Source organism: Microcebus murinus, chromosome 1 (assembly GCF_040939455.1).
Source record: "Microcebus murinus isolate Inina chromosome 1, M.murinus_Inina_mat1.0, whole genome shotgun sequence".
Classification (NCBI taxonomy): domain Eukaryota; kingdom Metazoa; phylum Chordata; class Mammalia; order Primates; family Cheirogaleidae; genus Microcebus; species Microcebus murinus.
Window position 1 is genome coordinate 81,724,503 of NC_134104.1, and position 144,179 is coordinate 81,868,681.

The 144,179-nt window shown below is 37.1% G+C and overlaps 2 protein-coding genes across 6 annotated transcripts; one reads left to right on the forward strand and one right to left on the reverse strand.

Moving 5' to 3' along the window:
* Window positions 1-26,534: 26,534 nt before the first annotated feature.
* Window positions 26,535-31,241, forward strand: DNAJC19 (DnaJ heat shock protein family (Hsp40) member C19). Its single transcript, XM_012736977.3, has 6 exons — window positions 26,535-26,734; window positions 27,637-27,688; window positions 27,770-27,843; window positions 28,869-28,948; window positions 29,570-29,640; window positions 31,076-31,241. The coding sequence occupies exons 1-6, from the start codon at window positions 26,732-26,734 to the stop codon at window positions 31,144-31,146; spliced, it is 351 nt and encodes a 116-aa protein (XP_012592431.1). The 5' UTR covers window positions 26,535-26,731; the 3' UTR covers window positions 31,147-31,241.
* Window positions 31,242-31,383: 142 nt separating this feature from the next.
* On the reverse strand, window positions 31,384-104,278 carry FXR1 (FMR1 autosomal homolog 1). Of its 5 annotated transcripts, XM_012736981.2 has the most exons (18): window positions 104,132-104,278; window positions 82,283-82,335; window positions 79,720-79,813; window positions 69,623-69,694; window positions 69,093-69,241; window positions 68,466-68,559; window positions 67,876-67,992; window positions 66,318-66,488; window positions 64,738-64,816; window positions 60,573-60,682; window positions 56,181-56,267; window positions 52,938-52,995; window positions 52,788-52,850; window positions 48,169-48,372; window positions 46,042-46,242; window positions 45,286-45,366; window positions 41,374-41,465; window positions 31,384-40,673 (listed from the first exon to the last, which is right to left on the reverse strand). In XM_012736981.2, the coding sequence occupies exons 1-18, from the start codon at window positions 104,180-104,182 to the stop codon at window positions 40,503-40,505; spliced, it is 1,947 nt and encodes a 648-aa protein (XP_012592435.1). In that variant the 5' UTR covers window positions 104,183-104,278; the 3' UTR covers window positions 31,384-40,502. The 5 variants fall into 5 exon arrangements, with proteins under 5 accessions (XP_012592435.1, XP_012592436.1, XP_012592433.1 ...); XM_012736982.3 differs by lacking the exon at window positions 45,286-45,366; XM_012736979.2 differs by having other exon boundaries at window positions 52,788-52,995.
* Between the last annotated feature and the right edge of the window lie 39,901 nt (window positions 104,279-144,179).

Genomic DNA, 144,179 nt, shown 5'->3' on the forward strand with positions numbered 1-144,179 from the left:
AGTGTTTCCCATCAATTCCATGGTGTAGAGTTAAACTTTTAAAAGACAATCTGACACAGAAGGTAGCTTATACGAGAGTAGCTCTTAGAAACCATAGGGCAATATCTAACCTTTAATTCATACCTGGCTTCTGCCTGGGCTCTATAACGCAAAGGGCACTCCACTTGTACCAGTGGAATCTCTATGTAACCAATGCTTCTGAGTTTTTGCTCAGTACTCCTTTGGTCTTTAGAAAAAGGATAAAATTCTCCCTTCTCCAGTTCAAGTACATAAGTCTATTTCATTCAGAAAAATTCTACCTTCCTCCACCATACCATTTGCAAAGACACTTACTTTTTTAATTAATAATTCAGCTAAGAGATGATGAGGATCTAAACTAAAGTAGTAGCAGCAAGAATGAAGAAACGGGAAGAGAATGAAAAGCTATAATCAGCAAAAGGTCGTGACCAATGAGATATAAGCACTGAGAGAAAAAATAACAAGGTTGGGCACAGTGGCTCCTGCCTGTAATCCTAGCACTCTGCAAGGCTAAGGCGGGCAGATCGCTCAAGGTCAGGAGTTCGAAACCAGCCTAAGCAAGAGCAAGACCTCGTCTCTACTGAAAAAAAAGGAAGAAATTAATTGGCCAACTAAAAATATAGAGAAAAAATTAGTCGGGCATGGTGGCGCATGCCTGTGTCCCAGCTACTCGGGAGGCTGAGGCAGTAGGATTGCTTGAGCCCAGGAGTTGGAGGTTGCTGTGAGCTAGGCTGATGCCACAGCACTCTAGCCCAGGCAACAGAGCCAGACTCTGTCTCAAATAAATAAATAAATAAATAAATAAATAAATAAATAAATAAATAAATAAATAAGAAAGAAAAGATAACAAGATAGAGGAGGCCAAGAGGTAAGCATAAAAGCATAACAGAGTCTGTTTAGACCAGACAGCTTGAATATTCAGAGATCTGGGCCATAAAATCAAAATAGGAATGAAGTGAAGGTTCTTTGTGTTCAAATGAGCATGGCAGATGGCAGCATAGTCTCCTTGAACTACCCATTCATAGACATGTTCTTCTGGCAGGGCTATAGATTAAAAGCTCTTAGAAAAAAAGAGACAATCAACTTAAAAAGGTTTATTAATACATTAAATAAGAAGAGTCATTTCAAAATACTCTATTTTGGAGTAGTGATAAGTATAAATGATATTTTAAGATCTATAGTACAAAATGTTGGTACCTTCATAATATCCTGAAATAAAAATAAATTAAAAAATCTATAGTAACTTTAATGTATTATTTAATATAAAAATACCTGAGATTTCTATTGATGACAAAGTTACAGGTACTGCTAACTGGTGCCTCAAGAAGTAAACTCCACCTGACTGAGAGGTGACCTGAGAAGAGTAAAAAAGAAGAGTTTTCAGAAATCTTTCAACTTCATATTTATCCCTGCTTGTCTCTGCTGAATGCTTTCTGGTATTTGAGACTGAGCCCAAATGTCTTTCTAGCTATTGTAATTACTTTATTATAAACCACATTCCAGTTTATTAAGAATGAATGATTCAGTTCTTAATTCCATTTTGCTTTCATTTCTTTAACTTTTAACAAGCCCACCACCTGTGAGCCCATCACCTACTCTGCTACCTAACAGTTCCTTTCAGTGGGGTTCAGATTACTGTTTCGTTGTTCTTTATATTCCAAATACAGAACCCCTCGATTTTGAAATGATCCAGATTATCTCAACTCAGGGATATGCCCAAGAATAAATGCTTGAATTATGTTTTTAAAACAAGAGGAGTTCTAATAGTTTTTATTGTTTATATAGAATCGCGCTTTTTAAACAATTAATGTCTTTGCTTCTGAGAGTGTCAGTCTCACCCCTAGGATGATTACTGCTAAATTTGTGTTTTCCATACTAAATTCTAACCCACCCTCTGTCCCATAATTCCAGTTGGGCTCTCATTGGATATCTAATTGTCACAGTACCAAGTTACTGCAATGGCACTTGATTCCCACAGAGTTCCCAGTGCCAGACCCTCTTGTACCCTTTCTGTGTCTCATTTGTCACTGGAAATCAGAGCAGCATTGCCAGTATCCTCATTTCAACAAACCCATTATTAAAGTGACTGCTTCAGCTACTGCCTGAAGTTCCTCTCTCCACAGGGCTCAGATGAAAATGCAAAGTACCAAGCTCTCCTCTCCGTCTCCCATCACATCCAGCCACAACCCTCCTGCAATTAACCCCTATGACAGTTCATCCCACAGGCCTACATGCAAATCTGTTTAGGCTTACAGTACTACCACAAGCAAACTAGTTTCTCTATTTCTCTCTCTCTCTTTACTTTTTTACACTGGAAACACCACATAGGCTTGTCCATTCCATTTATAGTACATGATATAAAAGCTCCCAAGGAAAATTATATCCATGAGGCCAGAGATCTCTAACTACTGTGCAAATAGTGTTCCCCCTCGTTGGAAGTAGATGGGATGACTATTACTTATCCAGCATGGTATGTAAGGTTTTCCATGCCCATTTCAAGAAGGTAAGTAATATTTTTGCAGCAAAGGACAAAAACATGTAATTTCTGCACATTCTTTGTTAAAAGCCTTTAATTATTTGTAACCATATCTTGCTTATTTTTTATATTGCTATAAAGAATGGGGAGATTTTGGAGTTCAGTCACATTGACCAAGTATTGTCATTCAGACCATCCTACCAGTAAAGAAAATTGAAAATAGTGAATAACATATATAAAACATTGACCTGCATGGATCAAAGAACTAACAAGACTGTGAAAATAATTTGTCTAAGATATTAAAGAAGTCAAAAATCGAAAGAGATTAGCCAATTATTGGCCTCTTTTATGCTGATGATACTTGCCAATTTTAGGGTAAAGTGGCTGAGATACTAAATTACATTTTTTCTCATGCAGCTAGGGTGACAAAAGTCCAGGCCTCCCAAGTACAAGTGCTCCAGTAAACCCTCCATCTTTGCATTGACACTCCAAAGAGCTGTATCTGGGAGAATCAGGAATGGAATCCCAGCTTTAGGTTATCTGAGTGGTCCAGAAAATATCAGTCTCTGAAATTGGATTAATGATATCCCAAAAGTTAATGCTTGCAGATACTTAAAGAAAAAAAATCACATCTGGAAGAAGGTAACATCTTTCAAGTTCACAAATAATTTTTCAAAATAATTTTTCCAATAAAATACTCAAAAAAAATCAAGTATAAGCAGACACACAAAAAAAGCAAGAGAACATGAACAAGAATGAATATGAACAACAAACAAGAGAAACAGAGCCATATAGTTTCCAGAGATTGAATTAATCAGATACGCATTTAAAATAGTTATGCTTTTTTAATTGAAAATGTTGTCAGTGAACTAGAATTTGTGCATAGTAATTAGAAAATTATAAAAGAAACAAATAGCAATTCTAGAATTGAAAAAGATAAGAACCAAAATTAAAAACTCAATTGATACGTTTAATAGCATATTAAACTCAACTGAAGAGAAAATCTGTAAACAGAGGTCAGAAAAAAAGATAATTAAGCAAGAATAAAGCAAAGAGACAAAAAAGAATGGACAAAACAGAATTCATAATATGGTGGTTTTAAAATATATCCCCAAATTATTTGATACTCATCCTTTCAAAAGGTAGAGCCTAATTCCTCTTCTCCTGAGTGTGGGCTGGACTTAGTAACTCACTTCTATAATAACAAATACTGTTTTTCCCCAAAAATAAGACAGGTCTTATATTTATTTTTCCTTAAGAAGACACCTTTGGGCTTATTTTCAGGGGATGTGTTATTTTTTTTAAGTACGGTACAATAATCTACATTTATTCAAATATAGTTAAGTTGTTTTCTTCTGGAATATCATCATAACTCTCCAAACCCCGAATTCCATCCTAAATTTCTTGTGATTCTATTTCCTTTGGAACCATTGGCCCCAGTCTCTCATGTCGAGCAATAGAGCTCTCCTGGGGCAGATGCTCGTTTTCTTTACCGCGACGAAATGCATGGGTTGTGCAGATATGCTGCGTAGCCACGCCCATCACTAGGTCCTATTTTCAGAGTAGAGCTTATATTACCCAAATGCTTAGAAATCCTGCTAGGGCTTATTTTATGGGTAGGTCTTATTTTCAGGGAAACACAGTAGAATGTGGCAGAAATAGCAGCAAGTGACTTCCATGAGTAGGTCACAAAAGGCACTGCAGTTTTTTCCTTGAATTCTCTCTTGTATCACTTAATCTGGGAAAAGCCAGATGCCATAACATGAAGACACTGAAGCAGCCTCATGCAGAGGCCCACATGGTGAGGAAGTGAGGCCGCCTTCCATTAGACATGTGAGTGAGCCATCTTGGAAGAGAAGTCTTCAGCCCTAGTCAAACCTCTAGATGACTACAGCTCTGGCCAACATCTCTACTACAGTCTCGTGACAGAGCTTGAGCCCAGAATTCTGATTGCTACTTAATTTCTGACTCAGAGAAACTATGAGACAACTAATGTTTGTTGCTTTAAGCCATTAAGTTTTGAGGTAATTTGTTACTCAGTCGTAGATAACGAATTCACATAGTAAAATAAAGTGAATAGAGTAGGAAATTTTTGCATGCATCTAATTGAGCTTTCAAAACGAGAGAAAAGAGAAAATGTGGTAAAAGCAATACTTGAAGAAATATGACTAGGAATTTTGTAAAATGAAAACAAAAATCCATAGGTTTTTGAAGAAAAATCACCTAAAAGAAGGGCAAAATTTTAAAAACCACATGTAAGTACATCATATTGAAACTTTTTTCATAGAGACGTGGTCACACTCTTGCTCAGGCTGGTCTTGAACTCCTGAGCTCAAACGATCCACCCACCTCTGCCTCCCAGAGTGCTAGGATTACAGGTGTGAGCCACCGCTGAAAAACAAAGATAAAGGAGAAAACTTGAAAAATGTGCACATTCAAAGATGAATGTGCAAAATCAGACTGAGACCTTACTTCTCACCAGAAAACAGTGGGAGCCAAAGACAATGAAATGATCTATGTAAAGTACTGGAATTAATAGCCATTGATTTACAATTCTATACATAGTAAATTTATCTTTTAAAAAATAAAATAAAATAAATATACTTTCAAATAAACAAAAACTATAGGTCATTAAAAGCCCTGCACTAAAAAAAAAATACTAAAAGTATTTCTTCAAGTAGAGGGAATAGAATCACAAAAAGGGATATAGAAATGAAAAACAAGAAACAAAAGAAAACACAAAAAGCAATAGAAATGGTAAATGTACAGATAAATCTTAAGGAATATTGATTGTATAAAGTAAAAATAGAGTTTTTGGTGTTTAAAATATATGTAGAATTGAAATAGATGACAATGATGACACAAAAGGCAGAAAGGAAAAAAGTCTTTTAGGAAATGCCAAAATATTTCTTTATATAAGATTTTAATAAATCAAAGAGTCTAGCTGTACTATCAAGGTAACCAGTAGAAGAATTGTAAGAGTGTGCAACCAACAAATATTAGAGTAGCAATTAAAGTGGAATTTAAAAAATAAAATACAAACCTGACTAATACAAAAGAAAGTAAGAAAGAATGGCAAAAAGAACATGACCCAGGAAGGTCAAGTAGGAAACAAATAAGATATCCAAAATTTAATTAAATGTCAATTGACTAAATCAGGGGTCCTCAAACTTTTTAAACAGGGGGGCTAGTTCACTGTCCCTCAGATGGTTGGAGAGTGTGCACTGTGGGCCCCGGACAAGCCGGCTGCTAAGCAAGACAGGCATCGGCGGGAAAAACAGCCGGTGGGCTGGAATAATGTCCTAGGCGGGTGGCATGTGGCACGTGGCAGTAGTTTGGGGATGCCTGAACTAAATAGTCAAATTAAAAGACTAAGATTGTCAAATTGGATTTTTTAAAACTCTAAGTATATGCTGCTTATAAGTGCATATTAAACATAAAAAATAGGGTTGAGGCTGGGCATGGTGGCTCATACCTGTAATCCTAGTACTCTGGGAGGCCCAGGCGGGTGGATCATTTGAGCTCAGGAGTTCCAGATCAGCCTGAGCAAGAGCGAGACCACGTCTCTACCAAAAATAGCAAAGAAGTTCATTGGACAGCTAAAAATATATAGAAAAAATTAGCTGGGCATAGTGGTATGTGCCTATAGTCCCAGCTACTCGGTAGGCTGAGGCAGAAGGATTGCTTGAGCCCAGGAGTTTGAGGTTGCTGTGAGCTAGGCTGACAGCATGGCACTCTAGCCTGAGTAACAGAGTGAGACTTTGTCTCAAAAAAAAAAACAAAAAATAGGGTTGAAAGTGAAATGATGTGAAAAGATACAGCATGCAAAGATTAATCAAAAGAAAACCGGTATAGACATATTAATGTTAGGAAAGAAAACTTTAAGGCAAGGAGTATTAGTAGAGATAAAAAAATTTTCATAAAGATAAACAAATTAATCCAACAGGAAGATATTATAATTCTGTTTCTTTGTAAGCTAATATAGCTTCAAAACACAAAAAGGAAAAATCAAAAGAACTAAAAGCTGAAATAGAAAATTCCATAATTACAGTGGAATATTTTAAAATACCTCTCCAGAATCTGATAGAACAGATGATCAGTAAGATACAGAAGATTTGAACATTATTAGCAAGCAACCTAATAATATACATCAAACAATAGCAGAATATATATCCTTTATAAAGAATATATATCCTTTTAAACATATGAAATATTTATCAAAAAATGACCACATGATTAACCATAAATTGGGTCTCAAGAAATCTCAAAAAATCAAATAATATAAAATATGTTTTTAGACCATGTTGCAATTAAGTTAGAAGTCAACTGAAAAAATTTACTTAAAGTCCCTAGAAGTTTGAAAATGAATAAATTTACTTTCCTACAACATAGGTACAAATCCTAAATAAAATATTATCAAAACTAATCCATCAATACAAAAAAAGGATAGATATATCATGACCAACTTGAAGAATGCAAAATTGTCTTAAGATTAAGGATTAATGTAATTTTCTACATGAACATTTTTGGAAAAGAAGAGGAAAAATATAGAAACACATCCCTTTATGTCTTCAACAAGAGAGAGGGGTTGTTTAGATGTCACTTTAGTCTACAACATTTTTCCCTGAGAAAATTTAGGAAAAGAAGCTGTAATACCTTCACCACTTCCACTGACACCTCCCTTGAATAGCGGACCACTGGATCTGTGATACTTGGAGGTATCCCCTTTTCCAACTACCTATAATTTCCAAGAAAGCCATGGCAACTTTCCTTGGAGTCCAGAACTGATTTTATAATTGAAGAATCCCATCTTTAGGTAGGAGACAGGAGCAGAGCAAGTGTCTTAGTCCATTTTTTGTTACTTATAACAGAATATCTGAAACTAGGTAATTTATAAAGAAAGGGAATTTATTTTTAACGGTCATGGAGGCTGAGAAGTCCAAGGTTGAGGGACTGCATCTGGTGAGGGCCTTCTTGCTTGTGGGCCATTTCTGCAGAATTCTGAGGTGGTGCAGGGCATCACGTGGAGAGGGGGCTGAGCACACTAGATCAGATGTCTCTTCTTCTTCTTCTTCTTATAAAGCCAGCAGTCTCACTCCCATGATAACTCATTAATTCATTAACCCATTAATCCATTCATCCATGAGTGGATTAATCCATTCACGAAGCTAAAGCTCTTATGACCCAATCACCTCTTAAAGGTCCACCTCTCACTACTGACACATTGGTGGTTAAATTTCAGCATGAGTTTTGGATGGAACAAATGTCCCTGGCCTCCCAAAACTCATATCTTTCTCACATACAAATACATTTACTCCAGCCCCATAGCTTCAAAGTCTAACTCATTTCAGCATCAGTTCAAAAGTCCAAAGTACAGAGGCTCATCTGTGAGCCTGAGAAAGCAAAACAAGTTATTTATCTAAGACAAAAATCACCAGGTACAGGCATGAGACAGAAATTCCCATTCCAAAAGGGAGAAATAGTCAAAAAGAAAGGAGTAACAGCCTCCAAGCAAATACAAAACTCAGCAGGGTAGACAGTAAATCTTAAAGCTGGAGAAAAATCTTTTTTGACTCCATGTGCCACATTCCTGGCCCACTGGGGTGGGAGTTGTGCCCAAAGCCCTGCCCTATGGCTTTTCTGGGCTCAGCCCACTATGGCTGCTCCTGCTCATAGGGGTTGGACTTTGATGCCTGAAGCTTTCCCAGGCCAATGTTACATGCTGCTGGTGACTCCACAACTCTGAGGTCCCTATGGCAGTCCCAATCCCACAGCTGCACTAGGCATTTCCCAGGTAGGGACTCTCTGTGGCAGCTCTAACCCTGGATTTTCACTCAGTATTGCTCTAATAAGGGCTCCTGCAATGGCTCTACCTCTGTGACAAGTCTCTTTGCCTGGCCCCCAATCTTTCAATGACATCTTTTGAAATCTGAGGGGAGGCTGCCAAGCCTTCACAGCTCTTGCTTTCTGCAAGCCTGCACAATTAGTACCACGTGGACACCCCCAAGGTTTAAGACTGTACTCTTTACCTGAAGCCTCCACTGCTAGGAGCTTCCATGCAGGTCTGTGCCAGGGTTCAGGGAACAGGGTCCCCAAGGTGGACCTGGACAGCAATCCTGTAGAGAGCACACCAGACCTATCCCCTGAAACAATTCTGCCTTCCAGGCCTCTGAGCCTGTGATGGGAAGGGCAGCCTCAAAGATCTCTGAAATGCCTTTTGTGTGTTTTTTCCATGGTCTAGAGCTACAGTCCCCCACCCCTGGGCAGAGGCCCTATACTGGTCTATGGCCTGTTAGGAACTGGGCCATGTGGTACCACCTGAGCTCTGTCTCACCCACCCTCCCCATGCCCTCCACCCCACTGTATGTGGAAAAATTGTCTTCCATGAAACTTAGAAACCTAGCTGCATAGTAGGAGGTGAACAGTGGGCAAGTGAGGAAGCTTCACCTGTTTTTATAGCCACTTCCCATCACTTGCATCACTGCATGAGCTCTGCCTTCCCCAATTCCCACCATCTTCTAAATTTGTCCCCAGTCCATGGAAAAGTTGTCTTCCATGAACATGGTCCCTGGTGGCAAAAAACGTTGGGGACCACTGGTCTAGAGGAATAGCACCTGGCTCCCTTCTATCCATGCAAATGGTCAGTTGCTGGGCTATCTTCTTGCTTGATTTCCACTCCTGATCAAGCTTGTTCACTTTTTATGTGTCAGGCTGAGAGTTTTCCAAATACTTCCACTCTACTTCCCTTTTAATTATAGATTCTGTCTTTAAATTATTCCTTTGCTCCTGAATCTCAGCATAAATGGCCAAATGTAACCATGCAGCTCTTTCTATATTTTGCTTACAAGTTTTATCTGCCAGATACCGTAGTTTATCACCCTCAAAATTCAGCCTTCCACAAAGCCTTCAGGCATGGATACAGTTCAGCCAAGTTCTTTGCCAATTTATAACAAGGATGGCTTTTACTCTAGTTTCTAATACCTTGTTCCTGGATTCCATCTGAAACCTCAGAATGGCCTTTACTGTTCAAATTACAATGACATTCTAGCCATGACCACTTACCCAGTCTCTAAGGAGTTCTGAATTTTCCTTTGTCTTGTCTTCTAAGCCCTCACCAGAAAGACACCTTCAGGCCTTCTCCTCCGAACTTGTCCAGCCTCTGCTCATTACCTAGTTCCAAAGCTGCTTCTTCATTTTCAAGTATTTGTTACCAGCAACATTCCCAATTCTTGGTACCAATATTCTTTCTTAGTGTTTTCTGTTGCTTAAAACAGAATTTCTGCCTGAAGCTAGATAATTTATAAAGAAAAGGAATTTATTTCTTATAGATATGGAGGTCTAGAAGTCCAAAGTCAAGGGGCTATATCTGGTGAGGGCCTTCTTGCTGGTGGGGACCTCTGCAGAGTCCTGAGGCAGCACAGGGTATCACACAATGAGGGGGCTAAGCTTGCTAATGTGTTAACTTGCTAATTCAAGTCTCTCTTCCTTATAAAGCTATGAGTTCCACTCCCATGATAACCCATTAACCCATTAATCCATAAGTGAATTAATCCATTCATGAGGGCTTTGCCCTCATGACCCAGTCACCTCTTAAAGACCCCACCTCTCAATACTGCCACACTGGGGATTAAATTTCAACACGAGTTTTGGAGGGGACAAATATCCAAACCAGGGCAGCAGTTTATATCCAGCTACTATATGACACGGAATTTTATCAGGAAGGTGGGGGGCATGTGAGAACTTTCTCACTAGTCTCTGACCTTTGGTGACTTAAAATTGAAATCAAATAAAGTCTTTCTATAATCCAGTCCAGAGATAGGTGACAGATCCTGTTTTGGCAGTCCCTAAAATAGTACAGTGCGGTAGTTCTCAATCCAAAGCACATCCCAGCCATCTGGGGGCTTTGACAAACTGCACAAGCCTTCACTCCACCCTTGGAGGGTCATACCTATAGAGAGCCACTACTGTGATAGAAAGATGCCACATTTCTCAAGTATATTATTTATGTATCATAGTGGGGTATATCAACAAGAAAAAAAGATCAGAATCATTTTTCCTAGATGTTTCTGGACTTTATTACACAAACCAAGTTAATATGCATGTATTAATTTTCTATTGCTGTTTAATAAATTACCACAAATATATTGGCATGCAACAACATTTATCTCATAGTTTCTGTAGGTCAGGAGTCTGGGCACAGTATAGTTGGATTCTTTGCTTAGGATCTCACAAAGCTGAAATCAAGGTGTCAGCCAGAGCTGTGGTCTCTTCAGAGGCTTGGGCCTCTTCCAAGTTCATTCAAGTTGTTGGCAGAATTCAGTTCCTTGCAATTGCAGAAGTGAATTCCCCACTGTCTTAACTGGCTGTCAGCTCGCAGAGGCTACCTTCAGGTCTTAGCCACATGGCCTTCTCACAACATGACAGCTTCCTTCTTCAAAGCAAGCAGGGGAATCTCACCACAGTCTGCTATGATGGCATATTACATAAAGTAATGTACAGGTTGAGGCAGATGGATCACTTTAGCCCAGGAGTCCTAGGCTGCAGTGAGCTGTGATCACACCACTGTACTCCAGCCAACGGAGCAAGAGCCTATTTCTAGAAAAAATAAAAATTAAATTAAATAATGTAACCACCGAAGTGAATATCTCATCACCTTTACCAGACCATGTAGTCTAATCAAGGAGATGACTGTCCTGCCATCTTCACAGTTCCAGCCCACATCAAGGGGGATGGAATCATACAGGGGAGTGTACCCCAGCATACGTGGAATTCTTGGGAGCTATTTTAGAACAGAGAGCGTGTTGCAGGGAGGGAGGGAGAATAAAGGAATGAGAGAAACCTTGAATGGGCAGAGAGTGACTGGAACAGGGAGTGAAAAAGAGCTGAGTAAATAGCATTTGATAGATAATCAGGAGTTTTTAAGACTTTTCTCTGGCAATGAATTTTTTGTGAGGCAGACATTATAAATATGTAATAAGCAAAGAAGACTGGAAGGAAATTTTGACTTTTAGAATTTCCTCCCTCTTGATATATTCTTTAGAGACTGTCATAAAATATCTTCATTTCTTTCAGCTAATTGTGTGTGTAGTTTGTTTATCTTTCTTATTTTTATATTTTGGTTCACTGTTGTTAATTTCAATGCAAATCTGTGATCAGAACAGAACTCAGCATAATCTAACATTATTTTGGCTACATTGGAAAGATCATAGACTTAGGATCCAAGTAGACTTTAAATCAAATCTTTACTCCTTCACCTACTAGTTATTTTTATAAACCACCACCAATTATTAAGCCCTATGTGTCTATTCTAAATAATGTTGCTTAATTTAGCTTGTGATCAAGATACTGCCTCTAGAAGACTATTTTGCATCCTGTAATCTCATTATGTGACAGTTATGATCCACAGTTTTTCCAGATTGATAAGATAACTAAATGAAGTTAGAGTAGTCCCCCTTATCCATGAGGGATTTATGCCAAGACCCCCAATGGATACACGAAATTAGCTCACAGTGCCAGACCCTGTATATACAGTCATGCACCACATAACAATGTTGCAGTCAACAACAGACCACATACACAACTGTGGCCCCATAAAATTATAACAGAGCTGAAAGATTCCTGTTAGTGACATCATAGCCATCGTAGTGTCGTGGCACAACACATTACTTATGTGTTTGTGGTGATGCTAATGTAAACAAACCTACTGCGCTGCCAGTCCTATAAAAGTACATAAGTTATGTATAATACACAATATTTGGTCATGATAATAAAAGACTATGTTACAGGTTGATGTATTTATTATACTATACTTTACAACATTATTTTAGAGTACGCTCCTTCTGTTTATTTAAAAAAAAAAAAAAAAGCCTGGGCATGGTGACTCATGCCTGTAATCCCAGCACTTTGGGAGGCCAACACAGGAGGATCACTTGAGATCAGGAGTTCAAGATCAGCTTGAACAACATAGCAAGACTGTCTTTACAAAAAAATTTTAAAATTACCTTGTTTTGGTGGCGCGTGCCTATAGTCCCCACTACTCAGATGCCTGAGGCAGGAGGATCATTGGAGCCCAGGAATTATAGGTTGTAGTGAGCTATGACTGCACCACTGTACTCTAGCCTGGGTGACAGAGCCAGACCCTGTCTCTAAACAAATAAGTAAACATTAAAAAAAAAATTAACTGTAAAACAACCTTAGGCAGCTTATTTAGGAGATATTCCAGAAGACCATGTTATCATAAGAGATAATAGCTCCTTGCACATTCTTACTCCTGAAGACCTTCCACTGGGACAATAATACTGATGATCCTGGTCCTGTGTAGGCCTAGGCTAATGTGTCTTAGTTTTTCACACAAAAAAAGTTTAAGAAGTAAAAAATAAAAATAAAAATTTTGAAAATAGAAAAAAGCTTATAAAATAAGGATATGAAGAAAGGAAATATTTTTGTACGATTGTGAAATATGTTTGTGTTTTGCTTTTATTTTTTTTTAGACAGAGTCTCACTCCATTGCCCAAGCTAGAGTGCCACGGTGTCAGCCTAGCTCACGGCAACCTTAAACTCGTGGGCTCAAGTGATCCTCCTGCCTCAGCCTCCAGGGTAGCTGGGACTACAGGCATGTGCCACCATGCCCAGTTAATTTTTTTCTATTTTTAGTTGTTTGGCTAATTTCTTTCTATTTATAGTAGAGATGGGGTCTTGCTCTTGCTCAGGCTGGTCTCGAACTCCTGAGCTCAAGCGATCCTCCCACCTCGGCTCCCAGAGTGCTAGGATTACAGGCGTGAGCCACTGCACCTGGCCAGTTTTAAGCTAACTATTATTATAAGAGAGTCAAAACGTTTGTAAAAAACGTTTATAAAGTAAAAAAGCTATAGTAAGCTAATTTATTGTGGAAGAAAGAAAATATTTCTATAAATTTAGTGTAGCCTAAGTGTACAGTGTTTATAAAGTCCACAGTAGTGTACAGTAATGTCCCAGGCCTTTACATTCACTCACTGACTCACCATGAGTAACTTCCAGTCCCACAAGCTCCATTCATGGTAAGTGTTATTTACAGGTGTATCATAGTTTTTTCTAAAATCTTTTATACCATATTTGACTATACCTTTTCTATGTTTAGATATACAAATACTTGCCATTGTGTTACAACTGCCTACAATGTTTAGTACAGTAACATGCTGTACCAGTTTGTAGCTCAGGAGCAATAGGCTATACCAATAGCGTAAGTGTGTAACAGGCTCTACCATCTAGGTTGGTGTAACTACACTCTGTAATGTTCACATAACAAAATCGCCTAACAACACATTTTCCAGAATGTATCTCTGATATTAAACAACATACAACTGTACTATATTTTTTCCTACACATACATACTTATAATAGAGTTTGATTTATAAATTAGGCACAGTAAGAGATTGATAATAACAAGTAATAATGAAATAGAACAATTATAACAATATCCTAATATCACTACTCCTGCACTTTGGGGCCATTAGTAAGTAAAATAAGGGTTACTTGAAGTCAAACACTGCAATATTGCCAGAGTCAATCTGATAACCCAGAGGGCCACTAAGTGGCTAACAGGCAGGTAGCATATATAGCATGGATATGCTGGACAAAAACGTGATTCACATCCTGGGAGGAACAGAGCAGAACAGCTCAATATTTCCCCACACTACCCAAATGGCTTACAATTTAAAACTTATGACTTCTTTATTTTGGGAATGTTCCATGTAATATTTTTGGACAGCATTAACTATAGCTGCAGAAAACAAAACTCTGGATAAAGAAGCTACAATTGCTTCATAAATTCCTTATATAGTTTATGCTTCATAAATTCCTTATATGTTAAAAAAGAGGATAATACTTATAACTGTCTTGGGTATACCATAAATGTTATCTTTTACCATTATAATCTTTACCACTTCTTGTATCCTGGTAAGCCAAATGGCAAATACTATTAATATTATTAAGTCAACGACCTAAAAAATACAGAAGCGAAGTTGAGGAGTATCAGGAGAGCTCATATTGAGATCCCGCTTCCTAGCCTGCACTGCAAAGCTCCACAGCAGCTGATGTTTTTATCTGTCTTGTCCAGTGATGTTTTCTCAGAGCCTAGAATGGTGCCTTACATGTAAGTGCTCAATGAATGCAATATTTAACAAATCAAAATATTCCATCTCAGATTACCAGTTAAATTTATGGTGCACATGGCTTTACTAAGTAAGGGGTCCATGGTAAGGGTGGAGGTGGAAGACCTACCTCATAAAACTAAGGGCTTAGAGGAGTTGGAAATAAATTACATTCTTGGTAGAAGATATTATAAGTAATTTATTTATTCATTTTACAAATATCCTCTGAGTACTTTCTGTTTACACAATATAATACATGTTGTAAGGAGTAAAACAATGTATATGACATATGATTTCTTCTCCCAAAAATCTTTAGTCTAACAGAGAAAATACTTGTGTACCAATAATTTCTGTACATTACATAGAAATTGGCAACATGGCACAAACAAAATTGTACAGAAGTACAGAGAAAGGAGAAATCACTCTAGACCATGGATTGGCAAACTACAGCCCATGAGCTAATTCATCCTGTAGTCTGTTTTTGAATGATCCACAAACTAAGGACAGTTTTTTGGTTTTGTTTGTTTGTTTAGAGACAGGGTCTTGCTCTGTCTGTCAATCATGCTGGAGTGCAGTGGCTCGAACATAGTTTGCTACAGCCTCAAATGCCCAGGTTCAAGTGATCCTCCTACCTCAGCCTTTCAAATAGCTAGGACTACAGGCATGCAACACTGCACCACCACGCCTAATTTTTTTATTTTTTATTTTTTGTAGAGACGGGGTCTTGCTATGTTGCCCAGGCTGGTCTTGAATTCCTGGGCTAAGTGATCCTCCTGCCTTGGTCTTCCAAAGTGCTTGGATTATTAGGCATGGGCCACCACCATGCTGGCTTCTTTATAAAAACAAAGAAGACAGAGACTTTATGTAACCTGCAAAATCTACACTGTTTACTATCTGTTCCTTTACATAAAAAGTTTGTGGACACCTATTCCAGACTTTAATGAACAAAGAAGTCTTCATAGAAGGCACATTTGATTTGGACATTTAACTGAGAGACAGAGATGGGATGGGGGAAGGGCAGTTGGAAAAGAGAGAATGACATGGCTAAATGCCCAGGCGGCAGTACACTTCACAGCACATTTGCAGAATAGTGGTGACAAATCCCATTTGACAGGGCTATGAGGTTTTCGAAAAGGAGAATTGGAGAAGTCTGAAGGGTTGAATATGATGCTGGACTAAAGAAGTTGACTGTGTAGTAACTGAGAACATAATAGTTGCCAGAAAGAATTTCATGGAGTTTTTGCAGTGGCCTCTCTTCAAGGACTGTGATGATTGGAGTGAAGATGATTTTTCACAGTAGAGTATTATAGGAACACAATTTGTATGACAAGTAGCCAAGGATGAATCCCATGCTACATTCTGGCCACCAAATAACTTATAACAGCAATGTATACTCTCTTAACTTTAGCCTAAGTCACACTGAAACCCTAAACTGGTGCTTAAAGACACTTTGCTTTATTATTGCTCATCTTTTCAACCATCTAGCTCCCTGGAAATGTGATTTAAAATGGGACTTCAGACAGACCCTCCAGTGTAGCTTTGTTTCACATGACACTATGTTATTAATGCATGACACTATATTATTAATAATATTCACCAACAAGTCCCAGACCCACTATTTCATCCTCATTTAGTGGCAATCTCCAGCAATCAAATAATTGTACTTGTCTGTCTAGTCCAGGCATGAGATGCACTTATACAGATTGTTCAGTTGGTCAGCTCCATTTGCTGACAGCTCAGCAGGGAGGGCTCGATTGATTTAATGCACAGAGCTGCTATAAACAATTGGGACCCTGGCTAAGGAAGAGGAGAAATGACTGAGGAAGGCAATGGGCAGAGACATGCTAAGGTGGAATGAAATGCAGGGGCAGTTGGGGAAACTCCATTTTGGAAAAGGCACGTAGGCTACCCCAATTTTCAAGTTTTCCCTGATTCTGAGTTCCTTGGTTTTCTTTTCTCACAGCTCAAGAAGAAAGAAGAGCCTTTATCCAGAAGTACATGTTCCCTGGATATTGTCACTCTGGTCAAACACATAATTCTCTGACTATCCCACCACCCACATGCTCTGGACTTAAAAAAAAAAAAAATAACAGTTCTTGTAATTAGAAAGGAAAGTAGGAAATTATCCTAAAACAGATGCAGTGAGAAAAAAATGAAAAAAGTTGAAGAAAGGAGAAAGAAAAATCACAGGAAAAATAGTTATAAATATTTCATAACAGCCACAGGGCAGGGCAGGGTTTACCTTCCTTGGATGCAGATGGGGCCAACTGAAGGAAAGAGTGGCTGGACCCTGGGTCTTTCCTTCCAGCTTCCCAGCACCCTCCCTCTGCCCCAGTGCCCTGGGTCCACCTATCATTCCCATCTGAGCCTGTTCTCGACCCCTTTTGCTCTAAATCTCTTTTTTTTTCTTCCTTCCTTTGTGCACCCTAGTTAAAGTCTTCCACTTACCAGTTACAACAAATGTATCTCTTAAAACACTTCTTAGAGGGGTCTATGGGTCCTAGCTCAGTCTGATCATTTATCAAGAATATTCATATTCAAACAGGGGACAATAGGATAAATTTCCAATGATAGATTGTCAGGAGATGGCAGGACTGTTGGAAGAAAGGAAGGAAGAGACAAAAAGGGGTGGGATAAAGCAGAAGGGAAGAGAGAGGAAAGGAGGGAAGGGAAGGGAATATTTATTGCACGCCACTTAATTTCAGGCAAATGGCTTTTACATATATAGTGTTATGTGAACAGCTGCCTACAAAAGATTTTCTGGGCTAAATGGCTACTAGTTAGGAATTTAGACATTATTAATCCAGATGTGAGGTCATACCTAAAAAGAGTGGTAAGGAAATATTGATAAAGGCAATTCTAAGACCTTCTCATTTTATGACCCTGACATTATACATATCTGGATATTGAACAGTAAAGGCAAGTGATTACTGGACTCTGTTAGGGCTTTAGAAAAGTTAGTTAACCACTCTGTGGCCCAGTTTCTTCATTTATAAGATAAAACTGCTGGGGGGAAAATGGCCTCTACATTTTTTTCTCATTTTCAATTATACAATTCAATAAAGTTTGCCAAATTTTCTCCTCTATAATTCCTATAGCAAATAAACATGCTGTTATTTCTTCCATCTTAAAAAATATATAAAAATAAAAGCATTCCTTATACTGCTTCCTCCTCAATGTACTGCCCATTTCTCTGATTCTCTTTTCAGCAAAATGCTTTCACAGGGATTTCTTATAATCCATATCTTCATTCTCTTTCCTCTCATACTGTCTTAAACCCACTCTAATGAGAATTTTGTTCCCATCACACCACAGAAATTCTTGTCATAAATATCACCAATGATGTCTAGTAGTCAATTCTTAGTCATTCTTTTATTTGACTGTCAGCAGCGTTGGACACAGTTAACCACTCCTTCCACCATTAAACACTTTCTTCTCTTGGCTTCTAAGACACCACATTCACATAGTTTCTGCCCACCCTCTCAGTCTAATTTTTTAGGTTTTCCTTACGTCCCCCAATTTTAAACATGGAAGTATCCCAAAACACAGCTTTTATTCCTCCTCTTTCTCTCTCCACTCATGCCATGGGTGCTTTCATGTGTTCCATGGACTTGAAGACGATCTGGGGCTGATGGCTTCCAAACCTCTCTCCTGATACCTGTATGTACAACCCCCTACTAACCAACACTACTTGGATATCTAGTTGGCATTTCAAACCTAGCATGACAAAAGCTTCTACTCCCAGCTTGCACTTCCCGAAGTCTTTCTAGTCCCATTAAATGGCAACTCCATTTTTCCAGCTGCTCAAATCTAGAGCTGTGGAGTTACTATTGACTCCTTTCTTTCTTCCACACACTGTATCTCATCCATCAGCAAATTCTAACAGCCATTCCTTAGAAATATAACCATGAAACCGGCCACTTCACTCCACCTTTACTGCTATCACCATTTCCTATTTGAATTACTGCAGTATCCTTTTTTAACAGTCATCATCTATGCTGGAAACAGATGGTACATTGCCTTAATCTATTTGGGCTGCTATAACAAAATACCACAGACTTGAGTGGCTTATAAACAATAGAAATTTCTCAGAGTTCTGGAGGCTGAGAAGTTTAAAATTAAGGTGCTACCAGATCTGGTGTCTGGCGAGGACCCATTTTCTCATAGATAGTCATTTTCTCACTCTAAGCCCAAGATCAAGACAGATTCCGTGTCTGGTAAGGGCCTCCTTTCTGTCTCATAGACAGTACCTTCTCACTGTGGCCCCAACAGGGGAGAAATAGTGAAGATCTCTCTGGGGCCTCTTTTATGAAGACACTAATTCCATTCATGAGGGCTTCACGGTCATGATTTAATCACCTCCCAAAGGTCCCAGGTCCTAATACCATCACACTGGTGATTAGGTTTCAACATATGAATTGGCGGGGAGGGCACAACATTCAGATCATAGCCAAATGGAGAATTTAATAAGGGGACTGTTTACAAAAGTATGGACAGGATTACAGTACATTAGCAAACAATGGGCAAGGGCCCTATGTCTAGCAAGGCAGTGCGGGCCAGTAGTAATGTCATTACTACTCTTAGTCCTGAAGGAGCAAAAGGTAGGAGTAACTACCAGAACACATACACACACAACAAGAGCTGTAATCTTCAGAGGACACATTCAGTCAGCCTTTGGTAACCACCAGGAAGGGAGATGGAGAAATGAAGAGCATAAATTTACTTTCCTCATAGACCTGACTGAGCCCCACACCAGAAGATGAGAGCTCATTGATGCAGTTCATTAAGGTCAGCTTCCTAACCTTTTCTGCTCCTTTGGGTCACAGAGAAGGTTGGAAAAGGATAGAGAGAGGATCTTGAGGGGAAAACAAAATATATCCAGAAAAATATCCCCATCTTCAAAACAGAAGTAAATGTTACTGTTATGAAGTGAAATGAAATAATCTATATAATGCATTTAGCACAATGTCTGCCACATAGTCCCCCCCCTTGGGGGATGGGATACTTATCTGCCTGGTATCATAGCTCCAAGTGTGAATTTTTGTGGAGTGATGATTTCCAAACTTTAAGAAATGACCAATTATTAGTGGGAATTGATTGGGTATAAAGGAATTGAGAAGAAGGCATCCTTCCAATCTAGGATAAAAAAAATAAGTTGACTCCAGGGGAATTTGAGTGATAACTGTATATGGATTTGGGACCACTCGATATGAAGGAATCACTGCCTCATTTATGATTCTGAAGTGTTGAACAAATCTCCAGTTCCCATTCAGTTTTTTTACTGCTTAGAATGGAAGTGTTGGAAGGGGATGAATATTCTACCAACATCCCAGCCTTCAACAATTGTTGTGTTATAGGAACAATTCCTTGCCACGCCTCTGGAGACAATGGATACTGTCCCTTGTCAGAGGAAGGAAATTCCTGGTTTGAAGTTCACCTTTACTGGTGGAATCCTTATAGCTTGCCCTGGATTTCCATTTGCCCAGACTGTAGGTAGCTTCTGTTCTCCCACAAAATCCTCTTGAGGGTTACCCATCCACATGATTGTGTGGGGTTGTAACTGTAATTGGAAACCCAACATAAACAAAAGTCTCTTCTACCAAAGAAATTGGTATTTTGGGGATAAGCAGAAATTGGTGAGTAACTGAGGAAGGAAATAGCAGAGGACGTAAACAGGGGGAAGACCATACCATGCTCATGGGTCAGCAGAATCAACATTATTAAAATGTCTATACTACCCAAAGTGGTCTACAGAGTCAATGCAATCCCTATTAAAATACCATCATTGGCCGGGCATGGTGGCTCATGACTGTAATCCTAGCACTCTGCAAGGCCAAGGCAGGAGGATCGCTTGAGGTCAGGAGTTTGAGACCAGTCTGAACAAGAGTGAGACCTCGTCTCTACTAAAAATAGAAGAAATTAGCTGGACAACTAAAATACCATCATCATTTTTCACAGATATAGAAAAAATAATTTTACCCTTCGTATGGAACCAGAGAAGACCCTATATAGCAAAATCAATCCTAGGCAATAAAAACAAAATGGGAAGTATCAATTTACCAGACTTCAAACTATACTATAAGCCTATAGTAATTAAAATAGCTTGGTACTGGCATAATAACAGAGACATTGACCAGTGGAACAGAACAGAGAACCCAGATATAAAACCATCCTCATATAACCATCTAATCTTTGACAACACAGACAAAAACATACACTGGGGAAAAGAATCCTTATTCAATAAATGGTTCTGGGAAAACTGGATAGCCACATGTAGAAGACTGAAACAGGATCCACACCTTTCACCTCTTACAAAAATCAACTAATGCTAGGTAACAGACTTAAACCTAAGGTGTGAAACTATTAGAATTCTAGAGGAAAACATTGGAAATACTCTTCTGGATGTTGGCCTAGGCAAAGAATTTATGAAGAAGACCCCCAAAACAATCACAGCATCAACAAAGGAAATAAATGGGACCTGATCAAATTAAAAAGCTTCTGCACAGCCAAAGAAACTGTCAAGAGAGCAAACAGACAACCTACAAAATGGGAGAAAATTTTCTCAAGCTACACATCCAATAAAGGGCTGATAACTAGAATCTATTTAGACCTCAGGAAAATCAGCAAGAAAAAAATCAAACAACCCTATCAAAAAGTGGGCAAAAGACATGAACAGAAACTTTCCAAAAGAAGACAGAATAATGGCCAACAAACATATAAAAAAAATTCTCAGCATCTTTTATCATCAGGGAAATGCAAATCAAAACCACAGTGAGATATCACTTATCTCCAATGAGAGTGGCCTTTATTAAAAAGTCCAAAAACAATAAATGTTGGTGTGGATGTCGAGAGATAGGAGCACTCCTACACTGCTGGTGGGACTGCAAACTAGTTCAACCTCTGTGGAAAGCAATATGGAGATACCTTAAAGCGATACAAGTAGAGCTATCATTTGATGCAGCAATCCCATTATTGGGCATCTACCCAAAAGAACAAAAGACACTCTATAAAAAAGACACCTGCACATGAATGTTTATAGCAGCACAATTCACAATTGTAAAGATGTGGAAACAACCCAAGTGCCCATCAATACATAAGTAGAGGAATAAAATGTGGTATATGTATACCATGGAGTAGTGTTCAGCTATAAGAAACAACAGTCATATAGCACCTCTTGTATTTTCCTGGATAGAGCTGGAACCCATTCTACTAAGTGAAGTATCCCAAGAATGGAAAAATAAGCACCACATGTACTCACCAGCAAACTGGTATTAACTGATCAACACCTAACTGGACATATAGGAATAACATTTATTGGGCATCAGGCAGATGGGAAGGGGGAAGGAAGGGGTGGGTATATACATACACAATGAGTGCAATGGGCACCATCTGGGGGATGGACACGCTTGAAGCTCTGACTCCAGGGGGAAGAGGGGGAAAGGCAACACACACAACCTAAACATTTGTACCCCATAATATGCTGAAATTAAAAAAAAAAACAATACAACAACAACAACAAAAAGAAATTGGTAACTAATATTCTTTCCCAGCTACATAATAAAACAGGAGTATAATACCTTCTGGTGGGGCATCCATCCATGCCTACAACCATACAAGAGGAAGATGGCAGGGATCTACCAAAGGTTTTTATGACTGAATAAATGGCTACCATATCAGTGAGAAAATAATTTGCTTGCCAGCTACATCCAAGGTTACCTGGGGTTCTTCAAGTGTGAGCTCAATGGTATGGGTGTGGAGCCTGTGTCAAACCCAGGTCCCTTCAGGCCTGGTTATCCATAACCACTATGGCCCGGGCTCCCCCTTGGCCCTGGGGGTCAAGAGACAGTCCCATGCCCAATGGCCCTGTTGTCCACATCTGGGACATGGTTTTCTTGGCCCCACAGCCTTCCTGGTTTGGTTCCAGGCTCTTTCAGTCTTGACTCAGCACTCCTTTCAAAAGTGCCCAGGCTTCCTGCACCAAAACAGGTCTTATCACCAACCCCTGGGTTCCTCGGAGTAGCTGGGTAAGCCATAGCAGCAATAGCCACCCCCAGTAATTTGGCCTTTTGGTGATCCTGCTGTGTTACCTTTATATCCCAGTTGCTGTAGACAGTGGAGGCCACTAACAGTAGCTGGACTGTATTTGTCTGGGGTCCCAAGGCCAGCTTCTGGAGTTTTCTTTGAATATCAGATTAAGAGTTGTTAATGAAGTATTTATTACTATTATTGCTTCTGGTGAGTTAGGGCCCATGTTGGTATATTTCTTGACGGCTTTAGTGATTCTTTCCCTAAATATTGCTAGGCTTTTCCCCCTTGCTTGAACTACCTATACCAATTTAGAAAAGCCAACTGGTTTTACCTGAATAGCTTTCATGCCTCCTATAAGGCATACTATCATATGGTTGTGGAGGTAGGGTCTTCCTTGATCCTTGTTGGTAATTCCACCCTGGCTGCCCCCTGCTTGATTTCCAGGGGGAAGATTTTGATTTAGTGTATGAAACTAATCTCCATAAACCTGACTGGCTGCCCAATCCTATTTCTTTTGTATAGTGAGCAGCAGCGTGAGAGCAAGACCTACATAACCTTTCAGGTTAAGCCAAAAATAATCATCAGGTATTCAAATTCTTCTATGAACCTCTCTGGTCAGCTAAGAAGCTTCCTAGTTTCTCCTTATATGTTTTGAGATGCCTCATTGAGAATGGAACATGCACCCTTACAGGCTGTCCTGTGGATCCCAATACTTCCTATAAAGGACATACAGAAGGTAGATTTGGACTTGGAAAAGAGGGGTAAAGAAGATGGAGTGGGCCATATTCTGGTGGTGTTTGAGGCTCCTCTGGGGCTGGGGCTACAGCCATAGTCTGTTTGTTGTCACTTGCTTTCTTTTCTGAAATTTGAGGTTTCTCCAGAGTCGAAGAGGTACTCTGACCTTTTTCTGTCCTCTTAATTTGACACTTCCTCACACAAGACTCACAGTATTGGGTGTTATCTGTCAGGTATATAAAAGCCTGAGCATAGAGAATTTCTGACCACTTTCCCTCCCTTCTACAAGCTATATCTAATTGTAGGATAGTATTCAGGTTAAGACTCCCATTCTCAGGCCAGGATTCTCTGCCCATCAGTTGGTATTGGGGCCAGGTGGTGTTGCAGAAAAACACTAGTTCCATTTTGCAGAGGCTGAGTCCAAAGTTATTCCAGTTCTTTAACAGACATCCTATGGGAGAACTGGTGGGAACTGAGGTTTCCTGTCCCACTGTCTCTATGAAAATAGAATAGACCAAGAGTAGATCACCCTCTGGACCAGGCATTCTTCTCCTGGGTGGTACTTCACTTCGGGGACACAATGTCCCATTCCCATGGTTGGAGCCCTCCCCTGCTCCAGAGAGAAGTTCCTAGTGAGAACTTCCCCGCACTGTGACCATGTGGCAGATGGTGGGGGTCAATCTACCCTCAGTTCTCTAAGTCTGAAACAGCGTGGTATGTCATGGAACATAGACCTAGAAAACTAAGTTTTGGTTAGAAAAAGATAGAATTATAGGGGTGAGGAAGAACACTTATGTTGCTATAGGGGCCTCACTAGTCAGGTTTTCCAGTCAAGATATCCCTTCAACCACTTCACTATTTACTCAGCCTGAAGACAGACCACTCTCCACAGAGAGCAGGCAGCCCATTGACTGAGGGAGTCCCATAAGACCTGGGCTGGCATTTGCCAGGATTGGATTTCCATTTCCTGAGTCCTAGTGTTGAAACAAAAAGGACGGGAACTCCAGGGTTTGCACCACATTCCCACTACTCACCATGTTTCACCACAGTTGGGAAGGTAAGAAGACATATAGACAAAGTGACAAGGCAACCTCCATAAAACACACATACTCCATCCCCTTATCTTCAAAAAGAGAGAGGATCCGAGGTTTTCGCACCAAATGTCACGTGTGATCTATTGGTGGACTGTTGTCCTGGTTCTTTGGCTCCTTGCTTGGAATATCCATAAGCAGGGCCGATGCAATGGAGTGACCACAGACAGGAAGCAATTCCACACAAACAGCTTTTATTGCAGAAAAGAAGAAAGCTATACAAAGCAAGAATACATTCCAGAGAGAAACGGGTTAGTTTCCACCAGTGGAGAAAGATGTTAGGACACCCAGGTGGTTTCCTTTTATTGGCATGGTCCAGGGGAGGGCTTACAGGAGGTGTGGGATGTTACCAGATGATCAATGTACATGATTGACAGGTGTTCTTATAACAAAGTTGCAGTTCCGCAGATGTGTATGCCTCAAATCAAGTTCCTTTTTGAACTGCTCTTTGCAGTTGTTAGCTGCATTTTCCTGCAGTCCCTTCCCCAGCTTATCCACCCTTAGGAACCACCCTCCTGGCCTGTAGCTGCCACCTGCAGATTTGATCCCTGCCTAATACCCAATCCCAGTTTCCTGAGGGTAGGCTTCTGTAAGGTAATCTGTTCCTCAAACAAACTGCATGCCATAGTTTGTACATATCAAAAATATGCATAATAAATTTTTCCAGGTAGCATTCTGGCTTGTTTCTGCCAATTTGGTCCCATAGTCTTATGCCTGACTTGATTATTTATTTTGTCCTTATTAGGTAAAAACTAGATAAAAAGGAAGATATACACTTAATGCTAGTATGTTAATGCAGGATGTCACCTTAAATCATGTGTTGACAACAAATTACATCACAAAATCTTAGGGCTAGAAGTGGTCTTAGAGATGAAAATGCAAACTGCTTTTATAGATGATGAGAACAAAGTAAAAAAATTTGTATATTTATCTAATAGCCAACAAACTCATGAAAGCAGAATTGCACTGCAATGTAACAGCTTTTTTTAAAACTGTAAATTCTAAGTGGGAAGTAACTCCAAACTTATTTTGATCATGCAAATATCATATTATTAATATAAAACTTCCATTAATTTCTGTGTGAATATCTTAATGAAAAAAAAAAAACTTCCATTATTGTCTCCATTATTTTTCTCATCTCAAGCATCTATGTAGGGGTATATGAAACCAATGCCCTGTAAAGATGAAATCAAGTCCTGCCTTTTATTTTGGGGTAGCAGGAGAAATTTTAAATAGCACTTTTCAGTTGTAGGATTTTAAGAGCTCATGATCAGAGTATTCATTGATTTTTAAGTGGTAATCCCATTCTACAAAATGAAAATCTAAACATTCTCACTGAAAGTCCTGTTAAGTCACACCTTTAAACAGACATGGTAGCTCACACCTGTAATCCCAGCACATTGGGAGGCCAGAAGTCAAGACTGTCTCTGCAAAAAATAAAAATAATTTTTAAAAAATCAGCCAGGCGTAGTGACCTGCGACTATAGTCCCAGCTACTGGTGAGTCTGAGGCAACAGGATTACTTCAGTGGGGAGTTCGAGGTTGCAGTGAGCTATGGTGACACCACAGTACTCCAGCCCAGACCACAGAGCGAGATCCTGTCAAAAATTAAATAAATAAATAAATAAATAAAAGTTTTCTTAATGAAAAAAAAATGCTACCGAACAATCCGTGAAACAGTGCGGTTTGTTCATTTGGTTTCTTGGGATATATTGCTTCCTACGCCGAGTTACTACATATTTGTTTGGCTTCAAGGTGGAACCCTGTCACAGTGTGTTTAAGTATATTCACTACCTGTGACAAGTATAAACAAAATAAATGGCAAAGCGACAGGCTTACAGGTAGGAAAATAAAACCGTTCTGAATACGGCTGCACAGCATTTGCCCATGCCTTTCCCTGAAAAAATTTGCAAATACCCATGCCCTGCGATCAAAGGGCAGAAAGCAGAGAGAAGCCCCACCTTAAACAGGGATAAGAGGCGATGAGCTCACCCTCAACCAACCCGAAGTAACGTTCTCCACCCGCCCACTGCTTGAGCGACTTTCCTCCTTCTCGGCTTTTTCCCTTTTACGACATTTTCCGGCCTCTTTTGCGGCTTCTACTGTTGCATTTCGGCGGCGCCTGTGCTTGGGAGGCTTGTGCCCGCGGCCTGCGAATGCGTCGCTCTCTGATAAAGGCGCGTAGGTAGCGGCCGCGACCTCTGGGCTGGGATGATACACGCTCCCAGTGGAAGCAGGGGAGCCGAGCCCGAGCCATGGTGAGTGCGGCCTTCCGGTCTCCTGGGCGACGTCCGCCCCAGGCCTCAACCTCAGCTCCTGGCCTGGGCAGATTGCAGCCGAGGTTGTGCTCCTTAGGGGCGAATCTGGGCGGGAGGTTTAGGTCTTTGGGGCGTCCCACTCACCGGGACACAAAGCTGTTGACTCGCTCCTCTTGGGTCTTTGTGTTCGTACATCGTCTTCATCCTCTGGTCCGCTGTCGCCAGGCGCCAAGGCTTTGCTTCCCATGAACTTTTCTCTAAGGTCAGAGTCTGCAATGGACTAGGACATTCGTGGGAACGCATCTGACTGTAACTGCCCTTGCTCTAACCCATCCTCTCCACGCTTGCGCCACTTTTCTTACCCCTTTGGCTCTTGCAGATATAGATCTTTCAACTTTTTTTGAACATATTTGGACCTCTCTCCTTATTTGGAGATAACAGGACCGTGAGGTGGGATAGTGTTGAAGGCGCTTTAATAAGCTAATCTAGTTTAGCCCACGCTTAACATTGAAAATGCTTTATCAGAATTTTACAGGAGCTGTCTGTAAAGTTTGTCTTCTGTAGCAGAAACTTTATTTCTACTGCTCTTGGTTTAACTTTAATGTGATTTCACTTGCCCAAAGCTGAAAGAAGTTTTCAAAGGGACATTATCATCTTTTTCACTGTTGTAGAGGTAAATAAGCAAGTCAGCTTGTCCTCTTCTGTAGTGAGAAATCCTATACCTTTACAGTGCATTCAGTGTAACAGTTGCAGTAGTTTTATAGGATCATTGGGCAGAATATTTTGGCCTTAAAACTCGTTTCTCCTATTGAAATGCAACTTGTGATGAGCAGGGGATTGGGGAAATGGACATAAGGGTGGGAATTAGAGAAATAAATATCTACTATTTTCTCCCTTACCAGGCCAGTACAGTGGTAGCAGTTGGACTGACCATTGCTGCTGCAGGATTTGCAGGTTTGTTTATGGTTTAGAGGTGGAAATGAAGTAGAGGAGATTGGGGATTTATTTATTTATTCTATTTATTATTGGTTTTAGGCCGTTATGTTTTGCAAGCGATGAAGCATATGGAGCCTCAAGTAAAACAAGTTTTTCAAAGTCTACCAAAATCTGTAAGACTTCGTGAATATTTCTTCTAATTCTTTGCTGCCTGTATTTGAAACCTAGGGCCACACTTTGAGGAGGGGCAAATTTCCAAACATCTACGAAGTTTTAAGTGATTGCTTTGCGCCCCCTCTTTCCACAAGGAGGGTGTAGAAGTTCTGAACTTCGTAATGGTGCTACCCCAAAAAGTTGAATGTTATACGTGACAGAATTGGGATAGGGGCAGTGTTAACAATTCTAGTACAGTATTATGAAAGTTATTATCACTTTATTGTTCTCATACTGTCAACTTCATCTGTCCACATTCTTGCTTTCCTTCAACTGCTCTGCATCACAAGCACACTGGAATCTAGGATTCTAAAGTGATCTGTTCTTACTGTGTGGCCCTGGCACTACCTAACATGATATTAGGCTATAGAGTATAGGACTAGACATTATGATCATACTCTTATTATAATTAAAAATGAATTTGGCTATGACAGCCTGTTGAGTATTTTTATGATGTGATTAAATGAGACAGAATAAAGTGATAGTAGGCTTTTCCAGTTAAGATTTCTGACATAACAAGGGAAGAGGACCTGACAGCAGGTCCTCCGTACATATACATATCTTAAAGTCTACATATAAGTCTTGTTTAAAATATTTTTGAACTATTTGTCTCAAAAGACCTCCAAATCCTCTTCTTGAGGAACTTGTTCTAAACCATAGTTATACTGTGAGATCAAATTTTCATCTAGAATCTGGCTAATTTGAAACAATGCTTCTTCACTACTAGAAAAACTGGCTTTGAGACACTTATTTCCAAGATAGTTTATATTGGCTAGAAAAAAAGGACCTATTTCATGATCATTAAAATATTTGTTGCTTTTTAGATATTAAGATTTAGGTGTAGATAAAATACTGTGGAAATTGCACTTAAAAGTTCTCTGAAACGACTCAGTTTTGCTACTGATTAATTCTATGAACCATTATAAACGTATCACTTTCAGTTTATTCTACTAATCTTTCCTTACAAATGCATTTCTTCTTTCAGGCCTTCAGTGGTGGCTATTACAGAGGTGGGTTTGAACCCAAAATGACAAAACGGGAAGCAGCATTAATACTAGGTGTAAGGTAAAATAATTACTAATATTTTTAATATTTTTCTACAACTCTAGAGCTATGAGGAAAATGTTAAGACAGCCTTTTCTCCCCTATTATTAGGAAGGAGTTATAGGAGGATTTTGTCCCAGGAAAATTGGTATTATCAGTTCTAGTCAGTGGAGCCTTAGTTGTCCTTCCTTGCATGTACATTTTTAAGGTCTAAACACTCCTACAAAAGTCAAATAAAAAGATACACTGGCACATAAGTACTTTTTCATTCATTTGAAGATAGACTTATCAACAGATTATTACACTGTACTCAATCTTGTTCTCTGTAACTGACGTTTTCTGTGGTGCAATTTCTGCCTTCATTTGCAAATACACACATTTTCTTTTTCAATAAAAGCACTATTGTAATGAATTTTACCAAATTCAACATTTTTGAGAATGCTTTACTTTTTTTTTCCCCCTAAGGAGCAGTTTGGTTCAATTCAGGATGTGCATTTTCCTTCTGTTAGGTGGTTCCTAAACAGCTTTTCATACTGTTGTGTTAACTTAGTACAGTTTCACATCTTTAATTGGCCTTTATGTACAATTTTTTGATGGGATCCAGAAGTAGACAGAAGTAATACCTTTTCCTTTTCTAATTAGCCCTACTGCCAATAAAGGAAAAATAAGAGATGCTCATCGACGAATTATGCTCTTAAATCACCCAGACAAAGGTAAGTAGTCTTTAAACTCATTACCTGTTGTTGGCATAAATGTTATTAATGGAATAATTTTATATCCTTTGGCTATTATAAGGGAAATGCCTAAACCTCTTTGTGAGTCAAATGAGATCTGATAAAATGTGACTTCTAGTAGTAAGTCACAAATACTGCTAATTACTAGGTTTTACTCACATTCATAAAGAAAATGTTAAATTTCAGTTAATAAAACTAACTCTTCCCCATCGTTTAGATACTTTGAAATGGAGATTACCTAGTTAGAAATTTATGAGATTTATTCATTTCTGATATCCTTATTATCAGCCTTAGCTATGTTGAAAGAACATAAGGTATTTCCTTTGATAGACCACAAAATCCATGTTTCAGTGCTCAAATCCTTTTGCTTATAGAGGAGAGGCCTTTCATGAAGTTTTCATGGGTTTTGACATTTAAACAGGGATCTAATTGTTTGGTATCTGGCCACACAGCATATTTTACAAAATTTAGCTTGTATTATGTGGAGAGCTTCTGATTCAGTAGGTCTGCCGTGGAGCCTGTAAATTTGCATTTATACCAAGTTTCCTGTTGATGCTTCTTGCTGGGCTTAGGACCACACTTTCAAGAATCACTGCTCCAGCAGATTGGTATGTGTACATTGTGAAGGGACAGTTGATAATAGGAAACGAGGAAAACTGTGAAAGACAGAAAAAGGATCTAAAGAAACTGGGGTTTGTCCAACAAAGCTCAGAAACCTCTTGAGAATATTATGGTTTTAAAGTAACATGATACAATAGATTGATGTTGATTCATGATTTGTAATCACGAGTAAGCTAACTTACACTATTTCAAAGGCACATATATGTCTATGATACATGTTTTTTAAGCATCCATGTGTCATTTTTGGCTGGGTGTGGTGGCTCATGCCTGTAATAGCACTCTGGGAGGCCAAGGCGGGAGGATCGCTCAAGGTCAGGAGTTCGAAACCAGCCTGTGCAAGAGCAAGACCCTGTCTCTACTACAAATAGAAATTAACTGGCCAACTAAAAATATATAGAAAAAATTAGCCAGGCATGGTGGTGCATGCTTGTAGTCCCAGCTACTCAGGAGGCTGAGGCAGAAGGATTGCTTGAGCCCAGGAGTTTGAGGTTGCTGTGAGCAAGGCTGACGTCATGGCACTCTAGCCCGATCAACAGTGAGACTCTGTCTCGAAAAAAAAAGTGTCATTTTTGTGGAAATCTCTTTCATGTAAATTACCTCATTTCCCATTGATCGAATATATTTTATCATTTACCTAGTGATCTGATTGCAGTGTCATAGTTTTCTTTAAAAAATAATTTCCAGTAATTCCACCTCAGGTAAGAATTGGGATCCTTGAAATGAGAGTAGCTTTTTACCAAGCAGAAATTGAGAATCCATATTATAACTATTCCTTTTTCTTTCTTCCCTATAGGAGGATCTCCTTATATAGCAGCCAAAATCAATGAAGCTAAAGATTTACTAGAAGGTCAAGCTAAAAAATGAAGTAAATGTATGATGAATTTTAAGTTCATATTAGTTTATGTATATGAATACCAACTTTTTATAATAAAATACCTCAGAGCTACAGTTTTTAAAAATGATTTAGCATAAGCTAAATCAAAGCCTTGGTATCATTTTCTCATTTGAGTATTTTAAATCAGACTGTAGATAAGAATATTCAATGGACAAATGCACTATTTCAATAGAAATATTATTCATTATTCATTTAGCAAGTAAGTTGGTATACTCTTCAAGGCAAAGTGAAGTTGATAGTCCTTGCTTTCAAGGAGCCTCCAGTCTAATGGGAGACTGATAAACTGGTAAACTATGTGATAAATATTATGATGGAATTGGCATGAGCTGTTTAAGTAGGGACTCTTATTAGGGTAAAAAACTGTTCAGGGTACAGATAGCTGGCCTGGAATTTTGAATTTAGCCATGACTTTGACCTAATTAAGTCACCTAGGTATGTGTATGTCACTGACAGAATTTAGTTTCATATCTTAAAAACTCTAACAGTATGACAAAGATTTGAGAGCACAGGTCCTATTATTAATCAAGTATTTTAACATTGTATTCATTTAGCCCACGTGTCCTCAAACTACAGCCCCAAATGCGGGCCACCTAGCACATTTATCCAGCCCTCCGGGTGTTTTTGCTGCTGCTGCCTATCCTGCTTAGCAGCTGACTCATCCCAGGCCTACAAGGGACCCAGGCTTACAGCACACTCTTCCAGCGGTCTGAGGGACAGTGAACTGGCCTCCTGTTTAAAAAGTTTGAGGACCCCTAACTTAGCCCCTCAAAGATACTGACCATTTATAAATTATTCCTTAAGTTGGTTATTTTTTGACATAATCAAAAGTTTTGTAATTATAATTAAGCTTAAACAGCAAAACTGAAAATTTTAGTGTCCTCAATATCAAAATATTCTTCAGCTTGTACTACTACTAAGAATTTATATACTAATAAATTTAAATGACATTTGAAAGCAAATGATTTACTATCCATCTAACAAAATATATGAGGATCCAGGATCTTAATCAGAGGCCCTGTACAAAATATCTGAGGTAAGCTAGCTAGTCTATATTCCCCATCCAGGGATATTATGTGTAACTCTGAGATGATAAATTTAACTACCTACCATCCAAGTTTTCTTAAATTATCATAAAGTGCTTAATTATTAATGGAGAACACAGAGACTTCCAAGGCAAAAATAGTGGAGATAATCATATTTATTGGCATTTTAAAGTAAAGGTATAGTTGTTCTTTTGTTTATGCCCCCCTGTACCTTTATTAAAATCTGATGGAAGTCTGTTACAATTTAGTGTATAATGAAGCACTAGCTTCTAAGGCTTCTGTGTAGGATAATTTTTTTAGTTATTTCCAGGGGCGAGGGGGCATGAAGGTTCTTGTTTGCCATAGTTTTGTCGTATAAAGTTGCTGTGAACACTAAATCAGCAAATACTGAACCATTGTTCCTAGGGGAAATACAGGTTCTTGTGAGCCTGTGGTCATGCTTGTCAGTTCATCGATACATAACCTTGTTTTACATATGTAATATATATTGTTGCTATCATTAACACTGAACTCACAGCCAACTGCACTATAACTTAAGCTTGACATATCACAGCCTTCTTTGCTTTAAGAACATTAGGTAGCACTTCACTACTACCTCTTGGGGGCCATCTGAAATCACCAACAAAATGCACAAACATGAAATTCTACACTAAACCAACCACAAAAAGGATACTTGTTTATGAGAGCTGAAACAAGGCGGCAGAGCACTGTTTTGTTTTGCACATGGGATGTTTCAAAATTTTTGTCATCCTGCAAATATTCACAAATGACCAGAAAAGCACGTCAAGTGTTGATTTTGGAGTTACAAATAAATTTTAGCAAGAAGGCAAATTCACAAATAAGGAATCCACTAATAATGAAGATCAACTGTATTTTGGTTTACTAACCATTTATTTTAGACCTTTGGACTAATCAAATAAATGTTTCTATGAACAAGAGCCTTAAGACTAAAATGCAAAGTTTTAAAAGACAAATAATGTGATAATATGCCCATAGGCAGTCAAGCATTAATTCTAAGAAGGAACACTTAAATGTTGTAGGTACAAATACTTTTGAGTGCAAATAGCATACCTCTTTTTAAGACAGGTGCTAAGACAATGGAAACCATTTTAAAATAATTCTGAGGAGCACAGCAGAGCATATTTTTCTTCCATATCAGTTTTATTTTCTGTAGGCTTACCTTTTTCAAGTAGAAGAATCCAAATTTTAAATGTCATCCAGGTCAGGGCTCTAGAACCGGTATGAATAACTGAAATGAAATCTGTAAAAGAACCTGTGTCTTTTAGTGGTATTCTTACAAAATACTGAATCCATGTGAACATTTATTGAATACTTATGTGCTAGCATTGTGCATAGCATTCTCCTTGTATCTCAGTAGACTATTATGTACATTTTACATGTGAGGAATTTAGTAAGGCTAAAATGTACCCAAGGTGACTGCTAAAAAAGGCTGATCTTTTATCAGATCCCATGTTCAGTACTCTTATCATCCATACTATGGCATCTTTCACACTTCTGATAATCCAAGCATGTTTTCTTTCCTTGGTAGTATTAATACCAAGTTGTGAGTCTGGTATTTGTCATTATACATCTAGTTTAGGGCCTTTACCAGTTGGTGCTTACAGATATATACTTTCTTAAAAAGGAGAGGAAGTTATAAACACACAGCATAGAAGGTAGGTTTCAGGTCAGACTTCTGTGATAGCCAGGTAACTCTGAGCAAGCCATCTCTGCTAGGGCTCCTTCCTGCTCCCTAGTCTGTAAAAAGCAAGGATAAATGGCCAACCTGAAAATGTAAGGATTCCTCCACATTTTATGGCTAAGGAAACAAAAAGCCAGAGCAAATGGTTTCCAAGGTTATACAAGTGAAGCCATCGGTGTCTTCTCTAATTTACTATGTTCATATTAGTTCTCAAGAAGATGTCTAGAGGGGAATTCCTATCTATAGCCTTGATACTAGATCTGGAATACCAGAGGTTTGTGTGTCCCTTAACCTCTTTTGCCTTTACAGGCCATCTGGGTTGACATTAGATATGAGTCCTAAGCTACAAACTTTGCTTTGTTGGTAATTAAAGTGGGCGATAATGAGTGGTCCTGGTAGTTAACTGTCTTCTCCTACCTTTAGTTTTAAGCAGACTCCCTGCCATCAAGTATTTCCAAATGGTGAGAGAATTATGAAAGCATTTAAATGAAAATAGTCTAGTTATTCAGATCATGATTCCAGAATACTCAAACCATTCAATAAATATTTGAGATCCCTTGTGTGCAAATGGGTGGCATATAAGCCCATACCTATATATTCTGCTGCTAGAAGTTTCGTTACATGGTTTTCTGTCCTTAATTTGCTCTAAATTACAAGAAACGAGCAAGGAGGGTAGAAAGCAGCTAGAAGCAAAACTACTAAGAAGTTACCAGGGAAAATTAGGTAACTAGCTTCTTAATACAAAGTAAAATCCTAAACATGTTGACTATGCCACACTGAAAGCTACTCTGTCTTGTACACTGAAAAATGTAATGTCCTCCCTTAAAGAAAACCCTCTACCAGAAATATTTAAAAATGAAATCCACTCAGGGATAAAGCTTATTAAAGGGTTAGTAGGGTTTTAGGCTATAATGCTGAGTTCTGCTTCAATTATGAGAATGTGTAAGGCATCATTTGACAGTGACCACCTACAAAGGTTGTTCTGCAATTCAGAAACCTGTAGTGTTTACATTTTGAGTGCACATGATCTCCCAAACATGTTAATTCTGATGAAAGTTAAGAACTTGGCACAACTTTTCAAAGAACAGCATAAGCTAGAAATCTGTAAACTTGAGTTAAAAAAAGTAAAAAAAACACTGTTTATAATGAATGGTGTACTAGGTTTTTTGTTATGTAAAGAATCCTGGACTGAGACTAACCTTGAGTACCAGGAAACTTAAATGACCTAAGGTCTGCTTTTTGTTGTTGGGCTGTTGTACAGTGCTGTGTCTGCTTAGAAGCAGCTGTTGCCTTAGCAACAGGACATACTAAGAACTATCCTGTTACCTATTCTTCCTGACCCAATAATAAAGTAACAGTCCAATAAAGCAACAGTTCTGTGTTGATATAATCTAGAACATGTTAACACTTGCTGCCACCTTAGTCCTGTTTCAATTAGTGAAATTCCAAATGTAATTTGGAATTTTCTTTACAACCTGAAAACAGCTAGTTGAAAAAGCTCAAAGAGGTTGAAGTATATATATGCTCCAGGCAACTACCAAGTTTAAGTTGGTTTATCTAGAAAAACTACTGGAAAATATTTTTAATGAAAATGACCTTTAAACTAGAAAATGTGTAGTAGGTACATTTTACAATTAATCCATTAAGAGGGTACAAACATGGGGAGAGGGGAAGGAGAAAAAAGAGGTACAAACACACAAAGTATTTTACCCAAAAAAAGAACATACCACTGAAATACAAAGAAATCCAAGAAGCTATTAAGTGGTATACTTGTTTAACAGCACTGCAAAACTGAAGAAATTAATAAAAAGGAATTATTTTGCCTTTGTTTGGGTTATCTTTAGATTGCATTCAGCATAGTTGGAAATGGCTTAGATATATATAAAACAAATGCCAGTTTAATTCAGCATATACTCTATGTGCATTCTTGGCCTTGGCCATATGGTTAAGTGTCACCCTGGGTCTGACACATAACTAGACTGAAGCTATATTAATATTGGAAAGACCTTCAAAAGGTCAACCAGTCCAGCCTTCTCTCATTGGATAAAATTGAAACTATAGAGAAAAAAATGTTAGAACTAAAATAGTGGCTCCCAATTCCGTACATTTACCTAAAGCATCTTTTCAAAGGGAGAAATTAACAAATGGACTATGGGAGGTCATCTCAGAAAGCTACATTATATTAATAGTTTTTCCAGGAGAATGTTTAGGTACCTGACTTCATTACTAGAAATAGTAGCATAGAACATACACAGATGATTATCTGAATCTAAAGTAATCTACTGATACAGCTTTTTAAAAAAAAAAAAAATTGTATTTCCTTATAGATTACATAATGCCTTCATCTTCCAGTAATTAGGGGTTTTCTGTATGTTTTGACTTTTCCTTGAATTTCTAGTATAATTATACTTAAAATTTGTAATTAGTTTGAACCATAGATACGTTGCCCATTTTTTACCCATAAAAATTTCCTATTGTTCAATCTAATGGACTTATCTCAATCGGCAGTAGAGTGCAACTGGCAGTATAGAGCACAGTTTCAAGTTAACACCACTTGCCAAGTCTGACTATAGCAGATTACAATTATTGCTTTATTGTAAAGTTCTTGAAATAAAGCCCAAATACTATCATAAGTTAATCATGGGTTATGAGTCCACTCAAGCCTACACACTAATAAAGAACTAAAATTTTTAAATAAGGGTTCAGCAGATTCACTATACCAGATATCCTTATAAATAGCTGTAAGGGATCCAAATCTTATATAATAGAAAAAATAGGAAGATTGAGACTTTATAACAAACATCCTACTCTCCCTTTGGGAATTTTGCCAAACCTATAGATCCAGTTCAAACCAAGTTCCTTGAAGCCTTCTGTAAGAAAATCTAGGTGTAAAACTTTCCTTTACTGCCATTCTCATCTAATTGACACAGGACTTATGCATTATAGCCAGTTTTATCTGTTCTTAGTATAAGCTTATTGTAGACACAGCCTGTGTGAACATGTTGGTTTAAACCTTAAAACTGTAAATCTGTTTGCAGAGGACACAAATAGTACCATTTCCCAATCCAAGTACATTTAGTTATTAGCATGCCAATACAAAGACCCTCCCCTCAGGTTACAAAACACTAGACAAATAGCAAACAGCTACAAAAATATCTGACTTAGCACAATGGAACCCAGCCACAAAAGAACAGACATGAATGGGGATCCAGGATACAAGAGTTAAAACACCAGCTGCTTTTGACTCCCATCACAGCTTTTTGTTTCCCACATCTGTTCTTTTGCTGCATCTTTAAAAATATGTGTTTAAGCAACCTCCCTCAGCCTTGTTCTAAGCAGTATCTCAGGTAAATTTCCATGAACTCACTAGGTTTGATGTACTGCTTAATTCCACATTAAAATACATAAATATTTAAAATTAAGATTTCTGTGTACCCCTATAGTACTTTTTCACCAATGTTATCTGACTTGTTAACCAGAGACACAATTTTGCAGTTGTTTTAGGCCTTTTAAGGCTTAAAAAGGTGATGCATGGCCAGGAGCAGTGGCTCACACCTATAATCCTAGCACGCTAGGAAGATGAGGCAGGTTTGCTTCTGCTCAGGAGTTGGAAACCAGTTGGAGCAAGAGCAAGAGCCCATCTCTACAAAAAGTAGAAGAGTTAGCTGGACATGGTGGCGTATGCCTATATTCCCAGCTACTCTGGAGGCTGGGGCAGGAAGATCACTTGAGCCCAGGGGTTTGAGGTTGCAGTCAACTATGTAACACTGCACTCTAGCCAGGGCCACAGAGCAAGACTCTGTCTCCTAATAAAAAGGTGATGCCTAAACCAAGAATCCCAGTCCTCCCAAGGATTCAGAAAAAGCAGATCATTTTCACCTCAGCCATTTCATGATGCAGTTCAGGTTCCATATACGATTTCACAGACCTATGCCGAACAGTTATTGGGAGCTGCACAAGACCTTCCAGAATACATTTTTTGCTTGAGCATCTTTTAGTGTATACTATTAAGTTCTCACATAGCAACATTCTATCTAACTAGGACAACAGCCAAAAAGATGAAACACTCTCAAAATACGTTTTAAGAGGCTCCCTGAATTAGCAAAAGTTACATCTGGGAAGTGGGCTTTTCATTTATAGTCCTGAATCTTAGTTAAGTCCTGTTTTTTTAAAAAAACAAAGGCCTGCTTACCACAATTCTGCAGCACATATATTGCTTTAAAGCAGTGGTCCCCAACCATTTTGGCACCAGGAACTGTTTTCATGGAAGACAAGATTTCCATGGACGGCGGGGGGTTGGGTGGGGTGGTTTCAGGATGATTCAAGCACATTACATTTATTATGCACTTTATTTCTATTAATACATTGTAATATATAACGAAATAATTATACAACTCACCATAGGTTGGGGACCCCTGTTTTAAAGGACAAAACATTGGGTTTAGTCATTTGTAATGAAATCTTTAGTTATTTCTTAGAATATGGTTATTAATTACTGCTATTATGAAGAACTGCTTTAGCTACACTCACTTTTTAGGATAGTTTTGTTCTTTTCCCATTGAAACAATATGTAAAAAGATTTTAGTGAATATTCTACATGGGAGAAAACAAAAACTATTTTTTTTCTTTACACCACATTTGCCAAACTAGGAATTAACTAAAATTCTTCTCATACCTTATATAGTTAATTTGTAACCCAATTATGCAAGGGAACTAAGAATAAAAAGGCCAATTATTTATCTTGTTCCTAGAACTTTGGTGGATTAAAAACAATTGTGGGTAAATTTTTTAAAAACCAGGATATGAAATTGATATCTCTATTTACATAAAGTACAGAAATCACGCTATTTGTACTTTACCATTTAGAAGGTTTCAGGAAAAACCATTTAATACCAGCACATTTTAACCTTAATTAGAATAAATTTGAAGGGTAGCGTTATATATACACTGACCTGGCAAGTTTTACATTTTTAACTAGACTCCAAATTAACCTTCGGGTCATATAAATTAAAATAGTAACATTTTTATGCACACAAAAAATTAACATTTTTATGCACATAAAAAACTTTTCAGATGCCAAATGATAGAAATAAATGGCTATCATTCTTGCTCAGTATACACTGTGAAGCAAGCCCTCCCTAAGTCCACAATTATTTGATTTGATCTCACAATTAGCTGTATAAATTACTGTATCATTGTAACTTTAAAACAAACGTCTATTTTTGCAAACTGAAGTTTTACAATGATTTTTAATCATTGGTATGAGAACCTTCAAAATTACTTGAGAATCAAGAAACAAATTATTGGCCTATTACTTAAAAACTGTTCATCATACTTCTTTTATAAAACAATTTTCAATAAAGAATTAAAGGCAAAGGTAAAAATTCTGCCTTCTACTCCCCATTGTCTTCTAAAAGTTACCTTTCATTAAAATTTTGTTACCAAGGTTTTTTTCCTGATACTCAAATGTATTATCAATTCCCAAAGCCATCTATTCTAACAGTCTAAATTTTAAGTGTTAAGGTTTCAGAGGATTCATTACAAAATGATTAAATGGCCAACTGACATTTTAATGCTATTTATGAGCAAGTATAGATGCTTTTTAAAAAGCAATGAAAGCATACTATTCTAAACCTATAAATAGCTCCAACTACTTTGCAACAATTGGTATAAAAAGTAGAAAGTTAAAAATCAGCAAATGGAAGATCAAAGTTTATTTACTACCTGCATACAAAAACATATTGCACATCAAACAACTGAAATCAAAAAAAAAAAAAAAAAAAAAAAAAAAAAGAGAGAGAGAGAGAAAGGAAAAGATACTCTACTGAAGACTAACATGTAGTTTATACAGAACAAACCTTCTGGAAATTGATCTTTTCAGTAGTTCAGGTATGTCTGAATGGACATGACTAATTTAGCTTAGTGTCTTAACTAAAGCTATGTTTGATTTTTAAATACTGTACACTTTAATAAATAAACCAAACAAAGCCTCAAGGTAGAACAGTCACTGCCAAATATCACCCAGTGTCCCTGCAGATGAGTTTAATAAATGTATTCCAGTGGTCTGCAGATTTTCCTCTACATACAGCATTTAAAAAACACATTAAAACAGACCAGTTTCCAGACTAAACTAATGAAGAAATTACAATTCAGTGCAAAATATTTTAGACTGCATTTCATTCTAGTTTTCCTCAGGTGAAGAAGTGGTTGCATATTAAAAATGTAACAAAAGCAGCTAATGCTTTCATAAAGAATATTAGGTTAGGGATCCCACCCCTCCCACCTCCCCCGTCTCTGCCATATTTTGAAAACAAAATAACATTTCCTATAGCCAGCAACTTTTTTTAATGTTACATATACTATTCTCAAGGCACATCTGATGATATATTTTATAACACAGTAGGTGTCAAAGTATGTTTAACATATGATTTCTTCAGGATCCCTCCCCTTTCTGAATTCCAAATGGAGGAACTGAAAGTGCGATGTAAGACTGGCGATCCATATTCTATCTTTGGCAAGCTTGTACAAGCGCTATTGTAAATGTAATGTAAAAGAACTGTAAACTAGGAACTTCTTCAGTTTATGAAACACCATTCAGGACAGCTGCTTCTTGAGTGTTTTCTTCTTTTAAGGTATTAATCTTTTCTTCTCCTGGAGTACGCTGTAGCTTAGAAATTTCATCGCCAGAAGCACTAGTTGGGCCATTTATTGCCTTTTCTGAAGGACCATGCTCTTCAATCACATCTTTTGCCTGCCAAAGGGAGACAACTTTTTCAACTTCTTTATAAATGAAATCTATAGCTGAGGAGAAAAACAGCTACATAAACATTAGCTAATAAAAAATTTCAGTTTCATATGCCACAATGGATCAAAGAATTAAAACATTCTTAAAATTCAAAACAAATACCAATGTATTCTGTTCTCTGAGTCTTTTGACTTTTTAACTCTAGTTCCTAGCAGTGCCCAAACCACATGAAGCATCTGTTCTGTTTAATGAAACCTGTATCTAATTTTATTTTAAACCACTGAAAAGTTCACCATGTAAATGACATAAACAGTTAATACCCAAAGTAAAATAATCACCTACTTTACTCACCTTTTTGAAACTCATTTACATATCAAATCCCTTAAAGCATTTAAAAGAATTGAAACTTAAAAAGGTATATAGCCTATTGCTCCCCAAATTAAGCAAAAATCTCTATGCCCATTATCTTTGGGCAGACTAAATTTTACAAATGCTATTTAAAGCTCTAACTAAAAAGTATTTCAGGCTCAAGCATGCATATCTTCAGTTACTTGGGGCGAAGTACAAAATCAAGAGTCTTCTCTTTAAAATATTATTTGTCTATTTGTGGAAACAAGTGATCATACAGTAAGTTAAGAAGTAAAAAAATAATGCTACACCATACCAAAAAAAAAAAAAAAAGACCTACAGGTTAAATTCTCCTTACCATTTCTTTCTTGTTTTTAGCCAAAGTTTCCCTTGGGAGGTTTCTTTGTCTGCTCTGAGACTCAGCTCTAGAAATATAATCTGCAACTGTGACTGTTAAAGATGAGAAAAAAATTACAGGTGTTGAAAAGTATTTCTAAAGTTTATTTATGGATAAAGAGTAATTTCACTATTAAACTAGTGGTGGGTCACCCAATTTCAAAATTTTCTTAAGCTGGGTACCACCTCCAACCAAAAATAAAGCTTGAAAAATTTGCCTGTGACTTTAGTGCTGACAATACAAAATTTCAAGCTTGAGACTGAGGAAGTTGAGATTAAAGTCCTCTTTCCCAAGAATCCAGTTATTTCCTTTCTGTTGAGTCTAAGGTTGTGAGGCAAATTTGGTGTAGAAACCTACAACCAAACAGAAAATGTAGATGAAGTGTTCTAAGCCCAAATAGTGCTTTCAATTATCAGTGGGTGGGAAATGGGGGACATTACATGCAAACCATGGTGTGATATACTTAAATTTGAAAATTTGATCAAAAGTATAAAAGATTTACTCAAATGTTGGTTTTGCTTTAAAAAAAAAAAGGATATCCTGGTGTGATATATTTTATGGCTCCCTTTTAACCATTCTGAATGACTGAAATAAGAAACTACAACTAAAGATAGACCACCACCCTAAAAATGTGGACATTGATCATTGTGTGGGAGTAGGGCTAGAGTAAATTCAGTGACAACCCTACCCCCTCCCTTTTGCCAGTCTCCACAGAACTTGATTGAAATGTGTGTTTGCAAAGAAGTGGCAGTAGTAGATTAGGACAAAGACTAACCCAAGCTAACATCCTACTGCCAACTCAAGTGCAACAAATGACCTATGTTCTACAGGTATCGTGAACTGGCCTCACTTTATCACTCAAATCTTTTCTCTTTAAGAACTTGAAACTTGGAATTCACTGATTCAAATAAGTATCAAAATAACCACCCTCTTTCTTCCAAATTATTATTTCCTACCATCAACTGGTTAACAAAATTCCTGATATGAAAAATGCGGTATATATTTTAAATTATGGGAACAGTTTAATTATGCAAAGAATGAAAATTCAAGTAAATTTTAAATTTAAAGTCACTAGGTATTGAAGAATTGGCCCATTGGGTTCAAATTATATTAAAATAACCAAATCACTTTTATATATAATAAAAATACTGGGTAGTATTTATAATTAATTTTTCTTAATTATAAATTAACATGCTAACACTTTCATAAGATCCAAGAACTTTCTACAAACTTTAATTTAAATGAATCCTTCAAAATCACAAGGAAACAACTCATTTCAGAACTTACACACATAATTAGAAAACTAAACCTAAAACTTCCTCTTTCCTTCCAAATTATAAGCTCAGTACACTCATTTTTAAGCTTTTAAAATTAAATTCATTGCTAATGCATTTTAAAATATATTTAACGGTTTAGTGATAACTATAATAATAGTTTACAATATTGGAATATTAGGAAGGGGGTATTAATCTATCATAATATACTTCAATATTATATCTACATATGTGGTGGCAAAACCATTTTGAGGATGATTCTAGCCATAGATTAGGGAGCAGCACAATGAATGCCTTCTGGTTCCATAGTTCAGTCCTCAGGGGTCCCTGGGAGAATTCATCTACTTGGAGGCCCTGCTGTTAAATTGAAATCCATGTGGAAACAATTCTTAGAACCCTTCATCCACTATGCACAGAGATAGATTATACGTTGATAAAATTATCGATTAAATTAAGAGGCACTTAGCTGGAATGTCCCCTCCCCAAATAAAAGGTAGCCAAAAGAAACCTCAGTTAATTCAAAGAAAAACCTGTTTATAGCTAGTCCTTTTTTAAGTCCCTTAAAAGTTCAACACAGATTAATCAACATTAATATCTAGGAAAATTGCAGGCAATTTGTATAGCAAACTTCGTAGTCTAGAATTTCCTCTAAGGGGTCCAAGTTATTCAACTGGACACCAGTGTATTGTCACATCCAAAGTGCAGCAAAGAATATTCACTGCTTAATTTACACAAAGAGCAACAAGAAATTTTGGGCAAATGAGAGCAGTATTAACTTTAGATGGAGTCCAGCCTCCCTAGAATTGCTACTAAGAGCAAGGAAAAAATAATTTTGTGCTTACTTTACCCACCCTATCTTCCTATCTTTTGGGGAGGAGGAGCAAGCTAGGAAATGCAAGGAGTTTTAAGAGTAGTAGTAATCCCAAAAAACAGAGTTAAAATAGGACTAGATGCAGTATGGAACACAAAAATCACTGTCAGGCCGGGCGCGGTGGCTCACGCCTGTAATCCTAGCACTCTGGGAGGCCGAGGCGGGCGGATTGCTCAAGGTCAGGAGTTCAAAACCAGCCTGAGCGAGACCCCGTCTCTACCATAAAAATAGAAAGAAATTAATTGGCCAACTAATATATATAATATAAAAATCAGCCGGGCATGGTGGCTTGTGCCTGTAGTCCCAGCTACTCGGGAGGCTGAGGCAGGAGGATCACTTGAGCCCAGGAGTTTGAGGTTGCTGTGAGCTAAGCTGATGCCACGGCACTCACTCTAGCCTAGGCAAGAAAGCGAGACTCTGTCTCAAAAAAAAAAAAAAAAAAAAAAAAATCACTGTCAAATTATTGCTAACTCCTAATTACTCATTTTTCAATTAATACTACACAGAAACTTCTACTGCTTCTACAACCAACCCCCACTATCTGTTACTCCTTCTATGTCTGCTAATACATCTATAGTTAATAAGTTATGTCGTAATTTATTCTGTTAAGGCCATACTGATAGGTTGAGTTTCTTATTCATAAAGTAAGGCCAGAAAATGTAGTCATTGCTGTGCCACCTTTAAAAAATGAAATAAATATGATCCTTTCACCTAAAATACATCGCTAACTTTACTAAAGGAGGGGAGGAAAGAAAAGAAAAGATTTTCTGGACACACTATTTTTTGACAATATTTAATTCCTTTCAAAATTTTCAACTATCTTTAAAACATGAGCTTTCAAGAAAGAGAACTAATTCCCTCAACCAGTTTTCCTAAATGTCTCTTCAACCACTAACCTTAAAATATTAAAGATGCTAGAATTTACATTCTTTATTTGGGGAAAACACATGAAAGGATTGGTTTTGGAAAGAATGCAAAAATTGATTAGTTTGAAAGGGGTTTATTTCTGGTGCACACAATTTCTTCATTGTGAATATACATGTCTCTGTACACAGGAAATGAAATTATGTTCAAAATAATATAGACACAGCAAACAAGTTTCTTTGAAGTTATTAAAAATCATGACTACATAAAATAACATTCTAAAACTAAGTAAGTACTATTAATTTGAATAGTTAGTAGGTGTAAGGGAAAAAGCATCACACTACAATAAACAAACAAAAACATAACACATGCATTCCTCTTATTAGGAAAGACACTTCCAAATATTTTTCTTTTATACTTTTTTTTTAAAACTGTGGGTATTACAGTTCCCACAAAAATGAGGTGCTGAACTCAGAGATAGTAAGCAGGCACCATGCAAAAGCTGCCCAGTTTTGCCAATCAACTTCAGTGACAATCTACAACATAGTCCCTGGGATGGCAGTCCCCATCTCAAGTGTGAACAATCTGCCAGGTGAACAAAATAATGAACTCAAAAGTATTTCCATGTAAAAAATTGAGACACAACATTAGTTCAATTAGACAGGTTACTAAACATTTAAGTTGTGAAGGAAGAATGCATTTTCTTAAAAGTAGTAGTCTTATTAGTTGAATAAACAATTTATGCAATGCAAATTTTGAATGTATATGCAACCGTGTACATGTAAGTATAATATATTCAGAAAGCAGACACATGACATTTTTTTCATGCTTGTGACCTGATGTCAACAGGTCCACTCAAGTTACCTGGCTGTCTATCTTCTGCCTGACCCCTGAAACGACGCCTGCGGCTACGATTGCGTCGCTGGGGTTTTTTTTCACTATCATCTGTAATTGCAAAGTTTACCATGAACTATTCTGACAAAAACAAAAAACAAAACAAAAGTTTCTTTCCTTCAAAGATTTAAAGAAGGGGAAAGATAAACTTTTAAGTAAGCACCAAAGATAAAACATACATTACTGACAGGAAACAGACTTTTGTAGCTTTAAGCATTTCAAATAGATTGACAATGGAAATATAATCTAGAAATTAACAGGGTTTTAACTTGTAATAAAAGAAACTTTAAATTGCCATTCAGGGATAAGCTGTGCTCTCCAATAGTTTGGTTTTTACCAAAGTTAATGACATTTTTAGCCCTTTGAAAATTAATGCCTACTCTTGTTATACATACTTTCACTAGTATCAGTGATAATAATTTTAAAGAGGCAAGCTCATAGCCCAATTTTGGTGTGGGGACAATAAAAGCAGTAAGTACCTTGCAGTTTGAGTATTTGTATTGATTTAATGCATCAAAGGGCACTTTAATAAACACTCTCAGTTTCAAGTAATTCTGACTATGACAAATCTGAGAACTAGACATTTAAGACAGACAAAAAGCTATCTACCTTGAAGTAAACAATAACAGAGTCAATTTGTGAATTGCATACTTTTTTTTGGAAAAAGCTTCATACATTAACAATATTATACAATTATATGTATGTTTTCCCTAAATGCTTACATACCTAGCCCATTTTCATTAACTGAAGCTGTATCAGATTCAGTCATTCCATCCATCAGAACAGCATCTTCATCAGTCCTTCGTCTACGAGACCGCCTACGACGGTTAGTACTGTGATGAGATTCGCTGGCATCAGTGTCTGCAGTCTGATCTGATTCTGTATTATCAAGTAAGCTGTATGGATTGCTGTCTGGATCTTTGAGCACTATATTCATGTCAGAGGCAAGAAATATTTGTTTAAGAGGGCTGCAATTATGAATAATTTGATCTACACTGAACTATATCAATTAATGATAAACTTCAATCTCCCCCAATAAAAATATAATGTCTTCAAATAAAATGTTTTCTGTATCACTATTTTACCTGGAAAATAACAAAGATGATTAATATGAAAAAACTTTAAATGGTGATGAAAAATTAAAGCAGAACATGAGCAAGAAGTTCTCAGCTTCCTAACACTTCCTTTGCCTTGTTTTGAAAATATTTATTAGGAAATGCTAACTTTGTCATTTACATTTCAAGGTAATCCTGCCCTGTCCTAAAGCTCGAAAAATAAAGGTAAGGAGAAATAAATATTCAGCTAATATAAATTAATTCTAAGAGCAAGCTTTGGTCCCCTTTACTGAGTTCAAGGTGACTGCTCCATTTGTGCTGATGTTAACAGACTAATTCCAAATAATACTCAATACCTACACTCCATGACATACTAGAAATCTGTAACTATGAATTGAAGTAATCAAAACAAGTTGATACAAAACAGTAAACTACAGTTGAAATTCTAACTGGTTATGAAAAGGAAAATTTTGAAAAAAATGTTGACTAGTACTCCATATCTAGAAACAAAGCATGAAGGTAGAGCAAAGGTGGAAAAAGAAAAATTGTAAGATATAATTCATAAGAAAAATACCCATCTTACCTATGTGCATTTATTGCCTCCAACAATCAAATTATAGAAGAAATTCACCTAATCACGATTTTTCCTAAGTTTCCTTTGGTAACAGCTAGCAAGCTAGCATCTTTGCAAAAGACACTAAGTTTATCCATTAATCATAAACACTAATAAAGTACATTTATTTTGCAATTCAGCATACTATAAGCTTATAAACTTTGATTAATAGTGCACAGTATATTAAAATATAAGAATTCTTTCCCTGTAAGCCTGTAAACTAAACTTAGGGCTCAAACAATATTACTGTGGAACCAGAATCTTTAAAGTAGTTCCTAAATTTTGCCCTGATTTATTCTAGTTTTTGTAATTTTTAAGCACATTTGGCATATATTTAACATATATATACATATCTTCGATAACATATCAAATACCACGGGTATGTTATAACATTAACAAAGTTTTCATAGGTATGTTATAATATTAAGAAAAGTGTGGTTTTCTTAAAGTGGTGTACAATAATACGATCAAGTTATATCCCTGATATAATAATCTACTCCATGTATCCTTAGTAATTCTCCCCCAGCGTATTATGAAACCAATAACATTCTGGTGACTCCACTTAACTTAAAGCATTAAAAATTTTTATAAAGGCACAAGTAAACAATTTCAAAGTTGCTTATATACCTCAAATCTTTAGTCATCTAAACACTCCTCTTTACAGCTGAATTCCTCAAACAATAAAATTTTCTTAAAAAGTTAATTCCACAATTTTTCCCTGTTCCCAAAGTAGCATATAGTGTAGCAAAGAATGCTTTCCAGTTTTCAGAATGCTTTCCAGTTAGTTTTCAATATTAAGTACACAAAAGTACTGCGATCTCTCTGTGCATTAGAATTCTCTAGGTCTGTCTGGCAAACATATATAACTCAAATTCTAGGGAAATAAAAAAACAATTTCCAATTACATAAGCCCTCAAAAACTGAAGAGATGAACATCTGACCCTCAAAATACAAAGAGAATCAGCCAACTAAAGTTCTGACCTGATTATTCTAAATAAACCTTCACTAAGAAACACTCCACCACAGGGCCTTTTCCTTGCATTGTTATATAGTCTACTATTTTTGCTACGACAGTGAATTGGAAAGAGAAGCTTCCCAGACTGGGTGGCCCTGGAGGATGGATTAATTTTTTAAGATTATACTGTTTACAAAGAATGGATGCTGACATAGTATATAAAAGACTACCAGAACTGATGGAGGATTTGCCACCACGTGGTCCACCACGACCTCGACCCCCTGAAACACTTCTGCCTCTTCCTCCTGGGCGTCTCCTGCTGTCACGCTGATGTCGGCTGTCTCGATCATCTTCTCCTGCCAATGACCAATCACTCAGCTCATCTTTACGCTCAGATTCTGTTTCAGAGGGGTTAGACAGCTCAGAATTTGTACCTTGGGAAAAAAAAAAAACAAGCCAATTATATTCCTATAAAAAAAGCAGCTTAAAATTTTATTTCCTAAAAATTATTGTTTGAATAAGCAAACTGTTTGGCTGCTTCAAAGAGAGCTACTTTAAAATTAAAATGAATTTGAAACTTACTAAGGAATAATCAATTGTTAATATACTAGTAATATAGAATCTACCAGTCAAGACTAAAAAATGAATTGATGTGCAGAAACACAACCCATAGAACAATTATAGAAACCATACAAACATTACATATCAATATTAAAATGCACTTAATATGGAGAGATAACCAAAAGTCTCTGCCCATTTAAGTTTTAGTAACCTAAATTACTAGGAAAACAAAATTAACTGTCAATATTTGAAAGAAAATTTAATCATACTTAGAAAATTGAATAGTTCAATTGTATATTCATTCTACTATTTATTGTTTCACTCATTCTGCAATATACTTTTTTCTTCACATTTTAACATCTCTGAAATCAGGACATTTCTTATAATTGATGGTGTCTTTCTTATAAACGGGGAATGTGTTTTTTTCCAGCAGTTGTACATAAAATAGCATGTTTCACTAGCAATTCTATCTCAAATTGGAAGAATATGACAATTGAATTACTAAATTTTTTAAAAGGTTTTTCTGAAAGAGAAGATACCTCTCACCTGACAACCAACAGAAATGAAGCCATGATCGCTGACAGGAAAATTCAACATGTCTTTTAAAGTTTACAGACCAGTTCTAAGCTTATAACAATGTATTTTAATGGTGACCTTTCAAAAATTTAAACATTGCAAAGTTTTCATAAGAAACCCACAATACTATTATTATAATGCAAAGTGGCAGTGTATATGACCCAATCACTAGCACACTCATTCTCACTTCTATTCTTAGTTCTGGGATGTCACTTCCCTCCTATCATATGATCAAATACTATCATATGGTATGATCTCCTTCAGAGCCTAGTTCAATTTCTAGCTTCAGACCAATTTAACTGAAAACAGACCTTTTCCCCTTCTCTATTTCCTAAAAACAAAATATATCTACCATGCAGTGTCATATGTAGTTCTGTATTTTTCCCCCTTTGGAATTACTTCAAAAATTGGTCTTTGATAAAGGTTAGAATTTCATCTTATAACTCTAAATGTACCCAAATGTCTAAAAATGTGTATAACAATTTTTCAACTAGTAAATTTACTGCATGATTTTGAAGTTCACTTGCTAAACTCCCCAGGTAGGAACAATTCACTAAAAACTTTAAATTTCCCTATATTTAAACTCCACAGTCATTTGAAGATAAACATACAAGAGATCTTCAGACAAAGAAAGTTATAACTATTAAGGTGCATGGGACAAAATGTAAAGTTTAACAAATGAAAGTGCCTATCAATTTCTTTTCTCCTTTAAAGATAATTCTGCAATACATCACCCCCTTTTTCTCCACATGCTGTTAACTATGGATGGAACTAGTGGATTATAGAAGAATGAAGCAATTAGTGAGAAGTGTATTTTACAAAGAATACATCCAGTTTCTGTTATTCACTTTCAAGTCTCTGTTGAGAATGAAATATCATGGAAGAGAATGAATCTCCCCTAATGCTTATTTCTCCAAATGACAAAAAAACAATTTATTAACTGGATGTCGCAGATGTTGAAATAAAGGCAATTTATCATTTCATGAATGGTGGGGAAAAAACCCTTTGGAATGTATGAGAACTTCTGAATTTATTTACAAACTTATGCCCTGCCAGAAAATATTACCAAAATTTAAAATGATGATTATTTCAGTTTGAAACAGAAGTTTCTATTAAACTCTCCTTAAAAATCTAATATAGTATTTATCTAATCCAGTATCACATCTAGGAAATTCTTCCTTAAAATTAACCTAAATCTAGTAATCTAGTCTTCAAAATAAAGACAATATCTAAATCACAGATTTTAGTAGGTAAGAGAGATACTAAAAAAACAAAAAGGCTAATGAATTTACTCGTGCTCAGTAAAATAACTTTCAGTAACTCATATTAAATGCTTTTGTGATGGTGAAAAGGAATCTGCAAATGAGACTAAAGTTACACACCTTGAGATGGGGAGATTATCCTGGACTATCCAAGTAGGCCCAACCTAAATCTCTTGGGTCTTTGAAAGTGAAGAACCTTTCTCAGCTGAAGAGAAGAGGACTCCCCTAGAGCCTCCGAATTTAATGTAGCTTATCTGAGACTTAAGGTTCTAGCCCAGTAAGACCCATGTCAGACTTCTGATTTGTAGAAATCTAAGATAATAAGCCTGTGTTGTTTTTAAGTTTCTAAGTTTGTGATGACTTATTATTACAGCAATAGCAAACTAATACTCCATAGAAACTATTGCAATCATTTCAGCCCCTCAATTTTGCAAATAATTTTTAAAGGCTTTAAAAATGATTCATGGGGCCGGGCACAGTGGCTCACGCCTGTAATCCTAGCTCTCTGGGAGGCCGAGGCGGGCGGATTGCTCGAGGTCAGCAGTTCGAAAACAGCCTGAGCAAGAGCGAGACCCTGTCTCTACTATAAATAGAAAGAAATTAATTGGCCAACTAATATATATAGAAAAAATTAGCCGGGCATGGTGGCATATGCCTGTAGTCCCAGCTACTCGGGAGGCTGAGGCAGAAGGATTGCTTGAGCCCAGGAGTTTGAGGTTGCTGTGAGCTAGGCTAACGCCATGGCACTCACTCTAGCCTAGGCAACAAAGTGAGACTCTGTCTCAAAAAAAAAAAAAAAAAAAAAATGATTCATGACATTAATCCAATTTTTATTTACTCCAAGAAATAAAGGCAACCTGTTTTTAATCAACTTTTAAATCAGATTTCCCCTCTAAACTTCTGGTCACCTTACTGTGAAGATGGTTTATATCATTTTCAATGATAATGTGTGCTAAGCATTAAGTTTAAATACAATATTTTATCAAATCCAAGATGCCATCAATTGTAAGACATATTTTGTGTGCCATTAAAGAAGAAAAAATGTTGCTAATTAGCAATGTAAGATGTCCAATGAAAAACACATACCAACTTCAGAGATGTTACATTAAGAAATGTTTGTAATTCTTCAGAATTATGTATATATACGTGATACATATTTATATATTCTATATATCTAACTGTTAACCTTATAGAATAGTTCTATAAGAATTATATAAATTAGTTATATTAATCACCTAAAAATATAAAGTATACAAGAATATCTATAACCAAAATTCAAATCGTTTTTATTACTCTCTCAATCCCACTCAAGTTCAACAGCTATTTCAAAAGATACAATGTTACTAGTTCTGCAAAGATTCAGAGGTAAGAGTGCCATCTACTGAACAATTTGCATAGCTTTCTTCAATCCAAATAATGTTTCTCTACCACTTTCATTATCTAATCTCAACAAAAGCATGTTGCAAGAGTGACCTCTTATCAATTATCAGTTATATTTATAAGTAAATATAACTCTGGCATCATTAGACAATCCTTTAATAAATATGAAATATTTACAGATCTGGAATCTGTACACTGGAATCAAGCAATTATTTCTATTTTCTTAAAATGCTTACATTTGTGGAAAAGCTTTATGAAATATTTTCCAAAGGGGAATGAAGAGAGAGAAGGAAAACAGAAGAGAAAAAGGAAGAAAATGAGGGAGAGGAAAAAACAGAACTCAGGTCACTGCTAAACTCCAAGTCCAAATGTAGAAAAATGGAACAACTCCAAAGCTGAAGAAGAAGTGAGAATTTAGGATTAGAGAATTGTTGACTATCACTCCACTGGCCCCTTCCTACGCCTGTGAAATCCTCACAGTGAAATATAGAAAAACATTCATTTATGAAATATTTATGTTCTGACTTTAAAGCCCTCATTTCAGTAAAATGCTATTATTTTATGAAGTTATTCCAGAGGTGAGATGTTAATACATTCAAATATGCCAAACGAGTCAATAAAGTATATTTTAAAAGCTAGTGAAGATTTGCTATATGTAATTTGGCAGAGTGATTAGCATATTTTTCATTTTTACTTTTCTTAGAGGGTAGACAAAAGATGATTTCTAGCAGTATCATCACTATTAGTTTCTACTGGGAAATGTAGAAAATTATACTAGGAAAATATTTGAAAAACAAGTTTCATATGTATTTATTCTAAATATTTAGAATAAACATAATTATGAACTACCAATTTAAAAACATGTTTCATTTCATTACATAAGTGCTTGGAAATTATTATATACCTTTTATTGTGATTAATAAAGTATGCCATTACTACTAATAAGACATGTGCCTCAGAACTACCTCCTACCCTCAAAGCCAATACAATAATGACATTACAAGCAAAATGTCTTAGGGCACCTAAACTTTACCTACTACTACTACTATCAAGAAAAAAATGTTTTTTACCATAACCGGAGGTGTAATTAGGGCCCCGACGACCTCTGCCTCTTCCACTATAAGACCTAGAACCTTGTACAGAAGAGATGGTACTTTCATCAGTTGCATATCCTTTCTCTTTTTCAGGCCCTCTGGTGGAAGAAGGTCTAAAACCCATACCAATCTGTCGTAGCTGTTCATCAATCTGTAGGCGTTCCATTCTTAGCTGTTCTACTTCCTACAATCAAAACAGAAAAGAGTAAAAGTCTTCTTGTAACTTTTTGTCTTCCTAAAACTCAAAGCCAGAGCTGTACTCGCTACCAAAAAATGAAGCTGTGACCCTAGCCAATTATTTGGTAAAGGAGAACTGTGTTCCTAGTAAACACAATTTACAAGGTCATTTGCTTAATCAATTCAACATTTACTGAATTCCTTAGAGTGTGTCAACCATGTTGCTATAGGAAAAGAAGACATGGACTCTCCCTATTCAAGGGGATGTCTAACAGCTTTAAAATAAGTTATTTAAATAGCTAATAATTATACAATACTGCCAGATTTCCACCCCCAAGGAGTTAAAACACTGCTAAATGAAGAACAAGGACCATCTATGAAAGGTAATATTAACAAGCTATTAATACTTTCCTATCAAGGTAGTGATACGTTGAGTTATGACCTAGATGGACTGGTAAACTTGGTCATTCAGAAACTGAGGTCATTACGGTATGTCAAGGTAAGCTGTCTAGAGAAAGTCCTTGGCTAAAAGGTAGTACGGTATCTAAAGACAAAGTATCGGCTAAGAATGTCAGTTTGAACTGAGATATCCTATAAAAACAAATTTCAAAGAAAGGTATGGCATCATAAGGGGTGATTTCAAAACAGTAACACAGCAGCAATGATATAAGAGGATTGGAGGCAAACATACAGAGAAGAGTTGGGTATATTACTATACTCTAAACAAGAAAAAAAGAAAGAATAAAAGGAAAAAAGTAAAAACAACATTTATAAATGTTTAAAAATTATGGAGCATTTCTTTTTCTAAAATACTCTACGTATCAAATCAAATGAACTCTTCCAGTAACACAGTTTAATTATCAAATGACTACTACTCAAAGCAATCTATAGATTCAATGCAATCTCCATCAAAATATCAATGACGTTCTTCACAAAAATAGAAAAAAAAAGACCAATGGAACAGAACAGAATGCCCAGAAAATAATCTACATATCTATAGCCAACTAGTTTTTGACAAAGGTGCCAAGAACACTCACTGTGGAAAGGAGTCTCCTTAATAAATGGCGCTGGGAAAACCCATATTCATATGCAGAAGAATGAAACTAAACCCCTACCTCTCATCCTTTAAAAAGATCAACTCAAAATGAATCAAAGACCTAAATGTTAAGATGCAAAACAATGAAACTACTATAAGACGACGGAAAATACTTCAGCAAACTGGTCTGTGTTTAAGATTTTATGAATAAAACCTCAAAAGCACAGGCAGCAAAAGCAAGTAAACAAATGGGATTATATTAATCTAAGCTTCTACACAGCAAATAAACTATCAATGATCAACAATCAACAAGTGAAAAAACCACCTACAGAATGGGAAAAAATATTTGCAAACTACTCATCTGACAAGGGATTAATATCCAGAATATGTAAGAAACTAAAACATCTTAACAGAAAATAAACGATCCAATTAAAAATAGGCAAATGATCTGATCAGACATTTCTCAAAAGATGACTTGCAAAAGACCAAAAAATATGGAAACAAAACCACCATCCACTCAACATCACTAGTCATCACAGAAATGCAAATTAAAACCATACAATGATGTGTCATTTCACCCCTGTTAGGATGGCTATTATAAGATGACAAAAAATAACAAATGTGGGCAGAGATGAGGAACTCTTAAAACACTACTGGTGAGAATGCAAACCAGCACAGCCCCTATGGAGAACAGTATGGAAATCCCTCAAAAAACTACAAATACAACTACCATATGATCCAGCAATCCCACTACAGGAATTTATCCAAAGAAAATCATTCTATCAGAGACATCTGCACCCCCATGCTTAAAAAAAAAAAAAAAAATGAATGAAATCCTGTTGTTTGTGACAACATGGATGGAACCAGAGGGCATTATGTTAAGCAGAATAAGCCAGGAACAGAAAGTTAAACACTACATGTCCTCAATCAAAAATGGAAACTAAAAATAAATAAATAAGTTGATCTTACACAAACTCAAAGTAGAACAGAGGAGGATATCAAGGGGCTACAAAGGGTAGGGAGAGATTTTTTTAAAGGATAAAAAATTACAGCCAGATAGAAGGACTAAGTTTTAGTGTTTTACCCTGCAGTCCCCAACCCGTGGGCTGGGGACAAGTGCCAGTCTGTGGCCTGTTGGAAAACAGCTGCATGGCCAGTGTGGGCATGCAAGCAAGCGAGATTTCATCTACAATATATTTGCTGCCTCTCCCCTTCACAGCATCACACTGTGGGCTTCACCTCCTGTCAGACCAGCAGCCACACTGATTACTCTCAGGAGCTCGATCCCTACTGTGGACTGCCCATGCAAGGGACCTAGGTTTCAAGCTCCTTGTCAAAGTCTGGTACCTGAGGATCTGGGGTTAAGCTGGGGCAGTGGTGCTAGTACTGGGGAATGGCTGCAAGTGCAGACTGTCATTGGCAGAGACATATGACTACACAATCAATGTGGTGCACTTGGGTCATCCTGAGACCGTTCACACACCCCCTCCCCCAAGAACTGTCTTCCAGGAAGCCATCCCTGGTACCAAAAAACACTGCTCCTCTATACCACTATAACTACCGTTAATAATAATCTATTAGATAGTTTTAAACTGCTAGTAGGATACTGAATGTTCCCAACACAAAGAAATAAATGTTTTGAGGTGATGGATATGCTAATTACCCAGATCTGATCACCATACATTTAATACATACTGAAATATACCAAGTTACCAAGGAAGCCTGACATCACCTCTTGGTTTTGTATCATATGTGTATATAAATTACAAAAGTAAAAACAAAATGGCTCTAGTATAGAATATGCAAATAAGTGATGAGAGTTACATTACTTGAACACAGGAAGTGACTGTTTATTAAATAACGAAATAAATACAAAAGCTCAGATGGAAGAAAAGAAACAATGCACATTAGGCCAATCATTTTATTACAGCAAAGTACTTGTTATATTTAAATTCTTACGTAGAAAAACGGCAAATCTGAAGCTGAATAAATATATTTAAAGATTTTATGCTTTTCTGGGAACATGTTTCAGAAAAGGAAAAATATTAAGATGTAAAATTTACTACAAACAAAAATGTTTAATGTGTGGACATTTTGTATTTCTTTGCAATAAATGTACCAACAATGACAATAGAGTACATGAGCTGTATACAAACCTTTAGATAAGCAATATGATATTCTAAAAGAACTTGCACATTTCCGATGCTTTCTTTAGTGCCAACAAATACAAATGGAACCATTCCCTGTAAGAAAACACAATGTCTTCAGTATTTAATATATTAACAAAGCTCAAGCTGGAATTTGACATAACAATATATAATTTGAAAATCTTTTCTAAAACACAAAGCAATTTATATCTATTAAACTTCAAAAAAAATTTTAATTGCTAAAATCAATATAAATTTCGTCTGGGCGCAGTAGCTCACACATGTAATCCTAGCACTCCAGAGGCCAAGGCAGGAGAATTGCTTGACCTGAGGAGTTAGAGACCAGCCTGAGCAAGAGCAAGACCCTATCTTTAGCAAAAAAAATACCCATAAAAACTACAAAAATTAGCCAGGCATGGTAGCACCCACCTGTAGTCCCAGCTACTTGGGAGGCTAAGACAGGATGACTGCTTGAGGCCAGGAGTCTAAGGTTGCAGTGAGCTATGATATAGTCACTGCACTCTAGCTCTGGTGAGATCCTGTCTCATATATGTGATTATTACCTAAAGTGAATGTTGAACACAAACGGAATTTTACTAAGTAGATAAATAGAGTAAGTCATTCCAGACAGATGATCTGAAAGGAATAAGAGGAATACAACACCTTGACCTTGAATGGAAGATGTTAACACTGTTACCTCCAAATAAAAAGAAAGCTAGGGCCGGGCGTGGTGGCTCACCCCTGTAATCCTAGCACTCTGGGAGGCCGAGGCGGGCGGATTGCTCAAGGTCAGGAGTTCAAAACCAGCCTGAGCGAGACCCCGTCTCTACTATAAAAATAGAAAGAAATTAATTGGCCAACTAATATATATAATATAAAAATCAGCCGGGCATGGTGGCTCGTGCCTGTAGTCCCAGCTACTCGGGAGGCTGAGGCAGGAGGATCGCTTGAGCCCAGGAGTTTGAGGTTGCTATGAGCTAGGCTGACGCCATGGCACTCACTCTAGCCTAGGCAAGAAAGCGAGACTCTGTCTCAAAAAAAAAAAAAAAAAAAAAAAAAAGAAAGCTAAAAAAATCCTTAAATTTTATAGAACATTTTAATGGCTATTGTAAAGCCATAAGAAAAAATTTTAAAGACTAAATAATTATTAATGAATACGAGTTCATTTCTAAGAGTTATTTCATTAAAATTTCAAGGTTTTTAAAAAATGCTACAAGCTGATTAATTATAGCAGATATTGAGACAACTAACAAGACCTCAGAAAAACCTAGATCCCTGTTCCTGATATCTTCCACCAAGTAATTTGCAGTTGGGCCAGGCTTGGTGGCTCATGCCTATAATCTTAGCATTCTGGGAGGCTGAGGCGGGCAAATCGTTTGAGCTCAGAAGTTCGAGACTAGCCTGAGCAAGAGTGAGACCCTGTCTCTACTAGAAAAAATAGAAGTTAGCTGGATAACTAAATATGTGTGTGTGTGTATATATATATATATAATTAGCTGAGCATGGTGGCGCATGCCTGTAGTCGAAGCTACTCGTGAGGCTGAAGTAGTAGGATTGCTTGAGTCTGGGAGTTTGAGATTGCTGTGAGCTAGGCTACTGTAAGGGCACTCTAGCCCAGGCAACAGAGTGAGATCACTCTGTCTCAAAACAAAAAATAATAATAATTTTCAGTTGGAGCAAAAAACATTATGTGCTAAAAAAACAAAAACAAAAAACCTGGAGGCTGGGTGAGATGGCTCACACCTGTAATCCTAACACTCTGAGAGGCTGCAAGGCAGAAGGATCATTTGAGGTCAGGAAACCATCCTGAACAAGAGTGAGACCCTGTCTCTACCAAAAATAGAAAAATTAGCTGGCTGTGGTTGTGTGCCTGTAGTACCAACTACTCAGAGGACTGAGGCAGGATGGCACCTTATGCCAGTGAGCTATGATGACACCACTGCACTTTATCCCAGGCAAGAGAATGAGACTCTTGTTATACACAGACAGACAGACAGACACACACACACACACACAAAACCAAACCTGAAGAATATAAATGGATTTTTGAGTGATCTAGAAGTAGAAAAGCCCTTGCAGATCATGAGATAAAATCTGGTCATACAGAAAAAGCCTAAAACACCTAACAATATAAAAATTTTAAAATATCTTTCCAGGAAAAATAATTCAAGTGCAAAGAAACAAGGAATATTTGCTACATTTATGAAAAGGCAAAGGACTAGCTTCTTAAAATGCTCTTATAACTAATAATATCAGACAAAAAATATACGAAGGACAAAGATATGGCTCACAGAAAAACAAATTCCTTTTAAACATATGGAAAAATAACATGTACACTTTCTGAAATGACACTAATAAGTTTGATAAAACTTTGCCCAGTATTGGCAAACATGTGGAAAACAGACACATTTCCTACACTGATGGAGGAGACATGTGAGAAAATAATTGCTCAAGATCCAAAAATTTAAATGCCATAAACCCTTTGATCTAACAAATGCACTTCCAGAAATTTCCTCAAGTTGTAGTTGGCAAAGAGTTACAAGAGACTTTTGCTGCAGCACTGCTTTATAATAGCAAAACAAAGACACAAAGGTAACATGACAACAGTCTAAAATCTTTTAGGTATGATGGAGAGGGAAAATGAGACATAGACAAGACACACACAGACATACATTTATTTTTCATGCTACACCCCTATCTGTGCTATTCTAACCTTTACACAAATTATCTTTTACAATTAAAAGCTCAAACTTATTTTTTAAAAAGTTTAAATTAAATGACTTAAAATATTTATCAGGTGTACACTCTGTATGATGTATAGGCCTAGGAGAGAACAGAGAATATGAAAATTCAGATTTAGGCCGGGCGCTGTGGCTCACGCCTGTAATCCTAGCTCTTGGGAGGCCGAGGCGGGCGGATTGCTCGAGGTCAGGAGTTCAAAACCAGCCTGAGCGAGACCCCGTCTCTACTATAAATAGAAAGAAATTAATTGGCCAACTGATATATATATATAAAAAAAATTAGCCGGGCATGGTGGCGCATGCCTGTAGTCCCAGCTACCCAGGAGGCTGAGGCAGAAGGATCACTCGAGCCCAGGAGTTTGAGGTTGCTGTGAGCTAGGCTGACGCCACGGCACTCACTCTAGCATGGGCAACAAAGTGAGACTCTGTCTCAAAAAAAAAAAAAAAAAAAGAAAATTCAGATTTGACTTTTTGATTTCAAGAAGCTTATAACCTGGTTTTGAGACATAAGATCAACTAGAAAACAAATGTAAGACTGAAAGAGTATCGTTAAATACTCAATTATACAGACAATAATTGCTATACAGACCTGAAAGGTCATCTCTGGCTAGGGGGTACATCACCAAAAGCTTCAGACCAAACATGTTATAAAAATGAGTCTACAGCTTAAATTGTGAAATGGTGGCCCCCAATAAGCCAATACCAACCTTCAGATTTGTTTTAATATGTAGTGTTTTGAAAACCAAAAAACTTTGTACATTATAGGATTCCTGTGTCTCTGTAAAAATATCCAAAGTAGCAAAACATAAGGCACACATTCCCATGTAAAAAGGCACTGTCCCCCCTTCATCTCTATCTTATACATTCCAACTTGCTTAACCATTTACTTTAAATGCTTGGCCTCTGTAAGCATTTATGTCTCTTAACCCTGGGATAGAAATAGCAGTAACAATAGCAAAACTACAAACACAGAAAAGTAGAGCAAGTTCTGTTTACGAAGGAGAACCTAGAAGAATAAGCTTACAACAAAATCCAATTATCAGCTGGTGGTTATATGTCAAATGGATCACCATTATTTTTATATTATTTTTATATACTAAGTGTAACAGGAAAAGGTGTCAATTATAATGGTATGGCACCACCAACTTTAACCCCTATGTCAGTCTTAAAATCATGCAAAATAGGAGAGGAGGTACTTACAAAGAAAGTAAAAGTTACATGAGATTTAGAACACTTTTTAAATGAAATTACTAAAAATAATGGTGGCTCACACCTGCAATCCTAGCACTTTAGGAGGCTGAGGCAGGAGGATTGCTTGAGCCCAGGAGTTTGAGGTTGCTGTGAGCTAGGCTGACGCCACGGCACTCACTCTAGCCTGGTCAACAAAGCAAGACTCTGTCTCAAAAAAAAAAAAAAAAAAATATTGGCTTTTTACAAAATACTGACAAACCAACTAAGAACCAAGGCCCACACTACCAAAAAATGATGTGTTTTCTAAGTGTGTAAAACAGTAATATAAAAAACAGAATTTTAAGGACAAGAAAGAAAAACCCACAGTAAGTAACTCCATAGATACAACTGTTTCCAAAATAGCGTTAATAAGTCAGCCAAGAAAACATGAAAAAAAAAATAGGCAAATGAATTAATTTTAAATACTTACATCTTCTCTAGGTAGCTTATTTTCATTGTCTCCTTCAATTCTCACCCGAACCACACCAGATTTGTCCACAATTTCTTGAATAACTTTGCCATTTTTCCCAATTACTTTTCCTTTAGTAAGAAAAAAAAGTAGTAATGGTATGTTAAAAAAATAATTCTGCTATCTTTTAAACACCAGCCCAAATAATTTATAAGTTACTATCAAATTATAACCACCAAGCAAAGTTCCATCTTTTTACTTTCAATTAATGCACCTTAAGGACTACCAAGAATGTTATGCTTGGTCTGAAACTTCCTTCTCTTCGGTATGCCTAAGGATATTAACTAAGATTGACAATACTGCCCCCTTGAAAGAAATTTTCAAAGTCTAAACATTTTTATATAGCTGTATCATCTTAATAAATATCCAATCTATTTCGAAACCTTGGATATGTACAAAGGCAAAGAGAAAACTTTTAATTTGGCATTAATCATTATCAATTTATGTTTATTACATATATTCAGACAAGTAACAAATTTAATCTTGCTTTTATTTTCAAGTTTCTATTTGTCCAAGAGAGATCTGTGACTTGAAGATAACTTTAGAATATTTCTCTTCAGTAAAATAGTATGTTTATTACATTTTACACCAAGAAGTTTATAAGTATTTCACAGCTATATACAAGTCCATAAAGCACATGTATGATATGCTATCTTGCTAGGTATGAAATCTGTAAAATGACATGCAATTCAAATTATTTACCTTCTCCACACTTAATTGTTAAGTCTGTCACACAGAAGTCACAAGTACACAGTAATTAAAGGAGAAACTGAGGGGCATGGGGAGGGAATAAAAACTCTCTTCCCTGAGGAACTTACGCTCTAATTTTAAAGATTAACATATACTCACATAAAATAACAAAGCAATATTGGATAATGTCACCTACTAACATAAGTAAATATCCAGGTAACCCTCATTGTATGGAACAGATGTATCCTATATAAAGTTAATTGCAACACTGTATTTGTCCACATACCCAATTTTCTTTACAAACTCATTCTCATAAAAAAGCTTGAGTTTTTAGTTTAAAGGGGTTAAAATGGAAGTTTGTCCTATTGCATACCAGTTTGCATTAAAGAATGAATTAGGGAACAATGACAACAGTAACCTGGTCAACACAACATAAGCACTATAATGGGATTTTCTTATTCTTGTATTACTACTCTCAAACCACCTTCCCCATTAATAACCCTAAAGTTAAAAGTAGCAGCCACTGGACAGGGGGAAAAAATACAGGACAGGGAATTCACATGACGTATGTCTTCTCTGAGCAGCCCTAGCAGCAGCACATAAAAGCAACCTTCATTGTTAACACAGTGAATGAAGCTCAAGCGGCAACTCCATCCTTGACCCTGCTAAAAATAAGCAAATGTCTTTTTCGACAAACAAAAATCAGGTTGATATTCCATAATCCCCCCCACCCCCCAAATTTTTGCCACTTCCTTCTTATGAACTATACCAGTTGTGAGTGATCATCCAATACTCTTCTGGGGTCCTTGGCAGGGACCTACCTTCAAGTTTTATTTAGTCCCACCAGAGACTGCCAATATTTTAATTGATCATTTCCATAGTTTAATTTCCAGAGCATAATGACAAATTGAAGCAGACCTGTAGTATAAATTGAGCATTGAGTATAAATGCTAAAGGGACAGAGAAGTGATTAAGGAAGGCCTAATAAGAGGTGAAAGGTTTTGATCCATATTCAAATCATGTTCACATATTTTTCCCCTTGATTTGGCAGGGTTGGGAATGGTTGAGTCCTAGAACTCTTAGAACCCAAATGTATACAGAAATCCTCTCTGGAACTTACCAACCAAGTGGTCCTCATTCCCTTTTATTCCTCATTCCTCTTTTTCTCTTTCACTTGGACTAAGAATGCACTACTTTTCAAAAGACTGCATCACCCATAAAACATTTTGGAGGGAAATATAGTATTATTATACATGATAACCAAACAGAAATTTTTACACTACTCTTGCATACTTCACCAACATGTAATAATAATAGTTGCTGCTGTGTATTTCCTAAAAAGCACACAAACAATCCACATCACCAAAGCCAACAAAGACAAAATAGAGGAAAAGAGACACAACAGGTACTCACATCACTGCACTGATACATAAATAAAGAGAAGAATCAGGGAACTATAAATATATCCAATTTCCTTATTTTTAAGTATCAGGAATTCTTACTCACAATTAAACTACCTCATCTCTAGAAGACCAAAGCTATCTTCCATAGGATGATTGGCTTGGAAAGAAACCCGATTCCCTTTCAATAAACCCATCACCAAAATCATTTTTAAAAGTAAGGAAACCTTAGTAAAAGTAAATTATATTCTATAGAGCAGCTACCACAAGATGAGAATTGATACATGCTAATAATTGAGTATGATTTAAACAAAAAGGGGATCATTTACAAAAGCAGCTTTCTTGTCAAAGTAGTTTTCATTTGACAATGATAAACAGTGATAACATTTAGTGATTAAAAATGTTCATTATTCCTAGCTCTTGGGAGGCCGAGGCGGGCGGATTGCTCAAGGTCAGGAGTTCAAAACCAGCCTGAGCAAGAGCGAGACCCCGTCTCTACTATAAATAGAAAGAAATCAATTGGCCAACTGATATATATATAAAAAATTAGCCGGGCATGGTGGCACATGCCTGTAGTCCCAGCTACCAGGGAGGCTGAGGCAGAAGGATCGCTCGAGCCCAGGAGTTTGAGGTTGCTGTGAGCTAGGCTGACGCCACGGCACTCACTCTAGCCTGGGCAACAAAGCGAGACTCTGTCTCAAAAAAAAAAAAAAAAAAAAAAAAATGTTCATTAAAACTATATAAAATTCTTCAAGCTTATGTTTAATTTTAACATCTTAACTCATCTCTCTAGCAGTTCAATCTACAATGAATAATGATATACCAAGAATTGATAAAGCTTACATAAATAACAGAACATCAAATCTGTCCACCCAAATGTTTGGGCAGAAGTGAAAAGCATTTTACATAAATACTAATAGTTGAATGCCAAGAAACAAAAAATTCTTGTGTTGTAACTATTTTCTGAGTACATTACTTGTTATTGGCCAAAAAAACCCCTCTTTTAGAATGGAAGTTTTTTTGAAATTTTTCAATTAATGTTTGTTTTACAGGATTCAAAAAATGAACACCAATAGCTAAGAAATCATTTTCAAAAGGCAGAAGAACAGGCCACATTATATAAACGAAGCCAAAAGAGCTGAAACTATTTCCTTATGGTCAAAACAATTAATGACACACAATAGGGAACAAAACTCATCCCCCTCCAAGTAAACTTCCCTATATTATATGTTGATGCTTTTTATATTAAATTTTTAGGATGGTCACTGAGTACTTTAAGCATAACCAAAGCCTTCCCAACTGCCTCAAATAGCACTTAAAAAGACAACACAGATGTAGGTAGGACATATTAATAACAAAGCTATTAATTAACTCACCCTAAGCTACAATTACCCATTTAACCATTGCTTCAAACTCAAAATTTTTGTCACTTAACTTATAACCTATGGGGTATAACAGTTTCATTAATGGGTGGTATCAATCAATCCCCTCTTATCAGCACCATCCTTCTCTCCTGCCCACAACTTCTTACCTTATTCTACTCCTTTGCAACAACCAATTATTATTTATTCAGGGCCTACTGTGTAGAAGTTTATTACCCTATTGTTAGTCCACTGTTACCTTTTCTTCTTCACTAAACAAAAGAAAACAATTATCACAAACACCTTCTCAAAAAGTACTATTATAATTTTGATGGATATGTGAATGATAAAAGAATGTTATGGGAAAGAGAATAATAGGAAAGCTCCCAAAGAATGAGAAGGCTTTTAAAAAAAAACTGTACTGACAAACTGTTATAAAAATCAGGGGTCTTATTAGTGAGGGTCACCCTGTACAGAAGAAAACATCTTTACTTTTTAACATAGGACAATAACAAGGTACAAGTCACATAAAATGATATTACCCCAAAATTAAAATATTGATATCTAAATGTTCCACACAAGTAGAATAAGGTATCAGACTATAAAACTAATTTCAATTAGTCATTATATGTAACTAAACATTTAACATATTTAACATTTAGCAGAAGTACCTACCAACAAGATTCCTAGGAACCTGAATAAAATCCTCCACAAATTCCAAGAAACCTCTAGCCTTTTTTACAGCATCAGCACTCTGTAGATGGAAGGAAAAATAAACATGAAATCCTGTTTCAATGCTGAAGCAACCCACAATCCAAAACAAAAACATGAGAAAAAGAAAATTCTGAATGATTATATTCTACTAAAACATTATGCTCCGACCAATGGGCAGAGATTTTTCAGGTTGAGTAATTCATGAAGTGCACTTTAAAAAAAAAAGCAATTCTAAGTCATCATTAAAGGTGTCCAAAAAACAACCCATCAGTACTATTAAAAACAAAAAATGTTAGACATCTGTAAGACCCTTTTGCTGAATAGTCAAACTATAACCCAATCCTGAATATACTGATCCATACTCTCATGTTGTATTTCTCATAATAAATGTTAAAATCACAAATAAATTGAAACACCTACTGATAAGATAATTAAAATTCATTAATTTCTAATGGGTACAATTTTAAAGAACTAGAAGGGGGTTCTCCAAAGGGATTTTATAGTTCTCATAACAGTCCCTATCTACTTTTATTTGTTCTTTAAAGGAGTGCTCACCAGATACTATATACACTAAAAAGTTTTAAAATATATTCAATCCTCATAAACTATGTAAGTATTATTCTTATTTTACAACGAGGACACTTACATAAGGAAGTAACTTGCTATACAAGCCCTAAGTGGTAGAGACAGGATTCCAACCTAGGCAGTGTATCTCCAAAGTCTGTACTTTTAATTATCATATGTCATACTGCCCACTTTTAAAGGTTTCAGTAATAAAAATGAAGACTCTAGTCATATTTACTAAACAATCTTTCCTAAGAGTTATATATGAAAAGTTGACTTGAATTTACCACTCAAAAAAATAAAAAACCATGAAGGATGGTCTTAATAAAGTCTGAATTTATATTTAATATGTGTCTGTATATATAAATTTTTCATATACATACACACACACACACACACACACACACACACACACACACACACACACACACATATCTACCTTTATTTATTTAACAGATGCAGTCTTACTACAGTGTCCAGGCTAGATTCAAACTCCTGGGCTCAGGTGATCCTCCTGCCTCAGCCTCCCAAGTAGCTCAGACTACAGGCATGCACCACCATGCCCAGGTGAATTTTAATTTCCTATCCCTACAAATATCACAATTAACCAGTGACAAAGTATTATCCAAATTCAAGTTCTATAAAAGCTTTTCTATATCACATGCTATTTACTACCGTCAAGTGCCTGACACACAGTAAGCACTCAAAAAATACTTGGATAAATTATTTATAATGGGTATAAAACTGAATTACACTCAGAAGCAATTAGTTAAGGAACTTCTAAAAATACTATGAATTACTCAGAAAATCCTTTATTCATCCAATACAAAATCATCAACTGCAATCACCTGCACAAGTATGATCACTAGTGCTTTACTGGGAAATTAAAATATCAGATAAAATATGATCAAACAATAGATGGTCAGTATGTTGTAATCAAGTTAGCTGAGGCAGGAGACAAAGACAAAACAGCTTACCTCTCCGTAAATCCTAAATGTTCCAGTATCTTCATCTAGCTCAATAGCGGTAACTCCAGGAACCTTCCTAGCTTGCTGTATATTACTACCATGTGTTCCTATTGCCAGACCCATTAAATCTTCTCTCACAACAAATTCCTCATGAAAAGCTGCTGCAAGTTGTTTTGTACACTAGTGAGAGAAGAAAAATAGAATTTATTAAAAAGATCAAAAATAAAATGGTTTTTATACATGTGGGTTCACAGTATTATTCATAATAGTCAAGAAGTAGAAGCAACCCAAATGTCGATCAACTGAACTTGGATAAACAATATATGGTATATACACACAATGCAATTATTGTTCAGCCTTAAAAAGGAAATTCTGACACACGCTACAACATGGATGAAACTTGAGAACATTATTATGCTAAATGAAATAAGCCAGTCACAAAAATGACTAATGCTGTATGGTTTCATTTATCTAAGATATCTAGAATAGTCAAATTTATAGAAAACAAAATAGAATGGTGGTTGTCAGGGGCTGGGGGTAGATGGAAATGAGGAAGTTGTTGGTTTAGAGTATATTTTCAGTTTTGCAAAATGAAAAGTTCTGGAGATTGAACAGTAATGTAAATATACTTACCATTACTAAACCATGCACTTAAAACTGGTTAAGATGGCAAATTTTATGTTACATGTACTTTAAAACCACAATTTTTTTAAAATGAAAAAAAAAAACTAAGCTAAAGAAGGCCAAAAGTCAATCTCTTAAAGAATAAACTGATCTGATGTGGTTAACAAAAAAAGGGGGAAAAAACACCAGTCTATTTAATCAGGGTCACAGAAAATAGTAATTCTACAACAATTTCCCAAAATTACAGACACAAGCAATTCTCCAATTCAGATGATTCTGGTTTCAAATTCATTCACATATCCCTTGTTTGGAACTTTCAAACTAATGAGGATACTTACAAATTTGTCCTAAGGATACTTCTGTAAGTCAAGACAGTGTGTGAATGCATGTGTGTTCAGTTGGGGAGTATAGGGTCAAGGGGAAAAGTATATCCTAATTGCATGGCAGGGAAGAACAGAAAACAGAGTACCTCTGGACCAGACAGAGAAGTAATGAGAGGATTAATATTTTGAAACTACATGTTACACGATGCCTCACTCCCAGTCCTCCTTTCCTCTTACGCAAGAGTTGTCATAGTGAACTAGATACTAATGGAAGTGTATCATAACTGACAAGTGAAAGGGTAGTAAAAAAAAGGTTAAAGACAGAGCAAAGAACTATCAATACAGTTCTATTGGGTATACCTAGTTAGTTTCTAAGCTATTTGGCACCTGTCATCTAAATCCTAAGAAAAAAAAAACAGTCAAACAGGCATTTAGCAGATGAAAGGCTATGTTTGATAAAAGTAAAATGGAAAAGCAATTCTTCTAAGGACATGACCACACAAGATATTAGCCACAAAGGAAGCCCTAGGGTGCCTTAGTTCGAACCAGGGAACGTGAAGAATATACTTATGAAACTAAATGGGATGCATAAAAAACCTTTTGTAAGTAAACCCACTTACCTCTAAATGCTTAGTGGCCTCTTCATTTCTGGACATAAGCATCAACTTCGTACGAATACTTCGCAAATGCATGTCACTTAAAATATTTACTCTCTTCACAGTTGCTTCACTGGCAGACTATAAACAAGGTAATCACTCAAAAGTTGAATCATTTCTCAAAATAACACAAGCACAATCTTCTATACAAACCCTTCCTTGATTCTCATCTACCACACTTCTCCCTTCACCCAATATTGCCCTCCTCCCTGAGTAATCCTACTTTCCTTTCTGAATTCCTGTATTATTTAGATCTGCTACTCAGAATACATTTGGTCAGAGGGAAATACAGGATCCCACACATGAAGAATTTTATGATGTTAAGAATGCCAAGAATTTTATTCTTCTCCTTACTCCAGAAGAGATCAAAAGTAGTTAGTAATTTAAAGCTACAAAAAAAAAAATTTCTCCCACACTATATTAATAAATTCACTATACATCAAGTTTACCTAAGCTTTTACCTTATGAAATACCTAATTACAAAATGAGTGCAGTACCCATTAATTAGCTACCTTAAAAGAAATTAGCTACCTTAAAATATGGTGTTATCTTACCAGTATCATTAGCTGTGTAGTTTCTGGATGGTAAAAAATTCTGCATGCTCCTACTGCTTTCTTAAAATCTTTATGAGCATTTTCATTAGCACACCTAGAGAGAAATTAATTTAAGTGTAAAACCTCAATAACAGATTAAGAGAAAAGTTGTAATGTGAAGGTGGTATTTCATTAAAAATGTTCATTAAAAGATTTTCTATCAGAAAATTTTGATTGAGTGTTTGAGGGGAAAATGATTGTTTGGTAGCACTGAAAAATCCTCTTAATTCACAAAGCAATTCAATAGTGTAAATAAAATCACTCAAGGCCAGGCAGTGGCTCAGGCCTATAATCCTAGCACTCTGGAAGGCATAGATGGATAGACTGGTTGAAGTCAGGAGTTCTAGCCCAGCCTGAGCAAGAGCGAGACCCCCATCTTTACTAAAAATAGAAAAAATTAGCCGGTGGGGTGCTGGTAAGCGCCTGTAGTCCCAGCTACCTAGGAGGCCGAGGCAGGAGGCGAGCCCAGGAGTTTGAGGTTGATGTGAGCTAGGCTGACACCACAGCACTTTAGCCCAGGCAACAGAGCCAGACTCTGTCTAAAAAAAAAAAAAGAAAAAGAACAAAATAATAAATAAAATTACTCACGCCTCTCTCAAATCCTCTGGAACATCCACTGTGCATTTAAAGAAGGTATTTTTTTTGACAGTTTTATTTTGATTGACAGGCCGAAGTCGTTCAAATGTGACTATTTCATTGTAAGTAGCATCACAAGCAGCATATTCAATGACATAAAACTAAAAGACATCAAAATACTTTAAAAATCCTATCTGATCAAAAATAATAAACTTTAAATGAAGTTCTAATTACCTTTCTCAGCTTAACCAACAGACCCTCCCCCATGTGGCACAAATACTAAGTACAGCTTAGCTACATCAATCTGATTTGCCTAAACTAGGTTACAGGTTCTTACAAGCATGAAACTTGGTGGTTCTTACATGCTTGAGGTGTACCTCTGGAGAGCAGCTTTGGTGTTTGCCAATATAGAACACAAACAGAAATTAATGCTAATGAACTTTTGAAATGTTTGACCAACTATTTCTGAGGTAGGCTTTTAGAAAAAGAAAGTTTGGAAAACATTCACAAAATAGAGTTGAGGTATTTTCAAGATCACTTACTTCTCCTTTCATCATCCGAACTTTAGCCAACCACCAGCCACATGGTTCTTGGTCATTTGCTCTTGAATATACCTGAAAAGAGGGAAAAAATGAAAAAATGCCTTTAACCATTCTTCCCAAAAGATTTCAACACTGTAAACAATGACTTGTTATAAATGCCAAATCGCACTAAACTCAAAAATCAAAAATGTTACTTACTTGAAATTGTTGTACTAAATGCAGTTTAATTAAAGTGGTATATACAATTAAATTTTACTACTTAAATATAAAACTAAACATTTTATGGGCAATTTGGCTTCTTGGAAATCTCTTGGAAATGTAACCTAAACCAAATTCATGAGGTTTACTAAACATAAATATTTTTTAAAAAACGTTCTTTTACGCAGTGTAAAACACAGGTTCTTCACTTTCTGTCAACATTATTCATAAAAATTAAAACTTGTCTTCAGAACGTAATAAGCCGAATTTTAAAATTCCTTCTTCAAGGATATGACATTCTGATCCTTTGCTAAAGGACCTAAATCAAATGTACTACAAATGTTTAGGTAAATAACAAAAAGTTATACATTAAGTCTTCTAGCAGAGTATATATAAGTATCTTACAAAAACTACTAATCAGAAAAATTAAATCCACAGTCTTTATATCTGAAAATATCAGTTTTATTAACATAAAAGATTATAAAAGTTTCTACTAGGGATTATGTCTTAGATTCAGCAGCTGGTTTACTATATTTTCAATACATGGAGGGGCAGGACTGGTGCTGGGAAGAAACACCTCCAAAAGAATCTTGATTATACGAACTAAGATTGCCTTTGTAGAGGTGGCCAGGGAAAACTACCAGTGAATATTAAGAGCCATCTAGGAGATAAATGCAAACAACTATAGATAGGCAAATAATTTTAGAGGAAGCTTCTATTAAGATGATTTGAGAGTAAACTTGGAAGTGGTGGGAATACTGGAACTGTAAATGAATAAGCCAAAACCTAATGATCAACTTCACTGTACACCATGATTAGCAAAAAAGCTATGAGGAAAAAACAGGAAAGCCAATATACCAATCAAGGCCCAATGGACACAATTTCAGCTTTTTAGTTTCCTGTATAAGCAGATGTAACTATTCAAAAGGTTCAATATTTTATGACTTTTTTTTAGAGTAACGTACTAACGTTTTTAATAGAGTCTGATCAATTCACATCACAAGGTCAACCTGGGCTTGCTCACGTGTGACACAACCATTAATACTTTATGTCTTTTATACTTATACTTAGTGCTTTTCCAAAGAACAAAAAATTTTTACTGTTTTGTATAATACAATAAAACTCCCCCTATCTAGCAATTATTACATGTAACCACTGTGCCCTTTTATAAATAAAAATCTAAGGTAGAATCTAGGGGTCTTATTTTTCCTATATATCTTGAAACATTTTGCTATTTCATCATTTATCAATTATTCTGTTATACTTTAAGAAAACAGAAGAATGTGGCATCATCTAGAAAGATACAATAGTGAAATAAATCATCCTATGATTTCCTTATTGCATAGCTTAAAGCAGGTGTCCTCAAACTACGGCCCGTGGGCCACATACAGGCCGCCTAGCACGTTTATCCGGCCCTCCAGGTATTTTTGCCACCGCTGCCTGTCCTGCTTAGCAGCCGACTCATCCCAGGCCCACCGTGCGCACTCCCCAACGGTCTGAGGGACAGTGAACTGACCCCCTGTAAAAAGTTTGAGGACGCCTGGCCTAAAGTATTGCATCTCTGGCCAGGCGCAGTGGCTCACGCCTGTAATCCTAGCACTCTGGGAGGCCGAGGCAGCTCGAGGTCAGGAGTTCAAAACCAGCCTGAGCAAGAGCGAGACCCCATCTCTACTTAAATAGAAAGAAATTAACTGGCCAACTAATATATATAGAAAAAATTAGCCGGGCATGGTGGCGCATGCCTGTAGTCCCAGCTACTTGGGAGGCTGAGGCTGGAGGACCGCTTCAGCCCAGGAGTTTGAGGTTGCTGTGAGCGAGGCTGACGCTATGGCACTCACTCTAGCCTGGGCAACAAAGCGAGACTCTGTCTCAAAAAAAAAAAGTATTGCATCTCTTTCATGAAAGTACAAAAAGATCAAAGACACTATTCTTGTAGTCTGCTTCTGACTACTAACAGTTGAGAATTCATAATTTATTATTTTCCATCCATAATTGCAAAGAGAAGAAAATTTACAGAGGCAGGTCTTTCATTACTATGAGAGCAATCAGAAGATGGATGCAAAGAGACAGGAGCACACTAGATTCTACTGATGAATGTGTAAGTATCTCATAAAGCAAAATCTCAGACTATGAAGTCCTCAGATGGCGACATCCTAGATGAATGTTTTCAACGTATTTCTAAGGATAAAAAGGTAAAAAGGTGTTCTCATCCAGGTTACTTATTCAACTGGGAATTCATCACCTAAAATCCTTCAACAAGAGCTTGGATCATCCTGCTTTTCTAAAACGATCCATGACCGTATTCTCTCTTCATTTAAGATGTTTGTGCACCAATACTTCCTAAATGGAAAGACGCCAAAGGTAGGTGTGTTATACAAAGGTGACTAGGAACAAACAAATGATTAAAAAAAATTCAATGGATTAGTCAATCCAATTGGCTAAATATGACATAATTACAGTGCAAAGATGGCCACTTCCTCTTCAATAAAATAAGCCATCAAAAATTTCACAAGTATTCAAGTATTACATTCTGATGATCCAAGTGTAAGAATAACCAGAATAAGCTACAATTTATTAGAGATGTATTTCAAATCTGATATATTTATAAGATGAATATATTCTAGGTTCATGCATGACAGTTGAGCAGTTAGTTACATTTAGAGAACTGTATCCACTGTTGGCCCATGTATCATCAAAATGAGGAAAATAATGGAAAGTTGGATTTGCTATGTTTAAACTTATTAAAATGTCTAGTGATACTGAACTTTGCTATTCATTCTTCTGTAAAATTACTTGTAAAACGACTTAAAAGAATTTTTAAAAAATTAAAATGGTCCATTGGACCCAAACAAACAGTAAATGATCAATGACTGTTTTTTCCAGTATACCGAGGATTAAAAAAAGAATATCCTAAGAACCAGAAGGAAGGTGCCCATTCCAAGCACCATCTCAGAAAGGCAGTTCAGGTAAACAGACTAGAGTATCTCTTATATATGATTTATATCTTATCTCTTATGATTTATAGTGAATGGGTACCTCAAGCTTGAATTGCTGAAAAGACAGGTCTTAAAACTACCTAAATCACTTTATTCTAGTAGGTTAAGTATGGAATGTCTGTTTTCCTTAAGTTTGACAGTTAATGTCTCTCACATTTCACCTTGACACTTCTTGTTTTATCTGTATTGTGAAAGTACATCCTCAGTCTTTGAAATGTATGTTTTAGATTATCATTATCTTTCCAAATTATTTTTAGAGCAATTTTTGTGAAACCACAGATAAGTCAAAAACGCATGTTATTCTTTAACAGAGTTACACATCATGGAACCAATGCAGTGCAGACAGCTCAAAATATCAACAAAATGTATGGGAAGGATATGGCTAATGAATGCACAGTATGCCTACGGTTTGAGAAGTTTTATTCTGGTGATTTTAATCTTGAAAATGAGCTACATGGGTGACTTGAGACCAAGGTGGATAATGATGAGCTGAAAGCTGCAGTGTAGGCAAATCCATCTCAACCTATACGTGAATTAGCAGCAAGATTTGACATTACCATTCCAACAATACTGGACCATTTTGAAACAAATAGACAAGGTAAGAAGCTAGATAGATGAGTACCACATGAATCAAATGAGCCTAAGAGAAATTGTCTCTAAGCTTTCCTTTCTTTGCCATCAAGACATGAAGTGAACAATTTCTACACTGTATTGTTATGTGTGATGAAAACTGGATTCTTTTTGACAACTGCAAGTGTTCGGCCCAATGGTCAGATACAAATGAAATGCCAAAATATAGTTTAAAACTGAGTATGCATCAAAAAAAGCTAATGGTGTCTGGTGGTGCAGCGCTCATATTATCCACTACAGTTTCATGAAACCTGGTCAATCAATTACAGCCAATGTCTACTGCAATCAGCTGGATGAAATGATGAGGATGATAGCCATTAACCAGCCAAGACTGGTCAACAGAGAGAGGCCAATCCTCTTGCAAGACCCTATGTCCCAAAAAAACAATGCTGCTGAAACCACAGAGGCTGGACTTGGAAACTCTTCGTCATCCACTGTATTTACCAGACCTTGCACCAACTGACTACCACTTCTTCCAGGCCTTGGACCATTTCTTGCAAGAAAAAATACTCAATTTTCAACAAGCTGTGGAAAATACCTTTTCCGATTTCACTGCCACTCTCCAGGCTTCTTGGCTGCTGGCATAAACAAGTTACTGTTGATGACAAAACTGTGTCGATAGTTTAGGCACATACTTTTATTAACTGTACTGCTTCTTGAGATATAATAAACTACATTTTTGATTTGAAATCGCACATTTCATATTTAATGACCTGATATTTTTACTAAAGCATAACCTGCTAGGAATCTGGCTATGTAGCTTGCATATGAGAGAGAGAATAAACCATTTCAACTGCCTGGAGGCTACATTTCTCAGTCAATGTTGACATGCTGAATTCAATTTTATACTTAATATCCACTTCTGTAAGCTTCATTAATAACTTCACCCCTGAAAGACAAAGTCACTCTCATAGCCCCTAAATTCCAGAGCCTGCATCAAAACACTATGAATCTGGCTCTACTGTGTTTCTGCTGTGGGTCAAATCATAACCTTTATAAAATGCTGAGTATATCTCACACAATAAAAAATCATTTTCAAAACCCAGCATTAAAACTCTGACCTAGTATACTATGTCCCAAATGTTACTCAATTAATTTATAAATACATCACTGGAATAAGAGCACCTCATAGAAATTCCCTTTTTTCAGATTTCACTTAACTCTCTGAACTATTCCACAGGAGCAATTAACACTATGAAGCAACGACACCCACTGCGCTTACATACTAAAGCTTCTTCAAATCCAAAGAGCTTAAAATTCAAGAGACTAAGGAGTGACCATGAGAAATCCAACACAACAGTATTCAGATTAAAGATTATCATTTCATGGAGTGGAGAATGGAACAGGAAGAATCAAATTCCAAAAGCCTGTTTCACAATTCTTTCCAAAAATGACCCCAAGTCAAACCTTGTTACAAAATGGTCTCCAAATTCAAGCATACAGCCAGCCACAAGTGATTTTAATGGAATTCCAGTCTAGATACTAAAGTCATCAATTTCTCTTTCAAATTCATGTTCAACTATGCCTTTCAAAGTAACAACCAAAAAAAGATAATATGAACACGGAGATACTCTATTTTTTTTTTTTACCAGTTTTGAATAAATTAACTGTATTTCCACTTTACTCTTCCAAATAATATTTACTATAAAACTGAATACTTATCATAATGGCTCATGTATCCAACATGTGAGATAAAATAATTGAGTATTGTTGCTATATATCTGACATTTTATATCATTGTAATTTATGAAGAAATACAAAATGCACATTAGAAAATGTAAACTTAACATCTGGAATGCAGTGATGGGATTTCTCTATCCACATAATACTATTATCTCATTAATATTTAAGGATGATACTTTAACAAATGAGTTTCACACCAACTTTACTATATTAAGTCCTAAAACTGGCTATTCCCTAAGAGAAATATAAGTAATGAAGAATATGTTCACCTCCCCTTTAAGTATGAGCATTTCCCAAGCAGCCAGACTAACAATGGACTTGGTATTATGAGAAAGACTGAGTCTAAATACAGACACTTAAAAATTCAAATTCAAAACTTCTTTTAAAGATAGAAAGTAGGATGAGCATGGTGGCTAAAGACTATAATCCTAGCACTTTTGGAGGCCAAGGCAGGAAGATTGCTTGAAGCCAGGAGTTCAAAACACCAGCCTGAACAAGAGCGAGACCCCATTTCTACAAAAAGTAGAAAATTTAGCTGGGCATGGTGGCACACACTTATAGTCCCAGCTACTCAGCAGGCTGAAGCAGGAGGATCACTTGAACCCAGAGATTGAGGCTGCAGTGAGCTATGATTATGCCACTGCACTCTAGACTGGGCAACAGAGCAAGATCCTATTTAAAAAAAGAAGAGTAAAGAGTAAACCATATGTGTATACTCTATCTTTTGCGTAAATAAAATATGGAATTAAAAAGTTGTAAGGGAGTGTCATCTCTCAAATGACTTTTATTCCCTTGATTACCTAATTATTCTCCAAGTACCTATTTCAACATTTTAATTAAAATATACAGATGTAGATGCATAACCATAATGTCTGACAATTCACCACATAGCTGGAAGGAAAGACATATATCACAAGACCAAAAACTTGCCAACTCTTATTCTGACTACTGATACTAAACCAGAAAACTTTATGACTCAAAAATAATGTTTTAAAAGTTTCAAATATGCTAGACTCAAGAAAAACTTAAAAAATTATGTATTGGCCTGAGATGTCAGGCTTACTATGTAACATGTCTGTGTATGTTGTGTATTATCAACAATAAAAGACAAAAACATGGCACATGTAAAATCACAGGATGGGAGGTAGGGGGAGATTTCTACTGCTCTTCCAACAGCCCAGGACATTATATACCCAGTTTTAAAAAAATCTATTTTGAGTGGAGACTGGCTAGAAAAAAACTTTTTTTAAAAAGAAATAAAGAGAGAATCTAAAGAACGCTTCATTTTCCCATTACCTTCAACTTTACAAGCTGAGCCTGTTTTCCTAGCAATCTTTAGTCAGCAAAATCAACCATTAAGCAAATGCATAGAAAAAATTTAGTATTAAGTGTTGTAATGATTTCAAAACATATGCCACCACTTTTTAAAAAGTTAAATTAAAAGCCACTAGGTTTGAAAATGAACATCTTCCCTTTTAGACCTTTTAAAATTAACTAATATACATCATATAGTACATTCCTGAAACTACTACTGGACCACAACAGTAACTTCACGTAAGTCTCATCAGCTATCTGGAAAGACAAACCTAGTATTCGAGCAGCCAACATATTTTTAAAGTAATACAGGTGGGGCGAGGTGGCCCACGCCTGTAATCCTAGCACTCTGGGAGGTCGAGGCGAGAGGACTGCTCAAGGTCAGGAGTTCAAGACCAGCCGGAGCAAGAGTGAGACCCTCATCTCTACTAAAAAATAGAAAGAAATTAGCTGGACAACTAAAAATATATAGAAAAAAATTAGCCAGGCATGGTGGTTGCATGCCTGTAGTCCCAGCTACTCGAGAGGCTGAGGCAGAAGGATTGCTTAACCCAGGAGTTTTACCAGAAGATTTATAGTAATCTTCTATCAGAAGATTTATGTAACAATATTAACTTGGGCATTGTTTTTGTTTTTTGGGTTTTTTTTGTAATAGCAAAAAATCTGCTAATAATTTTATCTATTTATTTTTAAAAAGAGACATGGTCTTACTCTGTCACCCAGACTGGACTGTGGTAGCTCACTGAAACCTCAAACATCTGTGCTCACACGATCCTCCCGCCTAGCCTGCCACACAGCGGGGACTACAGGTATGGAACACCACTACCTACCTTCTTTTTTACATACATTTTGTAGAGATAGGGTCTTGCCATGTTGCCAGGATGGTCTTGAACTGCTGGCCGCAAGCAATCCTCCCACCTTGGCTTCCCAAAGTGCTCAGATTACAGGCATGAACCACTGTACCTGGCTACTAATAATTTTAATGTCTTTTATGATACAGACAAAGGAATTTTATGAAGTGGTTAGAAAGAATGAGGTAAATCTATATGAGCAGATAATGAAAATGTCCGATGTCCTAATTAACTGAATTAAAAAAATATATTATAAGTATATAATATAATCCAATTTTTACGATTTAAAAAAATATAATCTTTATAAATGCTAAGAAAGAAAGCTAAAGAGAATTTTGATAAATGAGATTTAAGTTGGGGTGGGTGGACAAGCACACCTACACTAAGAGGGAAGGTTCACTTTTACTCTATATAATTCTGTATCATTTCATTTTTTACATTAAGCTTTATTACTTGGAAACTAAAGGGAGGAGGAGACTTTCCAAAAGTTCCCTGGTTCAAAAAGTAAAGCACTAACACAAACAAAATTTCTAAACATTTCAGGTCATATGGATAGATTTCTAACAAACAATGGCAAAAAAAAAAAAAAAAAAAATCCATGGATAGCAAAATTAAGCTTAAATTTACTTCCTTATATTGTAGACAGCAAATTTCACCAGGGATGAACCATAAAACAAAGTGAAATAAAACACTCTAGGATCATCAATTCAATCTCTAACATAAACATTTTGTTGACAGCTGGGGAGATGAGCCAGAGATGGTTCAAGAACAGGGCGTAGACTAGGACTGGAGAAAAGTACACTGTAACGCCACCTTCAGTACCCACCAAGAGTAGTTTTTCCTTTAATCTGAGACTTTATCAGTATGTATCTGAACAGAAAGGTATAAAAAAGACACTACTCTAAAAATTGATCACCACAATTTCTGATCACCACAATTTCTAATTCTATAACATTTCTAAACTTAAGTCATTCCTTGTTTGACCTAACTCTTGTTTGCCCAAATTCCAGAAGAAAAATTCTGTACCAGAAGTAAATTTTGAAAATGAAAATCCTTACAGAAAGATGTAAGGAACCACCACATCTGGTTCATTTTTTAAATATTTTATAGAGATGAGGTCTTGCTGTTACCTAGGCTGGTCTCAAACTCCTGGCCTAAAGCAATCTTCCCACTTAGGCCTCCCAAAGTGCTAGGATTATACCTCTGATCCACTGCAGTGGACCTAAATAGCTATTTCATTAGTAAAGGTTCTCCTATCCTACCACCCTATATAAAGTAGGTACAAAAGAGACTTGAAAATCTTTCAATACTATCAAACTAACTTCCTGTGAGAAATATACATTATATTTGAGCACCTAAGAGGGATGGTACAAATTTCTTCAAAACCGGAAATCAAATTTTCTGTCATCATTGCACCTGTATTTGACCATTACTTCCCAGTTTCTTTTCTATTAATAAAAGCAAAGAATGGTAACACTGAAGAGACAGACATCCAAGATATAATAAGCATGAAACAAAACAAGATACAAGAAAGCAGTATAATATGATCCCATTTTTGTTGGAGGTGGGGGGGGGGGGGAGAAAAAGCCTGGAATAATACGCAAACCACGAATGGAGGTTTTAAAATCTGAGTGGTGATTTTTTTTCTTTTCTGTACTTTTCAAAATTTTCCAGACATTTCTAGAATATTCCATAAGGCAGTATGCTAATTATAATATTTCACATGATTATATATAAACTACATTAATGACCACTATAATAAACTATAATATTTTTCAAATATATTGAGGCAAAATTCACAAGACAAATTTTAAATAATTAGCAAAAAAGAAAACAGTGGGCTGGGCGAGATGGCTCATGCCTGTAAATCCTAGCACTCTGGGAGTCCGAGGGTGGGAGGATTGCTCAAGGTCAGGAGTTAGAAACCACATCTCTACTAAAAATAGAAAGAAATTAATTGGTCAACTAAAAATGTACAGAAAAAATTAGCCGGGCATGGTGGCGCATGCCTGTAGTCCCAGCTACTTGGGAGGCTGAGGCAGAAGGACTGCTTGAGCCCAGGAGTTTGAGGTTGCTGTGAGCTAGGATGATGCCACGGCACTCTAGCCTGGTAAACAGAGTGAGACTCTGTCTCAAAAACAAAACAAAACAAAACAAAACAGTGTGCCAGGTTCTTTTAAAATCAATACAAATGCACTATCATCCTTATCTTTCAAATTATTTTCATTACAATGATAAAGAAACTTTATCAATTCCACAAAGCTAAACATGGGAGAATTGAGAGCAGTTCTAACTCCAAAACTCAAACACTGCTACATTACACAGTCATCACCACCAATAGAAAGAAGAATTAAATTTCTCCTACAAGAATATTTATTCAAGCCAAAAAAAATAGACCCAAGAAAATAAAATTAAAAATACATACCTCTACTTCATCTCCTTCACTGATTTCTTTTTTTATATCAGGTGGTGGTGGTAATCTAACTTCATTAAATGGAACCTGGCGTTCTGGTTGCCAACTGAAGGATTAGAAAAGGTATCAACAGTTTTAAAATATGCCCCTAACATGAAATCTATATAGTCCATGTTCAGTCCTATATATATTTTTTAAGTTAATCATTTACCTTTCCCAAGTAAGTTACTGAGGTAGAATAGATTTTGCATGGCTCTTGACAAAGTTTACGATTAACATCATTGGTAATTATATATTATCTTCTAAATTAATTATTCTAATAGCAGTACATACATTATTCTGCAAATGAAATAGGCTAAGTCCACAGTAATGACTTAGATTTGAAATAATGTCACATCCACACAGCTGCCAAACAGTAGTGACATCAACTTATTTCAAACACTTTATAACTATATGACCTGTCAAAAAAAGAACACAATCTCATAGATTATAAAACAATATAAACTACAAAATTATTTTTAGTATGTTTACAAAAATACAAAAAAATTAACTGGCAATTACTTTGAATAGCTGAATTACAAAAGATTTCATTTTCTCACATTCAATTTATCTTTTCTACAGTGAAAATACATACTGTAACCAGAACCTACAAAGAGCTTACTTTTTTTTTTTTTGAGACAGAGTCTCGCTTTGTTGCCCAGGCTAGAGTGAGTGCCATGGCGTCAGCCTCGCTCACAGCAACCTCAAACTAACTCCTGGGCTCAAGCAATCCTCCTGCCTCAGCCTCCCGAGTAGCTGGGACTACAGGCATGCACCACCATGCCCGGCTAATTTTTTCTATATATATGTTAGTTGGCCAATTAATATGTTTCTATTTATAGTAGAGACGGGGTCTCGCTCTTGCTCAGGGTGGTTTCGAACTCCTGACCTTGAGCAATCCGCCTGCCTTGGCCTCCCAGAGTGCTAGGATTACAGGCGTGAGCCACCACGCCCAGCCAAAGAGCTTACTTTTAATCTTTGGCATAAATATGAATGTATTAAACTATTAATCTAACCACTGCTTAAATGGCATTTTTTGTGTTGTATTTTGTAAGCTAAATTTGTTTTTTTGTTTGTGTTTTTTTTTTTTTTGAGACAGAGTCTCACTCTGTTGCTCAGGGTAGAGTGCCATGGCATCAGCTAGCTCACAGCCCTCAAACTCCTGGGCTTAAGCAATCCTACTGTCTCAGCCTCCCGAGTAGCTGGACTACAGGCATGCACCACCATGCCCGGCTATTTTTTCTCTATATTTTTAGTTGTCCAGCTAATTTCTTTCTGTATTTTTTTTTTAGTATAGACAGGGTCTGACCCTTGCTCAGGCTGGTCTCTAACTCCTGACCTTGAGCGATCCTCCCCGCCTGGCCTTCCAGAGTGCTAGGATTATAGGCGTGAGCCACCAACGTCAGGCCTATAAACTGAATTTATAAAGTCAAAAATTCCTCATTACTCTGAAGTTCACAAAGGTCATATATTATGCCTGGGAGGTATACTAGCACATAAAATGTTCCTTAAGTTTCTATCTATGAATACTGGGCAAAGCAGCAGCTGACAAGTCAAAGATTTTGGGGTGCTTTCTTTTTGCTCTCACCATCTAAATGGCAGCTCCTCAAAAGACAAAAATCATCTCAACACTTGTTTCTACATGAAGCAGCTGCCAGGCAAAGATGCTTTACAGGTTGTTCCAGAAGCAGCTTAAAAGTGGAAGTTGAACAGTCCTTTCTGACCTTCGAATTTAACAGTGCTCTTTTATAACCCTTCCTAACCAAGCCCAGCATACTGTCTTTCCCGTTTTTAGACTACTTAACTCTTACAATATCTATAAAATTGATTATTAACATCAAACAATTAAAGATGGCCTAATATTAAATTTTGTGATTACCAGTAGCCATTTCGAAGGCCTTCTACAACATCATTTCAACATGCTGGACTTTTAAGAATTGAGCATATTAGGCCGGGTGCGGTGGCTCATGGTCAGGAGTTCAAGACCAGCGTGAACAAGAGCAAGACCCCATCTCTACTATAAATAGAAAGAAATTAATTGGCCAACTAAAAATATATAGAAAAAAAAAAAATTAGCCAGGCATGGTGGTGCATGCCTGTAGTACTAGCTACTCAGGAGGCTGAGGCAGAAGGATTGCTTGAGCCCAGGAGTTTGAGGTTGCTGTAAGCTAGGCTGATGCCATGGCACTCTAGCCTGGGGAACAGAGTAATACTCTATCTTCAAAAAAACAAAAAAAATTAAGCATATTTTAACTGAACCACTATTTCTGCAAAAACTACTTAATGATTCATGTCCATACATGTCTGGCAAAGAAGTGGGTTATAAAATAAGTGACAAATAAATGTGGACAGAAAAACAGGTGAAGTATTATCAAAAACAGGCTTACGTGAACTCACAAGATGATCAAACAACCAAAGCATGCTCCCCTCCCCCAACAAAGCAAAATCATTTTCCCACTGGCATCAGAAACACCCAAAGACAAACAGTTAGGCACTACCAATCATTAAAGTTAAGATGTCAATAAAAATAACTTACTTATTTTCAAAAACAACTGTGAGGGAATCTTCATGAACATCTTTGATAAATCCCTTCAAAACACAAAAACATTATTACAAGCATTATCAATATTAAATGTTGCATAACTGTAAAACGCTATATTAGAAATACAAAGACAATATAGAGTGCTGAAAGAACACAGGGTTTAGAATTAGGCAGATATGGGTCTAATTTCCATCTCCACCATTCATGAGATACATGACCTTATAAATTACTTAGCCTCTCTGAAAATCTCATTTTTCACATAGTATCACCTATCTCAAAATTAGCAAAAGTAAATGTATATCCCCGGAACACCACAGGTATTAGAGTGTGGCAGTCTTTACTATTTTGACTAAGAATTCAGTATTCAGTATGGTGATATATGAATTCAAGCTCTGGAATCTGGACACCAGGGATTCATATCCCACCAGCTCTACCGCTTGTATATTGAGCATAGTTTTAACCTAATGGAGTTAATTATGGTATCATACCTACATACCAAACAATAAAATAATCAATGTTAAGCACGGTATCTGGCACAGAGTAAGAATTTAATTTCGTTATAAACACTATAAATATTACAGTCCACCTTTTTGTAAAATGAATGACATTTTGGATATCATCTTTGTCATTAACTTAATCATCTTTTTCCTGCCTACTTCTCTTCCCTTAAAAAAGGGGGGGCTATAGTTAAGTACAATACATTGCCTCAAAACTATTTTGGAATGAAAATAAATAGATTCTCAGTAAAAAGTTCTTTAGCCTTAAAATTAATATCAAAATTAGACTTTTCACTATAACTTCAATTTGATTAATACAGTTGAAAAAAATCATAAGATTTGACATACTGAAGAAAGCAAAGGACTCCAGTGTTGAATTACTGTTGTTCAAATACTTATTCTACCACTATGTAACCTTAGGCAAACAGTCCTTGGCACTTGTATTACTACAATTAACATGAAATGACATTATATATTAGTCAAATGCTTAAACACATACTTTAAATCATTGGGTACTTAGTGAATACTTTTCTAAAACATCTTTATCACACTAGACTCCATAATATCCACTAAAAATTAGCTATATATACAGATGCATGCGTTATCTGGTCAAAGCATGGCACAACTGAACACATCTGTTTATCTCACTAAGTAACACTAAAGATTTATAAGCATAAACCCACAAGAAAAAAAGAGAATAAAGGGAAAAGACAAAATTGAAACAAAATTTTTTTTTTAATTTATAAAGCAGACTGAAGAGGATTAACAGTAATAAAAAAGCAACAATATTTATAATGCTCGCTATGTGTCAGATATTATTCTAAGGAAATTAGACTATGAAACATAAATTTGCAGTAGGAAAACCTAAAAGCAAGTAGATCAGCACTACAACCCCCCCAAAATCTTTGGAACTAGAGAAAGTCTTGCAGAAGAAGGAAACAGATGGGAATGAAAATAAAATCTGTCATTTTATTTTCTTCAACAATGTAGGATAACCAACCACAGAATGTAGGTAATTCATAAATTTCAAGTCTGGCAGTGCCCTCCCACCACATTTGTTACTCAATTACATTATTTTGTAATTTAGCTCTGTTTTCCAGCTCCAACTGCCTGTTATCTCATTTATTTGTGTGCTGTGAGACATTTCCATGCAAATATTCTCATCAAGGACTAAAACTCAAGATACCTTCTTCTTCAAGATTGTTATAGCAGCTCCTGCCTTGCAATTCCAAATCTAAAAATTAAGAGCTGCCACTCCAGTTCAGGCTTTAATTATGTGACCATGCCGTAGTAACAACTTCCTGGCCAGTTTTTCTATTTCTTGAAGTGCACACTCACATTCAGCAAACACTTTGGTCAGCACTTTCATAGTTATGGGTTACAAGTAAATTTATATACATGCTATTCTTGCCATTTTTAATGAATACTTCAGAAACTGAGAATTTCCAAGTTCATGAATATTAGTAAAGCATATCTTGCTATCAGAAGTTAGTCATAGTTTCAACTTTCACCAACATTGTCTAGTCATTCAAAAAAGCAACCTTTTTTTTTTTTTTTTGAGACAGAGTCTCTGTTGCCCTGGCTAGAATGCCGTGGCGTCAGCCTAGCATAGCAACCTCAAACCCCTGGGCTCAAGCAATCCTTCTGCCTCAGCCTCCTGAGTAGCTGGGACTACAGGCATGCGCCACTATGCCCAGCTAATTTTTTCTATATATTTTTAGTTGACCAATTAATTTCTTTCTATTTTTAGTAGAGATGGGGTCTTGCTCTTGCTCAGGCTGGTCTCGAACTCCTGAGCTCAAGCAATCCTCCCACCTCGGCCTCCCAGAGTGCTAGAATTACAAGCATGAGCCACGGCACTCTGCCCAAAAAACAACTTTAACAGAGTTTGGAAAGTCTCACCAATCTTTCTAGTTTCCGTATAATACATATCGTTGATTAGTTTAAGTCATAACTCCATGCCACTAGAAAATTTTACTTTTCATTATAATGAAAATATTTTTTTTCTACCTAAAAATCAGCGTTTCTACCTTCCCCACGAACACTTCCACCATAAAGATCAGCATCAACTTAGTTTGGGTGCACACTTTTCACAAACTTGAAGTGAAAACACAGCTCTGAACATCTATTCTTATTGCTAATATCTTTCCACCATATTTATTAAATTAAGGACCTAACACCTCCTCCTCCTCAAAATGTATTTGGACTGCAGTGGACAATTTCTAATGATCTAACTCCCTAAAATTTAATCCCCAAATCCTAAATTCTAGAGAAAAGCTACTTCCAATAGCCAGATCTCTATAAAATTGAGCCCATTTGATACAGGACACAGTCAAAAGTTTTAAAGGTATTTTTGTACTCTCCAAACCACCAGTATAACTGCTAGGTACCTATCTGTTCAAGAGACCCAAAATGACAGAATTAGATCTTTGCTAAAATCTTTTGAAGACACCGATAACAATGGCCACATTTGTCTGCACATGGTATGAAGGGGCTTTATGCCTTTAAGTTTCTTTTTTGTTGTTGTTGGTTCTTTTATGTCTTTAAGTTTCCATAACTTCTATCATCCTCTTGTTAGTCCCAAACTTTGGGGATTTAGACCGTCTCTCTTCCTATTCACATTCATCTGGCCCAGGACTCATTTCTCAGAACAAAACCTTTGACATTTCTTTGTTTTCTTCATATATATATATATACACACACACGCACACACATATGTACAAACACAGACGATTTCAAGGCATCATTATAAAATGGTCACTCATTCTGTTCATTCACACAGTCTAGTATGTTTACATTTAATAATCATCAATAAATAACCAGGGAGTATAACACATCTGAAATGCGCTCAGAATCTTAAAAAGTTATCTGTACATCTCTGACAAAATAAAAAACAGATATCATATAATAAAAAAACAGAAATGCCATAAATTACATGTAAAATAAAGGGGGGAAGGGTAGAGGTAGTAGCAAGATGCTCTGAGCAGTAAAAGCACTATTTGAAGAACTGATATTCAAAAGCAATCCAGCCTAAAATAGAAATTATTTTTAAAAAGGTTTAGTCAAAGATTCGCTAAGGTGACAAATTAACTAATAATTAGCTTTCTAGATATAAACAACAAAAAGCTGGAAAATAAAATGGACAAAAAAATATTCTACTTACAATAACCACCAAGAAACTCTCCTACAAATTTCCTAAACAAAGAAATGTTCAGAGCCTCTGTGTAGAAATCTTTTGAAACTCTAATAAATATAAATAGAAAACTTAGGAAAATGGAAATCATGTTCTTAGATAGGCATTGAAACTACAAAAATTTCAATATCCCCCTAAAATTAACCTACAATTTCAATGGGCTCCCACTAACATATTGAAGGAGTGTGTTTATGTATTCTGTTGGAGGGGAAAGGGGTTAAAATTATAAAATTATACTAAAGTCTACCTCAAAAATAAAAGGCAGCACTCAAAAACGAAACTTTTAAAATGGGAGTGGTGGTGACCTACAGGTAGCCTACAGAAGCAAAAAAAAAGAAAGAAAACTGGGGGGGAATAACAAGAAAACACTACACCCAACATTAAAGTTTATTTTAAAACTACAATAATCAAGACAGAAAAGATATTTTAAAAACACAAGACCACAGGTTCCAAAAACAGGTCTAAGTAGTTTAAGAATTTACAAATAGGAGGAGAAAAATGGCTTATTTTTGTTTGTTTGAGATAGTGTCTTGCTCTGTCCCCTAGGCTAGCCTGTACTGGCATCATCATAGTTCACTGCAATCTCAAACTCCTGGGCTCAAGTGATCCTCCTGTTTCAATCTCCCCAAGTAGCTGGGACTATAAATGTGAACCACCACTCCCAGTTAATTTTTTGTATTTTACGTAGAGACAGGGTCTCCCTATGTTGCTCAAGCTGGTCTTGAACTCCTGGCCTCAAGCAATCCTCCCACCTCAGCCTCCCAAAGTGCTAGGAATACAGGCGTGAAACACCACACCTGGCCTGAATTATTTTTAATTGGTATTGAGACATTTGGATAACTTTGGGAAAAATAAAATAGATTTTTCATCCTAACAAAAACCAATGCGTAAAAGATTCAAACTTTTTAAAAATCAATCAAGATTCCAGGAGAAAGAATGAGTAAAATATTTGTAAGTTTGGAATGAGGAAGGCCTTTCTAACCAACAAACAAAACCCAAAGCCACAAAATCTTACAAATGTATACTACCCAAAAGCTAAAACACAGGGTGTCCCAAAAGTCTCCATACAAAGGAAAAATTTTGTAATGAATATTTCGTAAATAAAGGTACATTCAGCTATATGTCCCGTTTTCCCTACGTATGGCAACTTTTGGGACACCCTATATAATAAACAATATTGGCCAGGAGCAATGGCTCACACCTATAATCCTAGCACTTCAGGAGGCTGAGACAGGAGCACTGCTTGAAAGTCGAGGAGTTGGAGACCAGCCTGGGCGATACTGAGACCCACTGAGACCGCATCTCTATGAAAAATAAAAACATTAGCCAGGTGTGGTGGCATGCACCTAGAGACCCAGCTACTTGAGAAGCTGAGGCAGGATTGCTTGAGCCAAAGGAGTTTGGTTTCACAGCGAGCTATGATGATGCCACTACACTCCAGCCCAGGCAAAAGAGGGAAACCCTATCTCAAAAAATGGACACGCTTGAAGTTCTGACTGGGGGGTGGAGGGGGGAGGCAAGGGCAATATACGTAACCTTAACATTTGTACCCCCACAATATGCTGGGAAAAAATTAAAATAAATAATTAAAAAAAATATCCATGTAGAAAGTTTTTACTAAAAGAAAAAAAAAAAAAAGGAAAAAAAAAAATAATAAACAGGGCAGGGTGCAGTGGCTCACGCCTGTAATCCTAGCACTCCGGGAGGTCAAGGTGGGAGGATCTCTTGAGGTCAGGAGTTTGAGACCAGCCTAAGCAAGAGTGAGACCCAGTCTCTACTAAAAACAGAAAAAATGAGCTAGGCATGGTGGCACACACCTGTAGTCCCAGCTACGTGGGAGGCTGAGGCAGGGTAACCACATGAGCCCAGGAGTTTGAGGTTACTGTGAGCTAGGCTGACGTCAGGGTACTCTAGCTGGGGCAACAGGGCAAGCCTCTTTCCCACACAAAATAAATAAATAAATAAAAATATCACGTACAAAGGGGCAGGAGGATGAAATACCATGCAACAGAATAAAATTCCTAATTCACAATATTCTAGCAAGAGTAAGAAAGAAATTAATAAAGAAGGTAACAATGAATTTCATGAACTAAACGAACATGTAATTCACAGAAAAAAATGTAATTGTAATATATAAATCTTCTTTAATGTGTTCCAAATTTGCTACAACTTGTTCTGAACTCAGCTTTTCTCCTCCCACTTTATGTCTTGTAGATTTTTATCAGAACATAAAGATCTACCTCATTTTTTGACATTTGCATAGTGCTTGGCAATTTTGAGGTGGCATCATAAATCACCTGTGGGAGAACAGGGTGCAAAGCATATTTGCCTAATTTATAAACACATTTTTGAAATCAAATAATATAGTTGTAAAACAAAGTTTTTCAACTAGATGGAAGAAGTCATGGGGGAAAATCCTATCAATTAAGCAGAAAGAAATGTAATATGAATACATTTCAGGAATTGAAAGATTGTAATTATAAATACAGTCAAAACCAGAAGAGATGAATTATGGGGCCTGGCTGTGGGTAAGTCATCTAATCTAATGACACTGTATGAAGACACATAAAATTTCATTTACAAACCTTCCAGACCACTTATTTTAGAGAAAGGGAAGTTGAAACAATAACACACTGACATAGCCCCAAGTTTCACTCTCTAGGACTGGTTATAAATACTATTTACAACTTCATCTTCTGCCTGGAGCTCTTTTCATTAAATCATCACAAGCTAGATGAGAAAATGCTTTTGCCAATTCATATAGTTTAAAAGATTAAGTCTGGTAGCAATACTAATCAGGAGAAATAAGGAACCTTTCACAAAGAGGTACTTTAAGGCAAGGTTACAGAACAAAATACCAAATCTAGTGCACAACTGGAAAGGCAGTTATCATGTCTAAAACACAGACATGTTTAAAACACTGATCAATCTATCAGATACCTTGCTTGAGCTGTGGCTTAGAAACCTGCAGATGCCTGAATCCCTTTGAGAACGTTCCCAGTAAACCCATTAAGAAATACCATCCTATGAAGATGAAGGGTTTGTCTGAAAAAAAAACAAAAACAAAAAAAAAAAAAAAAAAAAAGAAATACCATCCTAGAGCTTCAGCTGCTGAACACTTGGAGGCGCTGGGAGGGTCGCACATCCAGAACAGGCAGGAAGCTCACAATCCTGCCCTAATACATCTCCTTCTCTTCTTCTGGCAGCTCATCTGTATCCTTTGTAGTATCTTTTGTATTAAGATAGTAAATGTTAAGTGTTTCTCTGAGTTCTGTGAACCATCCTATTAACAGACTCCAAGGAGGGGGTTGCAGGAGCCCGTTTGTAGTCTATCGGTCAGAGTATAGGTTAACAACCAATACGCTGGGATCAGCACCTCAAGTGGGGGCAGTCTTGTGGAACTGAGTCCTCAATCTATGATCTCCAGGTAGACAGCATCGGAACTGACTTCAATATAGAACACCCAGTTGGTACCCACTGGAGAATTGACTGGTATGAGGGCGAGAGGGAACCCACACACATCTGGTCACAGAAGTGTTCTGTATTGAATGTGAGAGCAGAAAGAAAAAAGTGGTTTTTCTTCTTACAATTTAAACTGAATAAAAATGGAAACAAAATCTCAGAACACTAGAACAGTAACTAGGAGAAATGTAAAGCACCAAATGCAAAAAGAAGAGTCTCAAATAAATTAGTTCTATCATAAGAAACTAGAAAAGAGCATATGAAACCCAAGGTAAACAGGAAAAAAAAGATTAAAGCAGAAATTAACAAAAAAAAAAAAAGAGAAAAAAGAAGATACTAGTCTGATGATTTCAAATTCAATCTATTAGATTTTTTATATACATATATATAGAATCTGGTTCTGTCGCCCCAGCTAGAGTGCAGTGGCATCATTGTAGCTCACTGTAACCTCAAATTCCTGGGCTCAAGGGATCCTCCTGCCTCAGCCTCTAAATTAGTTGGACTACAGGCCCAGGCCACTATGCCAGCAGGAAGCTCACAACTTTTTAATGACTTCAAATCTCAAGATTCCAACCCATTAAAAATTTTCATAAAGCAAGGGACCTGTCTGGAATCAAGCCTCTAGTTCACATTTATTCTCTTAAGCAAGCAAAAGGAAGAGTGAGTCTCATACATTGTTATTTCCTTCAAACTTGATCAAGTATTCTTACATAGTTTGCCACTCTAGCTTTAATATCTAAGATTTTCTTTTTAATGTCTCTTCTCATGGATCACTGGCATGAAATTTAAACATTTTTCCCTCTGGATTTATTTGGTACAACATTCAGAAATAACTTATACAGTGTGTTAAAAACATTGCAGTTAATGGCTTAATTTCCTGAAGCAAACTTGTGGTAAAATGTATTTCTAAAAATAGAGATTAAAATAAAAATAAATTTTTCTCTATTAGAGACATTGGGCTGTTTGTAACATGCTGTAGGACTCTTCCTCTGAGTAGGCTGATACTCTATTTTCCCCAAATACAGCAGTTAAAGATTACTACCATGGATAAATTTGATTGTAAAAATATAACACCCATGGGAAATAGTTACTAGTATAATTTATGCAAAATTCACCATCTCAGGTTTTTGTTTTTCAAGAACTGCCACAATGGATATCACTTGTTATCCCTTCATCAATTATCAGTTTGTTTATTGATTTATTCTCTGGCTTCAGTCTAACTTCCCAGCCAATCACTTTAATGATTTCACATCTCCAAAATCAGGATGCTTCTTAAAATTGACTATTTGTTAAAATAGCTGATAATCAGCCACATGTCAGTCAGGACACAAATGTCACTGTTTAGGCATGCTCAAATTTGATTTGCTTACAGTTTTCTATGGCACTTGACAGTAACCTCTTGACATTTCAGTAAGCAAACCAGTGAAGAACCATGTTAGGAAGGACTGAGGTTTCTTACCAGAAGGCTGTTTTGTTGACACCTGATAAAATCTAGAAAGCACCAGCATCAAAACTTCTTAGTCAAAATTCCTGAAAGAAAATACTGGAGGTAATCGAGGTGAGCTCTTTTAGATAATAGAGGAGAGCTCTTTTAAAGTATGCTTGCAATATCAATACTCTCCATATTGAGAAGCACTGAGAAGATATGAGAAAGGATACAAATATTTGAATGTTAAGATGTCTTAACCAAGTTATTTTGCTTAAATGTCCCATTGTATGGGATATCTTTAAGTTAGTAAGAATACTAAGGCCAGGTGAGGTGGCTCACACCTATAATCCTAACACTTTGGGAGGCAAAGGCCAGAGGATTGCTTGAGGCCAGGAGTTCAAGGCCAGGCTAAGCAAGAACAATCCCAGTCTCTTACAAAATATAGAAAAATCAGCCGATGGTGGTGGTGCACACCTGTAGTCCCAGCTACTTGAGAGGCTGAGGGAGGAGGATCAGGATCACTGGAGCCCAGGAGTTTGAGATTGCAGTAAGCTATGATGATGCCACTGCACTCCAGCCTTGGCCCCAGGGTCAAGACCCTATCTCAATTTAAGGAAAAAAGCACTAAGCTAAAAGATAAAGAAAAACCACTGCTCAGATTAATTGGTCACATTTCTTCTTTCTTAGTGGTAGAGTACCTATTACAACTGATGCCATTTTACATACTATGAAATTGCATCAATCTTCCACTAATTTCTCCAATCTATATACTGAAAAATAGCCCATTCTTTAGATTCTACATCTAACTTCCAACTACTTAGGCATCTCTACATGGCTTATTGACAATTCATTATGTCCACAGTTGAGTACAGAAGATCTTAAAAGAGAAAACTGAACATAGCTAACAGTTCTTCTTAACCAGGGTTCTAAGAAAATACAGTTCAATAAGGCATCTATTGTGTTTAAGGAATGAATTTCTCTCTCTTGCATCTAGAGTGGTATTACCTATGTACCACCGTTGGAGAATTGAGAAAATAGTTTCTGTGTTTTATATTAATAGCTCACATGAGAAACTCAGGCTAAGAAAGGCTGACTTGTCTCTCAGATCTGCGTGATCATCACTTCCTAGGCAACTCTCCTTTAAAAAGAAAATGCTGCTCAATTTGTAAGCTAAAGGAGGTGAAGCTTTTAAATAAACTGGCACACCTTTGTGCCAGGAGTATTTAAAGCTACTCCCCCTCCCCCAAAATACCATGGTAAATTTTCCTGGAGCCCTTACGGCAAGTAATGTAGAAGATTCATAATAAAATAAACATATTATGTTTCTAGATTATCTATGTAGTTAACAGATATAGAAAGAACTCCTTATCAGGGCGAAGGGGGAAAAACACCTTACTAAATGAAAACATAACAGTGGTTTCACTATAAAGGTTAAGTCTCAGATCCACTACCTACTTGTTTGTAGGTAAAGCAAGAGAGGACAAGGCAGTAACATAAAGAAAATAAGATTCCTAACTGGCTTTGTTTGCCAAGAAATAATCACAATGTTTCCTTCTTGGAGCCTCTTTTTAGTCTTCCCAGAACACCCCAAAGATTTTTTTTTTTTTTTTTTTTTTTTTTTTAGACAGAGTCTCACTTTGTTGTCCAGGCTAGAGTGAGTGCCGTGGCGTCAGCCTAGCTCACAGCAACCTCAAACTCCTGGGCTTGAGTGATCCTTCTGCCTCAGCCTCCCGAGTAGCTGGGACTACAGGCATGCGCCACCATGCCCAGCTAATTTTATATATATATATATCAGTTGGCCAATTAATTTCTTTCTATTTATAGTAGAGACGGGGTCTCGCTCTTGCTCAGGCTGGTTTTGAACTCCTGACCTTGAGCAATCCGCCCGCCTCGGCCTCCCAAGAGCTAGGATTACAGGCGTGAGCCACAGCGCCCGGCCTCACCCCAAAGATTTTTTAGAGCAATTTTCAGGCAGTTCTATCAACCCAGAATGGAATTCAGCCCTCCTGGATACTGAACATCGAACTGTGATCCCAATCCTAGAAGAGAGGGAGAAATGGCTTAGGAGAACAAGTACCTAATTCCCACACATGCAAAAACAAAACAACTTTCAAACAGAGATGGATTAGTAAATAATATACATGGTACTAGCACAACTGCCTATCCATATGAATATTCAAAAATAATTCTTGTGGTAGCTAAATAATGGGTACACATGGAAGCTGACTGGGGAATGATAGACAATGGAGATTCAGAGGTGCTGGGGGCACAGATGGTTGGTGGTTGCTTGGTGGATACAATGTGCATTCTTTCAGTAATGTATGCAAAGAAGAACTTGACTTCACCACAATGCTATACAATAATGCAGCAAAAACTGCACTTGTACCCCATGAATATATACAAGTAAAAAATAAATGGAGAGGCCGGTCGGTGGCTCACCCCTGTTATCCTAGCACTCTGGGAGGCCGAGGCGGGTGGATTGCTCAAGGTCAGGAGTGAGACCCAGTCTCTACTAAAGAATAGAAAGAAATGAGCTGCACAACTAAAAATATATAGAGAAAAAATTAGCCGGGAATACATGCCTGTAGTCCCAGCTACTCGGGAGGCTGAGGCAGAAGGATTGCTTGAGCCCAGGAGTTTGAGGTAGCTGGGAGCTAGACTGACGCCATGGCACTCTAGCCAGGGCAACAGAGTGAGACTCTGCCTCAATCAATCAATAAATCAATAAATCAATAAATAAATGAGAAAGAAAATAATGCTTGATGTAGTGCATAAATGTAAAAATAAAACACTGCCAAGACAACCTAAGAAATTGCATGTGTAATCTGGACACAGGCTGTTTTAACCAGGACTGGAAACCCAGAAGCATTAATGGAAAAAAACAGTTCAGTATGTAAAAAATAAAACTTCCCTATGATCAGAGATATCAAAAAGGTAAAAAGCCTGGGCAGTGGCTCACGCCCGTAATCCTAGCACTCTGGGAGGCTGAGGCGGGAGGACCGCTCAAGGTCAGGAGTTCGAAACCAGGCTGAGCAAGAGCCACACCGTCTCTACTAAAAATAGAAAGAAATTAATTGGCCAACTAAAAATACATATAGAAAAAATTAGCTGGGCAAGGTGGCACATGCCTGTAGTCCCAGCTACTCAGGAGGCTGAGACAGGAAGACTGTTTGAGCCCAGGAGTTTAGGGTTGCTGTGAGCTAGGCTGACGCCTCAACACTCTAGCCAAGGCAACAGAGTGAGACCCTGTCTCAAAAAAAAAAAAAAAAAAAAAAAAGATGGAGGGGAGGGAATGCTCTTACATTAGGGCAAAGGGTCAATATCTATAATATAAAAAGAGATCTCAAAATCTGACAAATAAAGGATACCTCAATGAAAAAATGGGCAAAAGACAAGCAATTCTTGCAAAGGTAAATTAAAATGGCAAAGAAACACTGAAATTCACAAGTGGGATATGCAAATCAAAGTTCCAATGAATCCCTGTACTTCCAACAGACAGGCAAAAATTAATTATAAAACCAACTTCTGGCAGGGACATAAAGAAAAAGAGTTGCCATTTATTAATGGAGGAAATGAGAAGTGTTGAGCCTTTCTGGAAAGTAATCTGTTAACATTTACTAGAGTCTGTTGAAAAAGTTCCCTTCCACTAAGCTAACCCATTCTTTGAAACCTAACCAATAAAAAGGTATGTGGAGCAACAAAAACCTAAGAACAAAATATGTCTATTAACTGGGGAATTACTGAATCTGATATATTTTTATGAATTATTATATAATCACTAAAAAATTATACTCCACATGAAAATATTCAAGATGTAGATTATTCTATTTTTATAGAGCAATACTGAAAAACCCTACATTTGTATTCTAAATGTTTATCTATGTACAACTTTATGAGCATGGACAAAAATCTAGAACCAAGTATACTTGGCTATAAAGGAGATACCTGACACAGAGGGGGAGATGAGAGATCAAGTGGTAAAAAGGAGCCAGAAAAAAAAGAGGGGAAAATGCAATAAACCAAGTTTGTATATAATGCCTATATATGTGTAAAATTATATACATGTATGTGTACAAATTTTTGAAAGAGTCGTGATATATCTTAAACACTTTGTCAGCCAGCACAATTTCCACACAACATATCTAACACATCACCATTGCCCACCTCTTCGTAATTTTTTATCTCTAGGGGTCTCAAATCTACACCCTATGTAATAAACTTCTTAGATGTTTATAACACTTAAAAGATCCGACTTGCAATTTGAGTCCAACAACAAGCACCAAACATTCAAGACTGCTAATGAATCAAAATTCTTAACTTCAAACAATATATGTTTTTAAAAGACCTACATAAATAAATTTACACAACAAAAATGATTTCAAATTAATGGATACATGCTCCACAAATAAGTCTGCAAATTTACCAATTACATCATACATTACAGGAATTACTGCATCATTGTGGAATAAGGAAAAAAAATTACTTAAGGCAAGACTTCAGCATTCATTAGTATTATTTAACTGTTTTAAACATTAAAAAAAAAAGACAGTAAGGATGTCAAGGTTTCACAAGAAAGCATATATATCTACTATTTGCACACCAGTAATGGTCTTGGCTTGTTAATTTCACAAGTTTGCAATATCCAACAATTCTCCTTGTAAAGGAATGACTTCATGGTTCCATATGACCACCTAAAACTATTCTTTCTTGTTGCAAAGAGTTGAAGTCCTATATGGTTCCCTCTATGTATGCATAAAGTTTTGGAACACAATCTGAACTTGACTAGAATCAATACATAACCTCTAAAAAAAATTGAATTCATTTTGAACCAAAATCACAAATGATGCTGTGACTGATTCATTTGTTCATTTAACAAATATATACTGAAGGCTTACTACGTACTAAGTACACGTATTTCAAGAAAATTTAAGACTTGAAAATAACATGAAAAACTACAAAAATAAAGTTATGAAAAGGAAGAAGAGCTATCTATGATTAATTAAGCAGATTAAGAAGGGGGAGCTAATCTCTGAGGCTCCTGAAGAAATCTTGACAGGGAAGCACACATTCCTTTGCCAACAATAACTATGAACTTCATCAGCTATTACTGGTGGAGACCTCTATTCATCCTCCCAAAATAGATGACAAAAATTGCTGAGGCTAGAGTGTGGAAGACAAGTTAAAACAACTGATACCATAAATTATCTTGTTTAAAAGAAGGAGCGATGGGGACAGAAACTTGAAATTTGATGTTAATTCAATTTTGCCACAGCTTTCAGCCTCTTCAATGTAAGGACATAAATTATGATGAGATTGTTATACATGTAAATATATATATATTTAGATTAACAAAGCAATGCCTTGCATTATTTTTGTTTTGCTCAAGCTATTCTTTTGAAAATTTGGTCCTGTGACAGAAAAGCCATCACAGCAGTTTCTTCCTATTTAACAGCTAATCATCTGCCAAAGACGACTCTTTTCTTTTATTCCTTTTAAACAAGACAACTCTTCTAAAGCCTTCTGACATTCAAAAATACTAAAAGGCAATTTTACTAATAAATGCCATACCGTAAGAAAATGATTTGAATAGGCAGTTTCATATATATGCATATTTAAGTGAACATAAACATATATATGCGTTTCAAATATTTCCCAAAATACCTTACATAATCAACACTAAAGCTAACAATTGTGGATGATATAAATCATTACCCAGTAAAAATATGTGAACCATATATTAATTTTAAAATTTCTAGTAGCCATATTTAATGTTTTTATTTTTTTAGAGACAGGGTCTCTCTCACTGTCACCTCAGCTGGAGTTCAGTAGTACAATCATAGCTCACTGCAGTCTCAAACTCCTGGCTCAAGCGATCCTCCTGCCTCAGCTTCCCAAGTAGCTGGGACTACAGGTGAGCTCCACCAATTGCTTTTTTTTTTTTTATTTAACCCAATATATCTAAAATATTTCAACTTGTAATCAATATTTAAAAAATGAGATTTTTTTATACTAAGTCTTTGAAATCCAGTATGTATTTCATACTTAAAGGATAGGTCAATTCAGACTGGTACATTTCAGCCCCATGACTGGTGACTACTATATTAGAAAGCAGAATTCTGTAAAGTGAAGACATAACTCAAAGCATTTCTCCAAGAATCCTCCCTATTCAGCCCTCATAGTTTCCACTGTATTATAAGTACTAATAATCTGGCAAACCACATATTTGTACGCCAAAAAAAAAAAAAAAGTCATACCATAATGGTTAAAGAGATCAGATTTGTGGAATTATGATCAGAGTTTGCAGCACGAATCAGCCTCTAATTTTATAGATCTGGATTCACTAAGTCTCTGTATCCTCAAATGGGGTTAACACTATCTGCTTCACTGTGGTTGAGAGTATTAAATGAGAAATCCATGTCATGTACTAAGAAGTCTGACTAGTCATCTGGGTGCTCAAAAAATATTACTGTTATTGTTGCTGGAGCTAGAACAGGACCTTCATCAACTAACAGAACCTAGCAGACATTAGGCAACTTGATAAATCCCTATTAAAAGAAATCCAACTGCCTCATATTAGAGTATATGAAAAAAAACAAAGTCTCCAGCCTGAGCAAAAGTGAGACCTTGTCTCTACAAAAAACAAGAAAAATTAGCCAGGTGTTCTGGCATACGCCTTTAGCTACTTGGGAGGCTGAGGCAGGAGGATCACAAGAGCCCAGGAGTTTGAGGTTGCAGTGAGCTATCATGGTGCCATTGCACTCTAAAGTGGGCAACAAAATGTGCCTCAAAAAAATAAACAAGATCTCACAGCTAGGGATTACAAGAATGCATATTGCTTCTCTCACTACAAAAAAGTTAATTTGACACCCTTAAGATAGTGATAGAGAACTCATATAATCCAGTCAAGTGTCTGTCTTTGTCTTCCTAAATAAAATGTAAGCTTATTACCATAAAATTACCTTTAAAGAACCCCTAATGCTAGGCTAAACTAGGCAACTGGAAGTGAGAAGCTCTAGAATTAAATGCCATTTCAGTAACAGGGTAATCTATCACAAATTAGTTAATCACTAGTCATTTTCATAATATATAAAATGGGGATTAGGCCAGGCATGGTGGCTCATGCCTGTAATTCTAGCACTCTGGGAGGCCGAGGCTTAGGTCAGGAGTTCAAGACCAGCCTGAGCAAGAGTGAGATCCCATCTCTACTAAAAATAGAAAGAAATTAGCAGGACAACTAAAATTAACTGGGCATGGTGGCACATGCCTGTAGTCCCAGTTACTTGGGAGGCTGAGGCAAGAGGATCGCTTGAGCCGAGGAGTTTGAGGTTGCTGTGAGCTAGGCTGACACCATAGCACTCTAGCCTGGGCAACAGAGCAAGAGCCTGTCTCAAAAAAAAGAATGAAGATTAAAAGGTATCTCATCCAGAGTCCTTAAGAAAATAAGGAAATAGACATAGAAGATGTCTATGGTTTAATAGATATCTAGTAAATAACAGACTCACTTCAAACTATTGTCGTACTCATAGAAGGCACACAAATATCTGATGATACAGAAAACATACAGGTGCATAAAAGTAAAAACATGGACAAAACTAAGTTTTCTGGAAGTATACAAAGCCAAGGCCTTGACAATATAACTCTAAATAGATTTTTTTCTTTTTTGTTCTTTTGTTTCCAGGTTTTTCATAATTATGTATTACTTTTGTAATACAAAAACTTTCCAAGAAAAATATGCACTTAATTTTTCTAAATTTTTTCCAGAAGTTTCTACACATAGCATTGAAATTTTTTTTTAAATTTTTGTAGAGGCTGGTCCAAGCACAATGGTGTTTAAAACTAATTGATCACAACCAGTTAGATTCCTTTGTTCTTTCTCCACTCTCACTGCTTCACTTGACTAGCCTTAAAAAAAAAATTTTTTTTATAGAGACAGGGTCTCATTATGTTGCCCAGGCTGGTCTTGAACTCCCAGCCTCAAGCAATTCCCCTACCTCGTCCTCCCAAAATGCTGGGATTACAGGTGTGAGCCACCATACCGTCTTAAATTTAATTTTTAAAAACTGTGACTGGCCAGGCGCCCTGGCTCACGCCTGTAATCCTAGCACTCTAGGAGGCCGAGGCGGGCGGATAGCTCGAGGTCAAGAGTTCGAAACCAGCTTGAGCAAGAGCGAGACCCCATCTCTACCATAAATAGAAAGAAATTAATTGGCCAACTAATATATAAAGAAAAAATTAGCCGGGCATGGTGGCGCATGCCTGTAGTCCCAGCTACTTGGAAGGCTGAGTCAGGAGGATTGCTTGAGCCCAGGTGTTTGAGGTTGCTGTGAGCTAGGCTGACGCCACGGTACTCACTCTAGCCTGGGCAACAAAGTGAGACTCTGACTCAAAAAAAATAAGAAAGAAAACTGTGACGGAGGCTGGGTGAGGTGGCTCTCACCTATAATCCTAGCACTCTGGGAATGCTAGGTGAGAATCGCTCAAGGTCAGGAGTTCAAAACCAGCGGGAGCAAGAGCGAGACCCTGTCTCTACTAAAAATAGAAAAAAATTAATTGGCCAACTAAAAATGTATAGGAAAAATTAGCCGGGCATGGTGGCACATGCCTGTAGTCCCAGCTACTCGGGAGGCTGAGGCAGAAGGATTGCTTGAGCCCAGGAGTCTGAGGTTGCTGTGAGCGAGGCTGACGCCGAGACACTCCAGCCAGGGAGACAGAGTGAGACTGTCTTCAAAAAAAAAAAGAACTGTGATTGACATCAGCAAGATGGAAGTAAATCCCAGCCTTCCTTACCCCAACAAAGAACATGTAACAACTACACAGGAATGAAAATAAAAATTGTTGTGACCGTTTATTTTCATTTAGTTAAGTCTTAGTTCTTTAACATTTTTATGAAAACATGTTTAAACATGTACAACTAAAAACATCTTTAATATATCTGGAACTATATATTTTTAATTTAAGAGGGTGCTCTAAAATTAAGGCAGTCACCATCTTTTTTTCGACTACAAATCTCCACACAACAATCAACAAGATTCTGTACTAGCCTTGAAAAGTCAGTATACTCTCAGAACACAACTCTTTTATAATTCTGTATCATTAGTAATAATATACCTACTGAATAATTTAGATTACTCTCAAATTCCATTTAATATTAAATTAAGCTAAACTAATGTTAATTAATTAGAGAAATATTATAGTATTTTGAATTTGTTTTGTAGTCAGTCAATTACATAAAGCAGAAATTGCGGAGCTCTAAAATTAATTAATTGATCCCATCTTCTAAAGAGCCAGCTTGAAATTTCCTTCAGCTAACTCAGAGAGGACACGTTTCCTTGGAACCCCTTGGAAAAACTTTCCTCTACATGAGCCAAAAAGTAAGTGACTAACTTTTGACTTCTATTTAAAATTATACTCAGCCCATGGCTACACACCTTGCAGTGCTATTACAAAGTTTAATGTATAGATCAGTTTAAAGCCTTTAATGATGCAAAATGAGCAAGAGATTTTTGGGGGGCGGGGAGGTAATGGAATGTTCTAAAATAAAATTGTGTCAATGGTTATACAACTCTGTAAATACACAATCATTCAATTGCACACTTAAAACAGGTTAATTTTATAGATATATTCTACCTTAATAAAGCTTTTAAAAAAAACCGTAACTTAAATGTCTAGTAGTATAAAAACCTAAGGTGCCTGTGAAGGAAATAATATCGCGCATTATAAGCATTGTATGTAAGTAGAAAATGCAATGCCTTAAATAAAACTGTATTTAAAATTGCCATTAAAAAAAAAAAAACTAACCTAAGGTGCTACTTCAGGTATAAAAGGTACAAAAGCCGGCCAGGAGTGGTGGCTCACGCCTGTAATCCTAAGCACTCTGGGAGGCCAAGGCAGGCGATAGTTTGAGCTCAAGAGTTTGAGGTTGCTGTGAGATTCAGAAAAACAGAGTGAGACTCTGTCTCCAAAAAAAAAAAAAAAAGTACAAAAGCATTGTTTCATATAAAATTATACCCCAACATCAAGTGCTTAATTAACACATTACCATTCTTTCAATCTCCACAGATTTACAGGGCTACAAACACACATCAAGTTATCTCTTTAACAATTATAGATCCACTGTTAAGTTAAAAAAAAAAAAGATGCCAAACAATGTGTATAGTAGCATGCTATCATCTGTGTAAATATTACCAAAAAAAAAAAAAAAAGACTACCACATTTTAAAATCTTCATTATCTTCAGCTCTTCACAGGCTAGTTCCAATTAATTTGTGAAATGAAGTTTCAGTTCCACTAGAAAAACTTTAATCAATGTCTACAAAGCACTGTCTCAAGGCATAACAGACTCTGAAACTCATCAATGGCAATTCACACTTACAGCCAAATATGTCGGTGTATATGGGATGGGGGGATGGCAAAAGAGGAGGAAAATTCAAATCACTTATACACTGAAAAACACCATTAAAAAGAAAAAAATACACCAAAACGTTAACAGTTCTTATCTCAAGGTAATTTCTAGTTTTTGCTGAATTTCCAAAATTCCTTCACTAACCACATATTATTTTCTAAATTAGAAAAATTAATTAAAATTAAATTGCTCCTCTGATAAATAGAAGAAGCCACACTCAAAACACTACATAGTGCATTGTAAAATTCTGTATGTGACATTCTGGGTAAGGCAAAAAACTCTGAGGACAAAAAACACCCTACAGGTTGGAGGTGAGGTGAGGTAGACTAAAAAGGGACATAAGAGAAATCTGATTGTGGTGGTGGTGGTTAAACAATAGTCGGCACTTAACAAAATTCATAACTGTATACCAAAAAGGCTTATTTTACTATATGTAAATTAACCCCAATAATGGTTTAAAATAGTATTAATAAATTGCTTGTGAGATAAGCCCATGTTTTTCAAGTGGGCTGTTTTAATAGGATAAAAAACACCGAGAAATCACTGAACTACTTCAAACTCAGATTTGTTCAGGGGTCTTGGTAAGCTCAAGTTCAGATCTAGAATTCCCATTTGTTTACTTCAATCCAGAGCTCTTCCCACTTCACCATTCTCATTCTTCCAGAGTTGTGAAGACCATAGTTTCCACAAACTGCACATAACAAGTAGATTATGGCTGGACATAAAATTCTAAGTGTTCAAGTGCAGATATTATTTCAGTATACACAAATATGGCTAGTGTCTTTCCTGACCTTTTGCCAAGTACCACCTTGCTTTCTAAGATAAAATGGGTAATAGAATCAAAGTCTAAGTAGAACCAAGCAGATTTGTAGAGTCTGGACAGGGATCAACAATAAATACTTCAGAGTTTCAATGTGGGGACATGTGATTTATAGTGGATTGAAGAAAAAAATACCACGAAAAATCAAAGGTTGTAAGCAATCTTTAGTAAAACAGTCAAATGGATTATCGCAATCTTATAAAATAACAAAATGAAAAATATCTTCTATAGCAGGCTACTGACAAAATACACTTTGCTAAAAAGAAATGTTCTCTCTACCACATAATGCAAAATCATTTAAGCAAAATAATCATTTTCTCTTTTTCAATATGCAAGGAAAAATGCTTACCTCCCTTACACAAGAATTATATAGCCAAACACAATCTGAAACTTTAGTGGGGGGAGGGGGTGATGCAAAATAATGAGCCTTACCTATCCTTGACAAGAAAAATATGGGTAAGCCCATTTTTTGTACCCTATGCCTCAGCTAACCCCATCTGCAGTCATCTAGGTAAGGCAACCACCGGTTTCAACAAGAACAGAAGTCAATGAAATATTACTCAAATTTCATTTAGGTCATTTTGTCTGACACCAAGTTTTAAACCTAGAATATTAATGTAATTACTCACGTATTAATATAAAGATTCCTTTCTAACAGGCACTGTTTCTACTTTGTTTACCACCTAAGGAGATTTAAACTTGTAAAAAGCTTAGAGGGATAATTTATACACTGTGATTCCCTACTACGCTATTACCACGTGACAGTTAAACCAAATCCACACAGCTTATCAGTAAACTAATAAGGAAAAACAAAACGCTGAAAATAGGAAATCATGACCAAATAAAATCCCATGGAATAAAAAGTACGCTGAAATGAAAACCTGTGCGGATTCATTCTGCATACGCACAATACCCCCAAGTATTAGAAGAAGGCCCTTCATAAAAATAGCCAAGACTCTAAAGCATTTGAGATGCTGGCTTAGAGAGATTGACTGACAGACAACAGCTGGGGAGATTTTGTATTGATCTGGTAACATCCTGGCATACTTTGGGGAAATGGGAACAGCGGAACGCTGTAATGGCAAAAAAAAACTGTTAGGATTTGACTTTCAGTTATTTAACCCATTGCACTGGAAGCCCCTACCAAATTCTTCTAGTCTAGAATACCTCTTCCGTTTCCCAGCCCCGATTCCACAGTAATGCATCTCCTTCCTCCCAAAGGAAACAAAAAAACACCTCGTGGAAAAAACAAAAAAACACCTCCCTCCAAAAATACGGGGTAACTGATATAAAGAAACTACTCACCTTTCTACCTGTCTCTCTGTTCCATTTCTTATTTTAAATCTTACTTTAAAGCACAGAACTCTCTCGCCTTTTCTTCCGTAATAGAGGGGCTAAGGCGCCGCCCAATTTCCCAGGCCGCAAAAATATTACAACCCGCCACATTCCAAGGTTTTCTACTTTTCTATCTTCGACCCTAGCCCTCAATCCGGCACCCCTTTCCTCCTTGGGCACTAAGGATTTGTTGGCCCCAAACCCTAATACAAAGGTGAATTCCTAAGATTCCGCGACGCACCCCCCCAGGGGGTGGGGAGGGGTCGAGGAGCCGGCCGAGGCGCTCTCGCTCGGCCCAGTCCGAGGGGCGGGGGAGCGGGTGTAACCACACAATCCCACCGCCTCCTTTCGCGACTCCCCCACCGCCCCGAGCTCAGGCCTGCTCCCAGGGAGCTCCCCGCCGCCCAGCAAGCGCTCGGCTTCTTTGCACAGGCCCGCCAAGGGCCGCACTAGCACCCAAGAAGAAGGTTAGTAAGTAGGAAAAGGCAAGAGGTGTCCGACGTGTTGTTTCAAAACATAACGGAGCCCGGGCCCCCGAGACCGTTAAACCGCGGGTGGAGGGGGGAGAAGCAAGGAACCCAGTGGCCTCGGCCTTTGGCCTGGCCACCCTATTCGATCCCAAACCTCACTCTCTGGGACCACCAACCCTCCCTCGGACCCGCTCTAGCCCAGAGAAGACCCGACAAAGTGCCAAAAGGGCCAATACCTTGTAGAAAGCCCCGTTGGAGCCACGAACCTCCACCGTCAGCTCCGCCATGTTGGAACCGCAAAGGCCGCTGGGAAGAGATTCTAGAAACTTTCCAACCAGAGGGGAGGAGGGGGGAGGGGCGTGAAGGAGGCGGGGGGGAGGGGCGGGGAAATAGGGCGGGGATTGGGTTCCCCCGCCCCGTACCCCTGGGGTCTCAACGTGCCGCCTCTGCTCTCCCGCTGGGATCCCTCCGCTCCTTACATCACTTGCTGTGGGCTCCGCCCGCCGCCGCCTACGACCGGTTTGCCTCCCGACACAATCGCCCGACCTTTGCTGACCCGCCCCTACGTCCCCGCCCTACGGTGCCCGCCGCTAGCTCCGCGCCAGCCGCTTAGTGCCTCCAGCTGCCCTTGAATGAACTGCCCGTGCGTTGCCTGCCCCAAGCATCTGCGTTCACCTGGGCTTCCGCATCCTGACCTTAAACTTCTGGAAGTGCTGGCAGCCACGGAGTGGCTTTCTCACCTGGAGAAGAGCAACTCTGGGGGCTACAGTTGCCCAGGGGAGAGAGGGATGTCTAAAATATATGTACAACATTGGTGTGCTCCAGATACTTTTGCCCCACTCTTTTTTTTTTTTTTTAAATCGGGCCTTCCCTTGACCCAAATTCCACGCTTCCACATGCCCTCACATAGTTTGGCCAAGCCCTCTCCCCACCTGTTAGCACTTAAGCTGTTTGAAAGTCAAGCGAAGTTGTTTTCTGTGCAGTTTAGTTGTGTTCACACCCTGGAGCAGAGTTTAGGTTAACACCCATTATAAGAAGTAGTCAGGGAAACTTAATACAGCGAGATTCCACGTTTTACCCTGCTGCAAGGCATGCTAAGATCCACAAATAGGATAGAAGCAGAAGCATCTCCTGTGTGTTTTCCACCAGAACCTACCCCACCCAGTTCTATAAGCATTACAACAGATATTTTGAATATATATTTTAACAACTTAATGCTAAAACTTGCTGTGAGCTAGGCTGACGCCATAGCACTCAGGGCGAGGGAGTGAGACTCTATCTCAAAAATAAATAAATAAATAAATAAATAAAATGCTAAAACTTTTCCCAACGCAAGACTTTTGGAAATAATACTAGAAGGGCTCCTTTAAGTGTGTGTAGTTATGCATGTATTACCACTTTTATAGAAAAACTTTGAATAAAAGATGCTTTGCTGGCATTTGTACTCCCAATGAAATGCACACTGACACACACTGGGTCCTAAAAAAGACGTGCATAACATTTGATCAGGCTTTTACATCTCCAAACAATCAGGAAAACAAATAGGAACTGCAAAAGGGCTCAATATTGTTATGTTCAGGATTTAAAAAAAAATTTTTTTAGAGATAGAGTCTTGTTCTGTTGCCCTGGCTGGAGTGCAGTGCTGCAACTATAGTTCGCTGTAACCTTGAACTCCTGGGCTCAAGCAATACTCCTTTCTCAGCCTCCCAAACAGCTGGGATGACAGGCACCTCAACTGCCTAATTTAAAAAAAAAAAATTTTTAGAGATGGGGATCTTGCTATGTTGCCCAGGCTGATCTCAAACTCCTGGCCCAAAGCCATCTTCCTGCCTCATTCTCCCAAAGAGCTGGGGTTACAGGCTTGAGTCACCACACCTGGCCAGGATGTTCTTTTAAAAATGTTGATCATGGTGAGAAAATTGTAAACAAATTAAATACCCGCCAATGACTGATAGCCACCATTTATTAAGGGCTTCTTCTGTCAATGTTTTAAATACCATCTCACTATGATCCTTTAGAATTATAATATCCTAGTTTGCTTTTTTAGACAGTTTTGTTTAGATATAATTCAGCCATTTGAAGTATACAATTCAACGGTTTTTAGTATATACACAGTTGTGCAACTGTCACAACAATCCATTTTAGAACATTTTTATCACCTCAAAAAGAACCTCATACCTGTTAGCAGTTACTCCCCATTTTACCCCAACTCTCCAGGCCCTAGGAAACCATTAATCTGTTTTCTGTCTGTATAAATTTCCCTAGTCTAGATATTTCATATAATAGAATTATACAATACCTGGTCTTTTATGATTGGCTTCTTTCACTTAATATACTGTTTTCAAGGTTTATCCATGTTATAGCATATTTCACTACTCATTCCTTTTTGTCAAATATACTACTGTATGGATATACTATGTCATTCGGTTTATTCATTCATCATTTGATAGACATTTGGATCATTTCCAATTTTTAGCTACTAGGAACAATGCTCCTATGAAGATTCCTGTACAAGTTTTTGTATAGACAGATGTATGCTTTCATTTCTTTTGGGTATATACCTACAAGTGAAATTGCTCACTCATGTGATAACTACATGTTTAACTTTTTGAGGAATTGCCAAACTCTTTTCGAAAATGGCTGCATTATTTGCATTCGCACCAGTGGTGTATAAGGATCCTAGTTTGCTTCATGGGTGCCTTTTTTCTTTTCTTCTTGTTTGTTTTGGCCTTCAGTGTATTGTTTTGTGTTGTTTTTTTGTTTGTTCTCAATGTGAGTGATTTTGAGTAGGGCTGCAAAGGTTCCATTTGGGCACAGACCAAAGCATTCCACCATATCTGAACTCTAAAGAATAAGGATTGATCCTCTTTCAGGCCTTCCATACTGAAAACATTAGAATTTGGAACCCCAGCAAACACTTTACTGCTCCTCCTAGATAGACTTAATGATTTCTGTTAAGCAATTGAGCTTTATAGTAAACAGTAATGCATGTAAGATCAGGCAAGTTTTAAGTAGCAAAACTAGGATTTGAGCCCTTCACTTCCCATTTCCAATGCCCACATCAATGACTATTGCAACCCCCATGTAATATTCATATTGGAACATAACACCAACTTTAAAATTATTATGTAGATCTATTTTCATGATCGTGAAAAAATGTTCATCATTAAAGGGAAAAGAAAGTCATAAAGCAAGCATAATCCCATTTAAAATATTTTATGTTTGTATATATGTATAAAGTCTGAAAGTTAATATTCTGATATATTAAGAGTAGATACACATCTACCCAAAAGAACAAAAGACACTCTATAAAAAAGACATCTGCACTCGAATATTTATAGCAGCACAATTCACAATTGCAAAGATGTGGAAACAACCCAAGTGTCCATCAATACATGAGTGGATTAATAAAATATATATGTATACCATGGAGTACTGTTCAGCTATAAAAAACAACAGTCATATACCACCTCTTGTATTTTCCTGGATAGAGCTGGAACCCATTCTACTAAGTGAAGTATCCCAAGAATGGAAAAATAAGCACCACATGTACTCACCAGCAAATCAATCAGTAGTATTAACTGATCAACACCTAAGTGGACATATAGGAATAACATTTATCGGGTGTTGGGCAGGTGGGAGGGGGGAGGAGGGGATGGGTATATACATATATAATGAGTGAGATGTGCACCATGCACCATCTGGGAGATGGACACGCTTGAAGCTCTGACTCCAGGGGGAAAGTGAGAGGAAAGGCAACACAGGAAGCCTAAACATTTGTACCCCCATAATATGCTGAAGTAAAATAAAATAAAATAAATAAATAAATAAATAATTCTCTCCAGAGGGGAAAAAAGTGCATATTTCCAGAAAGTAGACATATGGTTCACATAAATTTTATAATTTCTATATTTTTCCACCACCTTAATTTTTTGCAATTAGAATATTGATCATCAGAAAAAAGATATTTTCATTTTTTAAATACTATTCCATGGAATATTCTACAGCCTTTAGCAATGAAACTATAAAATACTATTTACATATCATCGGAATCTGAGGTACTGAAATTAGGGGTAATTTACAATAAAACAATTTGAATTTTTAAATTAATAAAACAAAAAAAAGTAAAATTAGAATACTGTTTACTGATATGAGAACATGTCTGTCTATAACTATAAAAAGCAGATTGTCAAATACTATAGGTGGAACTAATTTTGTGCAGAAAATATGTACATATATTGCATGTAAATGTATCATAAAGACTCACCAAACTGTCAACAGTGGTTTTTTTAGGGTAGTGGCATTATGAATAATCATTTTTCTTTGTGCTTATATATGTTTTATAAGTTTTCTGTATTGAAAGTAGTACTACTTCTAATTTTTAAACATTATAAATTTGGCTGGGCACAGTGGCTCACACCTGTAATCCCAACACTTTGAGAGGTCAAGGCAGGGAGATCATTTCACGGGAAATTGAAGACCAGCCTAGGCAACATGGACAGATTCTATCTCTAAAAAAAAATTTTTTTTAATTGTTTTTTTTATTAGCCAGACATGATAGCATGTGCCTGTGTAGTCTGAGCTACTCTGGAGAATGAGGAGGGAGGGTCACCTGAGCCCAGGAGTTTGAGGTTACACTGAGCCATGATCTTCACCGCCGCAATCCAACTTAACAAGATCCTGTCTCTAAAAAAATAAAAAATAAATAAAAGGTGAAGTTTTCATTTTTTTTGAGACAAGAGTCTCACTCTGTTGCCTGGGCTAGAGCGCCGTGGCGTCAGCATAGCTCACAGCAACCTCTAACTCCTGGGCTCAAGCAATCCTTCTGCCTCAGCCTCCCGAGTAGCTGGGACTACAGGCATGTATGCCTGGCTAATTTTTTCTATATATATTTTTAGTTGTGCAGCTAATTTTTTTCTATTTTTAGTAGAGACGGTGTCTCGCTCTTGCTCAGGCTGGTCTTGAACTCCTAAACTCAAACAATCCACCGGCCTCCACCTCCCAGAGTGCTAGGATTACAGGCATGAGTCACCACACCTGGCGTATAAACTGAATTTATAAAAAATTCCTCATTACTCTGAAGTTCACAAAGATATAATTAATAGGGTCAAGATCATGGACAATTAATATAGATTGCTCATTTCAAGTCCAGCTCTGTCATTTTCTAGTTTTGGACTATGTGTAAACTAGAAAAAAAAAATTTATTAATATTAAGCCACAAATATTGTAGGGTTGTTTAACACAGCAATGCCACAAAGATTTTAGGGTTATTTAACACAGCAATTAGCATTAATTAATCTGACAAATGTGTATCCCTATTAATACTTCTATCAAAATGAATTCCAGCTGTAACAAAGATTTAATTGTAAAAATAATCATGACAATACTACTAGCAAACATAGGTAAATTTTAAACTATCAAATTGTTTTTCCCAAAACAAAATACCCATAAGCCAAAAGGGAAAGACTTATAAATTTGAATACCTAAACATTTGAAAATTCTCAAAGGAAAAAAATTACCATAAACAGTCAAAACATTGCCTGGGGGAAAAAATATAACACAGATGAAAGAAACAATGGTTATGTTCTTTACTAAACAAAGCTCTCTTTAAATCATAAGAAAATGCAAATAATCCCACAGAAAATTTGTCAAAGAACATGAACAGTTGACATAAAATTAAATATAATGGTCAATAAACATAGTAAAAATGCTCACCTAAACTCTCAAGAAAAGGAATGCAAATTAAAATTTCGTTTAGACTCTATTTTTTCCATCTCTGAGTGATAAAGATTTAAAAGTTTGATTAAACAAGTTTTAGAGGGCCGAGCAAGGTAGCTTACTCCTATAATGCTATAGGAATCCTAGCTAGCTCTTTGGGAGACCAAGGTGGGAGGATTGCTTGAGACCAAGTGTTTGAGACGAGCCTGAGCAAGGATGAGACCCCTGTCTGTACAAAACATAGAAAAATTATCCAGTGTGGTGCATGTCTATAGTCCCACCTACTTGGGAGGCTGAGGCAGGAGGATCCCTTGAGCCCAGGAGTTTGAGGTTGCAGTGAGCTATGATGACGCCACTGCACTCTAGCCTGGGCACAGAGTGAGATCCTGTATCAAAAAAAAAAAAAAAGTTTTAGAAAAAACAGTCATATTGATATACATATGTGTATATTGGTTCAAGGTCTTTGGAGACACTTTTATTTATTTATTTATTTATTTATTTTCGAGACAGAGTCTCACCCTGTTGTCTGGGATAGAGTGCCATAGCATCAGCCTATCTCACAGCAACCTCAAACTCCTGGGCTCAGGCGATCCTCTTGCCTCAGCCTCCCAAGTAGCTGGGACTACAGGCATGCACCACCATGCCCGGCTAATTTTTTCTATATATTTTTAGTTTTCCAGCTAATTTCTTTCTATTTTTAGTAGAGACAGGGTCTCGATCTTGTTCAGGCTGGTCTCAAACTCCTGAGCTCAAACAGTCCACCCTCTTCAGCCTCCCAGAGTGCTAGGTGTAAGGCTGGTGGCAGGGGCCCCCTCCTCTCCCTAGATGGAAAAAGAAAACGCTTAGTGACCTGACCTGCCAAGGACAAAACTGCCAGGCCCTGCAGAGAGGATCCACACCCAGATGTCCACCTAGATAAGAATGTTTTGGCTCCTGGATTCCACAAACACCTCCAGCCCCTCCTAAAATCCCCAGCTCTTCCCGCCAAAAGTCCCTAGCCAGGCCCAAAGGATATAAAAGGCCTCAGCCCCTTCAAACGGCGGCGACTTCCGGGGCCCCCGCTCTTGGGGCCCCAGAACCTCGTCCACGAGTGTATAATAAAGCCACGTGGTTTGGCCCCCCTACTCTTTCTCTTTCTGTGTCTCTTTTCTTTTCGCCACCGCTGAAAAGCCTTACACTAGGATTACAGGCGTGAGCCACCGTGCCTGTCCTGGAGACACATTTTTTTTTTTTTTTTTTTTTGAGACAGAGTCTCGCTTTGTTGCCCAGGCTAGAGTGAGTGCCGTGGTGTCAGCCTAGCTCACAGCAACCTCAAACTCCTGGGCTCAAGGGATCCTCCTGCCTCAGCTTCCCAAGTAGCTGGGACTACAGGCATGCGCCACCATGCCCGGCTAATTTTTTCTATATATATTAGTTGGCCAATTAATTTCTTTCTATTTATAGTAGAGACGGGGTCTCGCTCTTGCTCAGGCTGGTTGGAGACACATTTTTAATAGCATCAAAATTTAAATTGGTCATACCATTTAAGCGAGCAATTCAATTTATAGGAATTTATCCTATAGATGTACTCATTAAGGTTGCAGAATTGTTTATATGGATTTTTCATCGATATAAATAAGTCACAAGAAAAAAAAGGAAATGGGCGGGGCGCGGTGGCTCACGTCTGTAATCCTAGCGCTCTGGGAGGCTGAGGCAGGTGGATCGTTTGAGCTCAGGAGTTCGAGGCCAGCTTGAGCAAGAGCGAGACCCCTGTCTATACTAAAAATAGAAAGAAATTACTTGGACAGCTAAAAATATATAGAAAAAAAATAGCCGGGCATGGTGGCACATGCTTGTAGTCCCAGCTACTTGGGAGGCTGAGGCAGAAGGATCGCTTGAGCCCAGGAGTTTGAGGTTGCTGTGAGTTAGGCTGACACAATGACACTTTAGCTTGGGCAATAAAGTGAGACTCTGTCTCAAAAAAAAAAAAAAAAAAGAAGATAGTATATGCTTAATGCTAGGTATAGTAGAAGAGATTACAAAGAGAAATAAGACTGATCTTTTTTTATAGTTCAGGGTTTCACAGGGACAGCCACATAAATAAGCAATGACAATTCAACAAACTACACAGTATTACAACTCTGCACTATGTAAGATAGATGTTCAAAGGAGGAATGCCAATTCTGCACTGAGAAGTCAGTGGTCACTTGACAGAGCAGAAGACAATTTAGTGGCATCTTAAAGAAACTGTAGTTTGTTTTGTAGTCAAAGAAGAAGACATTTCAAACCTGAGAACAACTTGAAAAATGACCACAAATGTGAAAAAGCAAAATCCAGCTCAGTCGAAGCTTTTCACTCTGTTTTCATACAATTTGAGAATATTTCTATGTCATTGTTTTGTACCACTTGTTTGTGACATTCGGTACTCATGTCATTTTCCACCAACCCGTAAGTTCTTTGAAGGAAGTTTTTTAAAATATATCCAACTACAGAGAATTAAACTGGTGGAAACAGAAATTTAAAAAATAAGGAAATAATTTTAAAAAATTAAAAACAAATAAAAAGAAAAAATAAATGTAAAAAATAATTAAAAATGAATAAATATATCCAACTATACTTGGTATTTAATAAATAGATAATGAATGGATAGAGGGATGGAAGGATTTGGGATCATATCAGAAAGAGTATTATAAGCCATACTAAGAGGTTTAGAATTAATGTATTTGTGAAAGACAGCTGTAATGTGACGTTAAGAGCAAAGACTAGAGTCAAACTGCCTGCCTCTTCCTGTGTCCTGGTTTTCGAATTTGTACAATTCGTATGAAAATAGTAGCTACTTTTTCAAAAGGGCAGAAATAAGGATTAAGTGAAATAATATGTATAAAGTACTTAGAAGAATGTCTGATATATGTTACGTGTTCAATAAATGCTAAATATGGTTATGATGATTATGATATGATTACTGTGATAGTGTCACATAATGTTAAGAAGTAGGGCAATCATTTGACTATGGGTTTTAAAAAAGGATTTTTATCAGTAAGGGAGAGAAGGAAGATTGAAAAAATGACAAAAGAGAAGGCAGAAACCAGTTAAAAGGCCATTGTAAGCAAAGAGAAGAGACAAATAGAAACTGAATGAAAACAATGAGAGTGTAGGTAAAGAGATGAAATTGAGTCGGGCATGGTGCCTCACACCTGGAATCTTAGCACTTTGGGAGGCCAAGGAGGGAGGATTGATTGAGGCCAGGAGTTCATGACCAGTCTGGGCAATATCGCAAGACCCTATCTCTACAAAAAATATAAGGTCTGGCTTTTGGTCAACCTAGTCTTGAACCCCTGACCTCAAAGGATCCTCCTGACTTGGCCTCCCAAAGTGCTAGGATTATAGGCATGAGCTACCACGCCTGGCCAGAATCAGTATTTTGTGGGGCGCGGTGTCAACGCCATTACAAGATGGCGCCTGTTTCCGGCTTTGCCTAGAGCAGTAAACAAGTTCAGCGCACGCGCAATTGTCGGTTACCCTGTGGCGCAAGCATGCAAATGAAGGATCCTACTATGGACCAATGCTTTGGCGGCTCGACAGCTGAGCGGCCTATCCCAGCTTAGGGGTTGTGCTTCTAAGGTATATAGCAGCCTGCGTGCTGCCGGGCTGGGTCTTCCGCATCATGTAAGTCTAAAGGGAACCCCATTAAAGCACTGTCAGAAGAACTCCAGTTGCCGCGTCTTCCTTGCTGGCGAGCCGGGCGCGACAGTATTTTAATTTAAGTACAAGACTTATTTATTTGAAATCATTATGGGTATTTTGTGCTGTTTTAAACTTCTAGTCCTTATTCATTATTGGATCATGAAATCAATTCAGTGGATCATTACTAACATTTTAAAAGCTGAAATAAAATAGTAATGAATAGACCAGAGTATTTTTTACTAATCAGGGCTTATTTAAATGTTTGAGAAACATTGGCCTAAGTGCTATTTGAAGTTAATGATGATTCTCTCCTTTTAAATAAGAGCACATTTATAAAATCTTGTCTAGGTATGGGGGCTCACATCTACAATCCTAGCACTTTGAGAGGCAGAAGGATACCTTGAGACCAGGAGTTCAAAACTAGCCTGAGCAACATGGCAGGACCTCATGTCTACAAAGTAAAATTTTTTAAAAAATTAGTAGGTATGTGACACTCTACAAAAAAGACACCTGCACTCGAATGTTTATAGCAGCACAATTCATAATTGCAAGGCTGTGGAAACAGCCCAAGTGCCCATCAATCCAAGAATGGATTAATAAAATGTGGTATATGTATACCATGGAGTACTATTCAGCTCTAAGAAACAATGGTGATATAGCACACCTTATATTTTCCTGGTTAGAGCTGGAACCCATACTACTAAGTGAAGTATCCCAAGAATGGAAAAACAAGCACCAGATATATTCTCCAGCAAACTGGTATTAACTGAGTAGCACCTAAGTGGACACATAGGTGCTACAGTAATAGGGTATTGGGCAGGTGGGAGGGGGGAGGGGGGCGGGTATATACATACATAGTGAGTGAGATGTGCACCATCTGGGGGATGGTCATGATGGAGACTCAGACTTTTGGGGGGAGGGGGGGAAATGGGCATTTATTGAAACCTTAAAATCTGTACCCCCATAATATACCAAAATAAAAAAAATAATTAAAAAAAAAAATTAGTAGGTATGGTAGTGTGCACCTATAGTCCAAGTTACCTAGGCGACTGAGGCAGGAGGATCACTTGAGCCCAGGAGTTGAAGGTTATAGTGAGCTATAATCTCATCCCTGCACTCCAGCCTAGGGTGACAAAGTGAAACCTTGTCTCAAAAGACAAAAGAAGAAAAAAACTTAAAAGCAAATAAGTAAATATACAGTTATGGAACGATAAATTAAAGGTAATTGAAGATAAATAATTGTATGTGTTTTCAAAGTCTTTACTACTATAACAAATTATGATATTCATAAAAGCCTAAGGTCAGATCTATGTTTACAAGATAACTCCTAGTTTTCAATGTTTTCAAGACTATCAAACTCCAAAAAAATACTTTTTGGAGTCCATGGCATCCTAGCTCATCTTTTATGCCTAAGAATAAAATTCTGAAGTCTTATAAAAGGTATTTAGTTCATAAAAATGTCTTTGGTAAAAATTTCATATTTATTTATTTATTGAAACAGAGTCTTACTGTGTTGCTGAGGCTAGAGTGTAGCAGCATCATTATAGTTTACTTCAACCTCAAACTCCTGGGCTCAAGTGATTGTCCTGCCTCAGCCTCCTGGAGTAGCTGGGACTACAGGTGCAGGCCATCACATCCGACTAATTTTTGTATTTTTGTTTTTGTCTCAAAAACAAAACAGAACAAAATGAAACAACAATAATAACAAACTGATTCTAACAGTAACATGCTCCTGGAGTTTAATAATAATAATTGAGCACTTATTACATGCCAAACACTGTGTACTCAGCATCTTTACATATATTGCTTCACTTAATCTTATTAGCCTCTTGAGGTAAACGTTATTATTCTATGTTTTACTACAGAGAAAAAGCTGAGAGATGTTAACTAACTCATTAAAGACCATATAGCAAATAAAGGATTCTGATTCTAAAGTTCATGCCTTTAACTGCGACATCACAACATCTTAGTACCATTAGCGACTTAATTAACGTGGAATGGGCATAAGGGTTAGATCTTAAGGGTTGCCTAAAGAGGGTGGTAAGGGAAGTCAGCTTCAGTGGAAAAATATTAGGATAGTGTGGGCCTGGAATAGGAATCTAAAGTTGAGAACCAAGTCTTGTCTATTGACTCTCTGAACATTCTTTTACTTTTCTCAGTAACCATTGGTGTTACCAGATCTGATGCTCAGTCCTGGATTAATGCATCTCAGTCCTGGATTCTCCACAGAGCAGATAGGATACTCTTTCTTTCTTCTGTAAAAAAAGTTATATTTCTCTTTTGTCATTTTAATATTTGTCAAAAATTCTACCTAATAAATAATTAATTAGTTCTTAAGAAATTTTAGAAAAACTTCAATGCCTCACCCCCCTCTGTAATCACTCCCTTCCCAGAGACAACTACTTTTAACTTTTAGCTTGTTATTTTGCTAACTTCCATATCTCTAAATAACATGTGGGCATTGTTTATTGACTTCCCACTGTGGAAGATGAGGCCTTAGCTCTGTTCCTGTTACTACACCCATTACATATGCACACTTGCTATTGCTCTTTCTTCAGTTTACTTATATTGTAATTTAAGTATGGTTAATATATTATATATATTCATAATATTTATATATTCAGAGCTGAGCCAGAAGATAAATGATTACTTTTCTGGACTGACTTTATTTCTTCCTAAGGTTTTTCTTTTTTAATAGTTTTTTTTTTTCCTACTGGGTGTGTTGTGAGGTGGAGTGTTCAGTTGCCTTGGGTTTTTTTTGTTGAGACAGAGTCTCACTCTGTCATCCTGAGTAAAGTGCAGTGGCATCGTTGTAGCTCACTGCTACCTTCAACTCCCAGGCTCTAAGCGATCCTTCTGCTTCAGCCTCCCAGGTAGCTGGGACTGGACTAGAGGCGCTCCTCGAAATGCCCAGCTGGGTTTCTCTCTCTCTCTCAATCTCTCTCTCTCTTTTTTTTTTTTTTTTGGTAGAGATGGTATCTCACTCTTGCTCAGGCTAGTCTTGAACTCCTGAGCTCAAGCAATCCTCCTGCCTCAGCCTCCCCAGAGTCTAGGATTACAGGGATGAGCCACCACGCCCAGCCCTTCCTAAGGTTTTTTTTTTTTTTTTTTTTTTGAGACAGAGTCTCACTTTTGTTGCCCTGGCTAGAGTGAGTGCCGTGGCGTCAGCCTAGCTCACAGCAACCTCAATCTCCTGGGCTCAAGCGATCCTCCTGCCTCAGCCTCCCAAGTAGCTGGGACTACAGGCATGCACCACCATGCCCGGCTAATTTTTTGTATATATATTTTTAGTTGGTCAATTAATTTCTTTCTATTTTTAGTAGAGACGGGGTCTCGCTCAGGGTAGTTTCGAACTCCTGACCTCGAGCAATCCGCCCGCCTCGGCCTCCCAGAGTGCTAGGATTATAGGCGTGAGGCACCGTGCCCGGCCTTCCTAAGGTTTTTAATTATCTTTCTAAACTTGTTTAATGTTCTAATTACTTATTAATAATTCAATTCTAGCACTCCATTAATTGTCTAAATGTCATCTGAAGTTCATTCACAGCAAATATTCTATCAGATTCATCTCGAAAAAGTCTCTCTCAGAGATGTTTTTACTTCTCAAAACTGGGCTGGTTATACTCTTAAGACAGCTTTCATTCTGATATCTCCTTTCATCAACATCTTGAGGGTTCACTTCACCTCTCCCTTATGTTAGAATCCCTGTACTCCCAACTTTTTTTTTTTTTTTGAGAACTACAGTGTTCACTTGCTTCCTCAGAAAGAATGTGGGAAAATAAATTTGGTATATATATATATTTTTATGTCTTAACGTATCTATATTTTACTCTGACAGCTGATGATAGTTTGGCTATAAAATTCTAGATTGAAAGTCATATTCCTTCAGAATTTTGGAAGGCATTGCTCAAGTATTTTCTTGTTTCTAATGTTGCTATTGAAAAGTCTAGGCCGGGCATGGTGGCTCATGCCTATAATCCTAGCACTCTGGCAGGCTGAGGCAGGATCGCTCAAGATCAGGAGTTCGAAACCAGCCTGAGCAAGAGCAAGATGCTGTCTCTAGTAAAAATAGAAAGAAATTAATTGGCCAACTAAAAATATATAGAAAAATTTAGCTGGGCATGGTGGCGCATGCCTGTAGTCCCAGCTACTTGGGAGGCTGAGGCAGAAGGATCTCCTGAGCCCAGGAGTTTGAGGTTGCTGTGAGCTAGGCTGACGCCACGGCACTCTAGCCAAGGCAACAAAGTGAGACTCTGTCTCAAGCAAGCAAGCAAGCAAGCAAGCAAGAAAGAAAGAAAGAAAGAAAGCAAGAAAGAAAAGTCTAAAGAAGTGATTTTGATCCTTTATCTCTTGTATGGAATCAGTCTTTTATTTCTGGAAGGTAGTAATATCTTGTTTTCATCTTAAATGTCCTAGAATTTCTTGATGATGTACTTTGGTGTGGTTCTATTTATATCTCTGTGTTGGGCACTTAGATGGGGTCTTTCTGTCTGACCCTACATGTCCTTCCTTTCTGGGAAATAGTACTGAATTATTTCCTTGATGATTCCCACCCCTCCTTTTTCTCTGTTGTCTCTCTCTTTCTTTTTATTCTTTTTGCTGAAGTCATACAGTGAAAATGTTCTCTCTTTTTTAGAAAGCTTGCTATTTGGATATTGAATTACCTAGGTCAGGAGTGGGGAAATTTTTCATGTTGGAAGATCATGTAATCAAATAAGGCCACATTCAAGAAACTTCAATTAGATATACTTGAAAATGTACATTATTTTGTAAAACTCTAACGATTATGTACTAATGATTTTTAAAATTGAGAACTATTTGTTAATTTTAAAGTTAACTAAAAAAAAATAAAGTTAACTAACCTTTTAATGATTTCATTGTGTCTGTTTTTTGTTGGAAAGCATTTAAACATTTGGTTGCAGCATGGAAGTCTGCAATTTCATTTGATCCTCTATATGGGTATCAGTCATTTATAACTGTCAGGGTGTCTTGATCTGGGTTAGGTAGGAGAATGTAGATTCATAGCAATAAGTGGTTGAAAAGCAAGAAAGCATTTTTGGAGCATGTTGGTGAAGGTATATGCATTCTACTGCATTTTTCCGTATTTCAATTGGATCTTTCTTAGCATCAAATAATGACTTGTCTAAAATGTCTCCTACTGAGAGCTCAATCAATTCCATCTGTAGTTATATTTTATTTTTATTTATTTATTTTTTTGAGACAGAGTCTGACTCTGTCACCCTGGCTAGAGTACCCTGGCTGCAGCCTAGCTCACAGCAACACTAAACTCCTGGGCCCGAGGGATTCTTCTGCCTCAGCCTCCTGAGTAGCTGGGAGAACAGATATGTGCTTCCACACTTGGCTAATTTTTCTATTTTCAGTGGAGACAAGTTCTCCCTCTTGATCAGGCTGGTCTCAAACTCTTGAGCTCAACTGATCCTCCCACCTTGGCCTCCCAGAGTGCTAGAATTATAGGTATGAACCACCTCGCCTGGCCCATCTTTAGGTGAGGCTGAAATACCAATTTGAGTGTGATGTCATGGCTCTCAAAATCAGTCAAGCTTTCACTGTATTCTCCAATTAATAGATCTATAACAGCTGCATGTTCTCAAATGATTCACATACATCATACTATTTATCAATGACCTTTGCTAACTGGGGAAAATGTTCATCCGAAATTTCCTTTTGAAAAAGAATTGTTTTGAAAAAAAGATAGCTTTTTAAAAATATGCTTGGATTTTTTTTGCCAGATATCATATATAGACTTAGTTTTACTTTGCAAAGAAATAGTTGAGTCATTTTGATTTCACATTATATCACACAGAAATGCTGAATTCCTATACAAATCTTCTTTCAATAATTCACATTGTTGATTCTGTTCTTCATAAAATTTAATTATCTGGTCCGAGTACCATGGGTCACACTTGTAATCTTAGCACTCTGAGAGGCCAAGGCAGGAGATGGCTTGAGGTCAGGATTTTGAGACCCCATCTCTACTAAAAATAGAAAAAATTATCCAGGCAACTAAAATTAGAAACAAAAATTAGCTGGAGATGGTAGCAAGTGCCTGTAGTCCCAGCCACTTGGGAGGCTGAGGCAGGAGGATCCCTTGAGCCCAAGAGTTTGAGGTTGCGTGAGCTAGGCCGATGCCACAGCACTCACTCAAGCCCACACAATAGAGCGACACTCTGTCTCCAAAAAAAATTTAATTATTTGTACGTGCAGAGATAAAATTTTGGCTAACACCTGTCCCTGAGATAATCAACACACTTTAAAATGATAAGGCAACTGTATACTGAATACCTCATCCTTCAACTTTAGCATGTTAATAAACTGAGGATGCCATGTTGTATTTGCACGAGTATAGTTAAAAATATGTATAACTTGTTGCAAAGTGTCCCTTAAAATAGTAGATTTAGGACAGCGATTTTGCTGATGCAGGACACAATGAAAATAAATGAGAGCATCTGAATCTATTAAAACTTTTTTTGGTCCTTGCCTGCGAGAGTGGCCACTGTGTTGGTGCTCTGGGGCTTGGACCCTGGCTAGCCAGAAAATAAACCTCCTCTTGTGTGATTGCAAAAAAAAAAAAAAAAAAAAAACAAAAAACTTTTTTTTATCAGTGCAATAAACCCTTCATGTTTTCCTGTCAGGGAAGGTACACCATCTGTACATGCACTCACTAAATTTACCAAATTCATTCCAACTTCATGGCATTTATCTTGAAAGTTGAAAATATCTATTCCCCATGTTCTGTTTGCAGGAGCGCCCAAAGCAAGTGACTCTTTGTAGCAAAGAAAATCTTCTGTTATAACCCAAATGAAGTATAAAACCTATACTGAGTTAGTAGTATCAGTTGATTCATCCAAAGTGATTGAATAATATATATTTTCTTTTGAAGTATTGCATGGAGTTGTTCTGGTAAGTCAAAGGCTAATACATGCTCCTTGAAAGAGGCAGTTGTTTGCACTTTGAAATGTTTTTGGAGTCTAAGCATCCTACAACTTTGACTAACAATGCATTCTTACACAATTTCCACATTACTGAATGGCTTCCCTTTTTACCCAAGTATATAAACTACATTGTAAGTTGTTTCAGTGGCATTCTTTCCAGGTTTTATTTATTTTTTCTTGAGACAAAGTCTCACTCTGTTGCCCCAGCGAGAGTGCCTTGGCATCAGCCCAGCTCACAGCAACCTCAAACTCCTGGGCTTCATCGATTTTCCTGCCTCAGCCTCCTGAGTAGCTGGGACTACAGTCATGAGACACCATGCCCGGCTAATTTATTTTTCTCTATATATTTAGTTGTCCAGCTAATTTTTTCTATTTTTAGTAGAGACAGGGTCTTGCTCTTGCTCAGGCTGGTCTCGAACTCCTGAGCTCAAACAATCAGCCAGCCTTGGCCTCCTGGAGTGCTAGGATTACTGGCGTGAGCCACTGAGCTTGGCCCCTCAAACTCTTAAGGAGGTGCAGACGTGCACTGCCACGCTGGCTAATTTTTGCACTTTTTTAAGAGATGAGGTCTCACTATTTTTCTCAGGCTGGTCTTGAACTCCTGGCCTCAAGTGATCCTCCTGCCTCAGCCTCCCAAAGTGCTGGGATTACAGGCATGAGCTACTACACCCGACCTACAATAATAGATAGTATTGAGTAATGATCTTTGTAAATTTGTCCTTCTTGCATTGTCTCTGTCTCCTCTAAGTTGACCCACATTATTGTCCTTACTGATATTCTGTTCACTTATGAGCTTATTCACTGACTTCCTGAAAAAGGACTCTTTTTAACTCTCAGTGCCAGGTGAAGTAGTAGTTGATGCCTAGCACTTTGGGAGGCTGAAGTATGAGGATCCCTTGAGCCCAGGAGTTTGAGACCTGCCTGGGCAACATAGTAAGACCCTGTCTACAAAAAATAAAAATAAATAAAATAAAAAATAAACTTTCAGGGAAGCAAGACTATGACATGCAAACTCTATTCAGTTTCTGTTCTCCTTGGAAGGTATATGTAAAGTGACAATATAGCGCTTTCTGTATACATATAGGTTTGGGTTTGTTACTCAGCTTTTCAAAACTAAATAATAAATTATTTAGGTGTAGGTGATACAAACTATAAAGAAAATTGGGGGAAAAGTAACATGAAAGTCAGGATAGCAGTTATCTCTGGGATAAGAGAAAGAAAAGTTTTTAATCTCTGGGCATAAAGAGGGTTTCTAAGACACTAGTAATGCTTTCTTTCTTAAGCTAATAGATTCTTGGGTATTCGTTTTATTGTCTTTATTCTGTATACTACCTAATAAAGTTTATATGCTTTTATTAATGTACAATACATTTATAAATGTTAAGTGTACACTTACACACTTACATTTTTTAAGATGCTTTGCAAACTTAAAAAAATAGGCATTTTCAATTTTACTAGAGACTTTTTTTCTGTTTAGTTATTAATTACCTTTGCTGATTTTGATTATATCATTTCTATAAGTCATGTTGAAAGAAAAGTACAGATGACATATACTTTGTAGTATTTGTTTAGTATATTCGGGATAAGAAGTAAAAGTACTTGGAAAGAGCTGAAATTTAATAGTATTTTGTTCAATTTCCAATATAAAGGAACTGTCAAAGCCAAAAAGATGGTAAATAAATAACTTTAAAAATTTTACTGTTCAATACTTTCAAGAATTAATAAGACAGGAGAGGGAATTGGTTTTATAAAACATTTTTAACAGGCCATATTATTTTATGATGATATGAAATGTGTATGAAAGAAAATTATCCTAAAACTCTATAACTCACAGCAGTACCATAGTTCTGGTTGATTATGATAAGAGGAATTGGCTGGAGCCTATATAATCTGCATGTGAATTTGATTAAAATAGTTTTGTTTTAAATATATACTTGGTGATGTTGAGAGAAAGATACTTCTATACAAATAACATTAAATCAGGTAGATGCAATTGGGCAAAAATAGGGAGTACATAAAGAATTTTGTGGGTTTTCTTTGTTTTTGTTTTTTTAGATTTAATGAATTATATGACCTGGTTTAACTGTTTTGTTTGTTTTTCTCTTGGGAGCTTTTCATTCTGTTCCCTGTGAATAAACTAATGACTAAAAAAAGTTACAGTAATGATAATGACACACTGCTATCACAAGAAAGCTGGGCTTGGTAGCTCCTGCCTATAATTCCAGCTACTCAAGAGGCTCAGGCAGGAGGATCACTTGAGGCTAGGAGTTTGAGGCTGCAGTGAGCTATGCATACAATACTGCACTCCAGCCTGGGTGACAGAGGAAAACGTCCACTCTAAAAAACATGAAAGAAGAAAGAAAGAAAGAAAGAAAGAAAGAAAGAAAGAAAGAAAGAAAGAAAGAAAGAAAGAAAGAAAGAAAGAAAGAAAGAAAGAAAGAAAGAAAGAAAGAAAGAAAAGGAAGAGAAGGAAGGGAAGGAAGGGAAGGAAGGGAAGGAAAGGAAGGAAAGAAAAAAGAAAGCAAGGAAAGAAAGACCATAAAAGCAGGGGACATGGGAGGGTATTGAGTATAGCTCACCACATAAAGTTAGGCCCTTACCCACAAATGCATTTTCCCCTCATGCCAAACATTACTAAATGTATTGGTTAACATAAGAAATATGATCAGGAGACGAGCATACATTGGCCGAGGGTTGGAAGGAGGGGTACCGGAGACTAAGGAAGACTCCACTGGAGGAGGTTGTGGAGGAGAACTGGAAGCAGAGACCTCCCGAGTAGCCTGGAGGGAGACCAGCGGCAAGGGTAGGTGGAGCAGTTAACTCTCCCCTCCCTTGCATCTCGGACTGCTGGGGGGCTCCCCAGTGGTTAGGGAGACCTGCGGACACCAGCCCAGAGACAGCCACAGCCAGCAAGCGGTAAGCCTGTAGTGGACGCAACACCAGGCTTCCAACTCCCTTGGGGCACCTCCGCTTGCACAGACCCGAGCTGCGCAGCAGGCACCATATTGCTACACTTTCCCCTCCCTGGACCCTAACTAAGGCTGCAAGAGAGACAATATAGCCACCAGCTGGAGGCATCGCCAGGGAACGGGACCTTCCCTTTTGGGGCCCTTCAGCTGACTAAGGGGAACTCAGACTGTGAGCTCACTACCCACCAGCCATCCCAGGTGCTGCTGGCACAGTGATCCCAGGAGAAGGGGGCAGACCCTGTTCTGAGCGACACTGACCCAGCTTGGGCTCCTATGGGTGAATTGGGACTGGCACTCCTCTCCCTGGTGGGATCAGGGATTGAATTCCAGGACCCAGAGGTCAGACCTGCGTACCAGATTGCCTGGGGCACATAAAAGATATTCGTGAACAGCCTACTGAGGTGTGTGTGCCTTCAGGGGCAGATCAGCATCCTAGAGGGCAACCCTCCTCCCAAAGGGAGGCCGTGCACCCAGCCCAGGCAGTGTTCCTATGCAGGGAACCTCCCCGCTGGCATCACATCCAGAGGAGACCCGGTGGCCTGAGATCTGGCCCGCTGGCAGAGGCCCAGGAGAAGCCCCGGAGTTGAGGATGGTGGAAAGAAGCGAGGCCTGCTCCAAACTGCGGGTCTCAGACAGCCCCACCCCCACACGCAGACTTTCTGGCTGAGCGTGGCCATTCCAGCCCCTCCCTGACAGCTTTTCCTGGAAGCAGAGAACAGAACTTTGACCCCTGCTAACAGCATTGGTGGTGCCTGAGGGCAGGCTTACCCAACCCAGCTCTGCCCAGACTCACTCCAAGACCAACCCTCACTGAGGTGGAGAATAAGGACACACCTGGAAGTCCCAGAGCCCCACCCACCACCTGAGGCACTAGAGTTCCTCTCCAGAGGAAAAAGAGCTGATAACAGGACACAAAAACAACAGTGTAGCCTGCTCCTCCAAGCAAGCGCCACCTACTGACAGGGAGGACATCCTGCACACCATTTTCACAGCAACTACTGACTCATCATACAGGGTGTGGTCAAATCTCACCCACAAACAACACCTACTGGCTCAGAGACTAAACAGGGTGTGTCATTACCCAAATGAAAACCTAAAGGAAAGAAGCGACAACTGATCCAGATGGGAAGGAATCAGCGAAGGAACTCTGGAAATATGAAAACTCAAATGGAAAACACACCACCAAAGAGGAACACCACCTAGAACAACTTGAATGCCCTGTCTAAGACTCAGGTCATGCAACTCCCAACTGTTCAATCAAAGTGATTCCCTGGTGACCTCTGAACCGTGAGGGAAGTCCCAATACTGGCACTATAAAATGAGACGCAGAACATAACCAGGGCCTTTTTGCCCTACCTTTTGCTCTCCCCTTCCTGTGACAGTGAGCCTGGTCATCATCTGTGGTGTATGTACCACGCTCTGTAAACCCACATCTTGTTCTTGCTCTATAATCCTATCTTCCTTTCCTCAATAAACCTCATTTTTATGCTTGCCTTACTTTGGTGCATCCGGTCATTCTTCGGCCACGAGCATGCCAAGAACCTACATTTCAGACTAAAACCTGACATATTCGCCTCCCAGAAGTTCCACCTCCTAATACTATCATGTTGGGGGTAGGATTTCAACATGTACATTTTGAGAGGACACAAACATTTATCCCTTAACAACCTTCTTTTACTTTCTTCAGTATGTTTTATATTTCCTGTTAACTTTATTCCTAGGTACTGTAGAGGCTATGCTGCCATTGAGACCCAGATCTTTCTTCATCACATTCTTTTTTATTGTTATTCATTTCAGAGTATTACCAAAGTTTTGGTTACATACAATTGCTTTTGTAGAGTTTGAGTCAAAGTTATAAGTGTGCCTGTCACCCAGAGAGTGTGCGTTGTACCAGTCAGGTGAGTATTTACTTATCCCTCTTTGGGATCACATTTTATTCCTCTTTCTGCTCCTAGTCTTAGTAAATAATATTAAATTATTTATTATTAAATATTATATTTAATATTAATTTGCCATATTATATTATATTTAATATATATTATGTATAATAATTATAATAATATATGAAATATATAATAATATATAATATATAATAAATATTATATTTAATATTAATCTGCCATATTAAATTGTTTCCAATCATATAGCAGTTGGGAGCTGTTGGGTAGGGAAGGGGGTTGCCCTGCATCACTGTGCTTGTCGCCATGATCACCTCTGCATTTATTGCTTCTATATTTTAGACTTTATTGTGAGCTTGCCACTGAGGAAAACTGTTGGTTTTGTAAAATTTTGGAAAACCACTGGAGTAAACCATAATTACTTGATGCTGATTCTCTCAAGACAGTTTGGCCCAAATTTACATATTTTAGAGTCCGTTTGGGATGAAGGCGGCATATGAGCAAAACTGAAATATGGCTATTCTAGTTTTCTGTTATTGTCTTAGATGTGAGCCATGACTTTCTTGAAATGCTTTATGTAACCAGTCCTAACTTGAATTGATCTCTCTGACTTCTACAGTGGTTCTCATAAAGTCCATTTCTCCAGCAATTGATTTTGTCCAACCTTATGGCATTCCTTAAATTCAGGGGTTAATTTCTGCCCTAAGTTTTCATATGTTTCTCTCTTTTGGCTTGTTTGTTTTTGAGACAAGGTCTCGCTCTGTCTCCCAGGCTGGAGTGCAATGATATAATCATTGCTCACTGCAGCCTTTCAAACTCCTGGGTTCAAATGACCCTCCTACCTCAACCGCACGTGTTGCGCAGGCTGGTCTATTTTTTTTTTTTTTTTCTTTTTTGACACAGAGTCTCACTTTGTTGCCCAGGCTAGAGTGCCGTGGCATCAGCCTAGCTCACAGCAACCTCAAACTCCTGGGCTCAAGCAATCCTCCTGCCTCAGCCTCCCAAGTAGCTGGGACTGGGACTACAGGCATGCACCACCATGCCTGGCTAATTTTTTCTCTATATATTAGTTGGCCAATTAATTTCTTTCTATTTATAGTAGAGATGGGGTCTTGCTCTTGCTCAGGCTGGTTTTGAGCTCCTGACCTTGAGTAATCCGGCTGCCTCGGCCTTCCAGAGTGCTAAGATTATAGGTGTGAGCCACCACGCCTGGCCTGCAGGCTGGTCTTGAACTCTTGTCCTTGAGCAATTCTCCTACCTTGGCCTTCCCAAATGCTGGGATTATAGCCATGAGCCACCACGCCCAGCCTATCTTTTATCTTTTTCTAGAACAGGAGCACGTCATAGGCAATCAAAAAAAATGATCATTGGGCTGGGCACGGTGGCTCACATCTGTAATCCTAGCACTTGGGAGGCTGAGGCAGGAGGATTGCTTGAGCCCAGGAGTTCAAGATCAACCTGAGCAAGAATGAGATCCATCTCTACAAAAAATACAAAAATTAGCTGGGCTGGTGGCCCACATCTATAGTCCCAGCTACTGGGGAGGCTGAGGCAGGAGAATTTCTTGAGCCCAGGAGTTGGAGGTTGCAGTGAGCTATAATGATGCCACCACACTCTAGCCTGGATGACAGAGCAAAATCCTGTCTCAAAAAAAAAAAATTGATTAGTTGATAAATGTGAATGTTACAGTCCTATGCCTCTCTGTATTCTGAGATTTGGCAAAGCAAGCTGTATAAAAACCTTAACCCTAATATAGTGGATATAGCAGAAAGGTCTTACACTTTGAATTCAAAGTGGTTAAAATCCCAATAATACCTTAATGTATCTAAACATGTTTCCTCTTCTTTAAAGTGGGAATAACAATGCCTACTTTAGTAAGATGTTGTGAGAGAACAGCACCCTTTTAGTATTTATAATTCAATACTCTCATCAAAATACATATTCTTTATAAATCATAAACTCTTTGGGAGCAGGGACTATCTATTAATTATGTATCTATCTTAAACACCTAGCAAAATGCATGGTCTGGCATGTAGTATATGGCCAATCTTTTCTCTCTCTTCTCTCTCTTTTTTTTAAGACAAGGTCTTGGTCTGTCACCCAGACTGAAATGCAGTGGTGTCATCATAGCTCACTGCAACCCCCAACTCCTGAGCTTAAGGGACCCTCTCTCTCAGTCTTCCCTAGTAGCTGGGACTACAGGTGCAAGCCACCATGCTCGGCTAATTTTTCTTATTTTTTTGTAGGGAAGAAGTCTTGCCATGTTGATCAGGCTGGTCTCAAACTCCTGGGCTCAATCCTCCCACCTCAGCCTCCCAAAATGCTAGGATTACAGGTGTAAGCCACCGTGCTTGGCCAATCTTTTCATTTAATTTAACAGTATTGAACAAATGGTAGTGGATGTTCTATAAATAACAAGGTAAAATATAGATCTATCATCACTGAAAATTTCATTTACAGACTTTTTTTTTTTCTTTTTGAAACAGTCTCACTGTGTTGTCCAGGCTGGGCAATCATTGGTATGAGGTACACATTTGTTGACAGGGATAAAGCTGATAATAATCCTGGGCCCTAAGTGTGAACTAGGCAAAGTTAACTAAAGAATTCTAGGAACAAGAATGGTGAAGCAAGCATGATCTCTAGAAGCAGGTAAAATAGTGTTATTAAATGAAACAAGAGCAGAGCTAGAGACAGAGAGAGAAAGTGGCTGGTTCAGGTCATTTGAGATGTGGAATCTGTGAAGAGGAACCAGGGAGGAAGCAATTTGACCTAAGCTTGTGGTCACTTGAAATGACCCAAAAATACTTGGTAAAGAATTGTGGAATGAGGGAAATGTCATAATCAACCTAAACATAAAGCAGATTTGATGTGATACTGTCACATACTGTCAAGTTGGTACTGTCAATCATACTGTCAAGTTGGCTTCCGAGACTGTTGTTTGCCTGCAAATTGCTTACTTTGATGCACTTTCTGCCCTGATGTTTTTGTAAGTGGTCTCAAAGTCACTTTGAGTTAATTTTCTAATAGTAATTTATGGTAATATGTCTATTCTCTTACACATAGCCTCTTTATCATCAGCCAATTTGTGTCAGACCAAATACATATATTTTTGAGATGATAATACAAGCTAACATTTGTTCAGTGCTCACTGGGTGTCATACATTGCTCTAATCTACTTTTTTTTTTGAGACAGAGTCTCGCTTTGTTGCCCAGGCTAGAGTGAGTGCCGTGGCGTCAGCCTAGCTCACAGCAACCTCAAACCTGGGCTCAAGCAATTCTCCTGCCTCAGCCTCCCGAGTAGCTGGGACTATAGGCATGCACCACCATGCCCGGCTAATTTTTTCTACATATATTAGTTGGTCAATTAATTTCTTTTCAATTTATAATAGAGATGGGGTCTCGTTCTTGCTCAGGCTGGTTTCCAACTCCTGACCTCAATCAATCCGCCCACCTTGGCCTCCCAGAGTGCTAAGATTATAGGCGTGAGCCACTGCGCCCGGCCTCTAATCCACTTTGCATGTGTTAATTCATCTAACCCTCAGAATGACCATTTGAGGTAGATGGTATCATTACACTTTATTTTACAAATAGGTAATATATCCAGAAATAATTTGCCTGATATCACAGAGTTACCAAGTAGCAGAGCCTGGCTTCAGAGCCCTTATTCTAAAGCATTGTGAAATGGAGACTGCTTACGGCTAGTAATATAGTTTGGGGACCATAGCAACTCTCAACATCATGTTTCCAAGTACCAGGGCCTACCTATCTGCCCTAGAAGGCCACAGGCCTGCCTGTCTCTATGATTCAGGACTAGCATAGATAAGATATGCACATTATAAAAATGTAGAAACAATTATAATTAACATAAAGTAAATGATAAATTAATCAGGTACAGACAAAATACTTAACGTTATTGCAATTTGTACAAGGATATTAACTGAATTCTGTTGGGATTAATCAGGGAAAAGCTATTTCTGATATTAGCAAAAAATGAAAGCTTTTGGGAGGCAAAGAAATACCTCCAGTTGGAGTAGTTGCACTGTATGTTTTCTTACAGTTTGGAGCTTGTGCGGGATTCCTTCTGTTTATCTCTCTAGATTTTCTTTCCATTCTTCTTCAGGCTACTCTGTGTCCTGGGATAGGACATATAGACTGTGTTGGCAGGGCCTTCTGGATTTGGGTGAGTGCAGCCAATGGAGAGCCCCAGCCAAAGACGATACAAGAGCAGAAAGCTCTGGAAACTGCTTCTACCACCTCTTACCTGTCTGCATCCCTAGACTGAAGATCAGAGTACCTGTCAGATGACCCTCTCCACAGAGCTTTCTGAGTCTCAGGTTCTGAAGGCCACAACTTCCCTTCTCTCTTCAGGCCTAGCAGTGGAAATTGAGCTGAACCTTCACTGCACTATGTCATATAGTTTCCTTGCCTCCTGATCACACTTTTAAAATAGTGCCTTTTGGCAGGGTACGGTGGCTCATGCCTGTAATCCTAGCAATCTGTGAGGCCAAGGCAGGAGGATCGCTTGAGGTCAGGAGTTCAAGACCAGCCTCAGCAAGCGCGAGACCCTGTCTCTATTAAAAATAGAAAAAATTAGCCAGTTAACTAAAAACAAAAATGAAAAATTAGCGGGCCGTGGTGGCTAACACCTGTAGTCCCAGCTACTCAGGAGGCTGAGGCAGGAGGATCACTTGAGCCCAGGAGTTTGAGGTTGCTATGAGCTATGCTGACGCCAAGGCACTCTATCCTGGGCAACAAAGTGAGACTCTGTCTCAAAATAAATAAATAAATAAATGAAATAGTGCCTTTTGGCCGGGCATGATGGCCTGTAATCCTAGCACTCTGGGAGGCCTAGGTGGGAGGATTGCTTGAGTTCAGGAGTTCAAGACCAGCCTGAGCAAGAGCGAGACCCTGTCTCTACTAAAAATAGAAAAAAAAATTAGCCAGACAACTAAAAATAGAAAAAATTAGCTGAGCATAGTGGCACGTGACTATAGTCCCAGCTACGCATGAGGCTGAGCAAGAGAATTGCTTGAGCCCAGGAGTTTGAGGTTGCTGTGAGCTAGGCTATCGCCACCACACTCTAGCCTGGGCAACAGAGTGAGCCTCTGTCTCAAAAAAAAAAAAAAAAAAAAAAAAATAGTGCCTTTTAAAAACTCTCCTCAAATTATCCAATTTGAGTATACCATCTATTTCTTACCAGTGCTAACTGATAAGACCCTTTGGGACACTGCTTACTTTTGACCCTTATCTTAATTTCAATTTGAAAAAAAATATGGTAAAATATTTAGGATACCTATAATGTATATTTCCCAATACAATGAAGCAGTATTTGTTGTTTTCTTGTGTTTTATCTTTTGTATTGGAATAGGAAAGAAAAAAAGGAAAGCAGGGAAAAGGAAGGATGAAAATAGCAAATTAACAGTGGACCAACAGACAAAGGAAATTAAGATCAGTCAAATGGGCAGCGAGCATAGGTGTTAGACTGAGTTTCTGAGAACACAGTTTCTGGGCTGAACCACATGGTGACTTACTGTGTGACATTGAGAAAGTTACTTTCTATCATATCTGAACTGTTGAAAATAATATTTCTTATGTCATAGTGCTGTTATAAGTGTTAATGAAATGACATTTGTATTAATTCTTAGCAAATTTAGAGCTTCAATAATTGTTACTTATTTTTTCCTTTCCCCTAGTCTTTACTAAAGACTGCTAAAACAACATGTAACTTTTTGAACTCCTGACCTTGAGCAATCCGCCCGCCTCGGCCTCCCAAGAGCTAGGATTACAGGCGTGAGCCACCGTGCCCGGCCTACAACATGTAACTTTTTGTATTTTCATTAGGATAATTTAAAATTTCAAAGACTATAAAAACCTAAAGCCACAAAAAAATTAATCATTCCAACTTGCTCTAATTAACTTGTGTTTTGTAAATTCAGAGTTTTAGTCATTAATTTAAGATTTTCAATATCAATTTAGTTTATAGTCCATAAATAGAAATTGTGATTTGAGATGACAAAAACAAAAGAGAACTGAACAACAAAATATCTTAGAGAATTCCAAAAATCATGTCTATTAATTCTTGGATGACTATTTGATTTTTTACCAAGTAATGTTTGGAAGAATCACATGTAAAAGAATCAAGAGTATTTTTTTTAAATTTTAATATATAATTAATTCACCTCACTCCCAGTAAAATATGATTTAAAAAATGTAGAATGCTTTACTGGCAAGTATTAACATTTAAAAAACAACATTAAATATTTCAAAATATTCATGCTTCCTTCTTATTAAGAATTTTTTCTCCACTAATGTTATTTTGGTTCTTTTTTCATTCACTAGTTAAATAAATAAAGAACAAAACACATATATACAATATACAAAGGACATATATGATATATAAGTCTATATATTTGGATTCATATATATTTTACAATCCAACATTAACAGAATGAAAGTTGAATGAATATATGATACAGAATTTACCTTCATATGTGCAATAGCTCTCTATAACATAATTTATTTCATTCAATAAGAATATAGTTATGAGGCTGAGGTGGGTGGATTGCTCGAGGTCAGGAGTTCAAAACCAGCTTGAGCAAGAGTGAGACTCTGTCTCTACTATAAATAGAAAGAAATTAATTGGCCAACTACTATATCTATAAAAAATTAGCCGGGCATGGTGGCGCATGCCTATAGTCCCAACTACTCAGGTTGCTGAGGCAGAAGGATTGCTTGAGCCCAGGAGTTTGAGGTTGCTGTGAGCTAGGCTGATGCCACAGCACTCACTCAAGCCTGGGCAACAAAGCGAGACTCTGTCTCAAAAAAAAAAAAAAAAAAGGATATAGTTATGATTATTATGGGTACTTGGATGTTAGTCTTTCCCTCCATATGATTGCTAATGTGCAATGTAAATATAGTATTTTGAAAACTTTGTTGTAGCATTCAAAATCAAATTCATATAAAATGCATCATGTAGCAGAGAAAAAATTTTAAGTATAAATTTAAGAATAATTATAAAATTAAACTTGATTGACACCACAACATGAATGGTATGGTGTGCATGTACATGTCTGAAAGACATTTAAAAAATATGTATGTGCTCATAAATAAAACTAACTATCTTTTAAGTGTGAATAATATAAGCTACCTTTTTGATAATCGAAAATATTTAACCAGAAATATGTCACCCTTGTAAGAAGGGAATCGATTTTTAATTAAAGGAAGGTCTTGAAGCAATTGCATGGCTCTTTGGTTTATTCATTTGCCATGCAGTAAACAATATTTACAATACCTTGTTCAACAAATTAGCTGAAACAGTTGGCTTAAGCTTAAAAGGCCCATTTAAGATTGTGCTCTTGGCCAGGCATGGTGGCTCATGCCTGTAATCCTAGCACTCTGGGAGGCTGAGGCAGGCAGATTGCTCAAGGTCAGGGGTTTGAAACCAGTCTGAGCAAGAGCAAGACCCCATCTCTACTAAAATAGAAAGAAATTAATTGGCCAACTAAAAATATATAGAAAAAATTAGCCGGGCATGGTGGCACATGCTTGTAGTCCCAGCTACTTGGGAGGCTGAGGCAGAAGGATCACTTGAGTCCAGGAATTTGAGGTTGCTGTGAGCTAGGCTGATGCCACTGCACTCTAGCCAGGGCAACAAAGTGAGACTCTGTCTCAAAAAAATAAATAAATAAATAAGATGTGCTCTGTTATATTCTCATTCCCTTCATAGATTTCTTCTCCTCTGTCATCTGATACTCAAGTTACAAAAAGATAAAAACTCTGTCAAATGGGCTACAGAAACCATATTCTATAACAAATATAAACCTGTATTCTTGGTTTACTTTAAATTTTATGATTCTTGTTTTAGATAATTTTGTGAAATCCTAAAACATGGCTAATATTGGAGATAAAGGTGGTTTATATATTTCGATATTATCTATCACCAAATTCTGGTTTTATTTACTTGTTTTGTCTATTTTCCACCTTCACCTGGGGCTTTTATTCTTCCAGTCATTAAAAACAAACAAACAAACTAAGCCACTTCATTGTAACTTGGGTTGTTTGGGAAAGCAGTTCCTTCTGTTAATTTTTTCTGCTTTAATTGTTTGAATTAAACTTGAATTACATTTGCCTCAGCTGTATTTTAAAATCCAATATAACAGAAGCTAAATATAAGCTTCATGGCAATAGGAATTTTTGTTTTGTTCACTGATGTATTCCAAATACAGTGCTGGCACATAGTAGAAGTAAACAATAAAAGTTTGTTGACTATCAAACCTTTTGATTATTATGAACATACACAAACAAAAATGTTTAAATGTAAAAATCAAAATCTTTCCTTCCACAATCCTGATTCCTATAAAGTGTTGTTTATCCTTGCAGAATTTTTCTATGTTTCTTTACTTATCTTTAGTTCTTAGAGAAGATTCTTAGAGAAGACATATTTTATATATTAATTTGGCATTTATATTTCTTATTCTTATATCTCTTACCCTGTTTAGATATTTTCCCCTTAGGAAAAATGTTAAATATTAACACGCTTCTGCAATTCTGTTCTTTGGCACCTACTACAATTCATTCCTATCCTCAGTCAACATATCAGTATTTTAAAATCATTTGGTAAGTTAAGTCACATCCTGAAATTTCGAGAAAACTAATTCTGACTGGTTACTAAAATGCTCTGTGAGCTCAGGCAAGTTATTTGACATCTCTGTGTCTTAGATTTCTTGCCTATAAAATGGAAGCAACCAAGGGGTTGGTGTAAATATGTGGCAAATCTTGGTCAGAAAACAAGTAATAAATGATCTTCCACATCAGAGAATCTGATCTGTTGTCATCACTGAGCAGAAATCAAATAAATTGCATTTGCTGTAACATTAAGATCCAGCAATAGTCATTTACTTATTTACCTATACGATTATTAAAATCATTTTAAATGAAATTTCAAAAATGTGGACAATATTCAAACACTATTTCATCATACAATCAAAATTTAAGAAAGCACTTGTAAATCACAAACAGTATGAAATACTTGTAACGGTTACCTAGATTATTTAGGATGTATCAGAATTAGAATGAAAATCTCTTCTGAATTTGCTAATGAATTTAAAATTTTGTCCCAATTTTGTAAGTGTATTTACAGATACAAATTCAAACTTGATTCCAACTGATTACATTTTAAGACAATCTCTAGTCAAAGAATAAAGAGGTTGCTCTGGATGTTAGTATAAAAATGCTGAGAGAATATAATTAAAGAAAAAAAAGACAACTGAGGGATGCAAGCCAGCGTTATAGTCTTCTAAGAATCTATTTACAAAGTCCCCGAAAGTTTTCTTTATTTAGCATGGTTACATTAAATTTAACTTGGCAGGAAATTTTGTTTAACAAAAGATTCTTAGACACATACAACAAATGTTATCTACTGCTGCATTTGACTGATATCTAACCTGCAGTTTATGCTAATTAGCAATAAATAAGTTAGTGCTTATTCCTTTATGGGCTCTTAAACAGCCAAATCACAGAAACCTTGTAAAACTGGATGTCCAAGAAGACCAAGGCACAACAGTAAACATGTTGAAATATTACTGAAAATAATACTTTAATTAAAATTAAAAGGTATCCTTTGTTACTATGTGGGACCCCAAGACATTTTTTCATTATGCTTATTGCCTTAAGGGCTTTATGAAGTTTGGAAAACCAGTTACTGAATTTTAATACGTGAAATCCACACCTGAAACAAGCAGATCATGACCCCACAGAAGTCTAAAAATACCTTCTGATGCCTTCAGACTTTGATTGTGTTACAATATTCTTCTTAGGTTGCCAAATTCAGAATTACTGCTAATGTAGACTGTGATATGTGAGGGATATTTGGTAGTGGTATTTGGTTTGTTGACCCATAAACCACAGAAATATTTAATACCTTATGTAAAACTTACCAAATTTCTGCTTCCTATCTGCTGAATAAGAAAATCTATTTATAGACTACCTAACAGGAAAAGCATTGGCAGGATTTTCTTTCAGGCAGTAAAAATGTAATCCGAGTCTTTCCTTGTAATGAAAAACAAATGGTTTGACAAATGTAATTCTGTAACTGCTTAAAAGAAGACCATTTATCAAAACAGATCTTTTAGTCTTCTAATGGGTTGTGAAAATTAGAAACACCTCCTAGTGTTGTCTATATATGATAATTATTACTCATATGTCTCCGTGGGTAATGGAAATACCAAGACTTGAAAGGTGTATTCTGACATTTAGTAAATGGTTACTGATATCCACAAGTGTAAAAAGAAGGAAGACAGGAAAGATGGAAGAAGAAAGGAAAAGAAAGGAAGGAAAGAAGGAAGGGAGGAAAAAAAGGAATGAAGGAAACAAGGCAGGAAAAAGGGAAGGAATAATAAACCACCTAAAGTCAGCTTGCATTCCCAGTTAGATTGGTCATCTCATGAATTTGTTGCAATTCCATTTTGAGACATGAGACATTTATTAAGCATATGATTTTAGGTAATATCCATGCAGGCCGTGCTTTATTTACTCAAATGGTACATAATTACCAATCATACATTTATCTAGATGTAATTAAAGCAAGAACTTTAAGCAAGCATTTGTAGGGGAGTAGTTAAGAGGATATTTTGTTGTTCTAGGTATATACTTTTTCAATTGATTTTTTATAGTACTATAGAAAGATAGGAATAAAGGATGGTTTATTATTCATTGCAATATTGTTTGTATTAATAATAACCAAAAATTGAAAGGAATCTAAATATCCATTGACAGATATGGTTGAATAAAGTATATACACTCCACTATTGAATGTTATGCAGTTGTTAAAATGAACGCTGTACACTGATTTAGAAATTTTCAAAACAAATTATTAACTAAATATCACTTCTCTGCCTTTTGGCTAAGATCAAATGTAAAACAAATTATTAATTAAAAATACAAGCCAAGGACAACACATTTACTACAATTCTATTTATGTGAAATATTTAAAGTTGTATGTGTTTGTGTATGCAAATACTTATAAAAAAGAAAAGGAACTCTGAGATTATTTGAATCTTTTGTATTGGAATATATTCATGACTTACTTATAAAATTAAATAGACATCTGAAAATAGCAGTTACATTTGGGTTCAAATTAGTTTGTTGTGTATTTAGTTTAGCATGCAGCTGGTTACAAAATTAGCCTCTCTGTTCTAGTTTTTTGGTTTCTTGTCAGTTTTTAAGGCAGATATATTATAGTTACCACCTAAAACATATGGGCATTTCATCCAATTTCCAAAATACAGTGAAAATAAAATCTGTCGATCTTAGAAAAACTCAGGAAAGTTTAAGGAGAAAAGTCTGGAACTCTGCCCTTGGTTGGTTTTGGGATAAGACTCTCAAGACTTTTAAAAATAAGTCTTTATCATTTTTATTTGTAGTCACAATCAATTTAGTAGTTTCTCCAATATTCTTAATTATAAGAAGCCTTTTCACTGAGGCTCTGAAGTGACTACCTTAAAGCTTCCAATTCAGGACGACTGAAATTTCCTAAAGAGAAATCAAACACACAAAAAAACAGCAACTTCCCTCCCATAAAATAAACAGGCTACCAGGAAGAGAAAAATAAAATTTAATATATGTTGCTCTATTAGTGAAAGTGCCTTGGCTGCAGATAACCTAAAACTATGACTCAGTTGACTTAAACTATAAGGAAAATGTGTAATTTCACTTAGCAAGAGATTTTTTCCAAGAAGATTGCCTGGAAGGGCAATGGGTCCCCAACAGGGATTCTGGGAAATGGACTTGTTTCCAGCAGCAGCTAAGGGTGGATTGGGAACAGAATGCATGGCCTATGGCATGGCAGTTGCAGTTGGAAAGGTCTTTCAGGATACTCTCCAAAGAATCTATGAAACCATCTTTAAGAATGACTCAGCTTTAAACATCTGCCAAAACCAGAGAGTGCAAAGCCATCTTAAAAATAGTACCAGTCAAGGAAGAACTGTCTGCTTCCCTTTCCTCCCCTCCCTCTAGTGCTCCAACTAAGAGTGGTCGACTAAAGCAGCTGAGAATGTAAGAGGAGGTGAACAAACAAAAAAGATTACCACATTCCCTTTTGGAAGGCAGGTGGCCTACTAGGTAAAGCAGTACAGGAGAAGAATCCTATTGGTTTTTTTAAAAATTTTTTTTCTCTTTTCATCTTTTTTTTTTTTTTTTTTTTTGCCCCCAACACAGAAGTCAAAAGAATCCTATTAATGAAGGTTGAAGTCTTGATTGACATAATGGCCTGGGCATTGGAATTTTGCCTCCTAGACTGTGAATATGCTGAAAACCATTTAAAGTGGCAATTCAGCTTTGTATTGCCTAAGCATGAAGAGGTTAAGCCGAGGGAGAACCTGGGTTATCTTCCAAGGGCCCAGGAAGAAATTCCTTTATTGGATATTTCTAAAGGATAGTGGGAAATAATGATCTCTTGAGATCTATTGATTAGCCTCCATTTCTTTTGTGTCTCTAACTGATCGCTCCCTATTGGCTACTATGCATAAGTATTTAAACATGTTCAAGTCTTCTCTGTTTTAAAAAATCCTCCTCATCTCCACATTCTACTTTAGCTGTCTTGATCTCTCTTTCTCTCTCCTTTTCAAAGTCAAACTTCCAGAAAAGAATTGGGTGAGTATCATGGGTGTCTGTCCCAGGCCCCTGAATTCCTGACTTCAGAAGTGGTCACATGATTCTGACCCCACAAATCATAGTGATCCATCTCTATGGGAACAGTGATTGGCCTATAATCAGAGTATGCACTTCCTTGAGATTGCTACTCAGAATTTGGGAGGATTGGAGCTGCTGGGAAACCTAGTTTCTGTTTCTATTACTCCACTGAGCATAAGATTAATTATTTCTGGTATTTGTTAGTATAAAGCACATATTATCTCATTATGCTAGAATTGCTCTCATATATATTCCTAGATCTGGAATGTCTAGGATAAGGTACATGCATATTTTTTTAACAAATAGCTTTCTTGAATATAATTCACATATCACACAGTTCATCTATTTAAAGTACACAAGTCAATGGTTTTTAGCATATCTATAGTTGTACAACTATCATTATAACCAATTTTATAACACTTTTATCACCCTAAAAAGGAATTTCATGCCCATTAGTAGTTTATTCCCCATCCCACCCCCAGTCCCTGGAAACCACTAATTAATTTTGTCAACTATAGATTTGCATATTCTGGACATTTAGTATAAATGAATCATATATGGGTTTTTTGTGATGCTTTCTTTCACTTGGCATAATGCTTTCAAAGATTCATTTATGTTGTAACTTGTATCAGAAATTCATTCCTTCTCATTGCTGTTCCATTGTCTGGATTTACCACATTTTATCCATCCATTCATCAGTTGATAGACATATGGGTTATTTCCCCATTTTGGCTGTTGTAAATAATATTGCTCTGAATATTTGTATACAAGTTTTTGTGTAGATGATTGTTTTCATTTGGCTTGGGTATATATGGAAGACCAGAATTTCTGGATCATATAGTAACTCTACATTTAACCTGTTTAGGAACTGCCAGACTATTTTCCAAAGCTGTACCATTTTACATTCCCACCAGGAATATACAAATGTCCCAAATTTTCCACCTCCTCACCAACACCTGTTATTGTATGTCTTGTTTTTTTTTTTTTTTTTTTTTTTTGAGACAGAGTCTCGCTTTGTTGCCCAGGCTAGAGTGAGTGCCATGGCGTCAGCCTAGCTCACAGCAACCTCAAACTCCTGGGCTCGAGTGATCCTTCTGCCTCAGCCTCCCGGGTAGCTGGGACTACAGGCATGCGCCACCATGCCCGGCTAATTTTTATATATATATCAGTTGGCCAATTAATTTCTTTCTATTTTATAGTAGAGACGGGGTCTCGCTCTTGCTCAGGCTGGTTTCGAACTCCTGACCTTGAGCAATCCGCCCGCCTCGGCCTCCCAAGAGCTAGGATTACAGGCGTGAGCCACAGCGCCCGGCCTGTCTTGTTTTAATTTATAGCAGTCTTAGTGGTTTGAAATGGTGTCTCGGCCAGGCCCAGTGGCTCACACCTGTAATCCTAGCACTCTGGGAGGCCGAGGCAGGAGGATTGTATGAGCTCAGGAATTTGAGACCAGCCTGAGAGAGACCCGTCTCTACTATAAATAGAAAGAAATTAATTGGCCAACTAAAATATATAGAAAAATTAGTCGGGCATGGTGGTGCATGCCTGTAGTCCCAGCTATTAGGGAGGCTGAAGCAGAAGGACTGCATGAGCCCAAGAGTTCAAGGTTGCTGTGAGCTAGGCAGATGCCACACCACTCTAGCCAGGGCAACAGAGTGAGACTCTGTCTCAAAAAAAAAAAAAGAAATGGTATCTCATTGTGGATATTTTTTGTTTTTGTTTTTAGGAGATGGGATCTTGCTCTGTCACTCAGGCTGGAGTGCAGTGGCATAATCATAGCTCACTGCAACCTTCAACTCCTGGGCTCAAGAGATCCTCCTAAGTAGCTGGGACTATAGGCACATGCACCATGTCTGGCTAATTTTTTTTTTTTTTTTTTGGGAACAGGGTCTCATTATGTTGCTCAGGCTAGTATCAAGCTCCTGGCTTTAATACATCCTCCTGTCTGGGCCTCCCAAAACACCAGGATTATAGGCATGAACCACTATGCCCAGCCTCATTGTGTTTTTGATTTATTTTATGTTTCACTAATGGCTACTGATGTTGAGCACCTTTTCATGTGCTTCTTGGCCATTTGTGTATCTTTATGAAAATGTCTATCAGATCCTTTGCTCATCTTTATATTGTGTTATTTATCTTTTTATTATTAAGTTGTAACAATTCTTTACACATTCTGGATATTAGACCCTTATCATACACACACACACAGATATATATGATTTGTAAGTATTTTCTCCCATTCTGTAGGTTGTTTATTTACTTTCCTAATAGTGTCCTTTGATAGATGAAAGTTTTTATTTTGGTGGTACAATTTGTCTAATTTTTCTTTGGTTGATGATGCTTTTGATTTTGTATCTAAGAAACCATCATCTAAACCAAGGTGAAAATATTTACTCTTATGTTTTCTTCTAACACTTCTAGCTTTAGCTCTTAAATTTATGTATATGATATATTTTGGGCTAATTTTTGCATATTGTGTGAGGTAGACGTCTAACATACTTCATTCTTTTACATGTAGCTAACCAGTTGTTTCAGCAACATCTGTGAATATTCCAATTGTTCACCCATTGAATTGCCTTGACAACTTCATCGAAAATCAACCTATTGTAAATGTTAAGGGTTTATTTCTACATTGTCAGGTCTATTCCATTTACCTATATGTCTGCCCCAGTTCATTACTGCATTGTTTTTATTACTGTAGCTTTGTAGTAAGTTTCAAAATTGGATGGGATGAGTCCTCTAACTTTATTCTTTTTTCCCAATATTGTTTTCATTATTCCAGGTCACTAGAATTTTCATATTAATTTTAACATTAGCTTGTCAATTGCTATAAAAACTCCAGTTGAGATTTTGATAGGGGTTGTGTTGAATCCGTAGATAAATTAGGGGAATATTGTCATCTTAATCATATTAAATCTTCCAATCCATGAACATGGGATGTGTCTTCATTTATTTAGATCCTCTTTGATCTCTTTCAATAATGTTTTGTAATTTTCATATAGGTACTGCGCTCTAACCAATTGCGCCACTGGAGCTCCTGTTTTGTAATTTTCAGTGTGTGAGTCTTGGATTTTTTTGTTGCTTTTGCTAAATTTGTTCCTTAGTATTTTATTCTTTTTGATGTTATTGTAATTAAAATTGCTTTTATTGCTTTTGTTTCAGATTGTTTGTTGCTTGTGTATTTATATACAATTGATTTTTGATATCAATTGTATATTGATCATGTATCTTAAAACCTTACTGAATCCATAGCCTTTGTAGTTTTTTAGTGGATTTCTTAGCATCTTCTAAATATAAGATTATCATCTTCAAATAGAGATAGTTTTGCTTCTTCCTTTTCAATCTTAATGACTTTTATTCCTTTTTCTTGCCTAATTGCCCTGGATAAAACCTCCAGTACATATGGTCAGACATATTGTCTGTTCCTGATCTCAGGGAAAAGCATCCAGTATTTCATCATTAAGTTGATGTTAGCTATGGGTTTTTTATAGATGCCTTTAATCTGGTTGAGGAAGTTCCCTTATGTATCTAGTTTGTTAAGGGTTTTTTTTTTATCATGAAAGGGCATTTGATTCTGTCAAACTTTGACAGATAATGCTAAATTGCTCTTCAAAAGCCATAGCAATTTATACTCCCAAGAGAAATGATGGCAATAGTTATTATTAAGCTCTTTTATTTGTCAATGTATTTAAAATTTTTTAAATTAATTTTGTTTTAGAGACAGGGTCTTGCTCTCTCACCCAGGCTGGAATGCAGTGGCATGATCATAGTTCATTGTAATCTCAAACTCTCGGGCTCAAATGATCCTCCTGACTTAGCCTCCCATGTAGCTAGGACTACAGGCATGCACCACCACTAATTTTTTAAATTTTTTGTAAAGTTGAAGTCTTGCTATGTTGCCAGGTTGGTTTTGAACACCTGGCCTCAAGCGATCCTCCTGTCTCAGAATCCCAAAGCTTGTCAATCTAATAGATGAAAAATGCCATCTCATTGGTTTACTTTACATGTTTCTGATAACTAATGAAGTTGAAGATATTTTAATATTTTTATATTTATGGACATTTGTTATTTTTCCTTGTGAATTGCTTGTCAATATCCTTTGATCGTTTTTTACAGACTATTTTGTCTTTCTTGTGAATTTGTGGAAACTTTTTATCTATTTATTTCAAAACAGTTATGAATATTATAGATATTTTATCCAAGTTCATAAAAAGATAATCTAGACAACACAAGAAATCACTTTGCCTCAATTACTGTGTTAAAATTACATTCTACTTAACATGTTAGGTTAAAAGCATATAAAGTTCAATGACTCCTATTTTTGGCCTTAAAAATAGTCATGTTTTCCATCACATCTCTGACACATTTAAAATTATATTCTCAGATTCTACTGATGTCTTTTCGCTAAAGGACAGATCTTAAAGGAACTAAAATTTTCTGGGTGTTAAAAACTATCATTACTAAAAATAATAATAATAATAAAAAAATTTTAAAAACTATCATTATGACATGCCCCATAATTTTCAATACTTGCTTCTGATCTCTTTCAACTACGTATTAAACTGCTTTTGTCTACTAAGCAGAATTGCCATTTCCAAAGGAAATGCTTTGGTAGTTTGTGTTTTTCAAGGAATTTTAATATTTCCTTTATGTTGTTAAATTTAATGATATTATGTATTTATAACATGTCATTATATAGTTAATATCTGTAGAATCTTAGGTTAATTTACCTCTCTCATTCCTGGTCTTGGTCATTGTGTCTTCTCTCATTTTTTCTGATCAGACTGGGTATAGGTTTGTTAATTTTATTGATCTTACATAACCAGTTTTTGTCTTTGTCTAGTCTTCTCTAATGTTTTTCTGCTTCCTATTTTATTGAGTTCTCCTGTGGTCTTATTATTTACTTTATTTTGCATACTTTGGTTTCATTTGATCTTCTTTTTCTAGTTTTAAAAATTCTATTTTTTTATTTTTTATTTTTCCACTATACTAATGAGGACTTTTTCTAGTTATTTAAGATGGAAACTAAACTCATTGATTTAAAACTTTTCTTTTTGGCCAGGCACAGTGGCTCATGCCTATGGTCCTAGCACTCTGGGAGGCCAAGATTGGAGGATCATTTGAGCTTAGGAGTTGGAGACCAGCCTGAGCAAGAGTGAGGTCCCATCTCTACTAAAAACAGAAAAATTAGTTGTGGTGAGTGCCTGTAGTCCTAGCTACTCTGGAAGCTAAGGCAAGAGGATTGCTTGAACCCAGGAGTTTGAGGTTACAGTGAGCTAAGATGATGCCACTGCGCTCTGCCCAAGGCGACACAGTGAGATTCTGTCTCTAAATAAGTAAATAAATCCTTTCTTTTTTTCTAATATAGGTGTATAATGCTATAAAGTCCCCTCTAAATACTGCTTATGATATATTCCACAAATTTTACATGCTGTATTTATATTACTTCAGCTCCAAAACTCTAACTTCTTTATTTCTTTGACTTAGTGGTTATTTAGTTTAGGGATTTTCTGGATATTTTTCTGTTATTGATAGCAGATATAATTATATTCAAGGATATACTGTGTATGATTTCAATTAATTCAAATTTTTAAGTTTTGTTTTATAACCCAGGATATATGGCCTAGCTTTATCAATGTTCGAGGTGCAATGAAGAGAATGTATGTTGTTGTTGGGTGGATTGCTCTACAAATGTCAACTGGGTCAGGTTGGTTAATAGCATTGTTCAAGTCTTCTATACTCTCACTGACTTTCTGTCTACTTGTTCTATCAGTTATCGAGAGAGGGAAATTGAAATTTCTGACTCTAATGGTGAGCTTCTCTACTTTTTCTTGAAGTTCATCGATTTTGCTTCATGGATTTTATTTATTTTTTCATCTGCTAGTCAGAACACAAATGCTTTGTGTATTTTAAAGCTCTATTATTAGGTGTTTAAATAGTTAGAATTATTATGTTCTCTTGATGAATTGACCCCTTTATCATTATAAAATTACCTTCTTTATCTCCTTTTTGTTTTTCATTTTTTGAAGCAGAGTTTGCACTCTGTTGCCCAGGCTAGAGTGCAGTAGTGTCATTATAGCTCACTGCAACCTCAAACTTCTGGGCTCAAGTGATTCTTCTACTTCAGCCTCCTGAGTAGCTGGGACCACAAGTGCGTACCACCCTAACTGGCTAATTTAAAAATTTTTTGTAGAGACAGTGTCTCACTATGTTTTTCAGGCTGGTCACAAATTCCTGAGCTCAATAGATCCTCCTGCCTTGGCCTCCCAAAGTGCTGGAATTACAAGAGTGAGCCACCAGCTGGCCTCTATTTTGTCTGTTGTTGGCTTTTTAGCTATAACTCTTTGATGGTTATTTTAGTGGTTCCTTTAGGGTTTATAGTATATATCTTTAACTTATCAC

Bases quoted from the DNA above. Each gene is read 5' to 3' on its own strand.
- DNAJC19 (XM_012736977.3), top strand. The intron at 27,689-27,769 runs GTTTGTTTATGG...TATTGGTTTTAG, and splicing joins TGCTGCTGCAGGATTTGCAG to GCCGTTATGTTTTGCAAGCG. The intron at 28,949-29,569 runs GTAAAATAATTA...TTTTCTAATTAG, and splicing joins GCATTAATACTAGGTGTAAG to CCCTACTGCCAATAAAGGAA.
- FXR1 (XM_012736979.2), bottom strand. From the start codon at position 104,182: ATGGCGGAGCTGACGGTGGAGGTTCGTGGCTCCAACGGGGCTTTCTAC. The intron at 69,695-79,719 runs GTATGTATTTTT...CCCTCTTTTCAG, and splicing joins GTGAAGGAGATGAAGTAGAG to GTATATTCAAGAGCAAATGA. The intron at 56,268-60,572 runs GTAAGTATTTAA...GTTTTCTTACAG, and splicing joins ATAAGCTACCTAGAGAAGAT to GGAATGGTTCCATTTGTATT.